The sequence below is a fragment of the Artemia sp. Qi Xiang Cuo genome, chromosome 12, assembly GCF_049724085.1.
Source record: "Artemia sp. Qi Xiang Cuo chromosome 12, ASM4972408v1, whole genome shotgun sequence".
Taxonomy (NCBI): Eukaryota; Metazoa; Arthropoda; class Branchiopoda; order Anostraca; family Artemiidae; genus Artemia; species Artemia sp. Qi Xiang Cuo.
In genome coordinates, this window is record NC_142805.1 from 1,681,567 (window position 1) to 1,818,200 (window position 136,634).

Here is a 136,634-nt window from a genome sequence, read left to right on the forward strand (position 1 = left end):
AAAAATTTTTTCCGACTCGTAAAGATGTAACAAAAATGAATATAGACAGATTTTTAATGCGTTTATTGAGTTTTATTGTGTAATTCCCCCCCCCCCCAAAAAAAAATCCCTTTATAAAATCCCCTCCCGAAAAAAACCTGGATACGGCCTTGCCCTGGAAAAATGTTTTCCAAGTCTGAGCCACAGGGTTCAACAAGTAGCCGTACTAACTCAGTGAAGGTTTTCTGGTCTCGGCAACCTATAATACAAAATAGATAGATATTAGATGAACATATATTCAATACTTTAAAGACAAAATTGCCGTTGCTATAATATAGCAACCCGCGCACATTCAGCATTATTTCCAACACTCGCCCCCTCCCATACAAAAATTTGTGTCTCCAGCTTCATGGTGACCACTCTTAGCCCCTCTGCCGTCTTTTAGCTCTGATCAATATAAGATAAGGTATATATTTTTTTTTATCCAAGGACAAGTATAACAAGCAGAAAATGCCAAATTTATTTACTCTCTTCAAACTACAAATGGTTTAATAAATCAACTTTGTTTTGAGTCAACATCGTAATATATACTCAATTCAGGTAGGCACTTGGGATTTGTTTTAGGGGTTCGGGGAGGGGGAATAATTAGTTTTATTGGAGTCAGTAATAAAGAAAAACAAACTGTATTTGATAGTTTTAATAATAATTACCCATAAATTAAAAAAATAGGATGGAGGATGCACCTACCTGTGTACGTTACTAACTCAGCTGTCAACAGAAAAAAAAAAATCACATTAAAGAAAAATCTAACCAAATAAAAACATGTGAAACAAAATATAAACAGAATGTACTTTATTTTCTTTACTTCAGTTTCCTATGTTTTTCGTGCAACTTGAATGGCATAGAGAGTATCATCATCTTGTTAACGAGTATCGCAAGATCTATCTCTCAGTTTTCGGTGTTCCTAGGGGGAGGGGGGTACTCCTTCTGCTAGCTTTATCTCGAGGGCACATACGCGGGCACAACCCCATAGTGTCGCTGTTTATTTTGTTTGGAACGGAGGTCAGTGGTGTGACTCCATAGGCTCAGCCAGGTTTAACCCAGCTTTAAAGGGGTACCTGGAGAAACCTGGGGAAGGTAAACAGGGTGGATGCGCGAAAGAGTAGGATGGCTGGCCCCCAGCCCCCATTGCACTTTCTGGCTGAAGGCCAATGAAGATCAGCACCGCCGGTAGGGATTGTAAAGTCGAGTGGCGTATTCTTTACCTTTACTCTTTGCCTATATTATTTTACAAGAATTGTGTTATTTTTAGTTGATATTATGTAAACTAAAACTACAATATTGGAAGCAACGATAATGACAGTGGTCCAGTTAGGCTTCGAAAGGTTGAGGAAGATATACTAGACATTTCCGAAGGAGGTACTCTTTTGCGCGAAGAGGTACTCTTTTACCCGGAAGAGGTATTAAGAAACAATTTAAAAGAAACTGGAGCTTGATGGGCAGAGTTGCCACGGGTAGTACCAAAGTACTACTTTTAGTACTTTTTGATCAAAGTAGTACTTCTTGAATACTTTCTGCAAAAGCAGTACTTTTTCAATACTTTTTGTCAAAAATAGTACTTTAGACCGAAATGGGCAATTTTACAAGCATATTAGAAATGATAACCAAGATAACAAACTAGATTTTTTTTATTGTTAAATTTCAATAAAAACCGATCTTAATAAATCCAGCTTCTTAAAAAGACCCAAAAAATCATTTTAATTGCTCCCTTCCCGTTTAATTTTTTAGAGTGGCTTGGTCTCAGTCTCTCTTCCTCCAGCCTTAAATTTGCATCGCTCCAACATGAAGATTTGAGGAATTCTGAGTGACAGAATTTTTGTTTTGTTTTTATTTTATCAAACAAAAAATATTTCAATCATTGTTTTCAATTTCTATACGAAACAGCAGTTATTTTACATAAAATGCCTTTTTTCCGTTTGTAATTTGAATCATAACTCCCAACCAAAAGAAAGCAAGAAATAAAAGAAGATCAACCACACAATTCAACCCCAAGAATATTAGCCTATAGCTGTTTTGATGGGTTTCACAGGTCCAGATGTACAAATAATTTTTAGGGGAGGAGGTCAAACAATAAAGAAAAAGTTAAACTCATTTTCAAAATGCCTTTTTTCCGGTTACCAATGGGAGCAGCTCTATCCGGCCTACTGGCTAATATTTATGTCGAGAACCTTGAAAATTGGGCATTAAATTCTTATTTTTTAAAACATGTCTTTTGGGGTCGTTACATGGATGACGTAATTTCACTTTGGAATTATGGGGAAATTGAACTTCGGGGTTTCCTAGATCATCTTAATACTTATGATAAAAATTTGCAGTTTACCCTAGAAATTGAATTTGAAAATAAACTACCATTTTTAGATGTGCTAATTATCCGTAATACTAATAATTTTGACTTCACTATCTATAGAAAACCAACACAAAACAATGGATATCTTCATTTTAATTCAAATCACCCCCCACAAGTTAAAAGAGCAGTTGTAACTTCTCTCATTGACCGTGCCCTGAACATTTGTTCCGATTTATACATAAAAGAAGAAATAAATTTTATGAGAGATATTATTTCTGGCAACGGATAACCCATTCCTTTTGTCAAAAATACGATTTACCATAGACTAAAAAGACATTTTCGTAAAATCAACAATATTTCACAATACGAAGGTCAAGAAAACCCTCTAATATAATCTATCTTCCGTACATCCCAAGAATCACAAGAAAAATAAAAAATATTTGCACAAAAAACAATCTGTATTTTGTTTTCACCAATAATTTTAAAATCACAAATTTCTTAAACTCCGGTAAAGATAAAACCCCAGTTACTCGCCAAAGAGGGGTTTATCAAATACCATGCGATTGTGGCAATTACTACGTTGGCAGAACTCATCAGAATCTAGAAAAACGGATACACCAGCATAAAGAAGACATAGACAAAGCGTTAATTGCATATAGTTCTAATAACTCCTTTGATTCTGCTTTAGCTAGCCATATTTTTGATAATCTCAGCCACACAATACTTTTTGAAAAATCTTCTCTCCTTAGTAGTGATTTGGGGATAAAACAGGTGGTCCGGGAATCAATCGAAATTAGGCTCAAAATAAATAAAAATATTTCCTTAAATAGGGACTTAGGAGAATATTCACTGAATTCTTTATACTCAAATTTAATTAAAAATGATCTAACAAAATATTTTATTAAACCAATTGACAATAGTATTGAACCCGTTACAAAAAGGCCTTTAAGACTAGCTGCTAAAAAAGCAAGATTAGCTTTGAAAACTTGCAGTTAATAATTTCATTTTATTTCGTTTGAATGAATTCATCCTCTCTCATCATTTTATTTATCAGTCCTGGTTGAACTTCGTTGAAGTAAGGATACTGGGGCTGTTTTAAAGGTTTTTAAAAGTATTTTTAGTTTTAAACTTCGTATTTTAATGTAAGTTGTTTATATATATTTTTTTCCTTTAATGTTGTGCTGAAGACGGCCCTTGGATATAGGGCCGAAATATTCACCGATTTAAATTGCACTGTCTTCGAAAAAATTTCCCTATTGTTTTTAAGTTGTGTTTGTTTGACATTTTCAAAATGAACTAAAAAGTAGAGAATTATTTTTTTTCTCAAGAATATATGGATATAAATGAACACGAGGGGTATAAAAATCATTGGATTTTACATAATATAAACACAAAATTTATCTAAGTTTTAAGCGCATAAGTGATACACCAATTAATTGAGGAAACCAAGTAAAAAAGATCAAATTATTCAGAACCGAATCGATTTTTTGCTTAAGATTTTCACTTATGTTTATAGATTATGGAAAAAAAAAATAATTTCAAATTTTTAATTTTCCACTTAAAAAAAAAAAAATATCTTGTCTCATCCAAGATGAAAAACCTAAGTTAACACATCCTCAGGAAGTGCTCTTACCGTTGTGCTTTGCTGATAAAAGTGGAAAGTAAGTGAACATTCGGGAGTAGTTGAAAAATAATTCACAAATTAAAAAAAAATTGTGGTACAAAGAAATAAATGGAAAGTGGAACAAAAAGATCAGTCAGTTAATAAAAACGAACTGCAAATGATTTAATTAAAAAAATTAGGGGGGATAATAAAAAACCTATAATTTAATAAAGAAATGCCGAGAAATTCGAAGAAATTTACGTTTTGAGGTGCTTGGGGCCCCAGCCCAACCTACGTGGTCCCTATGAATCAGTCTTTAAGTAAACTTTAAGCCTACCCTAACAGATACAAGAGTGTTTATTTTCTCTATAAAAATGGACATTAGTATAATTGTCTTTTTCTAATGCCAAATATTTAGGGATTGTCCTTTTCTGAAGGAAATACGCTAAACACACAAAAGCAGTACCATTCAGTTCTTTATTTTATACTATTTCCGAATATCATGACTGCTTTTCTGAAAATACACCCACCCCCCTGATGACCCGGGATATAGCCCTCGGAATATATTAAAAAAATCAACCAATCAAATTCTCACTTTACAATATGAAAGAACATGTAAGAATATTACAAGAAAGAATGTCATCACAAGATTCGACACAACGATGAAATGTATTTATACAGTTATATATGGGCCCTCAGAATGGGAGGGGGGTATAATGTCAAAAAAGTGACCATGACACTTGGAAAAAGTCTAGCATGAAATTGAAAATTCTGGCTCAACTATCCCAGTTTTAATGTTTTCTTTAAATTAGCCCGTGAAACATCCTTGTCAGGAAGCAAATAATCTCTAAGAGCAATATTATGCAGCGAATATTCAAAAATTTTGAAATTTAGGATCTAGAAGTTTCTTTATCTCTTTTATTTTTCTTTCTTCATCTATTAGATACCTCTTTTAGAGAAGCAAATGCCCATAAAAACTAAACTTGTGCTGCAAAGGGCCCCTACTTGTCCCCCTTAGTTACGCCACTGATTTGATATATGGAAAACCGGTTAGAGTCGCTGCTCCTATACAGATTCTCTATCTAGCTAATGACTCTGGAGACGAAGCCAATAAATCTGAAGCTAGTGCCAGTGACTGTGAAGAAACAGCAAATGATATTGAAGGTGAAGAGAATGAACTATTAAATGTGAGAAAACGAAGAATCATCAGAAATAAACCACCAAAGCCAGTGAAAATACAGAAATTCAGTGTAAAATGGATAGAAGATAAAGACTTGCAGGTCTGGCTGCAAAAATATCCAAGGGATAGGACAAAATCTTGGTGTAGGTTTTGCGAAAAGATCATTACTGGCGTCCTATCCCATTTACGTAGACATGCACTGAGGGAAAGTCACGTATCCAAAGTTGTTAGTATGAAGAACCAAGTGCTTATTGCTGAAGACCAAACCAATGAGTTTACTTTATCAGGAGCAGCAAAGGAAAGAGAACTAATTAGCCAACAGGTGACAGCTAGAGAGATGACAATGTCACCCTGGGTAACATCAAAATCCAAGAAAATGAGTATTATGGACAGCTTGCCCGTATTGCTGAAAAAATTTATCCCTGATTCATCAGTAGTAAAGCTTCTTGCATATGGAAGAACTAAAACCACTGGACTAATCAAAAACGTAATTGCCCCATACGCCAGCAGCCAGCTGAGCTCAAGATTGGAAAAATCGCTCTTTTCGCTGATGGTTGATGAAAGCACTGATATGTGTGGGACAAAATACTTAGTCATCATCGTTCGCTACTATGACAACACTACATGCGGAATCAAGGAAGACTTTTTGGCCATTCCAGAAGTTGGGGATACAACAGCAATGGACTTTAAAAACTTGATCTATAAGACTTTAAGTGAGAAGAAGATGACAATAAAAAACTGCATAGGATTTGAATCTGATAATGCAAATGTGATGCTTGGGAAGAACAACGGCCTTGCAGCCCTCATAAAGAAAGATATTCCCTGGCTGGCTATTTTCGGATGCATCTGTCACAGTTTTGCACTATGCTCTGCTAGTGCTTGTGAGCAGTTACCTAGAGAGATCGTCAGATTCAGCAATGATATATACACGTACGTATCGAATAGTGCCAAACGACTCCGTGAGTATAAGGAATTCCAAAAGTTCTGTGAAGTAGCCGAGCATGCACTCCTGTACCCATCTGCAACTCGCTGGTTAGCGTTTGAGGCCGTTTCTCAGAGGCTGGTGGAACAGTGGACTGCTCTGACGTTGTTTTTCGCCTTACCTGCGAATGAAGGTCGGGATCAAACGGCAGTGAAGCTTTATACAGCTTTGATCGATCCCGAAGTCAAGCTTTATTATCTTTTTCTGAATTACGTTCTTTCTATTGTAAACGGCCTGAATCTTGAATTCCAAAGCGCAGAAGTGAAAGTTCACAAACTTTTAAAAAGCGTGGGTAATACTCTCTCCGAACTGGCAAGGAATTATATCAAACACAAGCTTTTGACCATACGTTCAGTCTTCGAAATAGATTTTTCAAACCCAAGAAACTTCAAAGCTATGGAGACGGATATGCATTTTGGAGCCGAATTTGAGCTCTTTGCAATTGATCAGATTGAAAGTCGGAAACTTCAAGAAAGACAGCTAGCTGCGACAAAGAAAAATTGCCTTGCGTTTTATATCAAGCTGTGTTCTGAAATAAAGTGAAGAGTAAACAGTGAATACCCCTTGTTTGGAATACTAGACTAGTTAACTCCAGAAACTGTTTTTTCCGGATCAGTTCCTTCTATTATCCCTCTTTTCCGCATATTCAAGGACTCTTTCAATGGTTCGCTGGAAGTTGAAGCCCTAAACAGAGAGTGGAGGCGACTCCCATTCTTGAAGAAAGAGCTAGGGGAAGGGAAAGTGTCAGTTTTGGAATTTTGGAATTCAGTGTCCGCCCTCAAGGATGGTGCTGGCTTTTGTTCAACTACCTATATTCATAAAGGGTATTATTTCGTTGCCTGATAGAAGCACTTCCGCCGAACGTCAGTTTTCGCTGTTAAAGCTATTTTGGACCCCCCTCCGAAACAGACTTCTGCCAGAAACAATATCCGATCTTATACATGTCAGAAGGGACGTACCAAATCCAGAGACTTGGGATATTTTAACAGAGCTAGTCAGGAATGCGAGGAAGTGGAAGCGTGAGCTTAAATAATAGTTTATTACTGTAAAGGTCTGTAAATAAAATTATCTTACTGAACTTTTAGGGTGACGTCTTTAGCGCGTTGCCCCCGTTTAGTCCCATTTAGGCAAAATGGGACGAAAAATGGTAGTGTGAACTGCTTTTCCTGAAAAAGTGCCAAAAAGGAGACAATAAGTGATAAATAAAAGTAGCTTTTAAATGTAGTAGCTCTTAAACAGAAAAAAGGTTGATTGTATAACTGATGCTTAATTTTTTTTTTTTTTTTTTTCCGGTTTTTGCTCAGAAAAAAAAAAGGCTTTATACGGTTAACTTATAAACTTTTAAAGATTTTTTTCAAAAAAATGCACATCTTGACTACTTTTCCTGCTTCCAGTTCTCTGTCCTATTTTCCCAGAAAACGGATAGTCTGAACGCCCTATTACCCTACTAGGCAATTACGGACCGTTCATAGTGAACATCCAGAGATAACTTCGATGATTTTGATTGTAGTTACTTCCCATATCAGTGGCCCTTTTTTGCCATATCGGAAGTCAGTGTTCGACTAGCTATACAGAAAAAAAAAATTAAAATTACTCTGGCTTATTTGATAAGCAAAAGACAAACTACGGTGCTAAAATGCGGGGTGTTGCGCGAAGCGCAACACGCGACAAATTTTTTGGCAGGTTCAGGTTCATACATTTTTATTAAAAAAAAAACAACTAATTGTGACAAAATGTCGAACTAAAGCAATAAGATGCTTGAAAAAGCGACCGGTTGGATATCATGCATGTCAAATCATCAAACCAATTAAAATGAAAAAAGGGGAAAACAATAATAATAACTTAAAATAATGATAAATATATAATGGCACAAAATATAAAAAAAAAAAAAAAAATATATAAAAAAAAATTACAATATATATTATTAAAAAAAAGCCTTCTCTCGAACCATTAAAACTACCAAATTCCTGAAAAGAAATGATTTTTAATGCGGGTTTTAAGTTGCGGCACACTTTCAGTTTGACGAACAGAATCTGGGAACGAATTCCAAACTGACGGGCCCATGTGTCTGGTCACTTGACTCGCTCTCGTTGTGTTCCGTGGCTCAGATGCAAGACTATCCGCACTCCTAGTCGAATAATCGTGATAAAACGAACTAGGCTTTAAAATATTCATAAAAAAATCCGGTGCAAGACCATTCAGACACTGAAATACAAATACTCCAATTTGATAATCCCTTATTTCACCAACCTTTAAAATTTTAAACTTTCTAAAAAGTGATTCAGTGCTATCAATACCACAATCATACCTTCCAATCAACCTTATAGCCTTATTCTGCAGAACTTGAACTCTTCTAAAATTGCAACTAAAATTACTCACCCAAATCAAACAACCATAATTTATATAAGGCGCTATTATGGAAAAATACAATAAAAGCAGAATTTTCAAAGGCAAAAAATTTTGAAAACGGTTCAGAACTACAAGGCCTCGCGCCAGCGTGCATGCTATGATGTCGCAGTGTTTTCTCCATCTCAAGTTTTGATCCAGGATGAATCCCAGATATCGGATCTCTTCGACTTGTGAGAGCGGTAGGCCATTGTAAATAATAACACCACGAAGAGTGGGAGCAGAACCAGTCCTCGTAAACATCATAAAATTAGGTTTTGATGCATTGACGCTAAGTAGGCTAGCACAAACAAATTCATGTAGGCCATCCAGCGCCTTATTAGCCTTGAACAAGAGCTCTTGCAGCGACTTTGCTGCAATCACTAAAGCCGTGTCGTCAGCAAAAGAAGTAACTGAAGTTCCGGGAATGTAGAATCTCATTGTGTCTACAAATATCAGGTACAGGAGAGGACCAAGAACTGAGCCCTGTGGAACACCACACTTTATGGGAAACGGCTGAGAAGATTTGTTACTCAGAGTCACTCGTAGCTTCCTTTCACTTTATACGATTCGAACCAATTTAAAACACTACCCTTTATGCCTAAATAACACAGCCTTACAAATAAAATATTAAAAAAAACCGTGTCTAAAGCATTTATAAAATAAAAAAACACGCCCATGCACTGCTCGCCATTCTCAAGTGCTGAGTTAATATTTTCCAGAATTAGTACTTTTCTGTCGTGGTAGTACTTTTGAGCTATCCTGGCTAGTACCAGTAGTTTTGTTGAAGTGGCAACCCTGTTGATGGGGCTGAGTAAAAATTGAGGCTTTGAACAGATTGGGGGGGCGAGTGCTTCAGCGTTGGCCTCAGACTTCTTGCAATTGTATTAATTTATTGCTTTAATATTAGAAGTAATAGTAAACTTTGTTTACTATTACTTTGTTTACTTATACAGAAAATTTTATGTTTTGAGACAGAATATGCTATCACTACATGATGAACACAGCTGTATCTAAACACATTGAATCCTATCTGCTAGGTAATATTTTATGTGTTTTGAATGAATGTAGGAGCATTGTATTGCTAGCAGGAGACAGAATAATTTGAACAGATTTTGAAGGAAATATTTTGAAAAACGGCTTATGTAGTACATATGAAACTATGTGACCTTCGTGTAACGAGGCATATGGAATTTAAAATAATTTTTGAAGCTATCCAGAATAGCACTTTTTAACCTGCGAAATGACGAAAAAAGGATAACAAAATCGATCAACAAAAAAATCGATAAAAAAAAAGGGATCAACGACAACAAGCTACAAGTTCAAAAATAGTTGGAGTGCAAACATAATTCTATTTTGGAATTCATTCATTCATGCAATTCATTCCTGGGCTGGGGGACAGATAATCATAGAAAGGGAATTTTGGTGAGGTTGCATACTTCAAAAATTGTGTAGACCACTTGGCGCGTGCAATGTGTGACGAAAGTATGGATAACCTTGCGAAAGTGTAAATCGCCTGGCACCAACTACGCAATGTTGGGCACAACAAAGCCCGGTGCAATGGATGTATGCCACGGGATGGAGCAAGAGGGCCCCCAAAGTATACATTTGTTGGTGAAAAGTGGATAACCCATCTGGAATTTTGAGTAGTAGCATACATGTTTAATATTTGTATCCAATTTCTCATATTTCAGGTGGATAATATTATATCTAAGACAATGTTAATTTTCAAAATACTACCACAAAATCTAATAGAGCAATGGGCGCCCATAAGGGGGGGGGGGGGCAAGGGGCACCAGCTCCCCCAGGCTGAATGACGGTGTCATATATTTGTATTAATTTAAAAAAAAAATTTTTTCCACCGAATAAGTTTTCAAAGAAAAGTAGAGCTCTATTAAGTCAAAAATGGGCAATAATAAAGTCAAATAATCTTCCAAGCGTAAAACTACCACAAATCACTGTCAACAATTAAATGCAACTCAAAACGAACAGAAATTATAATAAATAGCCGAGTCAAACTCAAAACATTACTAGGGCTGACAACCCCCACGCCTTCTCAAGACCAGAACATAACTTAGGCTTTACTGAAAAAAAAAAATGACTGTGGATTGTCAGTTTAATATACCTATAAACTCAAAACGAAGTGCCGATTAGACCAGTTAAGCCCCCCCCTAAAATTCAGCCCATGGGCGCCCATGAATAGAGCTGAATTCACTTTTACGTCATGTAAAAGAAAACAAAAACAAAATAGAAAAAAAAGCCAAAAAACAGAAAATTATTAAAACTGATTAAAAGTAACATGTCGTCAGGGTATCCAGGATTTTTTTTTTTGGGGGGGGGGGGGGAGGGAGGGTACAAAAGGATCGGGTAATTAATCCTGTAAACTTTATTATAATCATGGGCGTATGTCGAGACTTTTTTATTGAGAGAAGGGGAGGTAACAGGCGCTTTAGAAGGACGATACATTTGCCCGTATTTTGATAGAACAATCGCTGGTACTCCGTTATACCTTCTCTTTGATATATGTCAAACTGTAGACGAGACGAAAAACCCATTCTTACGGGATGATTCAAGGCACCGCTGTAGAGAAATACAATGTATGGCGTGGTTTTAATTGCGTATCAGATATTTAAAGTGTTGTTTTTGGGGTTTCTTTTGAGGGGGGGGGAAGGTACCTAGGTTAGGTTAGGTTACGTATTTAATATATGCTATACTTTGCCCCCCCACCCCGCTAATGCTCAAATATATAGCCCAAATTTGTTTCTAAACTATTATATATTCATCCTATTTTATTGTATTTCATTACCATTAACCAAACTAGCAGTATATAAAAGAGTAGGTATAGCGAAGGAGTACCCAATCGCTTTAGTGGAGCAATGCCCTTTTGAGGGGAAAGGGCATTGCCCGCCATGGTCACTGTACTATTCCCGTATGTAAAACACTAGTACTAGCTATAAAAGCCAAGTAAAACAGATTTAAAGAATTTTAGGCTTTTTAAGATTGCAGTAGATAATCCCCTAGGGCAGGACAACAGGGCCTTAGTCCCTTGTAGAGCTATAGAGCTAAAAGATCTATGAAATAAAAACTGAAATAGCTCCCTCAGGTTCAAATTTTTTAAGCCACCAGTCATAATAATCATGAATATCACCGTTTACTATCAATAGTTCAATAAGTTCAAATCATGATCAAAACTTTACCATTGAAGCTTGTTAAGAAAAAAACAAAAATAATACTTAACATTTGTGTATTGAATTTCATGTACAAGAAAGGAAATATGCCAAAATTTTGATGGGAAATTGTCAAGGGTATATCTACAATTTTGTTCTGGGAGGGGGTATTTTTAGGGGATTTATTACCTACCCAAGGCTGAGGTACACTCTTTCATTGATTTTAGGGTGTAGGCAAGATTTCAGCCTCTAATCATTTAAGAGAGAGGGGGGCATTTCTTGCATTATAGAACGTATTAAGCATTAATACGTAGCTATTTACATTTCGAGTGGGGTTGAGATAAAATCACGAAAACGCTAGAATTAGGCAGGTTCTTTTGAAGTATCAGGAATTTCGGAAAAAGATGTCGAAAATATTTGGTTTAGGGGAGTTAAGCTTTTGAATATAGGTCTTGGAATAGGAAATATGCCGCCTAATTTTAAGGCAATATGGGTCAATTTTGTCTCGCAATTTACAATGGATTCTAGCAAGGGTAGATCCAGGATTTTTTTTCGGGGGGGGGGGGGTTACTAATTTTTGACTTTTTTCGGGGGGGGGGGTACTAATTTTTGACTCAGTTTTCGACTAATTTTACTGATTTTCACCTATGTTTTACTAATTTTCGACTTATTTTCGACTCGGTCAAAAATTTCGGGGGGGTTCAAACCGGGTAACCCCCCCCCCCCCACCTGGATACGGCCTTGGATTCTAGAGCCCTAAGTAGAACACGGGTTAAGAAAATTTATGACGCTTTGTCTTGTGGAAATAGGAATCAGAAAAACTAGGCTTATAATACCAGAAAATGGAACTCAGACGATTTAAATATAGTAGAACGTGTTTCTAAGGGATATTGGAGATCATTTATATACGGATTTCTGAAGTGTTTAAAGTAGTTCCTCTCGTGCAGCACAGTGCTGAAGTGTTTAAAGTAGTTCCTCTCGTGCAGCGCTTCTGTGAAGTTCTTCTCTTTTGTTTGGTTTCAAACTATGTATATAGACTTTGTAGAATAAATGGATAGTTTATAGAAGGCACTTCTTCTATCTCCTTAGCTCTTAGCTCTGATAGGTTCGACTACACGCTTAGCAGTGCATGCATACCAATAATATTAGATGATTATCAATGTAAACCCAGACAGGAGTAGTAAATGTTTACAGGGAGATTATTGCTTTATGGTTACATACTCAACTCTTGCCCCCCCCCCCCCCTAGAAGAAACTATGTCTACTGGCACCAAGGTCAGTTGGTGGATCCAGGGGGCGCCCTCCCTAACGTAGTCTAAAATAGTGTAATTTACTTAATTAACGCAAGATTGCGTTAATTAAACTTGCTCCTAACGCAAGTTTATTGGATCAACCTATTTTGCGCCCCCCCCCCTAAAAAATCCTGGATCCGCCCCTGACCCAGGTCACATTAAAAACCTATAAGTAAGTAAAAAGTTGACACCTTCAGCGTAAGCTAGTGTTTACTGGCACAGTCACGTCCAAAAACTTCAAACGAGGTTTTGACTTATATCAAGAACCTCACGGATCTTAACAAATATAATTTCAAATCTATCCCATTTAATAAATAATATACATTTCACTTTCAGTTTATTTAAACCAGATACCCAGGGTCAAACGTAACCACTGATTTTTTATGCTCCATTTCGAGGATGACTTGTGTGATTTTGCATTGGTTTGAGCCTCAGCCTTATTGGTTTGGCTTCTTGTTGCTCCGGGGGTGAATCACAAGCATGAATCACAGGGGGGGGGGGGCAAGAGAGATTCATATCCGGATATTCAAGGGGTATTAGTTGTAGATAATTTCGGAGACCACGCTGCCTTTCCATGACAATAAAATAAAAGCTCAAAATAGGGATAAAGTCCTTTTTAATAGACGGTGTATAGAAAATTCACAAAAAATACCAGATATTTCGGTCACATACACAGTGACCGTCATCAGTAGTAAAACAGTTTTGCTACTGATGACGGTCACTGTGTATGTGACCGAAATATCTGGTATTTTTTCGTGAATTTTCTATACACTGTCTATTAAAAAGGATTTTATCCCTATTTTGAACTTTTATTTTATCGTATTAGCTGTATAATATTTTTTCTCTAAATTATTGGGAGGGGGAAACTTCCCCTCTCGCCCCTCTCCCCCCCCCCCAAAGACTTCCTTGGGTCGCCCTGGAACAAAATATGGTTACACCTAACCCACCGAAAACAAAAAACACCATATATAAATAAAAACCTGACATCTTCAGTGCAAAATAGTATTCACTGGCTCGGTCTCTTACAAAAATTTCGGCTGACGTTTTTCACTTTGAAACAAGAACCTTAATGAACTTAATAAATTCAATGGCATATTCATCCCATTTACGAAATAAAATTACATTTCAACTTTATTTAATTTAAACCAGATAATCATAGTCAAATATAACTATTGGTTTTTTATATCTCATTTCGAGGAGTGAGATTTTTGTGATTTCCAGGAGGTTAGAATCTCAGAGCTAGGGGTTGGACTTTTTGTCCCCTTAGAAGAAAATATGGTTGCACCCAAGCCACCTAAAAATCAATAAATAACTAAAAACTTGACATTTTCAATGGAACATAGTATATACTAGTACGGTCAATTGCAAAAATTTTAAATGAGGTTTTTGACTTGTTAACAAGAACCTCATTGAACTTAACAAAGTCAATGGCATATGCATCCCATATAGCCTACGAAAGAAATTACATTTCACTTTTAGTTTATTTGAACCAGATAACCGTAGTCGAGCATAAAAAGTGATTTTTTAAATTTTAATTTGGCACCGGTTTTAGCGTCCGGGCGATGTACTTTTTCAAGGCCAAAATCATTCTCTTCTCTATGTGGTTCAGAGAATTTGTGCTAGTAATCGTGTAAGAGAACAAGATACTAGGTCGAACACTCATCTGGGGACAAAAAGGAACTGACTGACATTTGTTCCCGAACTTGCAAAGCGCTCAGAAAGCCCTGTGATTTTTTGATTGGTGTGATTATGATTGGCGGTAAATAAATTTGGGGAATGGTGCCTACCAATATAGACTGTCAATCTCGTGAAATGGAAAGTGATAGTCCAAACACATTAGTGATTGATGAAAACAATGAGGGTGAAAAATCTATAAGTGATGATTCTCAAACGGAACCGTCCTCTCGTGTTGGTGTTATCGTTGCTAATGAAAAAGTAAAAAAAGAACCCAAAGATGATTTCGCATACGAAGGTCTTGGGGCTAGAATTCAATCAAATGAAATAAAACGTGAAGATACCAAGTGTCCCCCCGTTGGTAGAGGGGGTGTTATTATAACTGTATCAAGTATAACGGCTTCTATGGGAAAGGAAGGCTTTAAAGTTCCCTATTCGCCGATACAAGTTGTATCTTCTAGTAAGGATAAAAGTAGAACAATGAAGAAAAATAGAAAAGAGATAGAAGAGGATGAACCGACCAGCTCTATGCCTGAACTAGGTAAGTCCCTGGTAAATTTTTACCAAATCATATTATTGACTTACGAATAAAGTGAATATACCACTCGATGCCTTTTTTATGCTCTTTCCAAATATAATTATCATTTTTGTCGGAAATGTATTTTACCCCCACCCCTATATGTATATACCAATTCAGGGTATATATTTGCACATTAGGGGGGTGGAGGTAAAGTTTAAATTTACCTCCCATTTACACCAGAAATAAAATTTGCCCCACTCCTCCCCCTAATGTGCAAATATGTACCCTGAATTGGTATATATAAGGGGTGGGGGTAAAATTCATTTCCGACAAAAATTATTATTATATTTGGAGAGCATAAAAAAGGGCATCGAGTGGTGTATTCACTTTATTCGTAAGTCAATAATATAATTTGGGAAGTTTAGTCCCTAAATCTTTCAATGCGCGCTGTGTGCAAGGTCAAAAGTTAAAAGGACTTGTAACTTCCTCTGGAAATGCTGTCACAGTAGAGGTTCAGATACAAGTGTATTTCTAGTAATTTCATGCTGTTGAAAAGCCTCAAAACTTCACAGGTGGTATATTGTTTTTCCTGCTGGATAAATTTTGCAAAATTTGAAGTTTCTCGTAAAGTATATCGCCAGTCGGGTATCAAAAGGAAATATCTCCATAATTGTAAATTTTCTGAAGAGCAACAAAAAACCTCACAACTTTTTCATTTCCCCTCTTATAACTGTAAAACAAAAACAGATTGATATGCTTTGGTTTTATATATCATTTCGTTTTTGTTTTATGGTTATCGGAGGGGAAATGAAAAAAGTTGTGAGGTTTTTTATTTGCTCTCTTGAAAATTTACAATAATGGAAATACGATCTTTTTGATATCTGACTGACGATATACGCTTCTGCTTTGCTACAGAAAATATGAACAAAATTTTATCTGCTCTAGAGGTAAAGGAATTCGCAGCAAAGATAATTAGAAAGTTAATTAGAAAGGAAATTAGAAGAAGCCGATAAGTCTTTCTAATCAATTAAATTTATCTTCGTTATTCTCAAAAGTGTGCTTTTTTTTGCTTATGCTCGTTATTCTCCTAGTTAACACAGGTTTGTTATTTTGACAGTGGAAAAAAGAAAAAGAAAAAAATCTCCAGTATATTTTAATATGAGCGATTGAGAGAGAGAATTTTAGTTCAATATAGGCAAGGTTACCCACAGAAATTTTCACGAGTGGAAGGAGGATAAGTAAAAAATCTTGGGGGGATAAGGTTTGAAGATTATCTTTAGGAGAGGGCCATGTTTTTCCGAACGAGAGAGACAAGTTGTTGAACATATTGTATATTTCTGGTCTTTTAAGAGAATGTGAAGTGCCCATGTCCTCCTCTTTCAGTGTCCTTGGATCTAGGGATGTATAAATAAAAGCCAGTTTTCATACTATTTTTGTAAAGGCTGTTCTTAGGATTCTAAGATCCATTTTTTAGCGGGAAGAAAGAAGCTATTTAACTAATTTTAAATAGAGCTCTTCATATTCTTATAAGAAAAACTGATCTTCTAAAAATTCAACGAAGATTGCATAATTCCACCCCCACCCCTTCCAAATAAATGAGCCTACAGTTGTATTACCCAGTCCCAAAATGTCCGTAGAGCTCCAGGCGAGTTGGGAGCAAAAGCCGTAAACGTGGAGCGCATAGGGCAGCAACAAACTCACTCTCAGATTAAGTGAACAAGGAAATGCTACCCTGTTTTTTTGTATTAGATTATGATTATCCTCACAAGACAATTAATCAGAAATATAGCCAAGGCTGTATCCAGGGGGTAGGGGTTTTGAACCCCCCCCCCCACAAAAATGTTTGTCCGATTCGTAAAACGTGCAAAAATACATATGAACAAATTTTTGATGTCTTTAAACACAATTTGTGTAACCCCCCCACCCCCGAAAGAAAAATAATAATAACCCCCTCCGAACAAAATCCTGGATACGGCCCTGGGTATAGCCCTAACTTTTTCTCAGATGCATGTACTAACATACCCAAAGGGGCATCTGGCTTTAACCCTTCTTATATTTATTACTCCTCCTTTTGAGAACATCAATAGTTTATTATTCTCTTTGTTGTATCATTTTCCGTAACCAGAGACCACCGCTCTTGTTTTGAAGTAACGAGGTTGTCTTAATTTTGGATGTGTCAATTTGGAAGTCAGGAGGTGTATCGTCTGAAATTCCTTTAAACTTACTAACTCCCTAAGTAAAATCCTGTGTTTGGGCCTCATCATTTATCAATGTTTAATGCTGCCAAAAAACCCAACAGTTTGTATAATTGACATTAAGCAACTTGGCCCAATAAATGACACAAGATCAATTTTTAAAAACATATAAAATAAAAGCAAATTAGCTCATGGGGATTCTTTATTTACTGAGAACAAATTATTTAAATTAAATCCTTTATTTTGCCAAAGTTTTGGGAATGGATTTTTTTTATGAGACGTCCGGGAGTGCGTTTCTTAAAACCACAGAGGGTTTACTTGCAAAAAATGCTCAAAAACTGTTTATTCTTTTTACTTGCTTAAGAAGTGAAACAAAAGAACGAATCAGGTTGTACGTTCTTTTATTGGCTCAAAATTTGACACAGTAAATACAACAGCGGGTAAAAGGTGGGGTTTTTGGTTTCTGGCATACGCTTCAGGAATAGTGGGATTAGCTCAAACAAATGTGACGATTGACGTCAGAAAAGTTAACCAATGGAATTCAACCACACTTTATAACACAGAAGTAGGCCTATAAGACAGTAATGTATTTTTTTCACATTGTTAGCATTCGTGATTGAAACAAAGCAACAGGGGAAATTGTGGTAGACCTAGCCAAAATACCTTAAAAGGGCTAACCAAATTTATAAAATGTGTAATCGTCTTAGATTTTGCTGAGTTATATTGAGTATTTTGTAATGCTGCTTGTTTTCATGGATTACTTTTAGGGTTGATTAAATAAAAATCTGAAGACGGGGGAATATGACCGGAGAGTCGCCAAAGATCTTGACGATTCTAATAAAATTTTCGACGAAACATCTAAGGGGAAGGCGTATTTTATTGATGGGCTTCCACACTGGAAGACCTTCCAGGATTCTAGGGGAAATTGAAAAAACGCAAAAACAATCAAACCGCAAGGAAAATGTAAAAATCATAGGACAAATCACAATAAGTAATTAGATATCATTCGAGCAGAAAGACTCCTCCCTCGCTTATGTACCTACCTGTTCTTTAACCCTTTAAATTTTGTGCACGAGTACTAGTGGGTAAATACATACATTTGTCACTAGTACGCAAGGCCGTATCCAGGGAGGGGGGTTACCCGGTTTGAACCCCCCTCCCCGAAATTTTTGAACGAGTCGAAAATAAGTCAAAAATTAGTAAAACCTAGGTAAAAATCAGTAAAATTAGTCGAAAACTGAGTAAAAAATTAGTAACCCTCCCCCCCGAAAAAAATCCTGGATCCGCCCTTGCTAGTACGAATGGAAGTCTGACCTTAAGGAGACAAAAAATTTTGTTGAAGTAGAAGTTAGAGGCTTTATAGGACATGTTTTGCCTCCAAAACTGAAAAAAGTTCTTGCAGACAGTGGCGGGTCCAGAAGGGGGCGCCCCCCCCCTGGGGTAGTCTAAAGTAGTGTAATTTACTTAGTTAACACAAGTTTGCGTTAATTAAACTTGCTCCTAACGCAAGTTTCTCGGGTCAACCTATTTTGCTCCCCCCCCCTAAAAAATCCTGGATCCGCCCCTGCTTGCAGAATACTGTTGATTGATCTTGAGCAGAATCCATCGTACCCCATCGCTTGTTTGGGTAAGTATGCTGATTATATTTTATTTTCCTTTTATCTTTTTTATGATTTTAGTCGTCACATAAATGTTAGGCTTAAGATAGTCATCGGATTTTGGTCAAGGGACTTTCTGGTCTCCAAAATAAACATGGCTTCCAATAACAAGCCAGAATTGAGGTTCTGCATGCTCTTTTGGATTGCAGTTGAAAACATTTAGCTGTTTATAATTTTTAGAATTGAGTTGTAATTCCAGACGCGAAAATTTTGCTATTTTCGTCAATGGTTCTCTTTTTGCCATAGCCTTTTTTTTTCAGTTTAGAAAATGCAATCGACGAATTTTAAGATAGGATCTTTTTTAAGATCCTAAATTTAAAGATCCTTTTAAAAGATCCTTTTTAAGATCCTTTTTAAGTACCTGAACATTTTAAACACGATTAATTTTCCAGATCAGCTTTTGTTTAAGGCTTAGATTTTTTATATTGTTTTTTTTTTAACAATAGAACTATTTGTCACTTTATCCAAACTATCTCACTTTTTATTTTGGCCTTTACTTAAGGCAAAAAACTATGTTGAAAACCTTTCTTAAGGATTTTATTGTTATATTAGTAAAATTCTCATTTACAATTTTTGCAAGCTTTAGAAGCTGTCAATTTCCATATAAAAAAATAACAAATGAGATGCATTAATAGGTTATCGATCTCAATCAAACAGGTACTAAGCAGGAAAAATCAAGTCGTTCACCTCGTGTTACGTCTTATTTTCACTTTTAGTAGCAAAAAACAACTTCTGCTGAGCTGCAATGGCTGTGGGCAAGTTTCTTGAACTAAACGCCTTTTCTCAAAATTCAATAAGGCTTGAAGCTGGTTGCTGTTGTAACCTTTCTGTGCGGTCATTGGCGACTCAACAAAAGCGTGATAAAACAGTGACTAATGTTTTTGAATGATCAAACATGTGACTCCGTTTTTATGCAGTTTTCACTAAATCTGGAACCAGGTCTCCAGAAAATACATTTTTGAACTGGGTAAACATATCTGTGCGGATTATGTCTATTAAAGGGAGTGGGAATGGCGAAATTTGCCCCCAAAAAACTAGAAACTATGCATTAATAGGTACTTGTATGATATACCCCGACCTAATATTCTTCTAATATGTTTCTCTGACGCTCAATCCTAATGAAACATACCAAAGTGTGATGAAAATATAATACTTTAGAAACAAATTTGGCGATATATTTGCACATTAGGGGGGGGGGATAAAGTATAGCGGATCTGCATGCATTATGTGATAGGTAAAATTATTCTGCGTATTATGTAGGAAGAATTGTTTTCTAACTTCAAAGTGTCCAAATAGTTTACCCCCACCCCCTCCCTTAATGTGCAAATATGTAGCCCAAATTATACATTTTACATCTATTCTGTCACTTCTCTTTGTCTTGTCTCAAGCTAAGCTGAAAGAAACTAATAAAAAAAGAATTGTTCTGCAATGCGTCAATGAATGAACAACTTTAGTAGTCGGGGGTTTTATCATACAAGTACCCATTAATAGTTGCCTTTTTCAGTAGATTCTTTTTCGTTTTGAGGTGGTTGGAGGCTTGAGTTTCTCCACTACCTCCTTCCCCGAATATAAGAGTTGTCAAAATTTAACTACCCAGATTGTACTAATGACAACCACTACTTTTCTATACTGACCTGTTTTTTTTTTTTTTTTTTTTTTTTTTTTTTTTTTTAACAGAATCATAAAATCAGCCTGGTTCTATACAAGCTTCTCCTACTTGGAATTAATCTAACAACCATTTTAATTAGTATTGTAGATAAAGCGGTAGGCCTAAGGGATATTATAAAGGAGTAGGAAATTTTGTTATAAACCTACTGTTGTAATTATTAATTCTATGGTGAGATATCACGCGAGGTTACCACATGTTCGTTAACTAGTAGCAATTTCTCATTAGAAAACATTAGTGAAACTAGACTTTGGTGACAGCGCCATCTAAGATTAGTCTGGCTGCTATTTTAGATGGTCAATGCCATACCCACTGCCGTAATAAGAAAGGGGACAAACTTCCCATGTAATTTCTGGTCCAGAAAGGGGTTTTACATGTTATTGGCCTGGGCTGATTTGTGCAATCGAATGTTAAGAGGCCGTTGTATCCTTGCGTTATAATTTACCGTTCAAAATTTCGAAGTGTGCAGGCGGTGGGCTCCACCTTACTTACCATTTGGGGGAAGGAGGATTTTGGGAGGATTTTTTGGGTGGAGGGGGGCAAAACATTGTATTAATCCATATTGTTACAGAATTTTCACTATTTTATATCTTTAGTATTCAATGGTGGGTACCCATTCTGCCCCTCCTTGCGCGTCCCCTCGCAATTAATACACAATAAGCTTCATATAACACAGTCAGGTGCCTTTCGCTGCTATTAATAATGGAAGTTGTTTGAAGAGATGCAAATATAGGTGTTTTTGAAGACCACACTGCCTTTCCATGACGGTAAATAAAAGATACAAAGGTCATGAGATACAAAATTTCAAGAGATACAAAATTCAAGAGATACAAAATTCTTGGCTTTTCCCGGTTTCATCACTCTGTAAATCGCTCAGTTGAAACAATTTTCGTTTTACCTGAAAAAAAAGGATCAAACTAACATTCTGTCAACAAAAGAAAAAGTTAACAAAAGAAGAAAAAGAAGAGAAAGTTAATAAAAACTCAGAAAAATATTAAGAAGTACATCGTCCAAAATTGATAAATCCCTCACAGGCAGGTGCGCCAATTGTGCGAGGAGGGAGTGGGCAAATAAATTCTAGATTTTTTATCCTCCCTAGATTTTGAAAAAAAAATCTTTTTCGTGTTTCCATTCAGAAATACCTTTTTTCGTATTTTCATTTAAAAAAGAATAACTGAAATTGTCCCCTTAGATCTTAATAAACATATCCTCCCCCCTTACATTTTCGTGAATCGGTGGCCCTGCTTACGCAACAATAGTGATGGTGTTTGACTTTTTCCCAAAACCCCGGATAACTAATAGATTTTAGCCCTTTCCCAATCCTATAAATGTTGAACTTAAAATATAGGTTTTTTACCTGTTATTAGTCTAAAAGTGGGAAATTCGTCCTCATCCTATGTTTTGGGGCAAGATCATGACAAATTGCACCCTTAGACGTGGAATTCTAAGTACTAAAGTAATTCGGAAATGGTCGATAAGGCATTATGGAATTTAGTGATTCTAGGATCATGTGGTTCCTTGGTTCTCAGTTATTCTGCATTCTGAAGGCATGTGCAGATTCTGGAAGGCTTGGCACTTCCACACTCAGTACTAAGGGAAAAATAACCATCAAAATAAAGTAAATAATGTCTGAGACCACACTGGCTAATCATGACAAAACGATAAAAACCGCAAAGAAGAGAAAACGAGGATAAAAACAGCTAGTGAAAAAAAAACACAAATTACAATGCAAATGTTTGCATTGAAAAGGGTGAAAAGTTACCCTTTTACCGTTACTTCAAGAGGGTCGTCTTATTTTAGTTTTTGTGTTTGTTTTTATTTTTTTTTATATTATCGTTGGATTTTTATCGGTATTTTTTAATACTCTGCACTGAGGACCGTCAAGCGGAGGTCTTGACCGAAATATTTGCATTGTAATCTGCGTTTCTTTCACTGGCATGTTTATTGTTTTCTCTTCTTTACGGTTTTTTATCGTTTTTATCAAAATAAAGGCCGCCAAAATAAAATGACCTCACTTGAGTCATTGTCATTCTTTATAAAATTAAATTAATATAATTAATTTATAAAAAATAAAATTAAATAAATCTGAAATGTAGCATGTTATGAAGGAATAAATGAACGAACTGAAAAGTTGCCAGTTACAAAAGCCAGATGGAGCAAAGAAAAAACACAAAAGCAACATCTCAAAACTCAAAAACAAATTAAAAATACAACATAACAACGCTCAAAACAAAGGAAGAAAAAATCACAACAGGAATCTACCATCGCACGGAAAAAAAATCAGACTGTCTTGTCTGAATTTTACGAATTGGGACAGTTTCTTGTTGCGAAAATAGATGCTGATCCATTATCAAACAGTTCGTGGTAACGAACAGTAAGTAAGGAGCGACCCGGCTCAATGGTAACCGAAACTCTAAAAAACGGAATTTTGGTACCAATAGATACATCAAAAGAATCAGATTTTAATTTTGGTTTCAAATATATCAGTTTCATCAAGTTTAATCTTACCCATCAAAAGTTATGCGCCTGATAAAATTTGGCTGATTTTCGAAAAAAGGGGGAAAGACCCCTTAAAAGTTGTAGAACCTTAATGAAATTCACACCATCATATTCAGCGTATCAGAGAACCCTACTGTAGAGGTTTCAAGCTCCTATCTACAAAAATGTGGAATTTTGCATTTTTTGCCAGAAGAAAGATCACGCGTGTGAAAGGTGCGTGTTTATTTATTTTTTTTTGTTTTTTTCCCAGGGGTAATCGTATTGACCCTGTGGTCCTAGAATATCGTAAGAGGGCTCATTGGAACGGAAATTAAAAGTTCTAGTGCCCTTTTTTAGAGACAAAAAAAAATGGAGGGCAACTAGGCCCCCTCCCACGCTCATTTTTTTCTCAAAGTCACCCAATTAAAATTTTGAGATAGCCATTTTGTTCAGCATAGTCGAAAACCTAATAAATATGTCTTTTAAGATGACTTAATCCCCCACAGTTCCCAGGGGAAGGGCTGCAAGTTCTGAACTTTGCCCATTGCTTACATATTGTATTGGTTATTGGGAAGTATACAGACATTTTCAGGAATAATTTGTTTTCTGGTGGGGGGGCCTGGAGGAGGGGGTTACTCTGGAGAATCTTTCCGTGGTGGATGTTTCTTTGTGGTAAGGGACATTTCTATGAAGGGGGCGCCGGATTTTCAAGCATTATTTAAAAAACGATCAGAAATTAGATTAAAAAAAACAAGTTTTTTCAACTGAAAGCAAGAAGCAACATTAGAACTTAAAATGAACAGAAATTATTACGTATATGAGGGGGTTCTCCCCCAAGTCAATACCCCGCTCTTTACGCTACAGTTTTTTGTTTTTTTTAGTGCTTTCAAACGAGCTATCTATTAAAATTAAACGTCCTTTTTGATTCTGGTGTTTGTTAATTAAAAAAATTTTTAACTTTTAACGTAAATAGCGTAGTATTGACTAAGGGGAGAACCCCCTCATATACGTAATAACATACACTTAATAAAAAAAAAACAATTAAAAAAAAAACAAGCGATACGGCTCAATAGTAATCGAAACATTTAAAAGCGGAACTTTGATGTCAATAAATGTATCAAAAGAATGGGCTTATAATGCTGATTCTAAATATATGCATTTTATTAAGTTTAGTATTGCTCATCAAAGGCTACGAGCCTGAGAAAATTTACCTGATTTTTTAAAGAGGGGGGAAACATCCCCTAAAAGTGAAAAAATTTTAATGAAAATTACTTCGTCAGATTCAGCGTATCAGAAAACCCTATTACATAGGTTTCAAGCTCATATCTGCAAAAATCTGCAATTGTGTATTTTTTGCCAGAAGAAAAATATACGAATATAGAAGTTCGTTACGTAAGTTAATTTGTAAATTACGTCAGAACCAAATTTAGAGACAGCCATTTAGCAAAAGAAAAGTAAAATTTTTATGCAAATTTTCTTTACTTGTTCAATGACGGCGAGCCAAAATAAAAGCTGCATTAACTAAAAAACGATCAGAAATTAAATAAAAAAAACAAGTTTTTTTAACTGAAAGTAAGGAGCGACATTAAAACTTAAAACGAACAGAAATTATTCCGTATATGAGAGGGGCTGTCCCCCCTTCAACGCCTCACTCTTTACGCTAAAGTTTGACTTTGTCTCACAACTTTATTTTTTAAAACAATAAAAAACTTTAGCGTAAAAAGTGAGGCGTTGAGGAGGGGACAGCCCCTTTCATAGACGGAATAATTTCTGTTCGTTTTAAGTTTTAATGTCGCTCCATACTTTCAGTTTAAAAAACTTGTTTTTTTTATTTAATTTTAAACTGAAACGAACTAATCACAGTCACTTAAGGAGTCATGGAGTCATGGAACCAAATTCGAAGATACAAGAGAAAATAATACAGTCAAAATAGTGAGCTTCTATTCATATGTACATTTTCAAAAGCTCACAAATTTCCAAAATGTGAACGTGGAACGTGGCGGATTATAAATTCAGAGACTCTTTTAATAAAAAATAAATTCGGTTCAGGCTGATGCTGGGCTACTGCTTAAAGCTGACAGGAACATTAAAATTCACTATGGGAGTCATGTTGTGAATTCAGATGGTCTTTTTGACAAAAGTTTGCTTCAAGGTAATGATGATCCATCGATTTTAAGCTGTTTAACTGGAAGAAATCACGATCACTTTAAGATTAATGGAGCTTAAGGAACCAAATTCTAAGATATAAGAGACAAAATTGCTCACAAAATGTTGAATTTCACTTCACGTTCCCAATTTCAAAAATTCCGAAAATGCAATCCTCTGAAAATTTAAAATATTATGAATTGAGTTTTGTGTGACAAAAATAGACTTGATTTAGTTTGATACCGAACCATCGATTAAAACAGACAGGAAGTGTTTTGTTCACTTGAGGAGTTATGCATTATATGGACCCAAGTTTTAAGATACAAGAGAGAAAAATGCTGACAAAATGGTGAGCTTCACTTAACATTCGCTGACAAATAGTGGACAAAACTTTGAACTTCAACCAGAGATTGGATACACAGCAAATGTTGATAATCCCTTGAACCCTTCTTTGAAAGTAATGACCTTTTTACTCAAAAAAAAAAAAAAATGCAAGACATTGACATGGTCTGTTTGGCATTAATGCCCTCCAGTATAATCTAATTAATTTTTTTTTTTTTTATGGAAGTAAAGAGGGGAGTTGAAACTTTAAACGAACATAGATTATGACTTCACAGCCTACATGTCATTAACACTAGTGCAAATACACCGATTGCTGATATTTCCCTATGTTCATAGGAATATGCTGCTTTCACACTATGTACATCATTTTCGATGCTAAGTAGTTAAGTTACGTTATGGTGTGTAACCTTTCGTAATTAAACAAGTCTTTTCACAATAGGATAATATAAAACTTGATAATATCGTCATAATCATTGTCTAAAATCATCTTATGCAAACTGATCAAGAATTAAGAATTGGGAATGAAATAGAGATTTGAGTTCTGATTAGCGAAAATTTTCTGCGAAGATTTTGATAACTGTTCTTCCAAATATTCCATTTTGTGGCTACTATACTGAGTTTTCCATAAAGTGACATAAACTTACGTAAGATAGAACTTTAAGTTGAGCTCGAGTCTACTTGGTACTTCCTACGTTACGGACAAAGCTTGCTCCGTAAGATTGCACAACCTAACGTAGGGTCTTGAGTTATACTTGTGTGAAAGGTCCTAAAAAGTATGTGAAAGGACTATTATGCAAAACTAGAGCTTTATTGAAAGCACAAAACACACGCATGAAAAACAAGAATGCTTTATATTCATACCATAAAAAATATCTCAAAGCGCTTCATTTTTCTACTGTAAGAAAAATTCTAGATTATTCTGTGTTCTCAGTAAACCCCAGTTTTGCATGATCCTACAAACAAGGCCTTACCCATGATTTTATCGGGGGGAGGGGTCTTACACAAAAAATTCAAAAAACGCATACAAAATTTGTTTATATTCATTTTTGTTACGTGTTTATGAGTCAGACAAACATTTCGGGGGGGGGGGGGGGTTAAAACCCTCTAACCCCCCTCTGGGCACGGCATTGACTACAACACAGGTAAATATCAGCAGTCAGTTTAGTTGCACAGGTCTGATGGATGTATGTCGGATAGGCTGCAAATTTTTGTTCATTTGAAGTTTCAACTTCCTTCTTTACTTCTACCAGAAATTTTTTTTTTTTTTTTTTTAAGGAAGTAAAAAAGCTTCCTTTGCCATCAGTGGCGTAATTTTGTCAAAATCCTGGGAGGGGGGGGGGGGAAAGTTGGAGCCAATTTTCCCAAAACAAGTGAAAATGGCAATGAAAAATGAGCCATAAAGAACAATAAAAGCAGAGATATACTAAAGAATGCTGAACCGCTTCTCTGGATGCTTGAATTATGCATGCCTATCTTAATTTTAACAAGATTTTTGAAGGAACTAAATTTCAGATGGAAGGGGGAAAGGCAAACTGTGGTCTAGAAGAGGCAGTTATCAGCCTAAAAAATAACACCAAAAAGTGCTATTTTTTGTGCTATACGGCACTTTACTTTGGCGCTATCCCGACAATTTTGTAAAAGAAATCAGCTTGAAATGTGCATTAGATTTCCAATGTCTTAACCATTTACCATCTTTTAACCATTTCATTAGCCATATTTCAATAACCCGCTGATATTTGTGAAAAAAGGGAGACACTTCCCGGCTATCCATGCAAAAACGATTTTTTTTTCAATATGGGGGGGGGGCTGTTAACTTCGAACATGGAATATTCAATGACAGTAATTTCGATGGTGTAATTTTTAGTTAAGTTTGATGTCATGTTTGAGGGGCTTCAGGCTCTTTTTCGGAATTCCTAGAGTTTGTTTTCACTATTAAAAATCATTATTCTACCGAATCTGAATAACAATTATTATTTCTGAATAAGCTTTTATTGAAACATGTTTCTCATTATACTTCTTCAAACGCTTCTCTTTAAACTGTTTTTTTTTTAACTTTCGGTTACTATAACTATTGCTACAACCATGGAAAAAAATGTTAATTTTACTATTTCGGCATTATGAAAGGAATTCATAACAAGAGTGTATACATTACTATTTTTGATGGGAACATTCTTAAGGGATTCATATTGACAAAAAGCCAAGGATAGATCAGTTGTATTGGAAAAAAATTGGAATTAAACACAAAATCTTGCTTTTTGGGGGGGGCGGGGAGCGGGGGAACGAAGCTTCCCTGCTTCGTGCATGCATGACTGCATCATGAATTTGAAACGTTGAATGTTGATCGGATTAATTTTATCAGTATATTGATAGTAAACAATTAGAAACAGAAAAAAACTGATAAATTTGATTTGGCTTTGTTTTAATAGGAAGCACATTAATTTAAACTGCGCGATCAGTCCAAAAACTCTATATTTGGGGAGGGGGCAAATTTGAAAAAAAGTATATATAAAATTAGATCAGGTGGTACTTGGGCACTGTATGGGCCTTTACAAGGAAACCAGTCCCGAAAAACCCGTTTTGACGGGTTAATTCAAGAGACCGCTATAGATTAATGCAATGCATAGCGTGGTTTTCATTGCGTTACGATATTTAAACTGGTGTTTTTTGGGGTTTGGGGGGGGGAGGTACCTATGTTAGGTTACGTATTTAATATATGCTATGCTTTACCCCCCCCCCCTAATGTGCAAATATTTAGCCCAAATTTGTTTATAAACTCTTATATATTAATCCTATTTTATTTCATTAGCATTAACCAAACTTGACTTTTTAGTAAGGCCCAAATAAAGCACAAGTACCGATGAGGTATATGTATATTATGGAAAATACAGGAAACTATTAGAAAACCGTATAAATCTTGAAATATGGGGGGAAAAGGGACTAGCTTCGTAATAGAAGCGAAAAGCTAAATTAAGCAAGTCACCTTGTAACAATTAAAGCACTGGAGATTTCAGTATTAAATCACTTCACTGAGTTTCGAAAATAACGGAACATATTCCCCATGCTCACATTCATCTATAAATTCCTGGATCATTTTAGTAATTCTGGAATTTTAGTAATTATAATTCCTGGAATTATAGTAATTTTAGTAATTTTAGTAATTATAGTAATTATAGTAAATATAGTAAATATAGTAAATATAGTACTAAATATAGTAGTAAATATAAAATAGTAAATATAGTAGTAAATATAGTAAATATAGTAAGTATAGGAATTTTAGTAATTTATAAATAAATTACTAAAATTCCTGAATCTCCTCCCATCCCCCTGCCATGATGAGTACACAGAACAAAAACAATAATATTAATAGCACTGTTATATTCACCATCTACCGAAAGCAAAAATAAACTTCTGAAAACGCCTAACAAAGCTAATCCAACGCACCAGTATGGGGTGAAAGTCTGTATTCTTTTTTTTTGTGGAATTGTTGGAATTGTGTGGAAAATCCAGTTGGAATTGTTTGCATGATAATTATTTCCAAATTTTGAAAAAAGAAAGTAAGTTTTAAATTTATAAGGACTCAGGGAATGTCTAATGGGGATGGGTTATAGATTTCAATCTTGGGCAAAGTGTTTTCCTTCCATGATTTTTTATTTTCGAGATTATAGGTATTCTGCTAATGCTGAAAAATCACCACAGAGCAGGAACACACAGCTCCTTATTTACTCCTCTCTATTCAGAGCTATTTCTTTATGATTTCTTTATGACATCTTCCCACCCCGTTCCCAAAAATCTTGCTTTTCACTTGGCCCTTGCTGGATTGGTAAAAAACTGGGTTTTCGGTAACCTATCATCCTTGAAACTAAGGGTGTGTATTATAGATATAGATATATTTCTCAGAAAAGCCCCATGGGCCATGGATATTACAAATACAACAAAACACATAAAACATAATAAGTACAAACACTTTTGAAAATAACACTACTATAGAAAGCCCTCCCCATGTCTCATCCCCACACTCAGAACATTTCCCAAATTGTTCATTTTCCAAATTTCCCACTTTACAAATACTTCCTGTTTTATTTTCTAAACAACTTCTATGCATGACATCCCTACCAAAAATTAACGAGGACTGTTATCAAAGAGTTCGTGGTAACGAACTGTAAGTAAGGATCAACCCGGCTCAATAGTAACCGAAACTCTAAAAAACGGAATTTTGATACCAATAGATATAGCAAAAGAATCAGATTTTAAGGCTGATTTCAAATAAATAAAGTTTCATCAAGTTTAGTCCTACCCATCAAAAGTTACGCGCCTGAGAAAATTTGCCTGATTTTCAAAAAAAAGGTGAAACACTCCCTAAAAGTTACAGAACCTTAATCAAAATCACACCGTCAGATTCAGCGTATCAGAGAACCCTACTGTAGAGTTTTCAAGCTCCTATCTGTAAAAATTTTGAATTTTGTATTTTTTGCCAGAAGAAAGATAACGGTGCGTGTTTATTTGTTTTTTTTTTTTTTTTTTTTTTTTTTTTTTTTTTTTTTTTTGTCCCAGGGGTGATCGTATCGACCCAATGGTCCTAGAATATCTTGGGAGGGCTCATTGGAAAGGAAATTAAAAGTTCTAGTGCCCTTTTTAAGAGACCAAAAAATGGAGGGTAACTAGGCCCCCTCCCACACTTATTTTTTCCCAAAGTCACCCGATCAAAATTTTGAGATAGCCATTTTGTTCAGCATGGTCAAAAATATAATAACTATGTCTTTAAGGATGACTTCATCCCCCAAAGTCCCCGGGGGGGGAGGGCTGAAAGTTATGAACTTTACCCAAAGATTACATATAGTATTGGTGATTGGGAAGTATACAGACGTTTTCAGGGGGGATATTTTCTGGTAGTAGGGGGATGAATCGGGGGCTATGGGGGAGGATCTTTGTCTGGAGGAAGTTTTCATGGGGGAAGGGACATAGCTATGAAGGCGGCGCCGGATTTCCCACATTATTTAAAAAAAACGATCAGAAATTAAATAAAAAGAAAAACAAGTTTTTCAACTGAAAGTAAGGAGCAACATCAAAACTTAAAACGAACAGAAAATATTACGTATATGATTTGGTTCACCCCTTAGTCAATACCTCGCTCTTTAAGCCGAAGATTTTTTAGTACTTTCATAAGAGCTATTTATTCTAATTGACGGCTTTTTTGATTAGGGAGTCATTTTTAAAGAATTGGAAGAAATTTGAACTTTAGCATAATGAGCGAGGTAGTAGCTGTGGGAGAATCCCCTAATATACGTATTAAAAATGTATGGATTTAGAAATTTATTACGTAATTTAATTCGTAAGTTGCGTTTATTTATTACTAATAAGAATGTTCGTAAATAAAATTTAACAACCTTCGTGAAAGCCATTTAACCAAATAAAAGTAAAATTAATATACAAATTATGTTTTAATTCTTCATGTACGGTGAGCCAAAATCAAAACCTGCATTAATTCAAAACGTTCAAAAATTAAATAAAAAAAAACAAGTTTTTTTTAACTGAAAGTAAGGAACGACATTAAAACTTAAAATGAACAGAAATTATTCGTATATGAAAGGGACTGTCCCCTCCTCAACACCTCGCTCTTTACGCTAAAGTTAGACTCTTTCTCACAACTCTATTTTTCAAAACAATAAAAAACTTTAGAGTAAAGAGCGAGGCGTTGACGAGGGGACATCCCCTTTCATATACGGAATAATTTCAGTTCGTAGTAAGTTTTAATGTCGCTCCTTACTTTCAGATTTGGCTTTCTTGGAATTGGGTGTTTTCTCCTTCTTCAAACCAAGCATCATATTTCCCCCCCTTTTTTTTCTTCTTCCTATGTTTTTCGTTAAGTGCTCTATTAACTGATGTATGACAGAGGAACACAACCAGGTCTTTATTTTCAGTCTTATGCTCCCTGTTGGAATTAAATAAAAAAAAACAAGTTTTTTAAACTGAAAGTAAGGAGCGACATTAAAACTTAAAACGAACAGAAATTATTCCGTATATGAAAGGGGCTGTCCCCTCCTCAACGCCTCGCTCTTTACGCTAAAGTTTTTTATTGTTTTAAAAAATAAAGTTGTGAGACAGAGTCAAACTTTAGCGTAAAGAGCGAGGCGTTGAGGAGGGGACAGCCCCTTTCATATACGGAATAATTTCTGTTCGTTTTAAGTTTTAATGTCGCTCCTTACTTTCAGTTTAAAAAACTTGTTTTTTTTATTTAATTTATGATCGTTTTTTATTTAATGCATCTTTTATTTGCATCAAAATTTTACTTTTCTTTTGCTAAATGGATGTCTTTACAAATTAACTTACGCAATTAACTTCTATATTCATATATTTTTCTTCTGGCAAAAAAATACAAAGTTGCAGATTTTTGCAGATATGAGCTTGAATCCTATGTAATAGGGTTTTCTGATACTCTGAGTATAACGGTGTGATTTTCAATCGAATTCTTCCCCTTGTAGGGGATGTATCCCCCCTCTTTAAAAATCAAGTGAATTCTTTCAGACTCGTAGCCTTTGATGAACGATACCAATCTAAATAAACTTTATACATGTAGAATAAGCATTATAAGCTTATTCTATCTATAAATTTATTGACATCAAAATTCCGTTTTTAAAAGTTTCGATTGCTATTGAGCCGTATCGCTTGTTTTTTATTGTTTTTTTTTATTACGTATATGTTATTACATATATGAGGGGGTTCTCCCCTTAGTCAATACCACGCTCTTTACGTTAAAAGTTAAAAAAAAAATTGATTCACAAACCCCTGAATCACAAAGGCCGTTTAATTAGAATAGAGAGCTCTTTTGAAAGCACTAAAAAAAAAAAACTGTAGCGTAAAGAGCGAGGTATTGACTTGGGGGAGAACACCCTTCACATACGTTATAATTTCTGTTTGTTTTAAGTTCTAATATTCCTTCTTACGTTTCAGTTGAAATGTAATTATTCCGTATATGAAAGGGGCTGTCCCCTCCTCAACGCCTCGCTCTTTACGGTAAAGTTTTTTATTGTTTTAAAAAATAAAGTTGTGAGACAGAGTCAAACTTTAGCGTAAAGAGCGTGGCGTTGAGGAGGGGACAGCCCCAAACCCCTAAATCACAAAGGCCGTTTAATTATAATAGATAGCTCTTTTGAAAGCACTAAAAAAACTGTAGCGTAATGAGTGAGGCATTGACTTGGGGGAGAACCCCCTCATATACATTATAATTTCTGTTCGTTTTAAGTTCTAATTTTCCTTCTTACATTTCAGTTGAAATTTAATTATTCCGTATATGAAAGGGGCTGTCCCCTCCTCAACGCCTCGCTCTTTACGGTATAGTTTTTTATTGTTTTAAAAAATAAAGTTGTGAGACAGAGTCAAACTTTAGCGTAAAGAGCGAGGCGTTGAGGAGGGGACAGCCCCTTTCATATACGGAATAATTTCTGTTCGTTTTAAGTTTTAATGTCGCTCCTTACTTTCAGTTTAAAAAACTTGTTTTTTTTATTTAATTTCTGATCGTTTTTAGTTAATGCAGCTTTTATTTGCATAAAAATTTTACTTTTCATTTGCTAAATGGATGTCTTTACAAATTAACTTACGTAACTAACTTCTATATTCGTATATTTTTCTTCTGGCAAAAAATAAAAAGTTGCAGATTTTTGCAGATATGATATTGAAATCTATGTTATAGGGTTTTCTGATATGCTGAATCTGACGGTGTGATTTTCATTAAAATTCATTCACTTGTAGGGGATGTGTCCCCCCTCTTTAAAAAATTGGTTAAATTTTCTCAGGCTCGTAGCCTTTGATGAGTAGGCTAATACTAAACTTAGTAAAATTTATTTATTTAGAATCAGCATTATAAGCCCATTCTTTTGATACATTTATTGACATCAAAATTCCGTTTTTAAAAGTTTCGATTACTATTGAGCCGTATCGCTTGTTTTTATTGTTTTTTTTTTATTATGCGTGCTACTGAACATATAATTGGATTGTCCCCTTATTCAATACCGCGCTCGTCAAGTTAAAAGTAAAAACATAATTTTATTGACAAAAACCTGAATCACAACGTGCGTGTAATCAGAATAGAGAGCTATATTGACAACACTAAAAAAAACAGTAGCCCAAATAGCATGGTAATGACTTGGAGTAGAACCCCCTCACATACGTTATAATTTCTGTTCGTTTTAAGTTCCAATATTCCTTCTTACATTTCAGTTGAAAAACTTGTTTTTTTTTTATTTAATTTCTGATCGTTTCTTAAATAATGCTTGGAAATCCGGCGCCCCTTCATAGAAATGTCCCTTACCCCAAAGAAACATCCTCCACGGACAAATTCTCCAGAGTAACCCCTCCTCTAGCCCCCCCCTCCAGAAAAAATCCTTCCTGAAAATGGTTGTATACTTCCCAATAACCAATAAATAATGCTGGCAAGTCCGGCGCCCCCTTCATGGCAATTTCCCTTCCCCCATGAAAAATTTCTTCATGAAAAGATCCTCCAACATAACCACCGACCCCCCCGTCCCTCCCCCTACCAGAAAAAAACCACCAGAAAACTTCTGTATACTTCCCAATAACCAATACTATATGTTAACAGTGGGTAAAGTTCATAACTTTTAGCCCTCCTTCTGGGAACTTCGGGGGATTAAGTCTTTCTAAAAGACATATTTATCATATTTTCGACCATGCTGAACAAAATGGCTATCTCAAAATTTTGTTTGGGTGACTTTGGGAAAAAAAATAAGCGTGGTAGGGGGCCTAGTTGCCCTCCATTTTTCTCAGTCAATTGAAAAGGGCACTAGAACTTTTAATTTCCGTCGGAATGAGCCCTACCACGTTATTCTAGGACCACTGGGTCGATACGATCACCCCTGGGAAAAAAAACAACAAAAAATAAATAAACACGCATCCGTGATCTTTCTTCCGGCAAAAAATGCAAAATTTCATATTTTTGTAGATAGGAGCTTGAAACCGCTACAGAAGGGTTCTCTAATACGCTGAATATGATGGTGTGATTTTCATTAAGGTTCTATAACTTTTAGAGTGTCTTTCCCCCTTTTTTTGAAAATCAGCCAAATTTTCTCAGGCGCTTAACTTTTGATGGGTAGCACTAAACTTGATGAAAGTTATATATTTGAAATCAGCATTGAAATCTTATTCCTTTGATATATCTATTGGTATCAAAAACCCGTTTTCTAGAGTTTCGGTTACCATTGAGCCGGGTCGCTCCTTACTTACAGTTCGTTACCACGAACTGTTTGATAATTTAATTATCTGGGCTTAATTATTGGGTACTTGCTAATTATACGGAACACACTCAAGAATTTCGCTCTGTAAGATATGTCAAAACCGGTATGCCTCTCTGCAATCGGTTAAGATTTGCTTATTCTAAATGAAAAAAAACTACGATGTAGGTACATTTTAATTAAATATTTAATATATAGAAGTGGTTGGGGGTTAGGTCTTTAATATAATGCGTTTTGCGCGGCCTGCTTTCCATAATTTTGCCGTAGTTTCCATAATTTTGTTATAAAAGTATTGCAGTTTCATCATATTTTGGTATATTTCATTAGAATTAACCTAACTTCACTTCCTGGGTGTGTTCCGTATAATTAACAATTACAAATTCAATTAATTCATTCATTGTTTGGACCCTAATTTTTAAAGTAATGGCCTCAACGTAAACATATTTTAAAAAAGACATTGACATGATCTATTCAGTACTATTCACCTCAGAACGTCCAGATCATTGATAACGTTCTTTGGAGTTTTCTCACATAAGTCAGTGCACTGGGCAGAGGCGTTAGGAAAAAACTCGTCGGCCTTCAGTAGGGCATTGGACTCAGATTGATTTAATAACGTCAACTTCTTTTGCGGGTATTGACTTAGTTTTTTTACGTCACAAATAGTTGCAGTTTTACGGCGAGGTAACTAAAAGCCGCGAAGTTGATGCCACTGACCGATCTTCCATTGCTTTGGGGCAGTTTTTTTTCTTCTTTTTCGGTCATTATATTTGAAGAAAAATACTACTTTGAGGTAGTTTCACTATCGAATATGTTTAAAACCACTGACTTAATTTTAAATTATTTCGCAAGATTATTGTTTCAATTAGAAAAATTAGATGATTTGAAAACGGAAACCGATCAATAGGATATGTGCCTAACCAGAAATCTTTATGGTGTGGGTTCTCAAAAGGGCGTAAACATCCCTCAGGGTAGGACTAGGAGTAAATAACTGGAGGTTCGCGAAGTGACATGGGGAAGGCCCTAGAAATTAGTTTAATGCCGTTGCCAAATATGGTCGATATTCAAAGTTTATTTCTAACAAAAAACCTGCTAACCCATTCTAAAGGAGATACAAAATATTGTGAAACAATATTTTAAAGGGTTCAACCCTGGCAAAATGTTCGGATCTGTTGCTTTGGGGGGAAGACTATACAGAAATAATCTTATTTTTTTTGGTGGGAGAAGGAGATTCAGCAAAAAAAAGAATACTATGTTAAAAGATTTGACACATTGTGATGTGAAAAGAATGGAGAAAATGGGAATCAAGCATCTCAGAATTGAAAAAAAAAATTCTAGTATAATGTTCATTTATTAAAACATTTCTGTAGTAAATCTAAGGCTAATATATAAGGGAAAATATTGCTGGACGGCTTAGCACTATAGAGTGTCCCAACTAAGTATATTAGGTTGACCCACACTTTTGAGGTTTGAACCCTGATTTTATATTGGGTTGGAATTTCTAGTAATTGGAATTTCATTACAGATATCAAGGAATAATGTTATTGGGTTACGAAAATATGATACGGACCAAAATCAATGTAATGAAAGCACACTTTTTACCACGCAATTATAGGAATATGTTCTTATAGGAATATGTTCTTTTAGGAATATGTTCTTATAGGAATGTGTTCTTATAGGAATATGTTCTTTATTTCTTTCTCGCTTTGCCTTAACAAAAGTCACATGCATCAATTCACACGCATCTGAAAAGATTTGAAATACTATCAAACAGAAAAAGAGAGATTGCTTTCCTATAGTTTCGTGGTAAAATGTGGGCTGTAATTTAATTGGTTTATGTCTATGACGTAGCTGCGTAAGCTAATCACATTACTGCTTAATTTCAGGAGAGACCAAAAACCTCGCCTTTTAAAAACCTGACACTAGTCAGGCTTTCTCTTGCAGAATTTTAAGCTGTTAAAAAGAAGAGAAAGTGCCTGTGTCACAAGATTTTTTATAAGTAGGCTCTCTATTTCTCCGTGGTGTTATTAATAAATAAAGGTAAAGGTAAAAGGTAAAGGATGCGACACTAGACCCTTAAGGTCCAAACCGGCGGTGCTGATCTTCTTTTCGTGGCCCTTCAGCCAGGAAGTGCAATGGGGGGCTGGGGGCCAGCCAACCTATGCTTTCGCAAACCCTTCCTGTTTAGCTTCCCCAGATTTCTCCAGGTACCCATTTAGAGATGGGTTGACTCTGGCTAAGCTTACAGGGTCACACCACTGACCCGCGTCCCAAACTAAGAAACTGACCACACCAGGGATCGAACCCGAATTCTCGGATTCTCAGCCCAGCGCGCGTCCACTTTTAATAAATAGCACACGAATGACTTATTTCTTATTGTATAATGGCCACATACGAAATATCTTTTTATTAGACTTGCTCCATCAACGAGTCCCCCCCCCCCCACGCAAAATAGAATTCAGACTACACTCGTATTATCAAACTCTAGCAAATTATGCAAGATGATGATAATGCTATTTTTTCTAATGCTATTTTTTCTAATGCTATATTTCTAATGCTATTAGAAATTCCCTTTTCTTACAACTCATATTACAGAGACAAACTCCGAGTTAGATCTCGTGTTCTAGCACCTGAGAAAAGGATATACACGTTACATCACGTCCAATTTTCAAAATCCATCGTTTAATGCAATATTCTAGGGAAATAAATATATAATACACAAAGAGACTTTATCTATTCGGAGAAGGGATTACTGGGGATATTATATCTGTAGAAACTATTGAAACATGAGAATTGTTTTTGAAATCATGAGGACATACATTTCCGGTTACATTTCCATTTTCTTCTTAGGTAAGAACCCTCAGTTATATAAGCAACTGGCATACTTGGGGAAAATCCAGGCAACTATCCTTACCTTGTATTGTCCTCTACTGCCATTAAATAAAAAAAATCAACTGAAAGTAAGGTACAAACTTAAAATTTAAAATGAACAGAAATTACTCCGTATATGAATAAGGTACCCCTTCCTTAACCCTCGCTCTCTACGCTAAAGTTTTAAAATTCTTCAAAATACTTTTCCTTCAAATTCAACGGCCCTTGGGTTTGAACAGTCTTTCTTAAATTATTGTGAAAAAAGTTAAACTTAACGTAAAAAATGAGGGCTGAAGAAGGGGTAGCCCCCTCATATACGGAACAATTTATGTGTTGAAAAACGGCATTTCTGGCCGTTTTTCAAATCATGCCAGGAAATCATGTTCCCTCTCCCTCCCCGTGTAAAATTACCTTAGAAACACCTCCCCATCGAAATTCTCCCCGTGGATACCTCCCCCCCAACAATCTCCAAAAAATTCAGTATATTTTGTAAACCTTTACTACTCCTTTCTTGTGATGTCTGGGTTTACATTGATAAACATCTAATGTTGGTATGCCTGTACTGGTAAGCGTGAAGCCGAATCTTTCTGAGCTAAGGGTTCTCGTAAAAGGAGATACTACAAGAGTTTCTTTTCTATAAATTTTGATCACCTTACCAAGAACTGTTTAACTAGGCCTATAAAAAAAAAGCCAAAGTCACAGGATTGTCACCCATGATGTTAATGTAATATTTATGGTACTTGTTTGCAGGGACGTCGTTTGGGGGTGACAAGGGAGGGCCCCCCCCCCCCATAATGTGAAGAAAAAAAATTATTATGCATCCCATGTCCTTTGACTATCTGGATATGGGCCCCTCATACCCCCTTAATAAAATTGCTGGAGATTCGCCCCTGCTTGTTTGCGCTGTTGCATTTTTTTTCTTCTTACTGGAAGCTACTGTACTTCGTCTTTATAATATGGAACTGTTCTTTGTGTTATTACAATTCTTTCTATGTCTCTCTAAGGGAGAATCAATGGTTTTCTATATAGCATATAAGCCAGAATTTATTTCGTAGGAGGAAGGGGACCAAAATTAAAATAACATAGGTGAATTACATGGAAAATGTAAGAAATTATAGGAAAATTTCAAAAAATTTTGATGGGGAGACAAGCTCGAAGCAGCCACTCCCTTTCCCTCCACGAGTCTAAGACAAAAATAATAAGAGTCTAGAACGGGGACTCTTTTGAAGGAAGTCCCTAAAGATTGTGAAAACTACATTATAACAGTCGTAAATACTTACTTATTTCATTCCTAAAAGCACATTACTTCATTCCCCCCCCCCCTAATGGAATAATATATAGTCCATTACGTAGACCTACATACACACTATATTTACAAGAACACGGTTCTTTTCTTTCTTATTATTATAAAACAAACAAACGTCCCACGTTAAACATCAAATACCCCCCCTCCCCACCTTAAAGTTCTACACTACTACTAACAGCTCACTGCAGCACCTAGCCGCCTGAGGCCAACACAGCTACGTACTCCCCTCCGTCATCAAAATCTATTCGAAGTCCCCCTCTTTACACCCTCCTAAGAACTTCCCATTTTCCTCAAAACTTTCCTTGCGACATCCTCCCACTCCATTCGGGGATGACCTGCTTGTCATTTGGCCGTTGATGGTTGTCCAACAGGGACGATCTTTGACAGTGTTTCGTCCTTCTAACCAGAACATGTCCTTGCCATCTCAACCTCTCTCTCATTATAGACCTACAAAAGCCGGAGACCCATAATTTTCGTATAGCTTACTGTTGGAGAAACGATCAGTCAGTCGGATACCCGAAGTAATCCCTGGGCAATTTCTCTGAAAAAGATCTAGCAAATCCTCCTCCATCTTTCGCCCATGCTTCACAATCATACTTCACAACCACGATTCTGAACCATGGAAGTGTAAACCTCTCTTTAGTTCTTTGTTTATGCCCTTCTATGTTGGCAGATGTAATGGTTTACGTAAATTCCAAAGATAGACGATAAACGTTGGTACATGGTCTTTATTAAATAACGTGAGAATACACATAGAGAAAATAAGGTAGCACAAGAACAACTAACTACGACGAAGGCGAGAGATGGACTGCCTTTAGAAATGAGCGAAGAATGTAACTTTCCTGGAACGGAAGTTCCAGCCCTGGGAACGACCCCTTTCCCACGACTAGCTTTTAGTCCCAAGAGCTCCCCCTGGACCGCTATCGTTGACGCATAAATGCCCAACTAACTAAGAAAGGAGATACCCGGAAATGCTTCTCGAATTGATGTTAAATACTTTACAGATTCTCCCCCCTGTTTTAAGTTAAATTTTCCAAATTTGGCTTATCCCCTTCTCATTAAACCCCCAAACTTTAATTGAATTCAAAACATTCCCTTCCAAAATTATTCACTTCTCGCCTACTAACGTTCTACAGCATGAACTAGTAAACAATTACATAATACAAACACTACACAATACTTTCATAAGTAAAAACTTACATAGTATAAACGAACCACACTAACAACAGTAGTCGGAAACTGGATATTTTAACACTTCATTTTTCTTTCTATACTTTAAAATAGACTTGTTCCCCATACCCCTGAATTTGATGAGGACAAGGAAAGTTGGGATTATGTATAAACTTTGAATTAGGGCAAAAGGAATGACCGGGAAAGGCTAATTAATCCTGAAAATACCAGCGACAAATAAATGAAATTGCAGAAACTCTAAAAATCATACCATGCTGCAATGACGTTAAGATATTATTCCCAATAAAATCCTCGGGTTCTTATTGCTGCGGAACGCCTCCGTTTAGACCTATTTGGTTTTTCTCTACTAACTTGTGGTTCGACAGACGGCAGTACTACTGTTGATATCTCTACATAACTATAAGCGCTACGCATTAAAACCATCCCGTGAGGCATCAACCTCATCTCGCGAGATATTACAACCAGCTCCCTCTCCCTGGGTAGCCAAACCGCCCTGCGAGGCATCAGTACCATCTCGCAGTGCAACAAAAAAAAATCATCCCGAGAAGCATCAGTACTATCCCACGTGACCTCAAAACCCGCTCCCTTTACATGGGTAGCCAAATAGCCCTGCGAGGAATCAGTACCATCTCGCTGTGCAACAAAAAAACCATCCCTTGAGGCATCAGTACCCTCCCACGGGACCTTAAAACCAGCTCCCTTTTCCTGGGTAGCCAAACCGCCCTGCGAGGAATCAGTACCATCTCGCAGTGCAACAAAAAACAATCCCGTGAGGCATCAGAACCATCCCACGGGACCTCAAAAGCAGCTCCCTTTTCCTGGGTAGCCAAACCACCCTGCGAGGACTCAGTACCAACTCGCTTTGCAAAAAAAAAACAAACCTGTGATTCATAAGTAGCCTCCCACGGGCCCTCAGAACCAGCTCCCTTTTCCGGGGTAGCCAAACCACCCTGAGAGGAATCAGTACCATCTCGCAGTGCAACAAAAAACCATCCCGTGAGGCATCAGTACCATCCCACGGGACTTCAAACCCAGCTCCCTTTTCCTGGGTAGCCAAACCGCCCTGCGAGGAATCAGTACCATCTCGCAGTGCCTTCTCATTATCATTGAGTCCAAATTTCACCCTCGTCAGCGCAGAAAGAAATTCATCGGAAAAAGAAGACGTATCTCCTTTCCCCACTATCTGTTCTATCTGTTCATATTGTATTGCAACCTTATACGCATCACCTAAACAAAAAAAGATTCTGCACTATTCTCTAACAAATACCGTTTGTAGGACGGTCTGATCCACTCCTTGAATAAATTTAGAGCAAATCTTCCAAGAACTATACCATCATCCCTGGCTTCTAAGGACACCCTAAATGAACTTCCTAATTTTTGCATCCTTCTATAGAATAGATATACCCTTTTCCTTAAATTGAGCCACGCCTACAAACCCTGCAACCATTTTGCCTACTATTTTGCCTGGGGTATATACTACAGGTAATCCACCTTTTAAACTTGAAAAATTTATAATAGTGGGATCCATATTCCCAAAAAAGGAGCGAACCAACCACGGGGCCAAAAATGGCGCAAAGCTTTTTAAACAGACCAATTTAAAAACAACTGAAATTTTTTTTTTTTTTTTTTAACTTTTAAAAAGAATCAATTTTTTTAAATTTTTAAAAAATTTTTTAAAAAACTTAATTATTTTTCAACTTTCTGACTTTGTGAGTGGCGTTATTACTAAAAAAAAGGGTCAATTAGCGATCCTATTACTTGGGACTGTTGAGGCTGTTCTATTGGAGGATTAATTGGGGTAGTGCTCAGGGGAGTTGGAGGGTTTGTTGGGACCCATGTCTTGATCTTTTGAAGGTAATCATAAAGTTCATCTTGATCGAAATCAGGATCATTTGAGTCAAATAAAAGAGGTGGAAATATGCCATTTCCCCTCCACTGTTTTACAAAATCAAAACCAACCTTTTTGTTATATCCAGTTTCCGCCGGATCGAGAATAGGAATAAAAACTGACATATTGAGATTAAAATTTGAAAAGCAGTTATTCTAAAAATTTAAATATTTGTTTTAAACACCGTTCTTTAATTACGGACGCTAAATTTTGGGCAATAACTTCACTTCTAACAGCAAGGGTATAATAAAATTTACTGGGTTGTTTAATCGTGGTAAATCACTTACGAAAGATAGTCCTTTCCAGATCCAATTGTATTTGGTTTCAATTAAATCACTAGCGTCAAATGTAGTCACAATTGAGAATTAATTTTCGATTATCGAATTCAAAATGTTAAATTTTGGTTGGAAACTGTCAAATGTAGATCACACGTCAACTGTATAAAATCAGGTAAAATAAACCACCAAACGTAAAATGGCTAAGTGAAGGTAGAAATCCACCGGAGACTTTCAGTTGTAGAAATTTGAATTAGTATGTAGAAGCTCTCGCGAGGAAATCCATATTAGGCATTGTGTAACAGCCTATTTCAAAATGTTCATTTAAAAGAAAGTGTTTCTCAAGAAGGCGCTTTGAATAGAAAAAAGTTCAATACCTCGTAACATTTCGATGTCTTTTTTATCAGTCTTTTGTAGTATTTGCGGCTCAATATCACAAGCAATTTTGGTAGCGGGCGAAATAGCTCTTAAATATGTTGCCAGTATTTAGCGTAAGATGTCGTAAGTACTTATAACGGTCACTCAAATGTCACTTGGAGGTTTTCCCCTAGTGATATATGCTCCACTAGTCTTAACCGCTTGCCACCACTCTGTAAAGTTCTACTGTCACCACTCTGTAAACCTCTCTTTAGTTCTTTGTTTATGCCCTTCTATGTTGGCAGATGTAATGGTTTACGTAAATTCCAAAGATAGACGATAAACGTTGGTACATGGTCTTTATTAAATAACGTGAGAATACACATAGAGAAAATAAGGTAGCACAAGAACAACTAACTACGACGAAGGCGAGAGATGGACTGCCTTTAGAAATGAGCGAAGAATGTAACTTTCCTGGAACGGAAGTTCCAGCCCTGGGAACGACCCCTTTCCCACGACTAGCTTTTAGTCCCAAGAGCTCCCCCCTGGACCGCTATCGTTGACGCATAAATGCCCAACTAACTAAGAAAGGAGATACCCGGAAATGCTTCTCGAATTGATGTTAAATACTTTACAGAAGCAAGGCAAGTGGGAAAAAAATAAAGAGCCCGCGAGGCTCTATAAAAAAATAAATAAAATGTTTCCACTCAGCAAAAGGGATCAAAGAAACTTCCTTATTTAAAAATTATTCAAATATTCTTCGAAATCTCGTGTATATACTGGTGGTTATGTTACATTTTCTTCTTAAATAATACAAATCCCCTTCACAATTGAGTGTCACATTGTAAATATAAAAGATAAATGAAAAGACAGCAAACAAAAATGAATGAAAATTATAGATATAAACAAGCTGTACTTGTTAAGAATCCGGTAAACACGCGAGAAGTGAAGTTTCGTTAATGCTAACGAAATAAAACAAAATAGGATGAAAATAAAATAGTTTATGATCAAATTTGGGCTATATATTTGCCCTTTTGGGGGGGGGGGGTGTAAAGCTTAGCATATATTAAATACGAAACCTAACCCAGCCTAGGTACCTTTTTTTGCCCCTTCAACCCCAAAAAACTAAAGCTTAAATCTTTGTCACAGGGTGAGTAATACCTCACAAGGCAGCGAAAACCTGTTTTTTCATAAAGTATCTTTGAGATTTCGATGCGGTCTTTCTCGCGTGTTTACCGGATTCTTAACAAGTACCAAAGAAGCTTATATTTTAAATCAGAAGCTTTAATCCCTTTTTTGAAAGTCATCCCCATAAATATGACGAAGATAATTTCAGAGACCACACTGCCTTTCCATGACGATGAAATAAAAGTTCAAAATAGGGATAAAATCCTTTTTAATAGACAGTGTATAGAAAATTCACAAAAAATACCAGATATTTCGGTCACATATACAGTGACCGTCATCAGTAGTAAAACTACTGATGACCGTAGTAAAACTGACGGTCACTGTATATGTGACCGAAATATCTCGTATTTTTTGTGAATTTTCTATACACTGTCTATTAAAAAGGATTTTATCCCTATTTTGAACTTTCATTTCATTGAAAGTCAGCAAAAGCCATCTAACTTATAGGCTAGTTTATGCGGGGATGAGACAATTTTCAGTCCCTCTCCCTCGTACTAAAGTAAGTCCAGCACACACTGGTTGAATAAATATTATTCCTAAATCAAAAGAGGAAACAATACAAAAAACAAGGTAACTATACGACTGTCCACCTACAAAAATCCCCAGCCGCAAAACTCCCCTAGAGTCAAATTATAAATAATTTTCAATTTGCCCCAAACTTGAAATTTTCCGTTTTTGAAGTAGCTGATAACGATATTACGGCTAATACAATGCTAAAGAAAATACAGTAAACACATATTCTACAAATTGTATTTTATTTCCAGAAATATTTGATATTTAAGGGTTTTCCCTTTAGTAATTTATCATAGCTGCAGCAATAGCAGCAACCTAGTAAAGAGCGTACCACGGTCCATCGTAGCCTATACTTAAACCGTATTTTGAAAAAGAACTTTCTTTTGGAAAAAAATTGCCATTGAACGCTGATTCAGGAATGGTAACTATTATTTCGATTACAATTTACAGGAAATGTTTATTGCGAAGATGAATTTATAGGAATTTTGAAAAACAGCCTAAAATCCCTCTTAAATGGCGTAGAATAGAAATGAAAAGGACACCATTGGAATCAACTTGGCTAAACGAGAGTTACAGCCCCCACCTTGAACAACAACAAAAATCACTTTTTCCCATGGGAAGCCCTTACGTGTCTCATTTTTTTCTATGGTTGATCGTATAAACGTATAAACGTTGATGTATAAACATATACATATACATATATATATATATATATATATATATATATATATATATATATATATATATATATATATATATATATATATATATATATATATATATATATATATATATATATATATATATATATATATATATATATATATATATATATATATATATATATATATATATATATATAATGGGACGACAGTTTTTTTTTTTTTTTTTTTTTTTATAAAAAAAAATATATATATATATATATATATATATATATATATATATATATATATATATATATATATATATATATATATATATATATATATATATATATATATATATATATATATATATATATATATATATATATATTATTTTTATTTATATTTTGTCTCTTTTCTTATTTAAATTGTTTAGGTTCTTAGATTATTTTTGTTCCTAACGTTGAAGACGCCTAGTTTTTTCGTGGACTTTTCGTGGGGGAAGTGAACTGTCCATGGGAGGGAGAGCTGGATTTCCCAGCATTAATTGAAAATTTTTCAGAAATTAAATAAAAAAACAAGTTTTTTCAACTGAACATAAGGAGTAACATTAAAACTTAAAACGAACAAAAATTATTATGCATATGAGGCGGTTTACCCGCCTCAGTACCTCGCTCTTTACGCTAAAGTGTTTTTTGAATTTGTAAAAAGCGTATTATTCTAATTAAACGGCCCTTGTGTATAATGAGTCATTCTTAAATAATTGGAATAAAAAGTCAAACTTTAGCGTAAAGAGCGAGGTACTGAAAAGGAGGCAACCCCCTCATACACGTTATAATTTTTGTTTGTTTTAAGTTTTAATGTTAAATCCCAAATTTCAGTTAAAAAACTTGTTTCTTTTTATTTATCCCTTCCTAAGTGTAGAAAAAGCAACAATGGATCAGTTTTAGTGCATGCCTCCAATCGCTTCTCCGATATACACAAACCAACAGAGTGTATAGCTCCTCGGGTCGATGTTCCATTGACATTCATTAAGAACTTCATACAAAGTTAATTAACTAGACTCTTAGAACTTGAAAGACCCTCGTTTAGTTTCTGTAAATACTTGCAACGAAGCTTCAATTAAAACACTCAAATTCATGGGGTCAATAACTCCATTGCCAAGGTCAATAGCCTGTTAGAGTTGTTGGCTCCTATACGTGATTAGGAAAAACTGGTTTTTTGCTGTCATTGCATTCTTTAACATCTAATTTGCAGTCTTATTTTATTTTATAATTTGCACGATTTATATTTGCAACATACATTGAACAGTATTAGCTTCAAATCCGTACCGTTACGCATAAAGGTCAGTCCTCCAGAATAGAGATATAAGGAAAACGGTTTTTTTAAACATTACCAAAACATTCCTAATACGGTTTTTATTAAATTAGAAATCACTAGTTTTGTTTAATTAGATTTGTTTCATTTTTAAAATTTGAATACACCAAGTACGTTAAAGTTAACAGGCTGTTCGGCGCGAAAGAAAAGAAAAATGTAAACTTCTGATACACATTAATTTGAGAATCATACAAATGTACGATTTGGAGGTTGCAGTAGTGCGCAGGATTGTATACCCAATAGGTGGAGTTTCAAACCCAGACCCTCTTCCTCCTGAAATATTCAGATTCTTCGACTTTCGCAATGATCTCTTACATTTCCTGTGCAAATCGCCCTTTTTTTTCTTTTTTTTTTCGTTTTTTTAGGAGCTCTCCACTCTCCGATATTAACGTCAACTCATGGAAATTTGTAGGGGGAAGGTTGAGGATTTTTTTATTTCCTTTAGTGAAGATATGAAACAAAATATGTTTCAAAATCAAGAAGGGAATTTCTGGTTTTCCAATTTTAAAAAATGAAATACCAAAATAGGGTGTTTTTCAAGATCTAGCAGGGGCTATTGCCTCCGACTAGCCCTATCCTAAATTGGTAATCCTTCCCCTAAATTAAAATCCTGAGCGCGCCATCACTAATAGGGTTACATGGGTTCCAGTTTTCACCTCCCAATGTCAATTCTATGCTTTCACCCAGTCATGTATGCAAGAACTTAATCAGGAAAGGGAGAGAACGATTTTTTTTTCATTTTCAAGAAAATATAGAAAGGTTAATTATAAGAAAAATATTGAGAAAATGCTGGGAAAATGCAAAAAGTTAAAAATTTAGGGGAACGGAGATCCATATGCCCCTCTATACATTCCTGCTCTTGCCCCCCCCCCCTCTAATTATTTTCCCTAGTCGAAACGTTTGCACCGACTTTCTTTGACCTGGATGTTTGCCTAATTATTCGAGGTGGGTATGACAAAAATATATGGCGCAAATATCTGAATGTTTTGACCTGAAAAGTATTTTAGAGTAGCAATCACTCCCCCCAGGAGCCTAAGGATGTCTGAAACTGTAGACGGTATTTTGGTCTTTTCCTCCAAAATCAAACCTGATTTCTATTTATGTACTGAGAATTATTGAAGACTAATTTTGCCCTCTCCTCTCAATGGGGGGCGGGGTAGTTTTAAAGAGTCTGCTTTAAGATAATCTAGTCTTGTATGTTATATTTCTATGCAAATGTCAGAACACTGTTTGAAGGCTTCGCCACGGCAATTCCATCCACCTGTTTTGTCTAGTCATGAGCCATAAATGCCCACCAATTCTCTCTAATATCTGTTTAATTGGATTGGAGCCTTTAAACTGACAGGTGTTTCTGTCCAGGTCAAGGACTTGTACTTTTTTCCATCTAAAAACAAAAATATTGCGATTTTTTTTTTCTTCTAACGACATTTTTTTATATTTATGCTATTTAAACGAGTCGCATGAGATTACTTCTCTGAGGGGTTGCCTGCTTTAAAAATGTGTACACCGGGTAGCAGAGTAGGCTATCCGTGGCACATCCTTTGCATTAAATAAAAAGAAAAAAATCTGTGAATTTAAAAAAAGGGATATAAGCAATAGTACCAAGAAAAGCAGTCAAATATTTATATTTACATTGGGACTGGGCCCAGATATGCCTTAGAAATAGCTATGTACTAAGCAGATGCGTGCTATGCTTTCTAAGATAAGATAATATTTATTCATAATCAATTAATCATACAAGAAAATACATTGTGCTAATCCCCCAAAGGCTCCTAGGCCTGTAAAAGTTTCACATTACGTCCCGAATCAGCACGCGGAACCCTGGAAACAGGCCCTTTGACAAGGGATACTGACCATGCAATCTGTAAGAAGGATCCTACTTTTGGGTTGTAGAGTTAGAGTATCATACTCACATGCGGTGAACTCTTAATTATGGAAAAGGTGCATTTTCAACAGCCTATTAAAGCTCAGAAAGTTGAATGTCCTGTGTGTTGAAAAAAATTGGGAAATACGAAGGAATAGCCGGGAAAAATAGTATAAGGGGGATTTTATTCATAAAAAGTTATACTGAATGTAAGTGATTTATGTATTTTGACCTTAAATTCGACTTTTTTTGTTCTTTTGGAGCAAAAAGCCACCCTGAAAACAAAATACGATGATCCTCCACAGAGCTCTGTGTACGCTGTGTACGCCTATCATCCACATACCATTGAGGCCTCTTGGCCCCGAATTTTTTTTTGTGGTTTTTCTGCGATTACATTTATTTTGAAAGGATTTGCCTATTTTTTGGTATTTGCAAAATTTGCCAGTCCTGCCCAAATAAACTCTGCGGATATGAAATGCAGTTTCCTAAAGTTGTATTTCCCAGCGTTAGATTCATTAAAATAATCTTAATTTAACTGAAATTCCCCCTCAACATAGACTGCGTATATTGATTTATGACGGTTTCAAAACAGAAGTTTGTGATGAGGGGATTAAAAGTTTTGTTCTCGTCTGGAAGGGGAAAACTGGAAGGGATGGAAGAGGGGGGAAAGCGGTCTCTCAACCTTTCAAAGTAGTTTACCATTTAAAAGGCTGATATTAGAATTTCTAGGGGCTAGACCGTCTGGAAAGTTTAGTTCCCTGCGTATGTTTGAAGTTTCAATTTGTGTTGAATTCAAATGTTGTTATTTGAAACAAAATTTTATTCCAATAATACGATTGAGTGTCATTAATTTTGGTGCCTTTGCTCGTGAAATAAAGCATAACAAATAAAACGTTGATAAAGAACATTAAACGTATTCAATGTGTCCAGGGACAGACAAAATGTTCTGATGAACAAACATCGAATACTATCAATGCCTATTTTCTGATTAAAACAAAACTATCATTAATGGAAAAAAAATAAGTCAAGCAGGTGATCCCTATTCTTTTCTCTTTTTGGACCAGTCAGGATAATAATACTTTGCAAATTAGATTAATCATTTTTTGTTATTATGTGAATAGACTCTAGGACAGTGGTTCCTCACCGATTTTGGACCATGTCCTACCTAGGCATTTCTAAAACCCTGATGCCCCCCTCCTTCGTGATATTTAAATTTTGTTATTCAAAATTTTGCGTTCATTCACCTGAAGGAAGCTTCAAAGGTCATTAACTTGGTATCTTTTTTCGGGCCGTCCTCCTGAGCCATTGTTGGCGCATATATAGGGCGTCGAATTGAAGCTTCAGTTGCTGGCTGTTTTTTTTTTCAGGGACAGGTAGCAAGCTTGTCGCCCAACCTTGCTGCAGCGGGGATCGAACCCTGGTGCTTCGTATTCCGGAGGCATATTTTATACTAATGAAACGTATTATCTGAATTCAGCGCCTCTTATATAACGTCATGTATAACGTAATTGCAAAACTATCATATATATTTTTTACTCTTTAAATGCATTTGAATGTGACATCATTTACATGTAAATGTTTTTTTTTTCAAAATTAAGGCTCTAAAGTATGTTCAGCCGAAGGGTTCAAGTCCTGCCCAAGACCCTCCAAAATATTGCCACGCCCCACCTGCAGGGCCCGTGGCCCACGTTGGAAATCAAAGCTCCAAGACTACACTGGATACACACAATGAGTAAAAAAAAAACAACAAAAAAACGTAGAAACAAAAGTGGCCATTCTCGGCAGAAGATTGTCCTGTTTTTTGTCCTTTTGTTTTCTTTTTTCGTATTCTCTTTTCGCTTCATTTTTATAAATCAACAAAAAACAATCAGAAAATGTCGTTTTTTGGTACTATTTCTGGAGTGGAGTGGAGAAGCACGAAAAGAGAAACTCAAGCAAGCTCAGTTTCAATAAAGCGGTAGTTTTTCAGAATTCTACAAATATAAGGGAAATTTCACAAATCAGGTTATTTGAAACAGTTGTTCAGATAATTGTTGCTTAAACTGCCAAGCCATATATTCTGTTCGTTTTAACTTTCAACGTCGCTGTTTACTTTCATCAGAAAAACTTTTTTTCTACTAATTTTTATCAGGATGGATGAAAATTAAATTAACTACTCCTCTGTAAGCAACACAATACCAAGAGCTAGTGTCCAAAAATATGCAAAAGTTCTATTTTAAGCAAAGGTTTGAAAACTATAAATTCTAGCAGAAATGAGGGCATATTCCACCTTGCTGGAATCAAGACTGTGCAGGGCTCGGGCTCGGGGGCTGGGATTTCCTTCCAAAGGCTCATAAATATTGGCATATTACGATATTGCTATTTTTTCATAAATATTGGTACTGGCATTTTGCAAAAGAAACTTGCCACACTTTTTCTTGAATTCGCTTGAACTTTCAATGCATGTAGACAGAAACAATTGGACCTTCATGAAGTGACAAAGGCTAAAGAAGAGCTGTTGCATTGAACCGTGACATAAAAAATGGACCAAATTTCGTTTCGTATTTGAATACCTTGTAACTTACTTAGCGTGTAGCCTACGCTGGAACAAGCGAGCCCAGTGACGTTTATTCACGAGATTAGATAGGTGGGGCAAAATTTACATTTCCAAAATCTATGAGGGGGCGATTTAGTTTTTTTTCATTTTTTTCAAAAATTGTAATTTTATCAATAAAGGCAATTTTCAATGAAAATACCGAAAAAAGACAATTTTAAAAATACAAGGGGCAGAACCTCTCTGGGACACAACCCCCCCCCACCAAATTGACGTCATTGAACAAGCCTAAGAAAAAACTGTTTTGAAAAAAAGGTTCTATCGACTCTTGAATTTTTTGCCGATTATTGGTTCCTCCAATGGGCTTAAAAAAATTTCAGGACAACTTGATTGGACACGGGATACATTCACGAGGACAATACATTCGGAAGAAAAATGTGGTTACGCTGATTCTTACCGAGAAAAGTACCAACTTTTACCACGACGAATAAGTCCGCTTGCCATCTACTCCAAATTGTATTGTAAAAATATTTATAACATATTTTATTATCTTATTCAAATAAATTTTGAAATTTTTGCACAAAACTACTATGCTCATTGATTATTTCGACTGAATATTCAACTTATGTCTAAATTATGATTTAAACTTTTAATTCTTAAGAATAAAACCTGAAAAAACCTTATTGATAATAGAATTATGTCAACTAAAAAAAAAAAAAACAGAGATTATTTTCTTTAATTAAGAAGTATTTCCAAGAAAAGAAGAACTTTTGCTGAAATCTATGACCGAAATAAAAGGATTCAAACTTAAAAAGAATATAAACTACCATAATTGAATAAATGGAAACCAGAACCAAATAGAAATTAAAATAAATAATCACATCAGACATAAAGAGGGTTGTAGGCACCGCTCTTTTGCAAAACTTGATTAGCCTTAGGGCTTTATTTTGTTGTTGTGGTGTTGCTGATGTTGTGAATATGACGTTGCTGACGTTGTGAAGAGATATATGGTAATTCCTTGTTATATAGAACGCAGGCGAGATAAATCGTATCGCGGTTTTGAGACAATAACCGGTTTTCAATGTCTTTATACAGACAATCAGCTTAGGCTCGGTGGAAAAATACATTGTAGCTATATTTTAATTAAATATTTAGTTGGTATTTTGGTTAGGTTAGAATAGGTTTGTTTAGGTTACGTATTTAATATATCCTATGCTTTCCCCCCCCCCCCTAATTTGTAAATATATAGCCCAAATTTGTTTCTAAAGTATTATATTATTATCACACTTAAGTATATTTCATTATGATTAACCTAACTTCAATTCTCGCGTGTGTTCTATCAGACAGGTCGTGGTAACGAACTGTAAGTAAGGAGAGACCCGGCTCAATAGTAACCGAAACTCTAAAAAACGGAATTTTGATACCAGTAGATCCATCAAAAGAATTGGGTTTTTATGCTGATTTCAAATATATAAGTTCCATCAAGTTTAGTCTTACTCATCACAAGTTACGAGCCTTAAAATATTTGCCTTATTTTCGAAAAAAGGGGAAAACATCCCCTAAAGTCATAGAATCTTAATGAAAATCACACCATCAGATTCAGCGCATCAGAAAACCCTACTGTTAAAGTTTCAAGCTCCTATCTGCGAAAATGTGGAATTCTGTATTTTTGCCAGAAGAAAGATCACGGGTGCGTGTTTATTTATTTATTTATTTTTTTTTTTTTTACCCAGGGGTGATCGTATCGACCCAGTGGTCCTAGAATATCGTGAGAGGGTTCATCCGAACGAAAATTATAAGTTCTAGTGCCCTTTTTAAGTGACCAAAAAATTGGAGGGGGACTAGGCCCCCTCTCATGCTCATTTTTCACCTGATCAAACTTTTGAAATAGCCATTTTGTTCAGCATAGTCGAAAATCTAATAAATATGCCTTTGAGGATGACTTTATCCCCCACAGTTCCCGGGGGAAGGGCTGCCCATTGTTAGAACTTTGCCCATTGTTTACATATAGTATTGGTTATTGGGAAGTATACAGACGTTTTCATGAGGGATTTTTTCTCATAGGGGCGGGGTCGGAGGCGGGGGTTACTTGGGAGGATATTTTCATAGGGAAGGTATATTTCTATGAAGGTGACGTCGGATTTCCCAGCATTATTTAAAAAACGATCAGAAATTAAATTTAAAAAAAAAAAGTTTTCTCAACTGAAAGTAAGGAGCAACATTTAAGCTTATAACGAACATAAATTATTACATATATGAGGGGGTTCGTTCCATAGTCAATACCTCACTGTTTACGCTAAGGTTTTTTTTTATTACTTTTAAAAGAGCCATCTGTTCTAATTAAACGGCCTTTGTGATTCAGGGGTTTGTGATTCAAAAAATATTTTCATTGACGATATCTTTTTTGTATTTACATTGAAAAACGAAAAAAAAACTGCTACCCTCCCCTGCGACCGGTACCCAAGTACCGGCCAAGTACTTGGCCGGTACCTGGGTCCCGGCCGGGGTGTTGTAAACGGTAGAGCAGTAATTTACACTGCGATCTGCTGATACTAAGCCTACGACCGGGAGATGTGTCTTGGCAGCTGGCAAGTCCCCCAAATTCACCTGAATGATTTTCAAGTGTTGGTCGTAAGGGAATACTGTGTATCGAGAGTAAAAAGGGTGGAGTATAAAGTACTCAAAAATGAAGGGGAGTCATTCTAACAGATATATATGAACAGAGATATAATTTGAACAGATGAACAGATAAAATTTGATATATGAACAGAAAAAAAAGTGATATATGAACAGAATACATATACATATGATTTTGAAAAGTACATTGCGCCCCTCCCTCCCTTCTACCTTAAATTTCCGTCAATTGACGCCACTGACTTTCATCCATTTTTCCAGAATAAAACTGGTCAAATAATGAATATATTTTTTCGGGCACGGCATCCTTTTGTCGATTAAACCTGTGTAATTGTCTTTTGTGGTTTATTCCTTATGGATTACTTTACTTTCACCCTTCTTTAATTCGGAGAAATTTCTTAAACTGTCAACTCATTTTGTGTTTTTTTAATTGAGTGATTTAATTCTGATTTCATGGCCACTAACCAGCTTTTATTTGCCATTCTCAAGGCCTCTATCTCACTTTCATTTTTTATTGGGTTAACATGCGAAATAGTATATCATACACACACAAGTAAACACGGTAAAATTGAGCGATCCGAAATTTTCGAATCCGAAATTTGAGGAGGGAGGGGTGCTTATCTGTCACTTTAATATATCTTTAAAATACACCATTAGTTTCAAATATTCACTTCCTGGGCCTGGGACAAAAACTATTTTAAGTATGAACAGCGAAAGTCGGATCTTATTTTTCCGGAACCAAGGATCCAAGGATATGAACATCTGAACCAAGGATCTTATTTTTCCGGAGAGTCTGGGACTTGAATTTAAGAAGATTTTACCAATGTCTATAGATTGGTTGGAGGGACCTGCCCCCTTGAAAAACAATTCAAAAATTACGGGATAAAGATAATTTTGGAGACCACACTGCCTTTCCATGACGATAAATAAAAGTTCAAATAGGGATAAAATTCTTTTAATAGGAGTAAGTAAGTAGAAAGTTTTACTACTGATGACGGTCACTGTATATATGACCGAAATATTTAGTATTTTTTGTGAAACTTTATCACTGTTGGTGAAACACTGTCTATTAAAAGGATTTTATCCCTTTTTTAACTTTTATTTATCGTTATTTGATAAAAGTCCTAACAGCGCAACCTTGAACAGTAATGCCGAATTAATTAAATATAGTAATTAAAAAACATCTTTTAATTCTGTGAAAAGAACACGTACCTCAGTGCTTACAAAAAAAAATATAAAGTGAATATTAATGGAATGGGTAGGTGTATATTAAACTTTGTTGTGTTGGGTGGGGGGTGGAGGGTTGGGGTGACTTCGCCCCACGTGTCTCCAAATTTCCAAGTATGCCTCATGTGACTGACCAATTTTTACTTTTCGTAGGCGAGATTCTCCATCCAGAGCTACGCCAATGATTGCTATTTTCCGATTCTACTATTACTAATATTGGCGTTAAAACCTTAGAAAACTATTATTTTTCGCAGTTTTATTGCCATTACGACCCTGAAATTGGTCTGCTTTCGCCAATTTAACGTTTTAAGTTGAGAATTTGCAAGGTTGAAAAATAATTTGGCATTCTGTATAAGTAGAGCATCTTGAAAACGAAATTTTGAACACTGTTTCAATTTTTTTTTTTTTTATTTACATTAACGATCTTATACTCAAATTCCCGTAGATATTTTAGGCTGTTATAGAATAAATAGACAACTTCCTCATTTTTATCATCTGAACCAGAAAATAAGTGTTTTGCTCTTGCAATATCAATAAAAATTTTGAAAAATAGTCTGTAATGGAATTGAATGGTACATATTTGAATCATAGAAACAAATTTTTTATAACTTCGATGCCAAACACAGTGAAAAGTCCTATTAAGAGCAATTTCTGTGAACTTTTCACGGATGTCTTATTTCTTTGAGCCGAGACCTCTTGGAGCCTTTGAGGATCTCTTAAAACAAAATTATTCAAATGCTTTCCCAATATACGGCACATGCGTGTGATCATTCCCCCTCCCCCCGACACTTCATTACTCTTACGATACATACCCGTATTTTCGAGTAATGTTTGTTAAACTTCCCTGTTCTTTTTTTAGCCCTCAACACCCCCCAGAAAAATTGCACCTTCTCCGGACAAAGGGATTCATATATTTCTGAAATAAGGTGTTAAAAAGAAAAACTAATTAAGTTGTAGGCTAATTATAGTTTGTAGGCTAAATTTCAAAGCACTGGACTAAATTAACTTTGTACCACAGAGAAAACAGAAGGAGTACTTGAGATATTTTTGTGACTAACTTTGTTTTACTTGCCTAAAATTTCACACAGCAGAACCAATCAAGTGGAATGTAGCTTTTATCTTTTTTTTTACTAGCCAAAATGTCTTACATGAGGCACTAATAGCAATCAGGGTTATTTATTATTTATCTCTCCAGAAATAAGAAACAATTTGATTGAGTTATGAAAACACATGAACGACATAGACCAATGAAATTAGAGTACAGTTTTCACTGCAAAATAATTGGAAAGTTATATCTTTTTCTTTTTTTGTTTCCTAATTCACCACATTCAGCCCCTCCTGCGTGGAGGTATGGTAGCTGGAGTGTAAATCCGGAAACTCTCTTCCCAATTAAAAGAGAAGGACTGCAAACAAGTACCAAATTGTGAAGCGTTCTGAAAAAATGTTGCCCTTTCTGGTAAAAACTTTTGTGAAATTTTTGTCATATCTCCCTTGTAAGAGCTTTGCAGACTGGTCCAGCATTGGAACACATTCCATGATGCTCCAAATGCATTTCTACCCATTCGATATTTTAAAAATGAGACTTCTTGACGTTTTTGGCAGCTTAATTCTTCCTTTTATTCTAAACAAAAAATAATCTTTAATGCTAATAATTTTGAATTCTCTTCACGCCCAATAGAATGTCTGATACCAACTCCACTGCAGCAGTATTTTCCGTTTGGATTTGACAGATACACTTACTCTGTATGATAGAAATTTCCAGCCAATAACCCCTGAATTTTGGAACTTCCTATGACTGCTTATATGATCCATTCAATGTTTTTCGAAGTTGTACCCCTTCCCTCTCGCCATAAATCAATTAGGTTCGTGCCTGATTAGATATTCGATAGGATGCGTTTTTTGTGAGTTTGTTTGAGCTTGATCTGTTGTTACGGAAGATCATCGTATTTCATTCCGCAGCTCGAGTCGTTTTCCTTTATTCACTTACTTTTGTTTTCCTTATATTCAGCGTCCAAATATCCCTGTTATAATTTTTTTTTATTTCGCTGCATTTTTGTTTTTACTCATTTTTTTCTTATAAATCACTTTTATCTTCTTTTTTGGGCTTACTACCTTTCCTTTAAGATGTTCTGGCTAGTGTTGTGTTATTTCTTCCCTTTGTACCACTAATCTGCGAGCCCTCGTGGAGATTATGTATTCCCATTTTATATCATTAAGAAAAATAAGGTGATTAATTGCTCCTTATGTATTAGCAATAACAAAAGATAAATGTCCCCGTGAGCAATAAAGTTTTGGGCTAAAATATCCAAATCTTCTCTTCCGAATACAGCCAAATTCGGACGGCCAATTCAAAAAATTCCGAATTCGTATAATTCAAAGAACCAGACCCGGAGCAACAAAAACATTGAGGGATGAATTCGAAGCTGAGACCACACCACACATAATATCGACGGAGTCAGCCAGTAGCGTTAGCGTAGTGAGGGGAGAGGCAAGGGAGTCTAAGATATCTCATGTATCTTTCGTAGAAGAGTACTAAGCGGTCTCCAAGACAGACAAGATTTTCCAGAAAATTCCAATTGCTATTTTGATCGATTTCTTAGGAATATAGTTTAGGTTTTTGACTAGGTGGCTGAAAACCATTTAGGTTCAACACCGCTAGGTTTAGGTTCAACACCGCTAGGTTTAGGTTCAACACCGCTAGGTTTAGGTTCAACACCGCTAGGTTTAGGTTCAACACCGCTATGGATAAATTCCTTGCTCCTTTCAGCCGATTATATGAAAAGGTTAGGTGTCACTACCCAGACACCTTTTCGGGAAATAGTCTAATGCCGTGTAAGGTCCACTGTAAAGAGACAAAAAAAAATCTTTGTATTAGGACGATTTTCTAGAATATCTTATTTTTCAACTTCCACACCTCTCTTGAAGTTATTGGCAACATTTAACTATCGCTTTATGGTTTTATGCAATTTAACTGAAACCAAGACCGCTTAACCGATTTATGGTTTTCATTCGTTTTTACCATCTTTCTCTTTTTTATGAAGGATGACTTTTTTATGAAGTATGAATATATTCGTAACATATTATAAATATTTGATGGTAGGTACCACATTCCCTTCTTATTTGTTTTACATTCTTATTACGAAGAAATTGTATATGTATATGTATATGTATACATATATATATATATATATATATATATATATATATATATATATATATATATATATATATATATATATATATATATATATATATATATATATATATATATATATATATATATATATATATATATATATATATATATATATATATATATATATATATATATATATATATATATATATATATATATATATATATATATATATATATATATATATATATATATATATATATATATATACTGCTACTACCAAAAGGGAGAGATATAAAGGAGAGAAGGCGGTGCTCGGTGCTACCCCACTACATGTCGAGATTTTGGGCAAATGTAGTACATTTGTTTTAATGGTAGCCCATGTTTGGAAGCCTTTATCCTCCAAATGTGTAGATTGTATTGTAGATTGTTAGCCGATTAACTTTGTCCCTACTCAGTCGCTGGGTTGGACAAAGCATGGAACTTTGGTTACTAGAAGAACTTAGTGCCTAATTCTTCTTTAGACTAGGATAACTAAGAATCATGTTGTTTAAGGATGATACTCTGACGACTTTTGTTTTTGTTTTTTTGAGGGGAGGGGGCACCATTCTCATTTCAAATCTCACTATTGGTATCGAAGACATTCGGAAGATAAAAGTAAGTTTATTCTTGCCCCCATGAAGACCTATTGAAGTCGCCTGTCTTGCATCTTAAAGTCAGCGTTCTCGGTTCCTAACTGCAACAGTTTCGTGCACAGTCGTCATCATCATCATAACCATAAGCCCCTCGTGTAAAGGCATGGTATATTCTTTTGTTCCATATTCACTCCTAAGGGGAAAGGAGGCCCTCAGATTCATACAAGGAGGAAGACGTCTTGTATGCAGGTAACATACTCCTTATAGTCAATTATACCCACTCTATTCGTCTCGTTTCAAGACTATCGGTATTGAAGATACTTGGCACAGAAAACTAAACTGAATCTTGTCCCTGACCTATTGAAGTTGTCTTTTTTACTTCTTGTCGTTCACACTTTCACTTAAAACCTTACTGATAGATGCAGCGGTTTGTTAGCAAGAGAAAACGAAAGTGGTTGGACATCTAGTTGATGTTGGATGATCTTTGTGTTCTGAAGAGTTGTGATACTACCGGTGCATCTTCCTCTATCACCATTCTCAAATATTTAGAGGATTAAAAGTCGATTAAGGATATAGATTGGACTAAAGGATAAAGTGTGTACCAAGTGTCAATTTCAATAGGATATGTTGCAGGATAAATCTAAGGATAATTACATTTTCGATAAATGTTTTGAAGGTATAAAACTCTTCTGTATACCTTTGTTTGTGACAGTGGCATGCTTTAGCTTGTTTGATTTGTGATCTACTCTATTCTTTGGATAAACAACAACTGTCTTCAAAATTTTTATTCAAATATGATGTGGAGTATATGAAGGAATATATTTGCTGATATTAACAACCACAGTAACAAGCCAACTGCTTTGTGCAAAAAGCTTCTTCTAGCAGTAGTTGAAAGAGCCTAGTTTGCTTCGCTTTCTTTTTCTTTCTCTCTCTAAACTCATTTCTTGACTGTATTTCCTTCATTTTTGTCAATTCCTTGACTTTTCATATTCCAAGTAACCTGCGTTATGTCTGTCTTCTTTTTTCGAGAAAACACCGAACCAAAAGTGCTTAATTTCTAAACAAAAATGTTAATTTTTGCCAGTACCAGAACCTAGCGTCGTAAACTATGAAGTTCGAGTGGCAAAACGAAAATTATAAACAAAAGCCAAAGAAAGTTTTTATTCCCATCTAAATGCGAAAAATCAATTGGTTTAAAAATATGTTCTTTTCTTATGTAAAAAAAAAGTTTGGCGGATAGGGAAACACCCTACAGATATGCAGGGTAGCTCCATTGAGTAGGAGGCGCGGACCAAGGGGGACCTAGTCCCTGGAATCCTTTTCAAATGCAGCCTAAACGCAGCTTTTAGAAGAACGGACGAATTTATTAAAAAAAGAATTGCTCGGAATTAATTGAAGTTTTAACAACGATTGAAGGCAAAATAGAGACATATTTTATTATCAAGTTTTCAAAGCTATTGGAGATGGGCTACTATGGGCGCCGTCAAAAATTCAGAAAACCTAGACAATTTTAGTCAAAACAAAGAATTGACGGTACTTATGTATTATAACGCCAACCATCAAATGCTTCATTTAAGTAGAACCGGATTTTATGAAATGAAATTTATTTCGTTTTTTTTCATTTCGTTTGCGATCTGCATTGATAAGAGAATAGTGTGTGACCATGGATGTTAAAATGAAAATTTGGGATTTGACAAAAAATGAAAGAGGCAATTGGATTTTTCCAAGATAAGGGAGTTTTGCCCAAAACAAAACAGTGCGGCTGCATTCTATAAGTTTTTCTGTAGTTTCAATAATTGTGTTAATAAAGTATTATATTTTCGTCATATTTTGTGATATTTCACTAGGATTGAGCGTCAGAGAAACAGGTTCTACTTAAATGAAGCGCTTGAATGTTGGTGGTACAATACACAAGTACCGAATTGACGAGTAAATATCATATTTCGACACCATTTATATTCCTAACCCCATTGCAGCTGGACAAGAGTGTTATGTTCCACCCTAGCCTCTGAAAAAATAGTATCACCTTGTGGGGCCACAATTCGAGTAAAACCGCTTTAAATTTTAATTTCATAGCTTTTGATTGAACAAAATAAACGAAAGAAGCTGGATTTAGTCTCGGTATTCTCCTTGGATTAATAATAAATAATAATAAGCGTTCAAGGATTGGGGCGAAAGTCATTAAGTCTTTGAAGAAATAAAAGCAGCTTTCAAATATCTCAATCTGTTTATTTCTTGTACGTTATAAATATGCTACGTTTGCAGACGATGACAATTGAAACTCCGAATTTGCCTCCTAATGCCATCTATTGAAGGGGTACCTTCTTAAAATTCAAGCTGAGATCTTTACCATCCTTGTATAGGTGGGGGAGGAGGGAATACTTACCCATACGAGGATCGGGATACTGGCTGGGAGGGCCCACTCCAGGAACAACAATAAAAAAACAGATCTAAAAATGTGTTTTTTATTCGACCCCCGTACCCTAATGGTTGAATCTGTATGCCCCTATGATGTACGGGGTTCCAGTGATTTTGATAAACTCACAGAACTAAAGAAGAGGGAGTTCCAATTTTGATGACAGAGCAAATAAGAGACGATTACAAAAATATGTTGGTATATGGCAAAACATATAATATATTGATATAAGCCCAGTTACGAATACAAACAACACTACCCAGGCGAGAGGAGGTACATTCCCGACTTCGTAGCAAACCTAGGATAAATTTTCCAGCTAGGCCTACATACATGTGTTTTTTGGGTGGGATGTAGAACATGGAAACATGCAAAGCTAGAAGAATTATTTGAAATATTTTAAGAATGTTGGAATTTGCTCTGGGGGGCCTGACATTCCACCCTATTCTCTCGTGTGCATATCTGAGCCCAACAGTGGGGTCGTTTTGGCTTTTACGATTTTTTTGGTACTTTTCAATTAGCTGGTACCCACGCGATATATTGTATAGGGAAGATGTTAAATGAAACTAGTCAAACGGGTATCTTTCAATAGAGAATTGGACCGTGGTTTGTCAACCGGGATCGCAAACCGTGGATTGTCATTGCGTTTACAATATCTAAACTATTGTTTTTTGGGCTGAGGGGGGGGGGAATATTCTATGCTTTACCCCCCACTCCCCTAATGTGTCAATATATAGCCCAAATTTGTTTCTAAACTATTGTATCTTAATCATATTTTGTTTTGTTTCATTAACATTAACCAAACTTGACTTCTAGCGTGGATACCAGCTATTTGAAAAGTACGTTCTTTTCCTGTAAAATATGATATGAGACCAACAATCCCCCCATCCTCTTTATTCATGTTTGGCTAGAAATTCTCCCTTTGACAATTATATAGGTGTGCAGGGGCGTATCCGGAATTTTTATTCAGGGCATTGTCTTACAAAACGATTTTTTCGGGAGATTCTCTCACATAATGATTTTTTTGTTGGGGAGGGGGTTACACAAAAAAACGCATTAAAAAATTGTTTATATCCATTTTTGTGACGTTTTTACGAGTCAGACAAACATTTCGGGGAGAGGGGGTTCAAACCCCTTACCCCCGCCCCTAGATACGGCCTTGTATGTGTGTATGTTATAATTATTTTTATGTGAAGGACATACATCTTTCACTGGTTATTTAAACACAAAAAGGAAAAGAGTTAAATAAACACAAACAGGTCCACTTTCTTAAAAGACCTTGTGGTTTGGCCGTCCGGAACGCATAACAGTCTGTTAAACGATTTTCGCTTTTTCACAAATGCTTTATGGATAGTGAAAACCTGTTATTTAAAAAAGGAACAAAAAGTGCTCTCTTTACCAAATGCCCTTGGCATAGATTTAGTAGATTTCACTTTCCGTTGGCGGTACGCAGCGCGTGCGAGAATCAGCTGCCGGCATTTTTTTTGTTGTTGCTGGACTATACGGCTGGAGCTTATTTAAGACATTTGACGTCTGGTCAGATTATTCCGGTCCGTAACGACCGTATATCAAACAATAAGCTGAAAGAAACACGTGGTTCTCTCCCACTTTCTATGGTTACTATGAGAGAAAGGTCACGCTTTACGCATGATGATAGATGGCCAAAAATTTTGCATTTTGGCTATCCACCTGGGGCCAGCGAAAACCAGGCCATCCCTGAATGGGATGGAAAGAGCTGATAAAAAATGCTCAAAAGGAAACTGGACTTCCATAGAAGACGGGAAACAGCTAGGCTTCAGACGGCTTGTTGTAGTGATGTGTGGTAGTTGTAACCTCCCGTGCTTGTATCGAAAATAAAATATACAGTGACTTCTTTATACCAAATTATTACTACTGAGGCATAGCACCAATTTTTGGGGAGGTTTGCAGATTCGGCCCCCAATTCACGCTACTTCTCGGGCTTCAGCCTCCTCTTCTTTGAACGCTTCAAAGATGTCCACACACTTTACCCTTTTTAATATTTTTTTTTTCCACTTGTATCGAAAAGGGTCACCATCTCAAGGATTTGGTTGGCATACAAATTAATTAACTTGAAAATTAAATATACTGAAAACATGGTATAGATGCCAATCATATTCGTTAATTGTATCTTAGCTTAAAAATTCAAATAATATATATTTGATACAGTTTAATTATGCACAACTGGTATCCGCCAGCTCAGATACGTACGTAGAAAGTTGGCTCAGGGTAGGCGCAACCGAAAAAGCTTCCAAAATAGCCAAGTTAAATGAAAAAAAAAAAAAATAGAAAATCACTTAGGAAAGACCTTTAAAAAGACTTCAGGTTTTGGGGCAGGGGGCAACGACCTGAAGATCCCTGTCCAAATTATTGGATCCCCCTGCGACTGTATCTGTCCGAGTTACTCCTAGACACTTCTTTCTTTTGTCCCAAACCAAAGCCTAAGTTGTAAAGTCATTTTGACGTAAGATAGCTGTTTTGTGTACAACTCGTTATTGCAGTGACTATATTTAAATTTTTGACGACTAAAAAAAAAATCTGATCATTAAATGAAATACATAATTATAAATGTTACTCACATTTGTACTCATGGACTATCTAAGACTGGAGGCTGGTAGCTGATGATTTGGTGGTGAGTTCTGAAAACCAAATGAGGCCGTCATGAATCGCCACGTCATTTTCTTATCCTAAAACAAAAATTTGTGAACGTTTACCGATTTCTCATTAGTAAATATTTGTTATTGCTACATCAACAAAATCCTTAATCATAAAATATCAGTCAAACAGTCCCTTAAGAAGCCTTCCTTAAGGAGCAAAATCGCTAAACATGAATAATGAAAATAAAAGCTGAATTCCAAAATCGCCATTTTCGGAGCATACGCGTCGAGGGGGTGTCCACTTTCCGCTAACTGGTGTATATTCGAGAACGTCACGTGTGCCACACACTTCCGCTACGCTTGGCAGAGTTTTCGCAGCGTATAGAAAATACCCGCTACGCTTGGCAGAGTTTCCGCCGCGTATAGCAAATACCCGCTACGCTTGGCGCACGCCACCTTGTGTACGGGATTTCTGACCCTTCGATGCATTCCAGAGGAGGTGTTAATCGTCATCACCATATCTTTGCACAAATGGGGAGGAGATACGGAGACTCTTCCCCTGAAATTTACCTGAAGAACAGCTTACTAGGAAAATTATGGTCAGCAAAGCGTTTTTCTTGATCACGACCCTAGAAATATCTGGTAATCCTCTCCCAAGGTTTGGATGGGTATCAATTACTAGTTTTAGACATGTTTTTGGATCCGACCAATACTCAGCAATTAATAATTATCAAATTCTTTTAAGCTCAAAAATTCAATTTTGCAAAAACTAATAAACAAAATGGCTTTTATTGATATAGTAAATAATTAGTTAATATACACATTAAATGATTAGTGCTGTAATAACTTAAATATAATTAATGTTAGTCAAGCATGGCAGTGACGTCAATTACAAATTACCTTCATAATTTTTAACTGCACAGTATTATTAACTTTTCAAATGATTGACAGAATATGCTGAATTATAAAACCCTAGATACTATGTAGAGCTAAAGAGAGAGAAACAGACACAACGATACGTAAGCAATGCTCTTTTATGCCTAAATTAATGTTTATAATAACACAAACTCTCGGGAATAATGGCCCACTTCCCCAAGGGCGTATCCAGGATTTGTTTTTTGGGGGAAGGGATTACATTTTGTTCTTAAACGTATCAAAAATTTGCTTATATGTGTTTTGCTGTAGTTCTACAAATTAGACAAAAACTTCGAGGAGTTTAAAACCGGTAACCCCCCCCCCCCTCTAGATACGGCCTTGCACCTCCCTTAGAACCATTGAGAGATCTGACCTATAGTGGCTTTGGCTGACAGACTTGGTAGTCCTGAGTATATCAAGGAAAACCCTGGCTTACCCTTCCTCTATATTTGGAGAATGTCCGTCAAACGGCCCCTAATTAATATTTATTAACATATTGTTTTTATGTAGACTCTAACCCGTCTAACCGATGAATTTTATTAAAGTTATAGAAAATCATGGAAAATCATAGTAAAAATTGTTATATTTCCCGAGTCGTAATATGTGATCTGCACCGCAGTGAAATTTCTAGAGCCACCTCTGATACCCCAAGGAAAATTTTGTAACTGTGACTGAAAATCGACTGTTTGCATTAGGAACAGAAAAAAAAATAGAATTTGGACAGGGGGGGGGACATTTGTCTAAAACTGGGGAAGACAGTCGAATTCTACAATAAATGTGGAAAAAGGCGTAAAAATATTGACATTTGATGAACAATTAGGCGTGAAGCCCTCCGCCAACATCTGTGGCGTGAAGCAAAATGGGCGTAAGTCCACTTTTTTCCGAAAATGAATCAAGTATATGGTTTATAAGGGCTCGAAGAGATCTATCGATTGGTCTGCTCAAAATGGGCTTAAGATCTATCGATTGGTCTACTCAAAATGGGCTTAAGAGTGTAAGTCTCTTATCTTCTAAATAGCAAACAGTTCAGCAATTTGGACATTTCCAGTGAATTCCGACCGAAAAGTTCACTTGGAATCAGTCTTTAAAGGTTTAAGGTTCTTAAATTCTGATTTCTGAAAAAGACTTTTTCATTTTGTCTTTTTATTTTCATTTTGATCTTCTGTAAAATCATAAAAAGTGGACTTACGACCATTTTGCTAACGCCACAGACATAGCCTACTCGTCACGTCCCAATTAAAATAATTGCTGTTTTAAGGAATAACAATGGCCTTTGATTAAATGTATTCGAGCAAAATCTCTTGCAGAAAGTGCGTCTACTCATTTTGTCCTATTTAGACATATTTTTCAAAAATTCTTTTACTTATTTTTATTTGTATCAAAAATATTCTTAAACTTATATACTCTATTAAAAAATTATGGATCTTTTCCAAGATCACGGCCTTGGCACACTTAATTTCCATCAAAAACTCCCGATGTGAAAAAATGGTAAAGAGTAGCGCAAAGCTTAACATATGGATATTTCCAGGATGAATGAAGTATGAAGCCCCCTACCCCCCATACGCACTTCAAACCCTCTTTTGGAAATACATTGCAATTTTAAGGCTTCCCAATGACTTTTAACAATATTTGGTTCAATAAACTCTCGACAAAAATAAGTCAATTTATCTTTTTAAACATAACTATCAAAATGTATTTGCCTCTTTACATTTTTATTGAAAATATTCCAAAAAATATTTCGTTGCAATAGAAAACCATGAGTATTTTCCAAGATCCCGGCCTTGACATACTCTAGTTTTCCATCAAACACTCCTGATGACAGAAAAAAAAAGTTAATTTGGTGTCCAAATCATACGGTCAATGAACCTCTCTGCTTTGCCAATAAATCTGGGGATAGAAAATACACGAGAAAGAAACGCAATAGTCCAAACTTTGATGTTTACGTTTAAACTCGCCCTAAAAACGGGAAAAAGCAGATAATTGTGACAAAACTTCATGCAATAGGCCGTAGGGAATCTTATTCGGCCGTAAAAAATTAAAATACGTCAAAGAGGTATGTACGCAGCCAATTAACTGCGGGGGGGGGGGTACCGTACCATCAAAGGCCGTACCATCAATGTAGATGCCTTCCGTTAAGACAGGCGTTTATGTAGGTTTTTTTTTAGGGGTATTGTAAAAATAGAAGTATATATATAAAAAAGTGAACAATACCAAGAATAAAAGAAACTTTGTAAATAATTGAAAAATTCCATGTACTCATGCCTGTTTTAAGAATAAACCAAATATCGGAGTAATTCTGGCCTCAAAGATATACTCAAGCAAGCTTTCTAGGCTGTATAGGAACGATGTTACGTTTAGGAAGATTGTTAGTGTCACCAAGCGATAGAGCAACCCAGGCGCCCGCATTATTTTTTTTGGTGGGGGGGGGAAATAATAAAAAATCATCTAATAATTTGAAGTCACGAAAATTAGGACTTCATAAGCAGGGCTTGGACCCCCCCCCCCTAAATACGTGCATTTTGTAACCATATCCAATGGAATTTATAGCAAGTATACGTTTTAGAACGTCATTCATTCAATTAGAATGTTAAATGTACATACATACTTTTCCGTTATATGGGCACTTCTAAAAAGTCAAGTTTGGTTAATGCTAATGAAATAAAATAAGATAGGATGTATATCCTATCCTAAAACATTGCATATATTAAATACGTAACCTAACCTAACCTAGATACTTTTTTGTCCCCCTAAACCCCCAAAAACAACAGTTTAAATATTGTAAGTTTAATGAGAAACCATGCTCTTCGATCAACTTAGATAACAATTACCCGCTTTACGAGTCTCCATCACTGCATTCATTCCATATATAATTAAATAAAAAAACAAGTTTTTTAAACTGAAAGTAAGGAGCGACATTAAAACTTAAAACGAACAGAAATTATTCCGTATATGAAAGGGACTGTCCCCTCCTCAACGCCTGGCTCTTTGCGCTAAAGTTTTTTATTGTTTTAAAAAATAGAGTTGTGAGACAGAGTCTAACTATAGCGTAAAGCGCGAGATGTTGAGAAGGGGACAGCCCCATTCATATACGGAATAATTTCTGTTCGTTTTAAGTTTTAATGTCACTCCTTACTTTCAGTTAAAAAACATGTTTTTATTTATTTAATTTTTGAACGTTTTGAATTAATGCAGGTTTTGATCTTGGCTCACCGTACATGAATAACTAAAAAAATTGTTCATATTGATTTACTTTTATTTAGTTAAATGGCTTTCTCAAAACTTGTTTAATTTTATTTACAAACGTTTTTATTAGTAATAAATATACATAACTTACGAATTAACTTACGTAACGAACTTCTATATTCATATATTTTTAATTTGTTTATTAGGGGTTCGCCCCTAGTCAATACCTTGCTCTTTAAGCGAAAGTTCGAATTTTGTTCCAATTCTTTAAAAATGACCGCTTAATCACAAAGGCCGTTAATTAGAATAAATAGCTCTTATGAAAGTACTAATAAATCTTTGGCTTAAAGAGCAAGGTTTTGAATACGGGGTGAACCCAATCATATATGTAATATTTTCTGTTCGTTTGAAGTTTCGATGTTGCTGCTATTGCAGTTGAAATACTTGTTTTTTTTTATATTAAATTTCTGATCTTTTTTTAAATAATGCTGGGAAGTCTGGCGTCCCCTTCATAGCATTGTCCCTTCCCCCATGAAAACTTCCTTCATGTAAAGATCCGCCCATATAGACTCCGACCCCCACCCCTACTACCCGGAAAAATCTCCCCTGAAAACGTCTGTATACTTCCAAATAACCAATACTATATGTTAACATTGGGTAAAGTTCATAACTTTCAGCCCTCCCTCCGGGAATTTCGGGGGATTAACTCATCCTTAAAGACATACTTATTATATTTTCGAACATGCTGAACAAAATGGCTATCTCAAAATTTTGATCAGGTGACTTTGGGAAAACAATGAGCGTGGGAGGGGGCCTAGTTGCCCTCCATTTTTTTGATCACTTGAAAAGGATACTAGAACTCTTAATTTTCATTCCAATGAGCCCTCCTACGATATTCTAGGACAACTTGGTCGATACGATCACCCCTGGGAAAAAAAAAACAAACAAATTAACACGCACCCGTGATCTTTCTTCTGGCAAAAATGCAAAACTCCACATATTTGTTGATGGGAGCTTCAAACCTCTACAGTAGGGTTCTCTGATACACTGAATATGATGGTGTTATTTTCATTAAGGTTTTATAACTTTTAGGGGGTCTTTCCTCCTTTTTTTGAAAATCAGCCAAATTTTCTCAGGCGCCAATTAAACTTGATGAAATTTATATATTTGAAATCAGCATTAAAATGTGATTCTTTTGATGTATCTATTTGTATCAAAATACCGTTTTCTAGAGTTTCGGTTACCATTGAGCCGGGTCGCTCCTTACTTACAGTTCGTTACCACGAACTGTTTGATATATATATATATATATATATATATATATATATATATATATATATATATATATATATATATATATATATATATATATATATATATATATATATATATATATATATATATATATATGTATATATATATATATATATACATATATATACATGTGTATATAATATATACATAGATAGCCTATTATATATATATTGTAAGAACTCCAAAAGATATTTTTTTTAAATCAAATTTTACACCGTGAAGAATGTAAGTGATGTATTTTGATTTTGGGCGTCCGAGGAGGCTCTGTGAGAAAAAATCACAATCGTAGTTTTTTGTTCCCAAAGATGGAATTACGTCATCCGCAATGACGAAATTAAATTCACGCAATAGGCTGTACCGTTATTAGCATGAAACCTCATTGCGTATAATGAAATAGTTTGCTTGGTTTTGAATTATTGTACTCGTTTGTTTTTGCCTTTTTTTGCGTATATAAAAGACGGAAATCTTCAGTCATTGACCGACGAAAATAAGAGTGAAAACACTAAACTTATGAAAGGCTATTGACCAAAGAAAGGAGTTTTATTAATGTTGATTTTTCCAGAAAAATCGGGTGCCATGTATCGCTTTTATATTTCAGGTGGGATAGGCGTCACGAAGAACATCATTTTAGGGGGAGGGGGAGAAACAAAAGCGCGTTTTTGAAGCCACCTCCTTATGTGCATACCTGGCAAAAGGTGACAAGGGGAAACTATGTCAAATGTTTGTTTGAATCTCTTCCTCGATGAAAGTTTCCCCTTGTCCCCCGCAGGGAGACACGCAGAGAAGGCGGGACAGAAGGGTATCATTTTACCATATCAACGAATAAAAAAAAAATTCTGTTAAGTAAAACATTTTAAAACATACAAAAATCCTGTTTTTTAGCTTAAACCCAACTTTTTAAAGTACTGGACCGTCCGACTGCAGGGGTATCCTATGATCCCCTTGAAAGGTGTGGACCAATACAATCTATGATCAGGGACTGTATCCCTGGTCCTTTTTATCAACCGATACTGAGGTTTTTTGTGAAATCGTGAGGAAGTAAGAAAAATTGTAGTAAAATCCGTGAAATTGCTAAAGAACCCCTGGTAAACCGTGGCACCATTTTAAAGCCCTTTTTTAACACATTGCGGTTGGTGCAGTCCCCCTTTATCAGCCCACGTAACGTAACTCAATCCTCTACCCTTAAGTGTCCTTATAGTACTGCTTGAAAAGGGCTAATATGACATAGCAGGAATAGGTCACATTCGCTGGTTTTCTCATTAAATATTTCTCGTGTACCTCTCATTTAATATAAATTTTATTTCACCTTTTTTCAAAAGAATGTCATAAAAGGTGAAAGGGAGGCAGTGTTGGATCCAGGGGAGGGGCGAGTAGGGCACCCCCCCCCCTAACGTAGCCTAAATTAGTGTAATTTACTTAATTAACGCAAGTTTGCGTTAGATAAACCTGCTCCTAACGCAAGTTTATCAGATCAAACTATTTTGCCCCCCCCCTAAAGACATCCTGGATCCACCCCTGAAGGGAGGCTCACTTTGCTCCTTGCTTGTAAATCTTTTAAAGCTTAGGACCTCCATACATGAATATTCCCGAAGTTTGTTCATAGTTGTTTCAAGGAATTTGCTTCTTGTGGATTAGTCAAAAAGAAATTCCATTCCACTAAGGAATTTCTAATTCTAATACTGCACCCCCAAAAAAGATAGACAGTATTGATGAAAGTGTTGGACTGCTTAGATTAAGCCCCCCCCCCCTTAGGCATGGGGAATGTGGGGAGGGCTGGATATTTTTCTAGGGAAACCAAGCAATAAATATCTTAAGAATTAAATTTTGAGGGATTTTTCTTTAGTCAAATAGTGCCACATCCCTTTGGCTACCCATAAGCCCCTCCCACAAGTTATTTGAAATGTGACGGAATAGAACATAGCTTGTAGAGTATTTCCGGTTCCAAGAAATAGTGGAAAATGTTGAAACCACTATAGCTTAAACCGCTATCTTCCTTGAATAAATTTGCAATATAGTCTATAGAGTGCATTAACCTCAACGTGAGTTTTTTAGCACATATTTTCTACGCTACTGACACTATTCGGGTATACTTTTTACACGCTACTGGTTTTTGTTTGGAATTTGGATTAATAAATGATTAGGTTATGGTGATTGAACCCGTTAGATTTTTGAGGTTTTTGGGTATTCTATCGCATGAATCATATCCATTAGTGAATTCATTGGAAGAAATATAAAGTTTTGATGAGTTTGGCTTTACAAAACCTTAGCACATTCTGTTGCTTATTTACGTGAAGTGTAGCAGGCATCTACGCAGTATCTTGTTTTAGAGGAACTGATGATAAAAAAAAGAAGAAAATTTGAATAAGAAATACCCAGAGACTCGGCAGCAGGGACGTACGCAGGGGGGGCCTCCGGGCCCGCCCCCCCCCCGAAATCTCGCGATTTTTTTCATTTTCCCATAATTTTCTGATTTTTCTCACAGAATAATGGGTTTGAAGGATTTGGCCCCCCCCCGAACCAATTTCCTGCGTACGTGCCTGCTCGGCAGTACCTTCAAACTAGGATTTCAGGAAGGGACAGGCCCCAAGACCTCCCCATTGGCTCGTCTCTGTGCTATAGCTACGATTGTATAAATGTCTAGAGAGGGTTTGGGGGAGTACATTTAGGGAGAGGCATAAATTCGAAGAGTTTAAAAAAGCGAATCAAATGCAATTGTAATTATTAGGAGACATCACAATCTTTTGATTTCTGGTGAAGAAGCCTGGGTCTAAAGTCCTCTGCTGAAATGCCTGAAGAACTGCTCACTAGCTATGGCAATTTTGTCTACTTTTGAAGTCAGCTGAAATTTAAGACCAAGAAACTCTGTGTGCAATGCAACCAGGGGCTGATACAGAATTAATGTTTGGGGGGTGCACTAACAAAAAGTTTTCTGGTGGTATTTTTCTAATCCATGCCTGTAATAAGTGCAACTTGGTGTCTTCTGGGATGGATAATGCCTTCGAAACCACCCCATGGATCCGTCCCCCCTTAATGTAGATTTGGAATTATTTTTTAGGGAAGCTCAGAACCTGATTAGCATAAATTGTGCTTTTGAATTTGTTTTTGACTTTGAATTATTTTCTTTTGGAAAAATCATAAATATATTAAAACTATCTCAGTAAGTTAAGATAAAGGCTGTATCCAGGGTGAGTAGCCTATGGGGTTTGAAATTTTTTCCGACTGGTAAAAACGTAACAAAATGGATATAAACAAATTTTAATGCGTTTTTTAAGTTTTTTGTAAGACCCCCTTCCAAAAATGAATTCCCCCCCCCCCTGAACGAAACCCCTGGATACAGCCTTGACTAAGATAAGGTAACACAGAAAACAGAAGTAAGGTAAGCAAAATAAAACAACAAAGAAACAGTGCCATGCGCCATGCGCCAACAGTGATTTGCGCCAAACAATGCATGATAAGCCTAGAATATCATCATTATCGTCAATACAGACCACGGGCGTATACAGATAGAGTAGAATCGGTTATGTGTTAATCTAAAACACGGTAGTCTGCATGAGATTCTAGACAGACAAGCCTATTAGGTTTAGGCGATTAGCGAGTCCAAGTAAATTAAGTCCCCTGTTTTGCATACAAGTCCAGTGGACGTTGTCTGTCATGAGTCAACCCAAAAAAATCTCGATCATCTCTTAGTTCTATGACTATCTATTTTAGTTCTACCCTAGGATGGATGATAAAGCATTTATAAAGAAGCGAAAATGACATCATTTTTATAAATCCATAAAAAAGGCTTATGCCAGCTTTGCCTCTCACTAAGACTGTCTTGGATTTTTCTCCAATTAGCCACGGCTTGATGGCAACTTGATTTTAATTCAAAAATCAACGGACTCTATCTGCTGGGTACAATCCGGAGGGTGGAATCAGGGAATTTTTCTAGAGGGCCCAAGCCTTAAAACAAACAGTAGTCTTTTAGGCAAAAACTTTAAACCTTATAATTATCTTTCTTTTTCTTAAAAAAAAAAAAAAAAAAAAAAAAAATGTTAGCAAAATAAAGAGAAGAGAGAAAAGGTACCGCAAGGGGGTGCCCACTTTCCACCACCTGATATGCATCTCATAATGCCATGCGTGCCGCGTAGTTCCGCCCCGCTTGGTGTAGTTTTAACCAAGATGGTTAAAGCACAGTTTCTGTCACGTTTGACTGGCATCACCTGTTGTAAGTGATTTTGAAAGTGGATGCCCTTTCGAACAATGCACTGTTGAATATTAGCTTTTGGGAGCTTTCGGGGAACCCAAGTTCCTTTTGGTGAAATTCGAGGAAATTCCGAAAAATTCTGGAATTTTGATAGTACCGCCATAGGTGTGCACAAGGGATTTTTTTCTACATGGTTAAAGCCTTAAGACAGGTGTCCTAGCAAGGGCGTAATTTTGTCAAAAATGCTGGGGGTGGGGGCAAAGAAGGAGCCGATTTTCTCTAGTCAAGTGAAAGTGACTAAGTGAAAAATGAAAAATGAGCCATATAGTACCATAAAGGGCAAGGTATACTAAAGAAAACTGAGCTGTTTCTATGAATGCTTGAATTATGTAGGCCTATGTTAGTTTTGACAAGATTTTTGAAGACGCTAAATTCTGAGCTGGGGGAACTGGGGTCTGCGGACAGTTCCCCCCTGCCCATAGCAAATTACGCCCCGACACTCTAAGCAAAAAAACTCATATTTTAGCACATTCAGAGTTATCATCTAACAGGGAATAAACAGCAGGGAAATCAGCACTGAATAAATAGGGCTTTAGATTTTACAATGAAATCACACGTATGGTAATTTGTGTTGCTTTCAGTAAAAGCGGAAGTTAGACCTTGGGGTAAAGAGCGGGAAGATCTCAGATGTTTTTTTTTTTCTATTTTCAACCAAAAGTAGTTATTTTATATTTTCTCTCTCCAAAAATAGAAACAAGTTGTTGGTTTTTATGTCAAGTTTCTCTTGTTTCTGTTTATTCCAAAACTAAAAACAAAAAACTAAATAAGTAATTGTTTTATTCTTCTAGAAAAAGAATTTTAAAACCCAGTTCAACACAGAAGTATCTAGACACAAGAACACATACCAAAATTAATTTTGAGGAAATCTCTGCATTTAGTGTTGTAGGTCCGAAATAACCACCAGAAACTGGGTAATTCACAGAAGACACAGAAAAAACATGGTAGAAATGGTAAAAAGTACGAAATAACCTAGGGGGTGTGGATCAAGCTTCCTTCCCCTCCTACGTTTCTTGGCTGTAGTGCTAAAGAATTATTTGCAATCATGGCGTAGGCAGCATATTGTCTAGGGGGGCAGTTGATAGTGTGATGGAGGGCCTTATATCAACTGCTTTTCCAACCATCTGCTTTTTCAGCCATATCTAATGTAAATTTGAAGGTCTATAGGGGGCAGCTGCCCCCTCCCCCTCCCTACGCCCATGTTTGTAATGCCTGTTAAATTAGATTTATAGTCCATCTTCTATAATAGAGTAAGATCTATCAGTTGGTTCACTCCGTTCTCTCCATCTTATCTGTTTCAAGATATTTATAAGTTACCACTTTTTCCAAACGTTTTTTTTTTCGCTATAATGGGAAATTTTACTACCACTACTACTAACGACACATTGTTGCACCAAACCGCTTGAGGCGAACACAGCTGTGTATGCTCATTTTCCACCCCAAAGCTTCATTCCTTCAAAGTTTCACAAGCTTTCAAAGCTTTACTCTTTACCTCCTCAGATGAAAATCCAATTCGAAAAACGGGGGCTGTCCATCTTTAGTCTTTCTTTTTTTCACTGAGAAACAGAGGTTCTATTATAAGTTTTTTGGACGGATCCTGGATACCTTCATAAATATTTTTACCAGCAACTAAGTCTTCATAAAAAAAAAAACACATTCATTATTTTTTTTTCGCTTTTCTTTAAAGCGTGTCTTAGTTTTTTGGGTACTTCTTATTAGGATTAACAAATTTGTTTTTTTGTAATCCCCCCCCCCAAAAAAAATTTCTATTGTTAAGTCCCCGCCCGAAAAAAGAAATAATGGGTACGAAACTGGCTCTACAACAGACCACATTTAAAATTGCCTGTTAAATTGCCGGCTCGAGGGGATGGATTCCCCCCCCCCTCTTGTTTTCCGGATGATTCAGCTACTGCTATATTTAGAAGAAGCCAAAGCAATTACCTTTCTCGACAAATTAATCCGATTTTGATCTCACCACTCATTTTGTTCACAATAAGATATTCCCTGCTAAATTGTGGCGAAGAACCGCTAGAATGAAATCCGCAACCCTTCCCTTGATTGTTTACAATATTCACAGTTTATAAATTTGGGACAAGGTTATCTCTTGACGGATGTTGTTGTTTTTGAGTTGGCTGGTCCGCTATCTTGTCATACCTTTAAATCGAGTGTCTTCCAAGGTGTTTTCTAAAATGGCTGTAGGCATAGAACACATTAGCCTACAAATTAACTACAATAATACAAATACATAAAATTTAAATTTTCTTCTTTTTTGTAGTTTTACAGAAAAACAGCATTATTGTCAGCATGACCATGGGAATAAATACTTCTGTAATATAAACTAATTAATTCCGTTGATTTATTTTTGGTTCGTATAAGCCAATCCATTATTTAAAACCCATTTTAAAAAATTACTTTAACACATGTTATATTCACATCATTTACATGCCAATTTTTGGCCCACTTCGATGAACGCGAATTTTGATTGTTTTATTCTTTATTGAAATTTTAAGTCAAAAGGCAAAACGGCAAACAAAGAACACAAAACCTGATTGGTTGAAAATTAAATTGGTTGAAAAGAAGGAAACGTTTTTGAGCTACAATTCTGTTTTTCTGTGCTTTTACTATAACTAACCATAGAGTCAGTGAAATCGGTTTCAATTTACTTCAACAGGCCAAAAATACGGCAAACCCAAATTCGAGTATCGAAAATTCGGAGATTTTGGGTCACTTTCCTTCGTTTATTTGGGCTTTCGGTACTTATGTATTATAGCGACCCGCCTCAAGAACTTAAGTTAGGTTAATCCTAGTGAAATATACCTAAATATGATGAAAATATAATATTTTAGTAACAAAATTATGGAAACTTACCTTAGACCTTACATTCCCCTGCGGCGCCAGGGGTGCCTAGGGCATCAATGAATATTCACCGATCGGGTCTGAGATGAGCCGCTGCGTAAACATCTTCCCAATCTGGTAGAGAGGCATTCAGGCGACATAGGTCACTGTTATAGGTTCACCTCAATCTGTTTCGAGGTCTTCCTCTCTTCCGGCTTCCAACTGGCTGCCACTCAAGTGTAGACTTCGGGATTCGATGGTTTTCTATTCTTAAAACGTGTCCGAGATACCTCCATCTACGGGATCTGATGGTGTCGGTTATTAGTGGAAAGCAGGTCGCCCAGAACGCGTTATATTAAATGCCTAACCAAAATTCCAACTCTATATATTATATATTCAATTAAAATATACCTATATAGTAATTTATCTCACTGTGCCTAAGCTAATTGCCACGGAATAGAGACAGCCAAACCGGTTTTACGCAGACAGATCAGATCAAACTTCTTGAATGGTGTCGCTATAATACATAAATGCCGGCTTTCAACCCTCGAACTACGTTAGTTAAATTCGAGTCTTGTGGATTTTCTTTTCCGGTGATAATTTTTTAAATTTCTTTTGCGTTTATGTAAACTATTGCTTACCAGCGTAATCGGAGATTGGATTCCGGCGGGGGATAAACACTGTCTGCGGTAGCCAAAAAAGGGAAAACCCTGAACACCAACAACAAAAATTTCAACACGTTTTTTTTTTTTACATTAAGGTGCTGCATTACTAAAATTGGTATTTCGTTCATTATTATAATGTAGCCCAGATTTTTATGTTCTTATATCTTATACGTATACTCTTGTTTTACAAATCATATTATCGGGAAATGCTAGTGCAGTAAGACCGCATAGTACATAGTATTTAATCGTGGAAATTTTATAACTCGGTTTCTTAGAGGACCGCCGATAAGCCACCCATGTAGGGCCACATCCAGGATTTTTTTTTTCTTTTTTTTTACAAAAAAAGTAAAAAAAAACTGGTTTATTATTCATTTTTATGTTTTTACGGGTCGGACAAACATTTCAGGGGGGGGGGGGGTCAAACACCCTAAATCCCCTGAATACGGCCTTTCATCCATGGATAGTCAAGATTTTTCTGGTTATTCAGACCGGAAGGCAAAAAGCATAGGTATCATAGGCAGCGCAATAGCGCTGCCTAAGTAAAGAACGATGTTGGCACAATGTATTTTTATTTTTTGGTTTCTTGGTCTTAGACCAGGGGAAAAAAATACAAATGAATGTGCATTGTCAGTTTAATATACAAATACTGATATTTAGTAATCAAAATGTTAATATTATTTGATTTACTAAAAGTAAAAACATTTATATTTTTTCAGCAAAGTGCAAATTATGTTCTGGCCTTGGGAAGGCATAGGGGTTTTGAGCCCTACTCATGTTAATATCTGCTAGTTTTGAGTTAGACTTGGTTATTTATTGTAATTTCTGTTGGTTTTGAGTTTCATTTATTTATCGATGCTGATTTGTGGTAGTTTCACGCCTGTTAGATTATTTGATTTTATTTTTGCTCATTTTTGGTTTAATGGTGTTCTTTACTTTTCTTTGAAAAACTTATTATATGGAAAAAGTTTTTTTTTTATTAATAGCTAGAAAAGAGACGGGTGTCGGAAAACAAAACTGCAATGAAGCAGTCTTGATCAGTTTATGTTTGAATTTGCCATGTTTGAATTTGAATAAAGAGTAATGGGAAATACTTTATTCCTGACACATAAATGAGAAGAGACACAATCAAACTCACATACATCATCAATCGATATGTTATGACCAGGACCATACCCAGGATTTTTTTTTCGGGGGGGGGGGGGTGCAAAAGTTTTTTTTTTCCGGGGAAGGGGTGTTATATTCATTTTGTTAAGTTTTTACGAGTCGAACAAGCATTTCGGGGGGGGGGGAGGGTTCAAATCCCTACCCTCTCTTCTGTGTACGGCCTTTGCTATGACTGTTAACCATTTGTGTTGTATCTAACTCAAGACCTGCTTTTGCGAAGAGCCGTATTAATTTAGACAGGCGCTATACTACTGATCGTTGTATTGACGGACGCTAAATGCTAGATTTAATATACAATAATAATCATAGGAATATGCCAAAGAGATACCTCGGAGGTTTTATTAGGAAAAACGCAGTCCCTAAGATACCAATCTTTTATAATAATCAATCCGTTCTTTAAAAAAAACTTCACTTTTAGAGGGAGAATAAATAAAACAATTCTAAAGATTTCAGGGGACTAATTTCTTGAATACCTAGAAGTTGCACTGGAGCCTTGACCCCTACTCCCCTCTTAATTATTTCCACATATTATAAAATACGATTTTAAAAATAAACAATCTAAATTTAGCAGATGAAAAAGGAGAATACGCCGAATACTACCATTCAGGAACGTTACTTCAATTTCTCTTTGGGATAACGGTACCTATACCCCCCCCCCCCTTTCTATTGACGTCTCTACCGTCGTTATGTATGCCAGCACTTGCAGGATTAATTTATATTGTTGGAAGTGTAAGAGAGGATGTAAGATTTTCTGGGGGTAAGTTTTTTCCTAAAACCAAAGATTTGAGGGCTAAATAGGTAGTTTTCATGCATTTTTGAAAAAAAAAATCCAAGGAAGTGGGTTATTCATGAATCGTTCATCCCCTTCCATACTTTTCAACTTTAGATATGAAGTTTAAGTGTTTTTTTTTTGTATATCTAAATATATGTTTACGTTTTTAAAATTACCACTCGGAAAGGCAGCAATCACCTTTTTATATCGTTTATGTTTAAATCAAATTTGCGTAACTCAACTTTGAATTAAGTTCTACGAACTGTGCTAATCTTTTGTGAAATGTGCGAATTGTGCTAATTTTCTTGCTAGTTTAGCGTAGCATATGCACATATCTAATAAATAAAATAGGCGGGAATCTAGACAAATTGTTTCACTCCCTGTTGTGCCCATGAATACCAAATTTTAACATTCTTCTATAAGGGATACTCTTTGAAAATGGAGGTAATCAGCTATTTCTGTCAAATCGTCATTTCTCATATACAGGCAAGTGCACAGGAGCTTTCCGGGAGCTTACGGATGGGGCCAATAACAACAAAAGTTTTATTTGATTATTTTAATAAGAAATGAACGAAATTCAGGAAATTTAGGATTTGGGGCCTAGACCCCCCCCCCCCCCCACACACACACACACCTGCGGCACTCCCCAAATATATAATAGATTTTGTTAATTCTCTATTCGAAATCATAAAATTAATAAATAAAAAATTATTTTAAAGTTATTTTGGCATCCTGAAGTAATTTAGGCTATTTATCTATATCCATCGACATATATATATATATATATATATATATATATATATATATATATATATATATATATATATATATATATATATATATATATATATATATATATATATATATATATATATATATATATATATATATATATATATATATATATATATATATATATATATATATATATATATATATATATATATATATATATATATATATATATATATATATATATATATATATATATATATATATATATATATATATATATATATATATATATATATATATATATATATATATATATATATATATATACATACAAATTTTGTATGCGTTTTTTTGAGTTTTTTTTGTGTAGGCTAACCCCCCCCCCCCTGAATTTTTTTTAGTAAAATCCCCCCCACCCTATATATATATATATATATCTTGCTTTTGTTTTATTTTAACATATTTTGTAAATGGTCAAATAGATTTCCCGTGCAATTATTATTACGCAAAAGATAGGGGTTTATAGATTTCCCGGCACCCACAATTTTAATTGCGTCTCTGAAGCTAGAGCTGACTCATGGCCCTACAAGTCACGCACAGAGAGAAAGCCACAGGCCAGGGCCCTCCCATAATCTTAAGATATTAAAATGTCCCATTAATTAATCTATTTCTCACTTGATTTACTTTAATTAATTCCCAAAAATTACCCCTTATCCCAAAATAAATGCATTCTTCTTCAATAATGTTTCGTAACCAGTTTTTTTAACCCCCTGAACTCCAATGACCATTGACTCTAAGAATTTCAAGGACTGTTATTATGACCCACGGCCGTAGAGAAGGTACCGTTTGACCCAGTTTGATACTGAAAAACATCGGTTTATCCATGTTTACTGATAGGCCTTTCGCCGAACTAACAATTAGTCTATAGAGCATTGAACTTTATTTCCACTAGTCAGTCTATTGGCTGACATTGCCTGCCATTTACAATCTGGCGTCTTATCAGGAGTGTACGCTGAGACTAAAGGTGTATAGAGAAGAGTTTTAAAGTGTATTTCATTGTGTGAACACATTGAATGGTGGATTTTGACATATTTTAAAATGAGGAATTTAATGCTGCATTTGCCCTCTTGTTCCGAGGAGAGGGAGGTTTTGTTTTTACATGGATTAAGGCCTGTTGAAATTCAACCGAACGAAAATGTGCAGCCTAAAGTTGAACTGGATATTATCCCACAGAATGAACTGCCAATAGGTATAAATCATTTAGCATTATTTATTTCGGTAAATATTTCGCAGTTCAAATTACTGACTTACGAAGAAAGTGAATATACCTTATTGATGCCTTTTGTATGCTCTTTACGAATATAATAGGCTAACCATTTTGTCGCAAATAAATTTTACCCCACTTATATATACCAATTCATGGTATATATTTGCACATTAGGGGGGGGGGGGGGGGAAAGTTTACTTAGGCTACCTCTCATTTGCATCAGAAATAACCTTTACTTCCCCCCCACCTAATGTGCAAATATATACCCTTAATTGGTATATATAGGGGTGGGGGTAAAATTCATTTGCGACAAAAATGATTAATATAGGCCTATTTGGAAAGATTATAAAAAAGACATAGGCTAGTTTAATTGCAAGTCTATAATATGAACTGCGAAACATTTACCTTTTTCTTTTTCTACTTATTTATAGCCTATTTTCACCCTGCCTTTGATAGCTTTTTAGAAGAATTTTAGGCTATTTTTTGTTGGGCCATATTTTTAGCTGAGGCTTTACCCCCCCCCCCCCCCCGCAGAGCCGAAAAATTGCGAAATTTGGAGAATTTTTTTTTGAAACTTGGACAAAAAAAGAACAAAGAATCCAGCTGCTGTGACTATTTAAGTTTTACTTGTTCCCCCACCCCCTAGTAAAATTGTGGCCTCATAAAATTGGTGCTATTTCTAATTTAATCTGCTTCTAAATTAAGGCCTAGATCCATAAAAAAAACGAAAGAAATCGAAGAATGTAGCCTACTATAGGCTACATAGACTGCAAAAAAGGAACTTTGTTTGGCTTGTGAAAATTTAACTAGGCCTAGTGCGTTTAAGAACAAGCTAGCCTAAAATTATTCAGGGCTCCGGCACAAAAATTTTTCAGCTTCACAACTTTGCTCCATCCCAACTTATAAGGTTTTAAAGATATGCAAATACATTAAAAAATAAACACATTTAAATTAAAAAAAAATGTCATTTGATAAGGCTTAAAATTTTACTCAAAGAACAGGAATTGCATTTTCAGAACTAAAGCCAGAAAAAAAAAACTGATAAATTTGAGAATCAAGCAGTAAATGTTATTTATGCTGCAAATTTCAGGACCCTCTAGAGGGCTGAAGGAGTGGAAGTAGGTACTTCAAAATACTTTCCCGGCACTCACTTTTGAGCATGCCCTTTGATTCTCCGGAAGTAGGCCCCTATTGCCCCCCCCCCCATAAAATTGCCGGAGATACGCCCCTGATAGTCCTTATACTAAAGTTTCTTCTTTAATTAAATATTGTAATGAATCATAGGCTCTTTGTTAGAACGGGTATCTGCAATATTGACTCGATGAAATCAAGTCTGATTAATTGCAATATTTGATTAAAATTTTATTTGGAATGATTTTAAAAAGTGAATGATACTGAAAGGAAATATTATAATTTGGCTGGTACTATCCCATTATGCGGGCTTCTCTAAAAAGTCAAGTGTGGTTAATGCTCATGAAATAAAATAAAATCGGATGAATATTTAATATTTGGAAACAAGTTTGGGCTATATATTAGCACATTAAAGGGGGGGGGGGACATTGCATATATTAAATACCTAACCTAAACCTAGGTACCTCCCCCCCCCTAAACCCCAAAAAACACAGTTTAATATAGTATACACAATGAAAACCTTGCTATCATTGCCTATTCTATAGTGATTAACCCGAGAGGCCCGCATGCATGGGATAGTACCGGCTGGCTAATAGTGACATCCTGCATATTATAAAGTAAAAAATGCCATTGCTTTCGCGTTTTCTTGCATATCCAGTGGCTATAGCAGGGGCCATCAAAGTGGTAGGGGTGGATTGTCAGAACAGTGACCATGATACCTGTAAAGAGCATAAAATAAGGAATTTGATGTTGCTTCTTTTGGTCTGTAGCATGTTTCTGTCAGAAGTGGTCAACCAATTCTGATTGATTTTCTCTTAATGTACAGTGTTTTTCATACCCTAAAATTCTGCACTTCCTCGCACTAAATGAATTTTCGCCTTTCTTCTCACAGAGGACCAGAAAAAGCCATAAAGAATCCACGAGAAGGCAAAGCCTAGCCTAGGTGATAACTCGAAATTTTTATTCTGTCAAAAAGCTCTTATTTAGGCTATCTGGTACTTGCGCATTATATGGGCCTTTCATTTTTCAATGAAAATACTGGTTCTTGAGTATTTTACTGACCACACTTTTGCTCTTGATCTGTTTAAAATTGGTTTATCTGTGTGCACTTGGAGATAATCAACTTGTCCTGAACTACTATGCAGGTATATTTTAACTAGATATTTAACATATAGAGTTGGTTAGGCTAGGTATTTAAAATAGTGCGTTCTGGGCGGTCTGCTTTCCATAATTCTCTGTTGTAGTTTCCTAAATTTTGTTAGAAAAATATTATATTTTAACATATCTTGGTATATTTCATAGTACACACAGAAACTGGTTTTACAACAGATCAAGAACAACAGCGTGGTCAATATAATATACAAGTACCAAAATACTAAAAAATGTTTATTCTAAAATTTAGGAGGGATGTCAGGGCCACTGCCTAAAACCCCCAATGTACGCCCATGATTGTAGAAATGGCAAATGGATAAATTATATAACTGATAAAATGCTTATCTATTTAAATAGTAATTAATTAACCTGTAAAGCTATCGCTTAAGGTTCATAACGTTTAAGATTCTGCGCTGTAGGCTAATAGCAATAGCAGCCTATTTATAATCAGTTACTAGTCTTTTTTATATGTAAGTTGGGTTTTGAGTTGCCACGAGTGATGTCTGAAAGGAAGATCAAATTTATTACTAAGAAGGGCTTTATTATGTCTAAATTATATTCACTATTTTTGGATTCTTCAAAAAAATTCAGATTAGGGTAGGTAAATAATTTTTTAGACCATACTACTTTTCCATTTACGGAAAATTAAGCGAGAAAAAATGGGTTTTAATTTAAATAAAGCACTGACAAAGAATGAAAACAAACAACAAATTAAATAATAAAAAATCCGAATATATCAACTCCAAATCCGGGAACCTTTATTAGCGGAAAAAATGGGAAAAAAGAGAAAAATAATTTGAATCATCTAAAGAAAAAAAAACAATAGCCTACTATATTTTTGGTGTCGTTTTTGTGTTACAGTGTTGCAGTATTATGGAAGTTTACTAAGATGTTTCACTTATTTGTTTTGTCTTTTGTTAGACAAAACCCTCCCCCCAAACTTTACGGGGAATATAATTCTCATATAAATTTTAATCTTCCAGAATTTGATGGCACAACTGTGTTATGTAGAGTTTGCGGAGATAAAGCATCAGGCTTTCATTATGGCGTCCATTCATGTGAAGGCTGCAAGGTAAGATCATTTCCACTCCATCCAGCCGGAACTACGTAGGCCTAGGCTACTTCGGGAAGGGCGATAAGGTCTGGACCCCTTGAATATTTGTCAGTTGTATTTCGGGGCGTCGATTGAATATGGGGGGGGGGCGAAGTTTTTTTTTAAAAAATCAGAATAAAGGGACAAATTCGTTGATTTTCCTTTTTTTTTCGAGTGAGAATGCCAAAAATTCTAGCTACGAATTTCGGATTTATATTTTGGGTTTTCAGTGCTGACGAAGAAATTCGTATTCTATTTAAAGTTTGATCAGCATATATGAGAAAAGTTACCATTCTTTTTCCTTTTCAAAACTTCAAAGCTCATACGATTCGTCCCATAACTTCCTGCGTTTTTAATATAATTCGATTTCAGCGTTTATTTATAATTTCCACTTCCGGAATAAATCTGTTTATGCGCATGTCCCAAACCTCATGACATAGCCTAATTATAGACTAAAAAACTTATTTTTTCAATATTCTAGTTATTTCCTTGTATTTTTCATATGATACACATCTATTGCAGTTTTGAAACAAAATACGCCCCCCAGCAATAAAAATGAAAAGAAATTTGTCCTTGGCCAACCCCTTAATGCTTTATCTGATATTCTGTATACAATTGGATAAGGCAAAATATTCACTTTCATCCCAGGTTGATATCCAGTGTCTGAAGATAAATAAGACGGAACTAAATTTGCTTTGAATGAAAAAAGCTGTAAATAAGTATTGTTCCAAGAAAAATGTTTTATTCAAATTTTGGCTTGAGATAAAACAATGTCACTTTAATTTACTTTACCCAAAAATTAATTATTTATACTGGTAGGAGAACATCAGTATAGAATGTTAATATTTGGTTCCATACGTTTAAATTATGCTTTAAATTATCCAAAAACTGTTAATCTGAATTATCTAAGATATAAATAACATTTGCTTGATGTTAACCCACTTAAAGTAGGTTATATGACTGACATATTCAGTTCGTATATACTTTAGAGCAGCGTATATTAACAAAGGAGCCAATGGGGGAGGGGGGGGGGGGGTTGGTGATCGACATCGTACTACGATTTAATGATAATAGGCATTAATAGGTGGGGACCCATAAAGGCACATTTTTACGTTCTCCAATTTTTTTTTACAATTAAAACAAATGGTCCTAATTAATTTTCAAATCGAATTCGAGATTTATCATCCACAAAACAGAATGTTATTTAAAAAGGAAAATAAACACTTTCTCACTAACCTAAAATCATATTTGCTCTTATCAATGGATTTTTTAAGTCAAATATTTGACGAAAAACTTTTTTACTTAATCTATAGCAAATATGACCGCAATATAAGGTTCAGTGACCGATAGAACCAGGAAAAATATTTTTTATATTTCTTAACTGCTGTCAAATATTAAGACTCTTTTGGACATTAAGGAGATTACAGTTACAATAAATTATCATTAGTTTTTATTTAATTACAATTATAAGTCACTTCATCAAGATTTTTAAATTATCGCCTGTCGTGCCTAGAAGATATTTCTGATATTTTTGACCTTCTGATATAATTGTCAAATACCCTGGTAAACTACCCTTAGTGGGGTCAAGCAGAGCAGTGTAGGTTCAATCACACCCTGATCCTCCTCATCTACATGCTCTTGTGTATCCCCCCCCTTTGAAGACAGCTTAGCACTTTTTTTTGTAATTCTCTCATAAGCATATAAATGTCACACAAACTTTATGGAATGACGAAAAGAAGGGGCTTCAATTTGAGGGAGGTCTTTGCCCTCTTAGTTTCTGAAAAAGGTTTTTGAGTGGGTATTTTTATTCAAAACGCCTTTTTGGTATTTTCATCTAAAAGCGACAAATTTTCCTCTCCTAGATCCGAAAAATACACCCCTTTCCCCCACTGTTTCGTGAAGTGACTTCACTGACAGCAATGACATATTTGGGTTGTGACAACTGATATCGCGTCCTCCATAAAATTGTCATCCCCCCAATTTCATACGTATAGGTGCCTCTTTGCAAGGGCGGATCCAGGAGGTGGTATAAGGTGCACTCGTCCCCCTAAAAGGTAAAAAACCACTACTTTCAGAGTTAGAGAGCTGGGAAGCCAAATTTTATCGGTATTAAACATATTAGGTTGATCCGAGCTTAAAATTTTAAACAAACAGAAAGTTTTCTCTTACTATTAAAGTGTAAGTGCAGCACTGTAAATAAAGTGTAAGTGCAGCAATGCAGCATGGCTCAAAGTCGACTTAGGAACCACTGCTGTTGAAGAATTACTATTAAAGTGTCGTTATAGAGTTGAAATGAGTAACCAAGGATGGCTACTGGCTTCATTCAAATAACTGAACCTTTGTAGGGTTTCAGCCATCAGCCATCCCTAGAAGGCTCTACTTACTTGGCAGAAAATAGTACTGTGTAAATTATTCATGTATTTTAGTTAGGTGTCTCCTCTAACTTTTTTCCCCTTCTTCTTTATTTTCCGTTTTCTTCTTTATTTTTGAGGTGTTTTGTAAAAAAATCAAATTGGATTTTGATTTCTGAATTTGAATTTCAAATTCAATAAATTCTGTGTCTCGCCTCATCTTTTTATCAATTGTTTATTTTCCTATGTATGACTGAAATGCTTTTTCAGTCATACATAGATAAATTACATGATCATTTCTCCCAACTGTGTTAGAATCTGTTGCAGAATCGTAAATACAAATGACACATAAGTGTGCAAGTCTAATAGTTAGAAAATGCTATGAGTGATAAAAGAAGAAAGCTTTAGGGTTTCGAAAGGAAGTTATAAATTAAATTGTGTGGTACAAAAGTGGATTTGCCGATTGGCCAGCATAATTACGCCAGTTCATTTTATGATAAAGACATTTAACGCCAAATTTACCTAATTCAAAGTATCAAGCACATAAAAGTTTTTGCCCCGGGACCGTCTCAATCGCGAATTTTGGCTGTTTCAAAATTATGAAGTTGTAGGGCAATGCCACATTATCACCAGTGTTACCACATTGGGCCATAAAAATAAGTAAGCACAACTAATTAGTTTAATATAATTAAATTAATTAGTTAATTCGGCTGTAAAAATTTAAACATTAACAATCTGTTGATGCCCAAAGACTTAAAGAAAACCACTACTACTTTATTGGTAGTAGTGACTTTATTGGTTGAATAAAATGATTGATTGATCATAGAGTGATCCACGGGGAATAAATTGATTGCTTGTTAGTCCCCTGCTTAGTTTTTGATTTTTGGATTTTTTTCTTGCTTCTTTATTTTTATGTGGATCATGTATATGATTTTTTTTTTATTTATTGATTTTTTTTTTCTTTCTTGTGTTGAGTCTCTTAAAGGTGCGAATGTAGGATGTTGAAAATGTTTTTTTTTTTTATGTATTTGTTTCATTTTTGCTTCTCCCCTGTTGTTTTCCTGGCCATAGAGCCTTACGGGGGAGTTTATATTGAAGTGTATTTTGTTGAGTTTATTGATTGAATAAATTGATTGATTGATACTAACAACTCACTGCAGCACCAAGCCGCCTGAGGCCAATACATTTACACACACTCCTCCTTCATCCCAGTCTATTTAAAGCCTTCCTCTCTACACCCTCCCAAGAAGTCCAGCTTTCCCTTAAATCCTTACGACCTCCTCCCACCCAATTCGGGGACAACTTGATTTTCGTTTGGCCCTAGATGCCTGGTCGAAAAGGACGATATTTGGCAATCCTTCATCCGCAGAGCTTGTCATTGACATCTCAACCTTTCTCTCATTATAGCCATAGAAAGCGGGATAGAACCACTCTTTTCGTACATCCTACTGTTTGAAATACGGTCAGTCAGACGGGTACTCAAAAGAATCCGTAGATAATACCTCTAGAAAACATCTAACAAATCCTTTCCTGTCTTTCAGCGCGAACATATATATATATATATATATATATATATATATATATATATATATATATATATATATATATATATATATATATATATATATATAATATATATATATATGTTTTGTTAATGATAATGAAATAAAATAGGATGAATATAAAATTAAGTTTTTGTGAACCCATTGGGCGGAAACGATGATCCTGGCACTACTCACCCTGTTGGCTATTCCTTTAACATAATAAGGAACAGCATGCTTGAGTACATAATATCTTACACAACTAGTTTTTTTTTTTGAACAAAGCAAAAGTTGAATGACCGCAGTATAGCCGGGGGGCATTTAAGAGAAGTAGTTTTTGGGTCACTAAACCCTGCAATACATAACAAACGAATTAGCTGTAAAGCCTTTTTAATACTTAGGGTCTTTAAATAATATTGAACTTCTTTATTTTCATGATCAATAGCTAAATGCGTTGTTAGGTGTCAACATACGTGGCAGTTTTCACAGTGTTAATAACCTCATCAAGAATTCTAAAGTGAAAATATTTGAATGAAGTTTAAATATTTTGAATATTAAAGTGTAAATATTTGAATGAAGCTTCGTCTTTTAATTGATAATCTCATTACAAAATACTATCATTGCATAATGTATTAAATGATATACTATCTTTTAATTTAACCTAGTATGGATTTACGAATAATGTTAATAGAAAGGTGCATGGTTACATCTAGGTTATGTCACATTATATCCTATAAGAGGGATGATTTTATTCTAGTTTTGTAGTCGGAGTTGCACATTCTTGTCATAAGCGTATATTTTTACCCTCCTTAAGGCTGCTTTCAGTTTTGCTTATATTCCTCTTTTATATATGGAGGAGGAAAAATTCAGGGAGGAGCTTAGTTGATTAGCCCTGCCAGTCAAGTAAAAAGAACAATCAATATTGAGCCCTTGATTACCTTTAGTTGTCTAACATCAACTCCATTTACCACAATAGTTTTAGTGCTTAAAACTATTTTTGCCTACAGATCCTGCACCAACAGCCGTTATATATTTGCCCCCCTCCAATAGGAGGGGGCAATCCCTTAATGTCGCTATCCCATAATGTCGGTAATATTATCTTATGAACCTGAGTTTGATCATTATGCAGTCTAGTTTTCATAAGTAAGGCAAACGTTGCTAAACGTACACCATTTCTTTCTGCATCTAATCACTCATGATTTTTTACTTTTACTTTTAGAGTGCATTGACTTCAAAGTTTTGTGCGAGATGGGTGACCCGAAAACAGAGTGAATGACCGGAATTTGGGTTGCGTATAGCAGAACATACACAGATATTTCGAGAATAGTACGCTTGTTTAACATGAGTTTTTTTTATTGTAGTAACTGAGGTTGCACAAAAGCAATCGAGGGACTTCCCATTCCAACATCTGCTGTACACCATTCTCCGTAGTGACTACCCTTAAGAAAAAAAAAAATCATTGCTCTGCTTATTCGGTCGTCCAAAATCATAACACCTTCTCTGTAATTTAAATACGCCACAGGATGGGGGTGATCACGAGTTAGATTTTTTGAAGGGGTCTGATGTTCGTTTTCGGGCCGAGTCCCCGTCTCTCGCCGGTACTTGTTAAGAATCCAGTAAACACGCGAAGAACCGCATCTAGAATCTAATGGATTCCTCATGAAATACAGGTTTCCGCTGCCTTGTGAGTTATTGCTCACTCTGTGAAAAATGTTTAAACTTCAGTTTTTTGGGGTTGAAGAGGCGAAGCAAGGTACCTAGTTTAGGTTAGGTTACGTATTTAATACATGCTACGCTTCACCCCCACCCCCTAATGTGTAAATATATAGCCCAAATTTGTTAATAAACTATTCTATTTTTATCATACGTTGTTTTATTTCATTAACATTAACGAATCTTCACTTATCGCGTGTTTACTGGATTCGCAACAAGTAGGCCTACCCTCTTTTCCATTTTGATATTTTTTTTGCATTTTCTTTTCTGGGAGAGTTCTAAGACGAATTTATCCCCTAGTTCTCCTTCTGTACCGTATAGTTGTTTTTTATAACACCCCATCGCATGATCTTGTTTTGTTCTGTGTAGACGTATATGTTTTTATTTTGCACTGAGAATCATTTCGTTAAAACGTGAAACATTAATTTTTACTCAGTGGGGGCGGGGTTCTTGAGACCATATTTTTACAAACAAGATTTAACATTTCTGACATCTTAGAGAATAATTAGTGAGTAGGCCTAAACCTTGCTCATCACCAGCTTTTCACACATTGTCAATTCTTATCGAATTTCTACCGAAATTAGATGGAATTGCTATAAATTAAGTAATTAATTAATACCATGAATTGGATGGAATTACTTATCTAATTAGATTACTTGAAATCATACTATTCAGTCTCATTTTTGCTCACAATAGTTGATTAAAATCTAATTTTCAGGGATTCTTCCGAAGAAGCATTCAACAGAAAATTCAATATCGTCCTTGTACCAAAAATCAACAATGCTCAATTTTAAGAATAAATAGGAACAGATGTCAATATTGTCGGCTCAAGAAATGCATAGCTGTTGGAATGAGCAGAGACGGTAGGTTTTTTTGTCTTTTTTTTTAGAGAAAACTGCATAGAACATTTAATTTTGGCATTACTTGCTGACGCATCTTGCCAGCTCCGCCACCTAATGCACATCCCAGAGTGCCACTGTTCTAATAAAGCGTTCCACAGGTCTGTCAAACCACGCCTCTACCTACTGTGGCTCCCATCACCTGTTGTAAATAATTTTAAAGTAAACAGTCCTTGAGTTGTCAAAAAAAAAAGAATATTTTCAGGACAATTATTACAAAACACTAGTAAGTGCATAGACTAGCACCATTTCATCTTTATTAATGACAGCGATTTATTAAAAAATTAAAGTTAAGTGACAAGTTCACATGCAGGAAGTACATTTTATTAGAAATAAAAAACATTATTAATATTAAAAAAAATACTTTTTCGCATACTGACCAATGGTTTGCGTTGTGCAGGTACCGATCTCCTGATTCAATGCCATTGGCAAGTGAGTACAATGCTTGGTTGAGGGATTGATGTTTTTGATATAGTTCAATAGTATTAATATAGTTCAGTATAATAAATATAGAAATAATTTTTTTATTAATATTGCCCATCCTCCCGATCTTTTTATTACCCCCCCCCTCCTCTTCCTGAAAAGATCCTGGATAGGCACCTGCTCCACCGACACCAATCAATGTTTTCTGTTGGGGGGGGGGGGTTAAATGGCTCTCTTTCTCGGCAGCAGAGAATAACTTTCTTTTTGCAAAATTTAGAATCTGTCTAGTTTTTTAGTACAAATTTTTATACATTTTAGGGTTTTTTGGGGGCTTGGATTTTTTAGTTAGAATTTGTATCAACTTTAAAAAAGTTCTAGTTTAACTAGTTCCCTCTACATTTCGTAGGGTTTTTCTTACCAACCAAGCATAACTAATCAAACTTTCTTATAATAGAATAATTGTTAAATCGTTTCCTTTATGGTGACCGTCGGGGTCTATACACCTCCAACTTTAATGAAGTCGAGAATTAAAATCTTCAACTCTAATCTATCTCAGCTTTGATAAAAGTTAGTGGCAGATAAGTGCACTAGTTCCATATTTCTAAAGGTTTGTCTTCTCACCTGAGCATTAAGGCTCCTTGCTAATCAAGTTTTCGGTCGGAAGTTTTCTGCCCTAGTTTTGTTCCAAAGTTTATTAACCTAGGCAAGCGAGTTAAACCCTTTGTCTTAGCATCCTTATTGCATATATGGAAGTTAGTTCCTCCCCGCGCCGGCTCGAATTCACCGAAGCAAAGAAGTACCGGTTATTTTGGTGGTTCAACGAACCCAACGGATGACGTTTTTTTAGCATTAACTTATAAGTGACCCAAATTTTTGTCCGGCAACCGAGCCCATAGGTTAATTGTTAAAACATTCGCTTTTTGGTGACCGTTGTGTTAAGATGCCTCATTGTGTTGAATATCCTAGACTGGACTTAACTCATTTAATGGATAAAAAGGGCCAACTCACTTGGTCTAGGAAAGCTAAACTATATATGGATGGAAAGAAATTCAAGTCTCCAGGTATATTTTGTCTCAATTTTGGATGGGGTTTTTTTTTTAATAACGAATTTTAGCATATTTAAAAAATGATGTTTTTAATTGCGGTGTTTTTTTAAAACAAAAAAAAACGATATAATATATATATATATATATATATATATATATATATATATATATATATATATATATATATATATATATATATATATATATATATATATATATATATATATATATATATATATATATATATATATATATATATATATATATATATATATATATATATATATATATATATAAATATATATATATATATATATATATCTATGTGTGTATCCAGAGGGTTTACGGGGTTTGAACCTCCCCCCCCCCGCCAAATTTTCGCCTGACTCGTAAAAACGTAACAAAAATGCATATAAACAAATTTTTGATGCATTTTTTATTGTAACCCCCACCAGGGTTACCTGCAAAACGATAGCAAATGCTATGTTTTAAACAAAAATAAATAAAATGAGATGCCAAGTATATTCGGTAGTTTCACCAATCGCTACATTATCATGAACAGTCGTAGATGGTGAATTTCACGGAAACTGGTTACTTGATTTTATACAGTCATACTGTTAGCGCGTTAGTTGCGCCCAAAAAGAGCTCAACCCCACAAACCATTCGCTTCCAAAAGTGCACTTTTTTCAACATTGGTACAGGTAAAACCACGGAACTTCATTTGCCTATTGACTACATTGATACATTTTAATTCGAATCAATTTATTTCAAAATATTTTGTATGAAGGATTATTTTTATAAAAATAATACCGAGTTAGTTTATATGCTTTTTCTTTGATGCGCGAATATAAATAGGCTATATGTAAAAGGGTCATGGGCGCCCATAAGGGGGGCCAGGAGGGGGCACCAGCCCCCTCCTGGCTGAATGATCCTGCCTTATTTTTTATATTTTTGTTTTGACGTTTCTATTATATAGCATTAAAAGTGCCAATTAGACCAGGTAAGCCCCCCCTGGCATTCAGCTTTTGGGCGCTCATGAAAAGGGTAAAGAATACGGCACTGAACTTTGCAGTCCCTACAGGCGGTGCTGATTTACATTTCATGGCACTTTAGCAAGGAAGATCAATCGAGAACTTGGGGGCTAGTCATCCTGTGCTTTTGTACAAAATTTACCTTTCCCCAAGAGTCACGCCAAATTCTAGATATAGAAATGGTGTTGGGTCTCTTACTTTCAGTTAGAAGACAGTTTAAGAAAAGCGTACTAAGGGCACTGGAAGAGGGAATAATTTTTCCAAAGTCACCTATCTAGATCGTTTTGGTACTTATTAAGAATCCGGTAAACACGCGAGAAGTGAAGTTTCGTTAATGCTAATGAAATAAAACAAAATAGGACGAAAATATAATAGTTTATGAACAAATTTGGGTTATATATTTGCACAATAAGGGGGGGGGGGTGGTAAAGCATAGCATATATTAAATACGTAACCTAACCTAGGTACATTTTTGTTGCCCCTTAAACCCTAAAAAACTAAAGTTTAAATATCCGTCACAGTGAGCAATACCTCACTAGGCAGCGGAAACCTGTTTTTCATTAGGATCTTTGACATTCTATATGCAGTTCTTCTCGCGTGTTTATCGGATTCTTAACAAGTACCATCGTTTTTGCACACTGAAAAATGTTAGTATGCTAATTCTCAAAAAAATTAGCGCCGTTTTTGAAGAAATATATATACAATTGTTGCTCGTTTCAAGATATATTCTGAGGTTAGAAGAGAGCTTCGACCTCCAATTGATTTCATCCACTTTTCTAAGGAAGAAAATGTTCTGTGTCATTTTAGTCTCGGAAATTGAAATACAACTGATGACGTTAAACAATTCCGGAAAGGTCAGCGCTCCGAAAGTCACTGCTCTCTTGGAGGGCGTTGCCCTAGGGCAGTATTCTCCTGGAACTGCCGCAGGCAATAAGTAAAAAATGTGCGATGAAAATTGTGGATCTATTTTGGAACGGATATTATCGGGTGGATTGTATGAGCCTCCCTTCTTAGAAAAAAGAATTGGTAATAATTATTGCATGTTTTTGGATAGCGTATTTAGCTTCCGAGAGTCCATCCACTTTTGTATTAACCTGGAATCATGAGTGTCGTTGTAGTGACCCCCCCCCCCCAAAAAAAAAGATCTAGAACTGGAAGAGTTAAACAATAAACATATACAAAATACGGAAAACCTAGGCCTATTTCGTCTTGGTTGTTGACAAAACTGAATCTTGGTTCACCTACCCCCTTGTAAAAGGGGCTAGGTGAACCCCTACCCCCATGAATATAGATTCATTATGACTTTATATGTATACAAATTCAATTATATTCATTCCATGAATATAAATGTATATCGGGCATGGAATTGGGGATGATTTTAATCCACTCCCCCAAATAAAAAAGTATGGTACTTGTGCATTATATGGTACACACGAAAGAAGTGCAGTTTGGTTAATGCTAATGAAATATAATAAAATAGGATGAATATATAATAGTTCAGAAACAAATTTGGGCTATATATTTGAACATTAGGGGGGAAGGTGGGAGGGGTAAAGCATAGCATATATCAGATACGTAACCTAACCTAGGTACCTTTTTCCCCCCTAAACCCCAAGAAACAATCGTTTAAATATTGTAAATTCATTGAGAAACCACGCTTTGCAATCATTTATCTCTTGCAAATAGCCGTTTGACGGGTTTCGTGTCTTGTTTTCTTGATACAGTCTATAGCGGTATGTACCATATAGTGCACAAGTACCAAAAGTATTGTACTTAGCAAGTTTAAATAGTGGAAGTGGAGCAAATTTATCTTAGAAACCAGTTTGTAATATTTACTATCATAGGTGCCAGCACAAGTTCCCTAGGGTGGGTTTCAAGGCCGCAAAGATTTACGTGGGAAGGGGGGCTTTAGCATTAAAACTTCCTGTCATAGGAGGCACCATTTTTTCTGAATCTTACAGATTTTGTATATTCTGTGTCTTCTAGAGCCGTCCCCGCCATTGTTTACCTCATTGATGATTTTGCATTCCAGAAGAATATCTATTTAGTCCAAACACTGTTTACCAGTTTTAATTTTTATTATTAATATGTTTTTATTTTTGTAATTTTTTTTTTTTATCGAGCAGACGTGGGTCCAATTACAATTGTCGAAAAGCGTGTGGTACTGAGCAAGAAAACATAGCTTTGAACAAATGCTGATGTATGCCTAGATATATTAATTAAAATCTATATTTTAACCTTTATATATGATGCATATCATTGTGAAAACATAATTTGTTTTTATTAGAATATTTTGTTATATTTTGCTATTTTTTTAGCTGTTCGATTCGGGCGTGTTCCAAAAAGAGAAAAAGCCAAAATTTTGGCGGCGATGCAATCTGTGAGTGCACGCTCCACAGAACGCGCACTCACTGCTGAACTCGATGATGAAGAAAGGTTTGTCAACAGTGTTGTCAGGGCTCATCTTGAAACATCCGAGTTCACCCGCGATACCATTGAGACAATGTCTACAACTGCCCGCCAAAGAGAGGACTACGCCAGTGAAGCCACTATATTTGTAAGTTAATTACGTCCGATTAGTCAACTTATTGCTGACTAAATATAGCTTAATTTTGTCTATAATTAAGCTGTTTTGAATACGTAGCTGTTTTGTTGAACTGGGTAAGGATAAATGATAAAAATCTTAGAGCCATTGCTGGCGCCGAGGGCGACTTTTCAGCATTTTTATTGGAGGGGGCAAGAGGGGTCCATATCTGGATGGTCAAGGGGTATGGGGTATATAATAGTTTCTTTCTATACATTATTGGGGGGGAGTCAACTGCCCCCCCACAAACGACGCGCCTGGGTGGCGCGTAGGGCGTCCAAATCTCCGTTTCAGTTGCCGGTCCTGTTTTACGGGGGCATGTGTCGTTGCTGACTTGATACTTAATTTCAGCTGAAGGCTTACTTGATTCAGTTCAAATTTACAGGGGGAGTGGTCTTTGGACGGATCTTTACCTTATGGGATGCCCCTCTTCCATCACTACGCAGGTAAACATGTGAATGCAGTTATGTACGTGGAAAAGGGGGAGGGGTATCAAATCGTATTTTTCCGACTCTTTTTTTTCCTCTTATATTTTACATTTATCTCTTCCCTCTCTTGTTTATATATTTTTTCCCTCTCTTATTTTCCTTTATATTTTTCCCTCCCTTTTTAAAATAAAGCAGTCTAAAACAAGATAAAAACTAACTAAATGAAGAATTAAGACAGGTTGACATTTCATTTGTGCGATAGGACTCCTTTTCCAAAACGCTTGTGGAATTTTTGAAAACTAAGGTATGGCCATTACCACTTCTTTTCTCTTAGCTACATCCAGGTAGGGATATGATTCCAGAAAATTAACAGTTTTCTGATGTAAAATTAGGTTGAAAATAAGCTGTCGAACCTAACCTTTCTGTTCTTTTTTTTTATACACTTTTATAAAAAAAAGCCAGTCCTTGGCAAAAACATGGTTGAATCAGACTTTCCTCCAAATTAATTGAAACAGAAAATCATCGATGTTGCGAATGTCCAGCCTGATCTTCTTCTGACGTTTTGCAAATGAACCAGGAAGCAAATGAATAAAATTGGGAAAACATTTTTGAAACAGATCATCCGAAGGTGAGGACTCTTAATTGACGTTCTGTCTAGATAGGATATGCAACATAATCCAAATTTTGATCAGGTCTTCATCTTATCACTGCATAATTTGCACACGTACTTCATTTCAATTTTAAATCCATCTCCTTTTCGCATATTTTTTCCCATAATTAATTTTGACTTCAAAAGACCGGCGCAAATAGTTCACATTTAAATCCAAGGCCAATGGCCGCCAAGGACATTTCCATGACGTCAATAGAAGATTAATAGTGCTACGGAGAAAATGCCTTTCTTAATAGAAAAAAGACCGTTCCGTAAATGTAGGCCACGAGATTAGACAAAGTTTATAGTTCATTTGTTGGGCAATAACTTTGCGGCCTGGATAAACACCAATTTTTTCTAAGAACTAATTAGTGATTAAGTTGGAAGAAATTACATTCACAAAAACAAAATGCTTTTGATCGAACGGGAAAAGCAAAAAGGAATCTAATCATAGCTTAAATGTAATTTACATATAAACATTTACAGGACCGTATCCAGGGATATATAAATATATATATATATATATATATATATATATATATATATATATATATATATATATATATATATATATATATATATATATATATATATATATATATATATATATATATATATATATATATATATATATATATATATATATATATATATATATATATAATTTTTTGAAAAATTTTTTATCCGTAAAATAAGTTAGTTTCAATAATCAAAGCATTTTAATGTTTTTTTTTGTAATCGTATAGCATTTAATCTGTTATATGAAACAAAAGTATAATTTTACAGGACTGCGGGGGAATGGAGAAGAGGGGTTAATCGTTCGAAAATATTTACGTCTAAATATCGCCTCTCCATTTTGGATTGCTTATCAAGCTCCCTTCTGATAATTCTTAACGGAATTACTTTCATATTACAGCTTTTTTTACTCGTCATGTAATTTACAATACTAAAACAATTAAATTTGAAATCTCATCACTTTCGTTTTTCTTGAATATAAGCTTTCCATATTTTTCTAATTAATTCCGTCCTATTTTCGTTATTTTTCCTGACTTTCTAGCTCAAAGAACTTCCTGACATTTGCCCTACTTTCTAGTTCTGCTAAGGTTGCCGTATTCCTATTCCCTTATCTAGGAAAAAAAACCGGGACACTTGGGAACGTGATATGAAAAGGAATCACATGGATGTGGATCAATATTAAAATAGAAGGGCAGTTCACGCTTTGTGTGTACGTTCCACGTTTCACCAAAACGTGAAATAGGCATTGTTAGAAAAGAGATTTTAAGCATGGTTTTATTGGGCAGAGTGGTTTAGCCGAGCTTTTCTTATTAAACAAAAGTTATTTAGATGGAATAAATATGCTCCTTATGTCACAGGTAAGATCAATCAGTCTAGTGAGAGAAAATTTACATAAAATTGGTGACATTTTCTATTGAGGTGTTTATTTTTTTGGGGTTCAGTTAAATATATTTTAGAACTCAGTTCCGTGTAATAAAGCCTTAGGAAGACACCTGACTTATTCAAACCTCCATTCGCAAGCATGTGTACCTGGGGGTGGAAGGCTATGGCCCGTGTCTCTCGATATGCCAAGGTTTTCGTGATTTTTCCTATGATTTCTTGATTGATCTGTTTTATGTGTTTTTTGAAGGGCTAGCACGATCCCCAGGCAAAGTGGCCTTTTCCCTACTCTGACTGGGCTTTTGAAAATCTGCTTAGTCCTAATAAAACAGAAAAAAAGTTTTCCCAGCTTGTTAGTGAAATGATGGTGCTTATAAAATCGGTTCTCTTTTAGGGATGTCCACTGAACCCAGAGCCCCGAAACCCAGCACAACCCTGCTCAGAACGATTCTCAGCAGCCATACGAGCTGTTGTAGAGTTTGCAAAGAGGATACCAGGTCTTTCTTATTTAAGTACCGACGACCAGATGACCTTACTAAAAGCTGGAGTCTTCGAAGTGCTCCTTGTTCGAATGGCAGCCATGTTCAGTTCAGAGGTAAGTTCGACTAAAAAATTCACATTTCTCTAGTATAATTGCAACTTGTGACTATTTGGGGTTAATATTAAATATATACAAACTGGCATATACACAAGGTGGGTGAAATAAGTTTTCGGGCAATGATCTTTTTCCAAAGGAAGGGGGGGGGGGGGGGTGATCTGAACGTAAAAAGCGTTTCAAATATTTTAGCATAATATTAGAAGTTTCCAATATTTATACATTTGCAGTTTCGTAATAATGGTAGGTGATAATAAGCTTACCTAAGCTATGGATGTCAGGTCTTGAATTTGTTTAAACGATAATTTCGATGGGACCTGTGCCCATCATCATCATTCGAATTTGAACCTGATTTATCATTTGAATTTGAACCTGATGATGACAGGCACAGGTCCCATCGAAATTATCGTTTAAACAAATTCAAAACCTGACATCCATAGCTTAGGTACAGTAGCATCGTGGCAAGGGGGGGGGCAGTTACACCCCCAGTAATGTGGAGAAAGAAAATATTATATAGCCCATACTCCTTGAATATCCGGAAGTAGACCCCTCTTGCCCCCCCCCCCCCCCAATGTAAATGTTGTAGATTTGCCCTTGGTTAGGTAAGCTTATTACCATCCACGATTATTGTGTATAAGAGTCAGGTTGACCTCAGAGAATATATTTGCAGTCTCGGGGGGAGGGGTATGTCTGGATGCCCGGTCAGCTCTCCCCCTTCCCTGCAGATGGCTATGTATCATAGGAGAAAAACCCACTATAGGAACAAGTTGTTCTTGATTATGTTTAAAAAAAAAACAGGGTTTCAACAAGCTATCATTAAATCATATTCTTAAGCTGTCATTAAAATAACGGCTGAATTTAATGCACTTATCCCGCTGTGGCATAAGTGCCCAATAAAAATTAAATATTGTATTGGCTTAAATTCTACATTTAATTACAGATAGAAATGTAACGGTTGCCACTCATTTGCATGCAGTTTTATATGTAATTTAATTTTCATTAAAACATTTTACGATTTAAATTACGAGGATCTTATTAAATGCCAAGTTATTTTCTAGTCCTTTTTTTTTATAATATCCTGTTTTTAAGCTCGGTATAATAACAATTATCTCGGTATTGTCGCCGTTATATTTTATGAGGCTCTTGAACTTGTACGGAATACTTTAGCAGAGTAGATAATTTAATTTTAGTCAGTTATAGAATTAGTTGCATTCTTCGTGTACTGTAAGCTCAAGTTTAAAATATATTTTATTTCAAGGTAAATGTTTCTATCTTTTAGGATACGGAATACTTTAGCAGAGTAGATAATTTAATTTTAGTCAGTTATAGAATTAGTTGCATTCTTCGTGTACTGTAAGCTCAAGTTTAAAATATATTTTATTTCAAGGTAAATGTTTCTATCTTTTAGTTGATCTGGGTACAAAAGATTGCTGTCATTGTGTATTGAAGATTTTTTTTTCTTATTACCAGAGTGAAATTTAATACGGAGTATTTGATAATGATGTGATAATGAATATTGTGCATGCATTGTTAAGCTATAATTTACAATACAAAGTCTTTATCTCAAAATGATTAAGACACTTCTTGTTTTTTTTTTAATATTTTGTAACTGCTTTTCAAAAATACAGAAACATATGGAGTTAGGAATTTTTGAAGAAGAAGAAGTTGTGAGCTTTCGACGTTTCGAGCGTCGAAAGGTCGAAACGTCGACCAAGATCTTGTCGCGAAAGCTCGAAACGTCGTTTTGACGTTTCAAGATCTTGTCGCGAAATGTAGATACAGATCCTCTTTGTGCCAGCAAAGATTTGTTGGGTTTACCAAAAAATCAATTTTTTTTGCCACCTTATAAGATTTATAACGTGCAACATACCGGCTTTTGAGTTACCCCAGTGAAATATATGTCAAGTATAGTGTAAATTATGTTAAACTGCGCTGTGGTATAGATGAATATTAAAGAAAAAGTTGAGTCACACTATAGCGTTATATAAGTATGCTGTAAAGTAAAATATAGTGCACTAAAGTATAGTAGATAGTATGCATATAAAGCATAGTATTTATTATGAAGCATGCATTATTAGAAGCGTTGGTATACTTACTCATTATATGGGCCTTTACAAGGAAACCAGTCATGAAAAACCCGCCAGATGGGTTAATTCAAGAGACCGCTATAGAGTAATGCAATGCAAAGCGTGGTTTTCATTGCGTTTTCGATATTTAAACTGTTGTTTTTTGGGGTTTAGGGGGGGGGAGGTACCTAGGTTAGGTTACGTATTTAATACATGCTATGCTGATACAGATCAATAATTTTGTTCATAAACCATTATAACCGGGTATATGTCTCTGGTTAGGTTACGTATTTAATATATGGTATGCTTAAAAATTTGGGCTGCTTTTTTATTCTGGATATCTCACCTCTTCACTTCATCAAAATTTATTGGCGATTTCTAAGAACGGCCATGGGTATAGGTAGAGGACACTGCTCCTCGTAGAAAACTCGTCACTTCCATGATCCCTAAATGTAAGCGAATTTCTAACAGGAAATGGCAATTCCCCTCCAAACTTCCTCCAAAAAAAACTATCTACGCTCATAGTTTATTATTGACGAATAATGAGCAATAACTGACATTTTGACAATTTGTATCGTTTGATTGCAATCACTTGAAGCTAATGTTATTAAACTCATCGACAGGGGTCTAATAGCGGATGCACTATTTAGCAAAACTGATTAAGCAGCAGTTGACATTTAAATCAAAAAAGTAATTTAGGCTCTTTGCATGTCTACATAGGCTTCTTTTTTGCAGACCAACACTTTATTATGCTTAAATGGACAATTATTCCGTCGCGAGTCTGTTGGCCACAGTCCCAATGCCCGATTTTTGATGGATTCCATGTTTGATTTTGCTGAGAGGCTGAGCTGTATACGACTAACTGAACCTGAAATTGCAGTTTTCTGCGCCATTGTTGTCGTTGCTATTGGTTAGTATTTTTTTTTCTTTTATTTGGGGGGGGGGTACAAAAATCAATAAATGGCTAAGAATAAATATTTGAAATAGTAAAAATAAATTTATATATATATATATATATATATATATATATATATATATATATATATATATATATATATATATATATATATATATATTCATTCATTCAAAAACCAATGTTCTGTTGTTGTTGCTATTGGCTACTCAAATGTTCTTTTTTAGGGTAAAAAACATGTTGCTTGAAAAATATTTTGTATATTTTTAGGAGGGGGGATTACTGTATAGCTAAAACTAAACAAATTTTTATCATAGTGATTTTTTCATGTTGTATGCAATAATTTTGTTTTTTTTTCGTACTTATAATTTTTTTTCTCTTTACTAATGAATTCAAATAAACATTGGCGAGAAATAGTTTTAGAGCTACCATATTATCATATTACTTATGTAATTTTTGACATTTGGTATTAACAACATATAAATGCCTAAACTTTATTTTGTATGGAAAGGGATATTTTTTTCAAACAGGTAATATTTGGTTTTGGCTGAAGAAACCTGTAGAAAAGGTTTTATCGTATTTTTTGAAGTGGAGTAAATCGACAGATATAATTTCCCTCCAAAAAATTTCCATCTTGGTGAATATATCAAAGACAGAACCATATAGCCTGCTGGTTTTGGTTCAAAAGGAATTAAATTCCTTTTCCTCTAGAACACTCTTGATCTGATTAATGCAATTTAAAAATCAGCAAATCACCAAACTTACCTTAGACACGCAGTATTTATTTAAGAAAAGTGCAAACGTAAAGGGAAACGACTCAAATAACCATATAATTAATGTTAAAAAAAGCTGGGTTGCCATTTGTTAGCTTCCAATGTACGCATTCATTATGTCCCAGACGCTTAATTTGCTAAAATTATTACATTCAATCAACCATGGGATTTGACAGCGCTGCAAGATAAAGCTGCTAGTGTGAATTCAAAAAATGTGCCGAAAAAGAGCAAACAAGAAGGGAAACAAACGCCTAACCATATAATTAAAGTTCAAAAAACTGGGCTTCACATTCAAATGCACGAAAGGACATATGTCCTAGAAACTTCACTTGCTACAATTACTGTAATTAACATCGGGATTTGACAGTATTGCCAGATAAGGCCTGTGAGTGTGGGCGTCACCTTATCGCAGAAATAAAACCTCAAGCGGGTCTTGTTAAGCAGTGAGCCAAATCGGGTTCTTTGACCGCGAGCTGGCAATCATTAAACCGTTGTAAATTAAATTATTAATTTCTTTGTGAGTCAATGTACTATTGGGTTTTTCGCCTATTAGATTGCGTTTGTGTTTGAACAAATTATCTAATTCTTGCAGCGCTGACATTAAGAAGGTTAAAATCGTACACACTTATTCAGTTTTTATATAAATAAAGTAATTATATTATATATATTAAATATAGTAATTTAGTATTCATAGTAATATAGTAATGTAGTAATCATTAAATATAGTAATTCGGTAGTTTGCGTGTAAACAGTCAATTCTTAATTTTTTTTTTGAGGGGGGGGGGAGGGGGGGTCGTAAAATGTTTTTCAGATGTTGGGAGAGTAAGGAAAAAGTATATTTTTAAACATGAAAATTGAACTTTACCAGTGTTTCTTGCACGGAGAATTGTCTCTCTTTTGCAACCGCATATTAGTATAGGTTTTAAGTAATAAACGAAATACTTATGAGCTGTGAAGAAAATTTTGGCAGTGAAGCTATTTATAGTGCCCGACTGGCTTCGAAAAAAAACCCTTAAGCATGGTCTTTCTATTGGGTATGAATAACGCTTTAAGTCGCGCTATTCAGAAAAAGTAAAGAATGTGTTATTTTCTTTTTATTCGCTATTGCTCAAGTGAGGAATTTATTCCTGCTAGCAAGGAACGATTCTGGTATACGTCACTCAACAGGGATGTGTGGGTTTTGGAGGCTGTGACTCAACCCCTCCCCTATCTCCGGAATCTTAAACTTACTTGAATTTCTGGACACTTCTTGTTCAAATTATCAAAACAAAATTATTATTAGTAGCCCCCCTTCCCGAAAAAGTTCCTGATGTGTCTGTCCTTGATACTACCCCTTTCAAAAAGTATTGGAATTAAAGAAATGTATGAAAAAAATAATTCTTCGAGTATATGACGAATATTTCATCATTCCTGTTGGGTCTACGTGAGCTAACGCTCGACTCGTCGAGTAATTCTAGAAATTGAATCAGTTCTCAAATAAGTGAATTCAGAGCTAATTACTAAATTAGTGACTTTGACTAGTGACTTGCGACTGTTGAGGCAAATATGGCCACGAAACTTGCATGGTTTTGTGATATGTTGGCATAATGTTTGTGCTGATACAGTTGTTAGTAGCAGCTGCGTTTTTGAAAGTACTTACTAGTTTCCGGAGCGAGTTCTAATGACTGATTTCTGTTGCAGATCGCCCCGGCCTGCGCAATGTTTCCCTGGTTGAGAAAATGCAAAGCAAGCTCCACACTGCTTTTGAATCGATGTTGACCCAAACACATGGCGAAAATGCCCGCACTGCTTTCAGTGAAACCTTATGCCTAATCCCAGACCTTCGTACCCTCAATTCACTCCACACAGAAAAACTTTTCTCTTATAGAAACCCTGGACAAAGCTCTTGGGTTGAAAGTACTTGGGTCGACGACCCATCGCACAGTCCAGTAGGAAGTGTTACTAGCAGTGAATCAATGTATTCAGACTTGCCGCTTTTAGCTGGTATCGCTTGTGCGCAGCGAAGAATTCGACCAGAATCCGAATCCAGCTACGCCTCCGATGAGGAAGTGTATCAACTTCAAAAATCGCCTGGTGACAGCGGTTTTGAAGATAAGGTATCCCTATCTTCTCGTTCAACCTCAGATTCATTATGCTCATCCCCAAGATATGAAGAGTGTATATACAAAGAAGATATGCCGGTGCTAAAAAGGGTATTACAAGCCCCTCCTTTGTTTGACACAAATCTATTAATGGATGAGGCTTATAAACCGCATAAGAAATTTAGAGCATCTAGACCGGAAGAACACAGGCAGAGTAACCTCGCCGCAAGTCACAGCATCCTTGCAAGAACCCTCACTGAGGGCCCTATGAAAATGACCGAAGCTCAACGTCGTGCTGACGTAATTGTATCTAACTTAATGAGGAAACCTTATGATAATGAATATAGATATGGACGACAAGGCTACTATGAGCCAACTAGTGAGTTTGCAAGTCAAGATGAAAGTCAGCCTCTTAATTTGTCTATGAAAACTGCAAGCCCAATTATGGAGCCAAAATATATACATGTCTAAGATTAAAGGGGTTTAATATAAAGGACTTCGCCGTCTCCCTAAGCCTAAGAAGCATATCTCATTAACTTTTAGCCCTGAATATTCTAGTAGGGTCGTTTACACCAGCCCGCTGTGACGTCCTCTTAAGTTTGACGTATATTCCCCCAAAAAATAGTATCCATTTTGTAATGTCCGTACACAGATAAAAGGGGATCCCCCTAGATTGATTGTAAGAAAACCACATACAAAATTAGCTTGGCTTAGAAATAGCCTTCTTCCTTTAATGAAAAAAAGAAAATAATGAGATACGTCTTTTGGACTCAGGTGGACTGTGTATTTTCATTTGCTTTTCTTTAAGTTTCTTTATACTAATCGCTGCATAATCAGTGCTAAAGATTGGATAATGCTATTTTTCAAGTACTACTAGTTGCTTTGCAATTGAATTAATTAGCAAAATCTAGTAAGAACTAATTCCAGGAACTTGAAAATTCCTTGTCCAGTCTCAATTTATGTTTGTACCTGTTTTTGTATTCATGTGTATTTTTTAAGAGTATTCCCACCTACTTTGGGCTATTATGTAATCATAGTTGGGGGAAGGTGGAGAGTGGTGTTGGTTTTCCATCTAAATCGAACATAGGCGTACCCAGGACTGGGGGGGAAGGGGGCACATGCCGGGAGAGGGTGAGCCAAGTTCCAAGTTTTATTTTTGACATTTGATATGTTCATATAATAGTCTTAAAATACGTGGAAATGGCCGAAAGGGAATGAATAAATTAAACGAAGTATTGTTTAGCTGTAATTGGGTAGGGTTACCCAAAGCTTCCCTAGTTACGTCTATGAAATCGTGTTTATATTTTTATTTACTTGTGGCTATATATACACTGAATAAAATATATTTTGCTATTTGTGATATTTTTGTTGTACAAAAAAGTAACAGTTGTCTTGTTTTTTCAAGAGTTTATTTTTGATTGATTTTTTTTTTTGCGTTTTTTTTTTTAAATTCGATTTCGCTCGGAAAAAAAGGAAAGCCCAGTGTTGGTAAGGCAATAGGCTTTGTTGATACCATTTGTTGGCCCAAAAATTCAGTTTTATATAAAGAATTTAAATAAATTGAGCAGTTATATAACTATCGTGTATGTTTTAGTGCAAGTTGTGTTCAGGAAATCAGTAGGCTACGCAGCAAAATATTTATATTCCAAAAAAGTTAAAAAGGAGTTAAAAAACAGGGAATTTTCATCAAAGTAAAATAAAAAAATAAAACAAAAGGTTAAGAAGTATTCAAAGGCAGAAGATCATCTCACAAAAAAAGACCAAGTGCCTCTCATTTTTAATGGAATGATAATACGTGTTTATCATTCTTAACTATGAATGAAGAGTCCTCGCAATAGATAACGAGTTCAACAACATTGCTTCATCTAACTAATTATTTGAAAAAAAAACTACGTTTTCGAAAGAGTTAAAGAGGCTGAGTCACAAGTTCGAACCTTAAAACATGCAGAGATTAGGTGGAACAGTTGGGGCGCTGCCGCCCCCCAAACCCCCCCCTGTTACAGCCTCTTTTTTCAAGATTTTTTAAGTTCTGTAGCCAGCGAACCTTTGGTAGTACCTACCTGAATAAAGTTATCTCAATGGCATTTTTTTTTAATCTTCAGAAAATTTAGCAAAGACAATTCAATCCGTTACAGTTGCGACTACAAACTTGTCTCACTACAAGGTATAGTTATCTATTCAGTGTAATTATGTATGATGGAAAAATAGATGAACCTGAACGTACCTGAACCTAAACTGCTTGTTTATGCTGAGCCCTTCTTCTGTTCCCTGTTTTTTCTGTTCAAAATTGTTAATTTCATCACATTATAGCTTGTTATCGGTTAGGGAAAAATCTTCTTTAAAAAATCCAGCAAACAGGCTCAGTACTGTTTCTAATCAAAGAGATGCAAGAGGATGTTCTTACGGTAAAAAATTCAAGCATACTTCGTTCGTGTTGCAAAGCATTTCTTTGCAAGGGAAAATGCGGCGGTTGAGGGGGGCGGCAGACCCTCAAAATAAAAATCTTAACAAAAGAGGCTGAAAAAGCGGGGAGTTGGGGGGCGGCAGCCCCCAACGGTACCTCCTAATCCCTGTACGTTTTAAGGTTCGAACTTGTGACTCAGCCTCTTTAACTCTTTCGAAAACGTAGTTTTTTTCAAATAATTTCTGCATGTTTTTTACAGTTTATTACTTACTTTTGCTTGACTAACTGTTAGCTGATCGTGTCAGGAGTTAAAGTTGGGGGCTGCCGCCCACAAAACCCCCCGCTTTTGAAGATTCTTGTGTTAAGGCTTTTAATTCCTGAATGCTCAAATCAAATGTACAGTAAAATTTTCTTTTTTCAACTTTTCTTCGAGCTTGCGGGTATACGGAATGTTTTCAAAACAGGGAAGACTTACCTGTAACCTGAAGGCCGACTGTGATATTCTTCTGGAGATGCCCGTTGAGCCGAAAGATTTAATAGATTGGATTTAAAAAAGAAACTTAGTTTCTTTTTTAAACTTTAAATTAAAGAGATACTACTTTAAATTCAATATATAAACAATTTACTCTGGCGGGGAATCGAACCCGGGTCTTCCGCATGAGAGACAGGAATAGTGACTACTGTACTATCAGAGACTTGTTAAATTATTTTTAGTCTGTAATCTATTTTCGACGCAAGCAAATACAAAGTAAGATTTTGATTTTTGTTTTTCGACAAAAAAACTTCTGGGAAAGAGCTGGAATTTTTGGAAGCTTGCAGTCGGTCTTGTCAGGTTAAGAAGACTATTTTGATCTAATTTAAAAATGAAATACTATGCTTTTAGGAATTTCAAAATTAACATGGGCTCTTATAGGAAAACGAGGTTTTTCGTAAATGTAAATTCGGGGGATAATTTTTTCGGTCTGAAAATATCAAAAGGCCCTAACAGGTCGAATTCCGGTTATCCGGGTGAATGAGTCCTCATTCACACAGATCTATTGCCAAATGTGTCATGTAGGGGTGGCTGATTAAAAAAAATAATTTAAACAAAATTATGTGACTATATTTGGCTTTTGCACAACAGGGACGGAGTGATGAGATTGAGATGATGAGCTTCCAGGACTCAAGAAACGTGATCCTCTAAATCTCAGCCCGATCAAACAACGTTAAAGGGGGCTGTGGGGGAGGGGTCGAAACTTCCGGCCCACTTTCCCCCATGAAGATAAAGTCGGAGGGGGGGTGAAATTTTCCATGTTTCTTAGTTTGAGCTTAGGCTACAAAATGCGATCACCGCCCGTCTCTGCGACCGCTAGGACCGGAAATCGCTTAACATTGTGGTGGGTTGCCTCTTTAAAGAGGCACAAGTGTGCCTCCTTGACAGTCAATGACCTTGGACTTTCCCTTAAAAAAGGCTGGATACTTCGCTAAAGGTAATACTCTTCCGTATTAGGAAAAAATCGATGAATTTCTACCGGTGGCGGTTCTGGCCTCTCTTACGTCCGGGGCAAAATCTTAAGTAGCACCTACTCCGCTCATACCTCCAAAAAATTATCAGGCTAAATTTCAACATAAATCTCATTTTTACAAAATTTGAATGCAAAATACCACAAAAAAAACTCATAATTAATAAAATTCGGTCAACTTACTATTTTTTCAAGGAATTGTGATGAAGATGTGGGAAAAATAAAAATTTCGGATTCAATTTGCTTATGCGTACTGTCAATTGTGCCTCCTACTCTATTTTAATAAAAATAGTTACATAGGTTATAAAATGATTATAAGCGTTAAATTATTCATTTGAAAGTTTGCGCCCCTAACATTTCCACAGCCGGGGTAAGTGCCCCCCCCTCTGTCCCCCCTAAAACTGTCTCTTGACTTGTGCTTGGCGAAGGTGGTAGTAACCCTCAAAGAGAGCCTAGTAATTCTCCAGGCAAGGCCGTATCCAGGAGGAAGGAGGGTTTGAGCTTCCTCGTCTAATTGGCACTTTTAATGCTATATAATAGAAATTTCAGTACAAAAAATAAAAATAAGGCAACATCATTCAGCCAGCCCCCCCCCCCTTATGAGCGCCCATGGACGTGATACTTGTCCTCAGCAAATGTACAGGCGTTCCTCAAAATGAGTATGAGACCGGATATTTTGGAGAATCTACCAGACTTATGCTCTGTATGCTGGGTTTGCTTACTCTACCACAGACTGGAATCAGTCGCAGTAGCATATTATTTGAATTCATAAAATTCAATGCAGTCTTGTTCAAATGAAAGGGCGTATATGTAGAAGAATCTTGCTTTACATAAAATACAGCTGAGAAAACTGACGGGACGTTGCAATAGGGCGGGCAGCAACACAGTTTCTTTTTTACTGGAAATCGTATCAGTCAATTGATTTTGGGATGCTCACAAGATATCATGTGTTTTGTGCCTAAGGCAATGCAGCTAGATCAAACAGTTTGTGGTAACGAACTGTTAAGTAAGGAGCGACGCGGCTCAGTAGTAACCGAAACTCTAAAAAACGAAATTTTAATACCAATAGATATATCAAAAGAATCGGCTTATTATGCTGATCCCGAATATATAAGTTTCATTAAGTTTATTATTACCCATCAAAGACTATTAAGTGCAAAAAAATTCGAGGGCAAATAGCCCCCTCCCCCCGCCTCTTTCCCAAAATCGTCTGATTAAAATTTTGAGATACCCATTTTGTTCATCTTAGTTGAAATACCCCATGATTATGCCTTTGGATATAAAATGACCCCCTGGCCCCAGGGGAAAGGTCCTTAAGTTACAAACTTCGTCCATTGTTTACACATAGTATTTGTTATTGGAAAGTATGCATACATTTTTGGGTGGGGGGGGGGGCAAATTTTCTGCTGGGGCTTTTTCCACGGGGAATTTTCAATGGGGAAGGAAGTTTCCAGGGACTGAACTTTTCAGGGGAAATTTTACAGTAGCTGAATTTGCCATGATCTCTATACAAAATTGTTTTTTATAAATTGCTTATCTTTTCCGTCTAAATTTTACGCTTGGAGACGTTAAGGGTAATTGTACGTGGTAAATTTTCACTGGGATTGAATTGTCTAGAGGATAATTCCGTGGGCAGGGGTATTTCTCCACGGAGGCCTAGCCAGATTTCCCAGCATTACTTAAAAACCTTCAAAAATTAAATACGATCAAAAATCAACTGAAAGTAAGGAGCAACATTAAAACTTAAGACGAACAGAAATTAGTACGTATATAAATAGTTGCCCCCTCCTCAACACCTTTTCTTTACGGTAACGTTTGAATCTTGTCCCAATTCTTTAAGAAAGACCCCTGAAACGCAAGTGTCGTTTAATTAGAACAATAAGAAGTTTTTTTTTAGAAGTAGCCTACTAAAACTTTAGCGTAAAGAGTGAGGTGTTGTAGAGTGGACAACCCTCTTCATATACGTAGTAATTTCTCGTGCGCTTTAAGTTTTAATGTTGCTCCTTACTTTCAGTTGAAAAAACTTGTTTTTTTTATTTAATACCTATAAGAATCACACTATCGCGTCCATTACATGCGTTTTTAGTTTGTGTGGGCGACCTATTCAGAATTAGTTGAGTGGGTTTGCCATAACTTGTATATAGCTTAGATAAGAAATCTGAATAACTGAAAAGCTAAAAAAAATAAAAGAAAACTAAAAGGAAAGAAAACTAAAAGCTGACTCCTACTTTCACTGAAATCTTAGGAAAACCATTTAACTTCTCCTGTTTTGTGTCAGAGACAGTGGCGGATCCAGAGGGGGGGTATGGGGGTGTCCCCCCCTAGCGTAATCTAAAGTAGTGTAATTTACTTAATTAACTCAAGTGCGTTAATTAAACTTACTCCTAACGCAAGTTTATCGGATCAACCTATTTCGCGCCCCCCCTAATTTTTGTTTCGTATCTAACCTATTTTGCGCCCCCCCTAAAAAATCCTGGATCCACACCTGGTCAGAGATTTAATTGATATCTATATTCAGAGATTAATAGAAATTAATTAGAAAAGAAAAAAAGAGATTAATATTCAGATTTAATGAAACATCATTAGAAAGCGTAAATTTAGTTGTTTTTCATTGAATGGAGCAGACTTTTCTTTTAGAGTTCATTAAAGGGCAGTCCCTAAAATTTGTCTTGTATACCTGCTTGGAAAACATTAAAATTCAACTTAGAAGAAGTCTCATTGAATAATTTAACAGCTTTTGAAGTTTCCAGTTATGCTAACTTCTTTGATTGAAATCTTTGTGGACACAGGGTGCACATTATTTTTGCTAAAGGAAAACTTGCTGAAGGAGCCTTTGTCTTTGAGACTGTCAGCCGACGCTAAGACTCGCAAATTTAAATTTTCGTTATCGAACCCCCTTAAAAGCCAAAAGCATTTAAAGGTGCTAACATTCCGAGAAAACGAAATCTTTTGGCGAATGCCTAATTTCAGAATTACCTTACCTTTACAAAATGTTGGCCTTTTCAGTTACCTAAATAATAAAGAAAATGTGTTCATTATTAGGCATTTAAGATGCACCATGATTTTGAAATGCAAAAGCTCCATTTCCTAAATATTTCTTTGAGTGAGAAAAGAGGATATTACCAGCGGTGCCAATTCACAAAAATATAAGGGGGCAATTTATTTTTTAGACTTAGGCGGGTGGGGGCAATTTTGTGACTTTTTATTTTTTTTTTGATGAAAATACCCAAAAAGTATATTTCTATGAAAATACACACAAAAACTATTTTTCAAAACCTAGGGTATAAGGACTATTGGCACTCCTAGATATAATAATAAAAAAAAGAATATTTATATATATTGTTAAACAAATCAGACAAGAGAAAACGGATTGAACCAGTCGGCGACGTTGTCTAGTTTAAGAAGTTGAACTCAAAACGTGATTTATTCAAAAATGTCAGCTAATGCCTTTTGAATTACTGCTGTCTAAGAGTTTTTACCCGAATTTTTCTTTGAGACGAATTTTTCTTTGATAAAACATAGTCCAATAATATTGGGTTATATTGGGTTATATTTGAAGAAGTTGGCAAGGGTGCTTGTTAATGGGCATAGGCATGACAAAAAAAGAAACAAAACAGATAAATCATATTTCGGCCTTAAGTGGGGGTGACATCAGGCTCTTGGTGATGGCACTGGAGAACAAAATTGATTTTGCGAAACTACGGTTGCGCACCAGAGTCCAAAGGGGTAAAAGTTGTCAGCAAACGGTACTATTGCCCCCTTGTTCAGAAATCCTCTATAGACAAGCTTATATTTCAAATTATGTGTACAAAAAAAATGGTACTATTGTCTGGTGGGAGGCATTTGTGCCGAATCCTAACCCGTTACGTGGCACCACCTCCATGTTGAAGATGCGGTAATGAGGTGTATTCTGGCACTGTTCCCTGTCTAATGATGCAGGGAACTGGTTGCATAGGGCTTGTCGGGATAACCACCCGGCAAAGCTTCTTTTACCTGGTTATGATTGACAATAATAAAAAGCGTCGGACAAGATAGACCTTTTGTAAACGACCTTTAGCACATCCATCGACAATCCAAACGGACCTGTTTACGGTGGCCCATTGCTTGACCACTTCCTACATTTAGTGAGCTCGGTCAAACCGTCTATCATGGGCATCACTGAGACTAATCTCAACCGTTGACATACAGAGAAGTGAGATTGCAATACAGGGATACACACTCCTCAGGCGAGATCGTGAACATAGTAGCGTTGGTAAACACGGAGGAGGAGGAGGTGTTGCTGTTTATCTACAGAGCCATATACCATATTTATACCTAAATATACCAGATTCAGCAGGCCAATAACCTCTGTGGGTTAGGGTGACCCTCCCAAATAAGTCTGTGATTGTTGGTACCGTGTATAACCCCCCAACCTGTCAGACTACCAGCTATCTTGAAGCCTTCCTCGAATATATTCGGGGTAAGTACGCTAAGCCTGCTATTATCCTCCATAGAGACTTCAAGGTCCAACATACCGTGAGGCTTAGCAGAAAAAATACTGACAAGGAGGGTTTGTAATTGTCTGGTCCATCTCTCATACGTGCTGGAATATCTTGTCGAATTTGACACGAGTCACGACCCAACTTGTCTTGACCTCTTCCTTTCAGATTACCCTGACTCCTTTAAGGTAGAAGCTCATGGTTTCATAAGTGACCACGTTGCCGTCGTTACAAGTGGAAACCTTCGTACTCCGCTTCCAGTAAAGCATGAGTGGAGAATCTAGTTATACAGAAGAGGTGATTGGGACGGTTTGAGAAACACTCTTTGTTCTCAGCAGTGGATAGCCTTTCTCCTTGAAGGCTCAGAGAAAGCTGCAGAGAAGTACCAGCAGGCCATAGTTAACGCTGTTAAAAAATAAATCCCTTCAAAGCGGATGCAGGTGTCCAGTAAGGACAAACCTTGGTTCAATGCCCAGTGTAAGAAGGCCATCCGAGCAGAGCAAAAGGCACACAAGCGATGTCTACTTTCAAAGAGTAAAGAGGAAAGGGTTGCATTCATAAACACGCGCAAGGATACAGTTCATGCGATTCGGCAGTCCCGGGTTCGGTATAAGGAGAAATTTGCCACCAATGTTCAGCATGCTTCGGTAAAAGTTGGTGGAGAATTGTCAAGGAACCTTTACCGTCTTCCAAGGACTCTTCAGTTCCTTCTCTCAGATTAACGGGACTGTGGTACAAGATCCATATGAAAAGGCTTAAACTCTTGCTAAGGCTTTTACTGAATTTTTGAATCTGGATGAAGACGATAAAGAAGTTCGAAGTTTCTCAGACCGAACCTGTACTGTCCTGGATCGTGTGAATTTTCCTGCTCCTAAGATTCTTCGCATTTTGTGGCACCATGATGTGACTAAAGCCACAGGTACTGACAACATACCAAATGTTGTCCTCAAATCCTGCAGTGCTGAACTAGCTGAATCTTTTTCCGGATGTGATTTCACTCTGGAGCCTTCCCAGAAACATGGATATTCGCCCATGTTATACCTTCTCTAAAGTCAGATGGCGATCCAACGAGCGTGGGCTCCTATAGATCTATTAGCCTCCTCTCCTGCGTTAGCAAGTCTATGAGAGTGTCTCCAATAAAACATTTCAACAGTTCCTGGAATCAAATGACCTTCTAGGCGATTGCCAATATGGATTCTGGAGGAAAGCCTCAACATTAGACTGCCTAGCGGTCCAGCATCAGGATTGGATCGAACTTCTGGTAAAGGGGTACGACATTAGGCTATTATCATTTGACATTGCCAAGGCTTTCGACAGAGTATGGCACTGTGGCCTGCTAAAGAAACTCCATGCGTACGATGTTTGCGGATGTCTGTTAAGACTGATTGAGAGCTTTATTTCAGATCGTTCACGGCGGGCTGTCCTCGACGGGTTTATTTCCCGAAAATATTCAGTGAGAGCAGGGGTTCCCCAGGGCAGTGCATTGGGACCTATACTATTCCTTATATAATAATAATAATAATATATTGAAAAACCGTCGTATACAGGTAAATGTACAATGACAGAGTATACAAAATAGTGCGAAAAGAGGAAACAAAAAGAAAACATACTAAAAATAACATCAAAAGCAACAACTTCTTAAATAGTATACAAAATAGTACGAAAAGAGGAAACAGAAAGATAACATACTAAAAAATAACAGCAGAAACAACAAATTCTTCGAAAATAGCAGCAAGGACAACAACTTCTGAAAGGAGAAAAAAAGAAAAAAAAAGGGAAGCAAGAAGGAAAATGAAACAACCAAACTTGCCCACTCATGCTGTAAAATTGCTGGTTTTGTTTTTTGCCGGCTAATAAGTGTCTCAACAGCTAGGTTTGGGTCCGCTAGGTTGTAGCGCCGAATCAGAAAACTATTTTTTGTCCATGGTGGCAATTTTGGTAGGTACTTGGCAAAACGGAAAAATAAAGAGCGGATTTTAGACTTTTTACGGTTTGCCAATAATTTCCAGAAAGGGGTCACATATAATATATGCGGCAGAGCGGTAGCGTTGTAAATACTTGTCAGTAGTGGATGGTTAAATCTCAGAGTGGATTTAACGATCAAAGCATAGGAGCTGGAAATTCGCCGTTCAAAATGTGAGATCAGGAGGGAGCGTGTATGCTGTAATGAGGTACCTATTGACAGCCCCAGATATACTATTTTATCAACTGGTTTTACATAAACCAGTTGATAAACTGGTTTATGTAAATCATATACAAATATTATGTATAACCATATACATAAATGACATGGGAAACAACCTTACAAGCTCTCTGCGTCACTTTGCCGACGATAGCACGACCCACTCAGCCATCCCAAAACACGAAGATCCAACACAATCCTCCCTTTCCCTACAGATGGATCTTTATAAAATCAAAAAGTGGTCTAATACATGGATGATCAACTTTAATACAACGAAAACAAAGGAGCTTGTTATTATCCGATCAAAGGTACCGCGTGAACACCCCAGTTTCATTTTACAAAATGAAACTGTAAAGAGAGTTGACGAGCTTCGTCTACTGGGGATTCATTTCTCCCGCGATCTCTTGTGGAATAACCATCTTGATCGGGTGAGAACCTCCTACGCAAGAAAACTCAGAGTAGTTCTTTGCTGTAAAAACCTTCTCCCATCCAGCTTGATTATCCCACTTTACAATTCCTGTATCAGACCAACAGCTGAATATGGATGCCAGCTATATGCTGGTGTCCCGAAAACACTGTTGGCACCACTTCAAAAGATCCAGAATAGGGCTAAAAGGGCGGGCTGCTCCTCTACACATGACTCGGTCCAGCCTCTAAATCAAAGGTTTGATGTAGCGTCGATGGCTATTTTCTACAAGTACATGAATTTGCCTCCTTCAAACGAGCTCTCTCGTATTGTTCTCCCCTTTGTCAAACCGACAAGGGAGACATGAAGACACACAGCTCGGTCCAATTATCTAAAGGAGGAGACGCCAAGAACTGAGTTCTTGAGGAAGAGCTTCATCCAGCGTTGCACTTCTATCTGGAACGATTTTCCTGGGGATGTTACTCCTGCAAATCGCTCTGTTGACTCCTTCAAAAGCGTTCAACAGAAATTTAAAACCTCGAGATTTCAAAACGAGGTAATTGAATAGCGGCATATCAGATATCTTTAAGTACCTGGCGCCGTCAATATAGTAATAAAAAAAACAATAAAATAAAATAAAATTATTCCCACCAGAAGCACAAAGAAATTATAATATGAGAAATTTAGTGGCTTTCATGACTCCATAATATAATATAGTTTAATTTTTTTGGCAAGTTTGCAGAATAGTGGCTCTCCAGGAGGAGACATGCTAAAACAAAACAAAAGGTATTTTCAGATTGCTTATTGCATGCTCTTTTTTTATAGATTAAATAAAAAAAAACTGTTTTTTTAACTGAAAATAATGAGCGACATTTAAACTTAAAACAAACAGAAATTATTCCGTATATGAAAGAGGCTATGCCCTCCTCAACGCACCGCTCTTTACGCTAAAGTTTCTATTGTTTTAAATAGTAGAGTTGTGATAAAGAGTCAAACAAACGAAACAAATGAAAGAGGCGTTGAGGAGGGAAAAAATACCCCCACGGAAAATAACCCCAGAAAATAACCCCCCTCCCCGGAAAATACCCCCCCCCCGCGAAAAAGACCCCCCAGAAAATACCCCCCCCCCCCCGGATAATACCCCCCACGGAAAATTCCCCCCGCGGAAAATACGCCCCAGAAAATACCCTTCCGGAAAACACACCCCCCCTGGAAAATATTCCCCGGAAAATACCCCCCCCCCCCCGTGGAAAATAAGGCTTTCCAAATTTGTGGATTTTATTTAAATTTTATTTTTTTAATTTCCGTATTTTGAAGGAATTTTGGTACTTGTAAATTGTGCGCCACTCACTCAAGTTTACGCTGTGTAAAATTCGAGAACACATTTGTTTTTTCGTTAGTTTCTTCGTTACTTTAGAAATAAATTTGGGCTATAGATTTCACATGGTGGGGGGGGGGGGGGAGAATGGCGGGTCTGCATGCAAAATGTGTTTGGTACAATTATTCTGCATATTAAACAGACAGATAAATAAATGTTTTTTAATGTCAAATATACGGCCATGAACATAGTAAAATAACCTAGATGAAGGGCACAAATTACATAAACTTTGATTAGTGATCAAACAGTTCTTGGTAACGAACTGTAAGTAAGGAGCGACCCGGCTCAATAGTAACCGAAACTCTAAAAAACGGAATTTTGCACCAGTAGATACATCAAAAGAGTCGAATATTTATGCTGATTTCAAATATATAAGTCTTACCCATCAAAAGTTACGAGCCTGAAAAAGTTTGCCTTATTTTCGAAAAAAGGGGGAAACATCAGTAGAAAGGGGTTATTACATACGAACAGTACATAATTTATTCATGGTTTATTGATATACGAAGGGGACAGGATTTCTGAGAAACTGATTTACATAATCGAAGGGGACTAGATTTCTGAGAAATTGATTGATCTACGAAGGGGACAGGATTTCTGAGAAATTGATTTGCATAATCGGCGGGGAATTCTATCATGAGGGGATTTCATTTTTTAAATATGGCTTCTCAGGTCTTTAGGTCTGAGAGATAAATATTAATATTCCATCGAAGCCATAATAGTGTAACTAGGAACACCTTAGACTTTTTCAGAAATTAATACGAGATCAAGACAGATTGAATATATTTTACACGGGAAATGGTTTCCTGGGAATTTCAAATGTGACAGCGCAGGGATGCCGAAACAAAGGAACACGCAGGAATTACTTTTAGGGGATTATTTCGAAAAAACAATTTGATCGGTATTTTAGGAATTTTTTGGGCGAAACAGTTTGAGACATTTTAGAAGATGTTTTGGGGTGAAACTCTGTGGTCATTATAATACACAAGTTCCATTTGAACAGTGTTGTAAGGTCCCCTACCCAAACTCCAAAGGGCCCTCATCACCCCCAGGCCCCCAAAGGACCCCCTCCCCCCGGGCCCCAAAATGGCCCCCCCCCCGGGCCCCCAAATGGCACCCTTTCCCCCGGGCCCCTGAAGGGCTCCCCTCCCCGGGCCCCAAAAGAGCCCCCTCCTCCCCGGGCCCCCCATTTTTTAATACTTTTTTTGCGCACTTGAGACACAGAAGGGCCCCCAGATTTAAAAAGGCTTTATTAAATCTTTTCAGAACAAGTTCCTTTCTTAATATCCCTCTTAAACCCATTTTACAAGTTGAAGTACTCATCCTTTTTACCCATAACTTTACTTTTGAACACCCCAACACCAAGCAATACTTTTCAAAGGTTTTATTATATCTTTTCAGACATATTACATTCTCTTGATGTTTCAAAGTTCATTTTGGATTTCCTTCGTTGAACTGTAAGAGTTGGAATATTTCAGTAGTGTTTTGTCGCGGTTTACCATGTCACTGTGACATTCTGAAGATGTTTCAAAGTTCATTTTGGATTTTTTTTTTCGTTGAAATGTAAGAGTTGGAATATTTCAGTAGTGTTTGTCGTGGTTTACCTTTTCACTTTTAGGTTCTCTTGATGTTTTAAATTTCATTTTTGATTTTTTTTTCGTTGAACTGTAAGAGTTGGAATATTTCAGTAGTGTTTTCTCGTGGTATACCTTATCACTGTTACATTCTCTTTATGTTTCAAAGTTCACTTTAGATTTTTTTTTCATTGAAATGTAAGAGCTGGAATATTTCAGTAGTGTACAAATAGACACTTTAGACATACAAACCAACAAAGACAACCTTCCCTTGTCACTACTACATTCTCTTGATGTTTCAAAGTTCATTTTGGATTTGTTTTTTCGTTGAAATGTAAGAGTTGGAATTGTCACTGTTACATTCTCTTGATGCTTCAAAGTTCATCTTGGATTTTTTTCGTTGCAATGTAAGAGTTGGAACATTTCAGTAGTGTTTTGTCGTGGTTTACATTGTCATTGTTACATTCTCCTGATGTTTCAAAATTCATTTTGGATTTTTTTTTGTTGAAATGTAAGTTAGCATATTTCAGTAGTGTTTTGTCGTGGTTTACCTTGTCACTGTTAAATTCTCCTGATGTTTCAAAATTCATTTTGTATTTTTTTCGTTGAACTGAAAGAGTTGGAATATTTCAGTATTGTTTTGTTGTGGTTTACCTTGTCAATGTTACATTCTCCTGATGTTTCAAAATTCATTTTGGATTTTTTTCGTTGAAATGTAAGAGTTGGAATATTTCAGTAGTGTTTTGTCGTGGTTTACCTTGTCACTGTTACATTCTCCTGATGTTTCAAAATTTATTTTAGATTTTTTTTTGTTGAAATGTAAGAGTTGGATTATTTCAATAATGTTTTGTCGTGGTTTACCTTGTAACTGTTATATTTTCCTAAGGTTTAAAAGTTCCTTTTTGATTTTTTGTTGTTAAACTTTAAGAGTTGGAATTTTTATGTAGTGTTTTCTCGTGGTTTACCTTCTCACTGTTAATTTCACTTTGTGCTTCAAATTTAATTTTAGATTTTTTTTCCCTTGAAATGTAAGAGTTGGATTATTTCAGTACTGTTTTGTCGTGGTTTACCTTCTCACTGTTACATTCTGTTGATTTTTCAATGTTCATTTGGATTTTTTTTGTTGAAATGTAAGTTTGCATATTTCAGTAGTGTTTTGTAGTGGTTTACCTTGTAACTGTTATATTCTCTTGAAGTTTCAAAGTTAATTTTGGATTTTTTTTTCGTTGAAATGCGGGAGTTGGAATAATTCAGTAGTGTTTTGTCGTGTTTACCTTGTCACTGTTACATTCTCTTGATGGTTCAAAATTCATTTTAGATTTTTTTTTTCATTTAAAGGCAAGATTTGGGATATTTCAGTAGTGTTTGTTGCGGTTTACCTTGTTAGTGTTTTATACTGAAGATGTTTCAAATTTCATTTTGATTTTTTTTTCGTTGAACTGTAAGAGTTGGAATATTTCAGTAGTTCTTTGTCGTGGTTTACCTTGTCACTGTTAGATCCTCTTGATGTTTCAAAGTTCATTTTAGATTTTTTTTCCTTGAAATGTAAGAGTTGGAATATTTCACTACTGCTTTGTCAGGGTTTACCTTGTCACTGTTACATTCTCTTGATGTTTCAAAGTTCATTTTGGATTTTTCTAATTGAAAAGTAAGTGTTGAATTATTTCAGTAGAGGTTTGTCGGGGTTTACCTTTTCACTTTTACATGTTCTTGATGTTTCAAAGCTGATTTTGGATTTTTTCCGTTGAAATGTAAGAGTTGGCATATTCCAGTATTGTTTTCTCGTGGTTTACCTTGTCACTATTACATTCTCATGATGCTTCAAAGTTCATTCCGCATTTTTCCGTTGAAATGCAAGAGTTGGATTATTTCAGTAATGTTTTGTCGTGGTTTACGTTGTCACTGTTACGTTCTCTTGATGTTTCAAAGTTCATTTTAGATTTTTTTTGTTGAAATGTAAGAGTTGGCTTATTTCAGTAGTGTCTTGTCGTGGTTTACCTTTTCACTGTTACAATCTCTTGATGTTTCAAAATTCATTTTGGATTTTTTTTTGTTGAAATGTAAGAGTTTAAATATTTCAGTAGTGTTTTGTCGTGGTTTACCTTGTCACTATTACATTCTCATGATGCTTCAAAGTTCATTCCGCATTTTTTCGTTGAAATGCAAGAGTTGGAATATTTCAGTAATGTTTCGTCGTGGTTTACCTTGTCACTGTTACGTTCTCTTGATGTTTCAAAGTTTATTTTAGATTTTTTTGGTTGAAATGTAAGAGTTGGATTATTTCAGTAATGTTTTGTCGTGGTTTACCTTGTCACTGTTATATTCTCTTGATGTTTCAAAATTCATTTTGGATTTTTTTTTGTTGAAATACAAGAGTTGAAATATTTCAGTAGTGTTTCGTCGTGGTTTACCTTGTCACTGTTACATTCTCTTGATGTTTCAAAGTTCATTTTAGATTTTTTTTCATTGAAATGTAAGAGTTGGATTATTTCAGTACTGTTTTGTCGTGGTTTACCTTGTCACTGTGACATTCTGTTGATTTTTCAATGTTTATTTGGATTTTTTTTTGTTGAAATCTAAGTTGACATATTTCAGTAGTGTTTTGTCGTGGTTTACCTTGTCACTGTTACATTCTCCTGAAGTTTCAAAATTCATTTTGGATTTTTTTTTGTTGAAATGTAAGAGTTGGAATAATTCAGTAGTGTTTTGTCGTGGTTAAAAAAGGTTTTGTCGTAGGTTTGTCGTAGTTTGTCGTGCTTCAAAGTTCATTCCGCATTTTTTCGTTGAAATGCAAGAGTTGGAATATTTCAGTAATGTTTCGTCGTGGTTTACCTTGTCACTGTTACATTCTCCTGATGTTTTAAAGTTTATTTTAGATTTTTTTTTGTTGAAATGTAAGAGTTGGATTATTTCAGTAATGTTTTGTTGTGGTTTACCTTGTCACTGTTACATTCTCTTTATGTTTCAAAGTTCATTTTGTATTTTTTTTTTGTTGAAATGTAAGAGTTAAAATATATCAATATTGTTTTGTCATGGTTTAACTTGTCTTTTGTGCATTTTCTTGATGTTTGAAAGTTAATTTTAGATTTTTTTTTCGTTGAAATGTAAGATTTGGATTATTTTAATACTGTTTTGTAGTGATTTACCTTGTCACCGTTAAATTCTTTTTATTTTTCAATGTTCATTTGGATTTTTTTTGTTTAAATGTAAGAGTTGGCATATTTCAGCAGTGTTTTGTTATGGTTTACCTTGTCACTGTTACATTCTCCTGAAGTTTCAAAATTCATTTTGGATTTTTTTTTGTTGAAATGTAAGAGTTGGAATTATTCAGTAGTTTTTTGTCGTGGTTTAGCTTCTCACTGTTACATTCTCTTGATGTTTCAAAGTTCATTTTAGATTTTTTTTTTAATTGAAATGTAAGAGTTTGAATATTTAAGTACTGTTTTGTCGTGGTTTACCTTCTCACTGTTACATTCTTTTGATTTTTCAATGTTCATTTGGATTTTTTTTGTTGAAATGTAAGTTTACATATTTCAGTAGTGTTTTGTCGTGGTTTACCTTGTCACTGTTACATTCTCTTGAAGTTTCAAAGTTAATTTTGGATTTTTTTTGTTGAAATGTAAGAGTTGGAATAATTCAGTAGTGTTTTGTCGTGGTTTAGCTTGCCACTGTTACATTCTATTGATGTTTTAAAGTTCATTTTAGATTTTTTTTTTTCGTTGAAATGTAAGAGTTGGAATATTTCAGTAGTGTTTGTCTTGGTTTACCTTGTCACTGTTATATTCTGAAGATGTTTCAAAGTTCATTTTGATTTTTTTTTCGTTGAAATTTAAGAGTTGTAATATTTCAGTAGTGTTTTGTCGTGGTTTACTTTCTCACTGTTACATTCTCTTGATGCTTCAAAGTTCATTTTGGATTTTTGTTCCTTTTGAAATGTAGGAGTTGGAATATTTCACTACTGCTTTGTCATGGTTTACCTTGTCACTGTTACATTTTCTTGATCTTTCAAAGTTCATTTTTGATTTTTTTCGTTGAAATGTAAGAGTTGGAATATTTAAGTAGTGTTTAGTCGTTGTTTACCATGTCTCTTCTACATTCTCTTGATGTTTCAAAGTTCATTTTGGATTTTTTTCGTTGAAATGTAAGAGTTGGCATATTCCAGTATTGTTTTCTCGTGGTTTACCTTGTCACTATTACATTCTCATGATGCTTCAAAGTTCATTCCGGATTTTTCCGTTGAAATGCAAGAGTTGGAATATTTCAGTAATGTTTTGTCGTGGTTTACGTTGTCACTGTTACGTTCTCTTGATGTTTCAAAGTTCATTTTAGATTTTTTTTGTTGAAATGTAAGAGTTGGATTATTTCAGTAATGTTTTGTCGTGGTTTACCTTTTCACTGTTATATTCTCTTGATGTTTCAAAGTTCATTTTGGATTTTTTCGTTGAAATGTAAGAGTTGGAATATTTCAGTAGTGTTTTGTCGTGGTTTACCGTGTCACTCTTACATTCTCTTGATCTTTCAAAGTTTATTTTGGATTTCATTTTTTCGTTGAAATGTAAGAGTTGGAATTGTCACTGCTACATAATTTTGATGTTACAAAGTTGATTTTGGATTATTTTCGTTCAAATTGGAATATTTCACTAGTGTTTTGTCGTGGTTTACCTTCTCACTGTTACATTCTCTTGATGTTTCAAATGTTTACCTTGTCACTCTTACATTCTCTTAATCTTTCCAATTTCATTTTGGATTTCATTTTTTCATAGAAGTGTAAGAGTTAGAATTGTCACTGTTACATTCTCTTGATGTCTCAAAGTTCATTTTCGGTTTTTTTTCGTTCAAATTTTAATATTTCACTAGTGTTTTGTCGTGGTTTACCTTCTCTCTGTTACATTCCCTTGATGTTTCAAATGGTTTACCTTGTCACTGTTACATTCTGAAGATGTTTCAAAGTTCATTTCGGATTTTTTCTTTGTAATGTAAGAGTTGGAACATTTCAGTAGTGTTTTGTCATGGTTTACCTTCTCACTATTACATTCTCTTGATGTTTCAAAGTTGATTTTAGATTTCATTCGTTGGAATGTAAGAGTTGGAATATTTCAGTAGGGTTTCGTCGTGGTTTACCTATTCCCTGTTACATTCTCTTGATGTTCCAAAGTTTATTTTAGATTTTTTTTTCTTGATATGTAAGAGTTGGCATATTTCAGTAGTGTTTTGTCGTGATTTACCTTGTCACTGTTACATTCTTTTGATGCTTCAAAGTTCATTTTAGATTTTTTCCGTTGAAATGCAAGAGTTGGAATATTTTAGTAGTCTTTTGTCGCAGTTCACCTTGTCACTGTTACATTCTCTTGATGTTTCAAATTCATTTTGGATCTTTTTCACTGAAATGTAAGAGTTGGAATATTTCAGTAGTGTTTTGTCGTGGTTTACTTTGTCACTGTTGCATTCTTTTGATTTTTCAAAGTTCATCTTGGATATTTTTCATTGAAATGTAAGATTTGGAATATTTCACTATTGTTTTGTCGTGGTTTACCTTGTCACTGTTACATTCTCTTGATATTTCAAAGTTCATTTTGGATTTTTTTTTCGTTAAAATGTTAGAGTTGGAATATTTCAGTAGTGTTTTGTCATGGTTTACCATATCACTGTTACATTCTGAAGATGTTTCAAAGTTCTTTTTAGATTTTTCGTTGAAATGTGAGAGTTGGAATATTTCAATAGTGTTTTGTTGTGGTTTACCTTGTCACTATTACGTTCTGAAGATGTTTCAAAGTTCATTTGGATTTTTTTTCGTTGAACTGTAAGAGTTGGATTATTTCACTAGTGTTTTGTCGTGGTCAACCTTGTCACTGTTACATTCTCTTGATGTGTCAAAGTTCATTTTAATTTCATTCGTTGAAAAGTACGAGTTGGAATATTTCAGTAGTGTTTTGTCGTGGTTTACCTTGTCACTCTTACATTCTCTTAATGTTTCAAAGTTCATTTTGGACTTTTTTTCGTTGAAATGTAAGAGTTGGAATATTTCAATAGTGTTTTGTCGTGGTTTACTTTGTCACTGTTACATTCTCTTGATGTTTCAAAGTTCATTTGGATTTTTTTTTTCGCTGAAATGTAAGAGTTGGAATATTTTAGTAGTGTTTTTTCGTGGTTTACCTTGTCGCTGTTACATTCTCTTGATGTATCAAAGTTCATTTTTGATTTTTTTCGTTGAAATGTAAGAGTTGTAATATTTCAGTAGTGTTTTGTCATGGTTTACATTGTCACTGCTACATTCTCTTGATGTTTCAAAGTTCATTTTTGATTTTTTTGTTGAAATCTAAGAGTTGGAATATTTCAGTAGTGTATTGTCGTGGTTTACCTTGTCGCTGTTACATTCTATTGATGTTTCAAAGTTCATTTTGGATTTTTTTTTTGAAATGTAAGAGTTGGAATATTTCAGTAGTGTTTTGACGTGGTTTACACTGTCACTGTTACATTCTCTTGATGTTTCAATGTTCATTTTGGATTTTTTTCGTTGAAATGTAAGAGTTGGAATATTTCAGTAGTGTTTTGTCATGGTTTTCATTGTCACTGTTACATTCTCTTAATATTTCAAAGTTCATTTTGGATTTTTTTTTCGTTGAAAGGTAAGAGATGGAATATTTCAGTAGTGTTTTGTAATGGTTTACCTTGTCATTGTTACATTCTCTTAAGTTTTCAAAATTCATTTTGGATTTTTTTTTGTTGAAATGTAAGAAATAGAATATTTTAGTAGTGTTTTATCATGGTTTACAATGTCGCTGTTAAATTCTCTTAATGTTTCAAAGTTCATTTTAGAATTTTTATTTTCATTTAAAAGTAAGAGTTGGAATATTTCAGTAGTGTTTTGTCGTGGTTTACATTGTCACTGTTACATTGTCATGATATTTCAAAGTTCATATTGGATTTTTTTTGGTTGAAATGTAAGAGTTGGAATATTTCAGTAGTATTTTATCGTGATTTAACTTGTCAATTTTACATTCTCTTGATATTTCAAAGATCATAGTGAGAGAGATACGCAAAAAGTTGGGTTAACTTATGTTAGGTTTGGTTGGGTTAGGTTAGGTTACGTACGCGCGCGTACATAGGCTAACCTAACCCAACCTAACCTAAACTATCCTAAATTAACCCAACTTTTTGCGTATCTCTCTCACTATGAACTTTGAAATATCAAGAGAATTTAACAGTGACAAGGAAAATCACGATAAAATACTACTGAAATATTCCAACTCTTATATTTCAACAAAAAAAAAACAAAATGAACATTGAAATATCATGAGAATGAAACAGTGACAAGGTAAACCACAAAATAACACTAGTGAAATATTCAAACTCTTCCATTTCAAGGAAAAAATCCAAAATGAATTTGAAACATCAAGAGAATGAACAGTGACAAGGTAAACTGCGACAAAACACTTCCAAAGTATTCCAACTCTTGCATTTTAACGAAAAAAAAAATCCAAAATGAACTTTGAAAAATCAATAGAATTTAACAGTGACAAGGTAAACCACGACAAAACACTACTGAAATATTCCAAATCTTACATTTCAACGACAAAAAAAATCTAAAATAAACTTTGAAACATCAAGAGAATGTAACAGTGAAGGTAAACCACGACAAAACACTACTGAAATATTCCAACTCTTACATTTCAATGAAATAAAGTTCAAAATGAACTTTCAAATATCTTCTTAATGTCACAGTGACTTTGTAAATCACGACAAAACACTACTGAAATATTCCAACTCTTACATTCACAACGAAAAATAATACAAAATGAACTTTGAAACATCTTCAGAATGTAACAGTGACAAGGTAAACCACGACAAAACACTACTGAAATATTCAAACTCTTACATTTCAACGAAAAAAATCCAAAATGAACTTTGAAACATCAAGAGAATGTAACAGTGATAATATAAACCACGACAAAACACTACTGAAATATTCCAACTCTCACATTTCAACAAAAAAAAATCCAAAATGAATTTTGAAACATCAGGAGAATGTAACAGTGACAAGGTAAACCACGACAAAAACACTAGTGAAATATTTCAACTCTTACATTTCAATGAAAAATATCCAAGAATAACTTTGAAAAATCAAGAGAATGTAACAGTGACAAGTTAAACCACGACAAAACACTACTGAAATATTCCAATTCTTACATTTCAACGAAAAAATCCGAAATGAATTTGAAACATCAAGAGAATGTAACAGTGACAAGGTAAACTGCGACAAAACTCTTCTGAAGTATTCCAACTCTTGCATTCCAACGAAAAAAAAATCCAAAATCAACTTTGAAGCATCAAGAGAATGTAACAGTGACAAGGTAAACCACGACAAAACACTACTGAAATATGCCAACTCTTACAAATCAAGGAAAAAAATCTAAAATGAACTTTGGAACATCAAGAGAATGTAACAGTGAATAGGTAAACCACGAAAAAACCCTACTGAAATACTCCAACACTTACATTTCAACGAAAAAAATCTAAAATGAACTTTCAAATATCAAAAGAATTTAACAATGAGAAGGTAATCCACAAAAAAACACTACTGAAATATTCTCACTCTTACATTACAACGAAAAAAAAATCCAAAATGAACTTTGAAACATCTTCAGAATGTAACAGTGACATGGTAAAGCACGACAAACACACACTACTGAAATAATACAACTGTTACATTTCAACGAAAAAATCCAAAATGAACTTTGAAGCATCAAGTGAATTTAACAGTGACAGTGTAAACCACGAGAAAACACTACTGAAATATTCCAACTCATACATTTCAACAAAAGAAATCCAAAATGAATTTTGAAACATCAGGAGAATGTAACAGGGACAAGGTAAACCACGACTAAACACTACTGAAATATTCCAACTCTTACAGTTCAACGAAAAAAAGAATCAAAACCAACTTTGAAACATCTTCAAAATATAACTGTGACAACGTAAACCATTTGAAACATCAAGAGAATGTAACCGAAAGAAGGTAAACCACGACAAAACACTAGTGAAACATTCGAATTTGAACGAAAAAAAAATCCAAAATGAACTTTGAAAGATCAAGAGAATGTAACAGTGACAATTCCAACTCTTACATTTCAAAGAAAAATGAAATCCAAAATGAACTTTAAAAGAATAAGAGTATGTAAGAGTGACAAGGTAAACCATTTGAAACATCAAGAGAATGTAACAGTGAGAAGGTAAACCACGACAAAACGCTATTGAAATATTCCAATTTGAACGAAAAAAACCAAAATGAACTTTGAAACATCAAGAGAATGTAACAGTGACAATTCCAACTCTTACGTTTCAACGAATAAAATGAAATCCAAAATGAACTTTGAAAGATCAAGAGAATGTAAGAGTGACAAGGTAAACCACGACAAAACACTACTGAAGTATTTCAATTCTTACATTTCAACAAAAGAAATCCAAAATGAACTTTGAAACATCAAGAGAATGTAACAGTGTCAAGGTAAACCACGATAAAACACTACTGAAATATTCCAACTCTTACATTTCAACAAAAAAAAAATCTAAAATGAACTTTGAAACATCAAGAGTATGTAACAGTGACAAGGTAAACCATGACAAGACACTACTGAAATATTCCAACTCTTACATTTCAACGAAAAAAATCCAAAATGAACTTCAAGAATGAAACATCAAAAGAATGTAACAGTGACAAGATAAACCATGACAGAACAGTAGTGAATTATTCCAACTCTTATATTTAAAAAACAAAAAATTCAGAATGAACTTTTAAACCTCAGGAGAATGTAACAGTGAAATGGGAAACATGACAAAACACTACTGAAATATTCCAACTCCTACATTTCAACAAAAAAAAATCCAAAATGAATTTTGAAACATCAGGAAAATGTAACAGTGACAAGGTAAACCACGACAAACACTACTGAAATATTCCAACTCTTAAATTTCAACGAAAAAAATCCAAAATGAACTTCAAGAATGAAATATAAAGAGAATGTAACAGTGACAAGATAAACCATGACAAAACAGTAGTGAAATATTCAAATTCTTAAATTTAAAAAAAAAAAAATCCAAAATTAACTTTGAAACACCAAGAAAATTTAATAGTGACATGGTAAACCATGATAAACACTGCAGAAAAAATCCAACTCTTACATTTCAAAACAAATAATCCATAATGAATTTTGACACCTCAGGAAATTGTAACAGTGACAAGGTAAACCACGACAAAAACACTAGTGAAATATTTCAACTCTTACATTTCAATGAAAAATATCCAAGATGAACTTTGAAAAATCAAGAGAATGTAACAGTGACAAGGTAAACCACGACAGGACACTACTGAAAAATTCCAACGCTTACATTTCAACGAAAAAAAAAAATCCAAAATGAATTTGAAACATCAAGAGAATGCAACAGTGACAAGGTAAAGTGCGACAAAACCCTAGTGAAATATTCCAACTCTTACATTTAAACAAAAAAAAAATATAAAATGAACTTTGAAGCATCAAGAAAATGTAACAGTGACAAGGTAAACCACGACAAAACACTACTGAAATATACCAACTCTTACATATCAAGGAAAAAAAAAATCTAAAATGAACTTTGGAACATCAAGAGAATGTAACAGTGAATAGGTAAACCACGAAAAAACCCTACTGAAATACTCCAACACTTACATTTCAACGAATGAAATCTAAAATGAACTTTGAAACATCAAGAGAATGTAATAGTGAGAAGGTAAACCATGACAAAACACTACTGAAATATTCCAATTCTTACATTACAACGAAAAAAATCCAAAATGAAGTTTGAAACATCTTCAAAATGTAACAGTGACATGGTAAAGCACGACAAAATACACTACTGAAATAATCCAACTCTTAATGTTCAAAAAAAAATAATCAAAATGAACTTTGGAACATCTTCATATTGTAACAGTGACAAGGTAAACCGTTTGAAAGATCAAGAAAATGTAACAGAGAGAAGGTAAACCAAGACAAAAAACTAGTGAAATATTCCAATTTGAATGAAAAAAAATCCAAAATTAACTTTGAAACATCAAGAGAATGTAACAGTGACAATTCCAATTCTTACATTTCAACGAAAAAATGAAATCCAAAATGAACTTTGAAAGATCAAGGAATGTAACAGTGACAAGGTAAACCATGACAAAACACTACTGAAATATTCCAACTCTTACATTTCAACGAAAAAATCCAAAATTTACTTTGAAATGTCATGAAAATGTAACAGTGAAAAGGTAAACTGCGAAAAAACACTACTGAAATATTCCAACTCTTGCATTTCAACGAAAAAAAATCCAAAAAGAACTTTGAAGCATCAAGAGAATGTAACAGTGACAAGGTAAACCACGACAAAACACTACGGAAATATGGCAACTTACAGTTCAACAAAAAAATTCCAAATGTACTTTGAAACATCAAGATAATGTAACAATGACAAGGCAAACCAAAAAAATACACTACTGAAATATTCCAACTTTTACTTTCAACGAAAAAAAAAATCCAAAATGAACTTTGAAACATCAAGAAAATGTAACAGTGTAAAGGTAAGGTTGTCTTTGTTGGTTTGTATGTCTAAAGAGCCTGTCTTTCTCTGTTTGTATGTCTGAATCTATTTGTTTGTATTTCTGGGTTGATGTTTGCAAGTCCAAGTGTTTGTCTTTGTTGGTTTGTATGTCTAAAGTGTCTATCTTTCTCTGTTTGTACACTACTGAAATATTCCAACTCTTACATTTCAATGAAAAAAAAATCTAAAATGAACTTTGAAACATAAAGAGAATGTAAGAGTGGCAAGGTAAACCACGACAAAACACTGCTGAAATATTCCAACTCTTACAGTTCAATGAAAAAAAATGAACTATGAAACATCAAGAGAATGTAAAAGTAACAAAGTAAACCACGACAAAACACTGCTTAAATATTCTATCTCTTACAGTTCAACAAATGAAATCCAAAAGGAACTTTGAAAAATCAAAAGAATGTAACAGTGACATGGTATACCACGACATAACACTTCTGAAGTATGCCAACTCTTACATATCAAGGAAAAAAAAAAATCTAAAATTAACTTTGAAACATAAGGAGAATGTAACAGTGAATAGGTAAACCACGACAAAACCCTACTGAAATACTCCAACACTTACATTACAACGAAAAAAATCCAAAATGAAGTTTGAAACATCTTCAAAATGTAACAGTGACATGGTAAAGCACGACAAAACACACTACTGAAATAATCCAACTCTTACAGTTCAACAAAAAAAAATCAAAATGAACTTAGAAACATCTTCAGAATGTAACAGTGACAAGGTAAACCATTTGAAAGATCAAGAAAATGTAACAGAGAGAAGGTAAACCAAGACAAAACACTAGTGAAATATTCCAATTTGAATGAAAAAAAATCCAAAATTAACTTTGAAACATCAAGAGAATGTAACAGTGACAATTCCAATTCTTACATTTCAACGAAAAAATTAAATCCAAAATGAACCTTGAAAGATCAAGGAATGTAAGAGTGACCAGGTAAACCACGACAAAACACAACTGAAATATTCCAATTCTTACATTTCAACAAAAGAAATCCAAAATGAACTTTGAAACATCAAGAGAATGTAACAGTGACAAGGTAAACCACGACAAAACACTACTTAATTATTCCAACTCTTGCATTTCAACAAAAAAAAAAATCTAAAATGAACTTTGAAACATTAAGAGAATGTAACAGTGACAAGGTAAACCATGACAAAACACTACTGAAATATCCCAACTCTTACATTTCAACGAAAAAAATCCAAAATGAACTTCAAGAATGAAACATCAAGAGAATGTAACAGTGACAAGATAAACCATGACAAAACAGTAGTGAAATATTCCGACTCTTACATTTCAACAAAAAAAAATTCCAAAATGAATTTTGAAACATCAAGAGAATGTAAAAGTGACAAGGTAAACCAAGAGAAAACACTACTGAAATATTCGAACTCTTACATTTCAAAAAAAAAAAAATCCAAAATGAATTTTGAAACATCAGGAGAATGTAACAGGGACAAGGTAAACCACAACAAACACTACTGAAATATTCCAAATCTTACACTTCAACGAAAAAAATCCAAAATGAACTTCAAGAATGAAACATCAAGAGAATGTAACAGTGACAAGATAAACCATGACAAAACAGTAGTGAAATATCCCAACTCTTACATTTCAACAAAAAAAAAAATCCAAAATGAATTTTGAAACATCAAGAGAATGTAACAGTGACAAGGTAAACCACGACAAAACACTACTGAAATATTCCAACTCTTACATTTCAACAAAAAAAAATCAAAAATGAATTTTGAAACATCAGGAGAATGTAACAGGGACAAGGTAAACCACGACAAAACGCTAGTGAAATATTCCAATTTGAACGAAAAAAATCCAAAATGAACTTTGAAACATCAAGAGAATGTAACAGTGACAATTACAACTCTTACATTTCAACGAAAAAATGAAATCCAAAATGAACTTTGAAAGATCAAGAGAATGTAAGAGTGTCAAGGTAAACCACGACAAAACACTACTGAAATATTCCAATTCTTACATTTCAACAAAAGAAATCCAAAATGAACTTTGAAACATCAAAAGAGTGTAACAGTGTCAAGGTAAACCACGATAAAACACTACTGAAATATTCCAACTCTTACATTTCAACAAAAAAAAAATCTAAAATGAACTTTGAAACATCAAGAGAATGTAACAGTGACAAGATAAACCATGAGAAGACACTACTGAAATATTCCAACTCTTACATTTCAACCAAAAAAATCCAAAATGAACTTCAAGAATGAAATATCAAGAGAATGTAACAGTGACAAGATAAACCATGACAAAACAGTAGTGAAATATTCCAATTCTTACATTTAAACAAAAAAAAATCCAAAATGAATTTTGAAACATCAAGAGAATGCAACAGTGACAAGGTAAACCACGACAAAACACTACTGAAATATTCCAACTCTTACATTTCAACAAAAAAAAAATCTAAAATGAATTTTGAAACATCAGGAGAATGTAACAGGGACAAGGTAAACCACGACAAACACTACTGAAATGTTCCAACTCTTACATTTCAATGAAAAAAATCCAAAATGAACTTCAAGAATGAAACATCAAGAGAATGTAACAGTGACAAGATAAACCATTACAAAACAGTAGTGAAATATTCCAACTCTTACATTTCAACAAAAAAAATCCAAAATGAATTTTGAAACATCAAGAGAATATAACAGTGACAAGGTAGACCACGACAAAACGCTACTGAAATATTCCAACTCTTACATTTCAAGAAAAAAAAATCCAAAATGAATTTTGAAACATCAGGAGAATCTAACAGTGACAAGGTTAACCACGACAAAACGCTAGTGAAATATTCCAATTTGAACGAAAAAAGTCCAAAATGAACGTTGAAACATCAAGAGAATGTAACAGTGACAATTACAACTCTTACATTTCAACGAAAAAATGAAATCCAAAATGAACTTTGAAAGATCAAGAGAATGTAACAGTGACCAGGTAAACCACGACAAAATACAACTGAAATATTCCAACTCTTACATTTCAACAAAAAAAATCCAAAATGAACTTTGAAACATCAAGAGAATGTAACAGTGTCAAGGTAAACCACGACAAAACACTACAGAAATATTCCAACTCTTACATTTCAACAAAAAAATATAAAATATCGAAAATGAACTTTGAAACATCAAGAGAATGTAACAGTGACAAGGTACACCATGACAAGACACTACTGAAATATTCCAACTCTTACATTTCAACGAAAAAAATACAAAATGAACTTCAAGAATGAAACATCAAGAGAATGTAACAGTGACAAGATAAACCATGACAAAACAGTAGTGAAATATTCCAACTCTTACATTTCAACAAAAGAATAATCTAAAATGAATTTTGAAACATCAAGAGAATGTAACAGTGACAAGGTAAACCACGACAAAACACTACTGAAATATTCCAACTCTTACATTTCAAAAAAAAAAATCCAAAATGAATTTTGAAACATCAGGAGAATGTAACAGGGACAAGGTAAACCACGACAAACACTACTGAAATATTCCAACTCTTACATTTCAACGAAAAAAATACAAAATGAACTTCAAGAATTAAATATCAAAAGAATGTAACAGTGACAATGTAAACCATGAAAGAACAGTAGTGAATTATTCCAATTCTTACATTTCAACAAAAAAAAATCAAAAATGAATTTTGAAACATCAAGAGAATTTAAAAGTGACAAGGTAAACCACGACAAAACACTACTGAAATATTCCAACTCTTACATTTCAAAAAAAAAAAATCCAAAATGAATTTTGAAACATCAGGAGAATGTAACAGGGACAAGGTAAACCACGACAAACGCTACTGAAATATTCCAATTTGAACGAAAAAAATCCAAAATGAACTTTGAAACATCATGAAAATGTAGCAGTGAAAAATCCAACTCTAACATTTCAACGAAAAAATGAAATCCAAAATGAACTTTGAAAGATCAAGAGAATGTAAGAGTGACAAGGTAAACCACGACAAAACACTACTGAAATATTCCAACTCTTACATTTCAACAAAAAAAAAATCTAAAATGAACATTTAAACATCAAGAGAATGTAACAGTGACAAGGTAAACCATGACAAGACACTACTGAAATATTCCAACTCTTACATTTGAACGAAAAAAATCCAAAATGAACTTCAAGAATGAAACATCAAGAGAATGGAACAGTGACAAGATAAACCATGACAAAACAGTAGTGAAATATTCCAACTCTTACATTTCAACGAAAAAGAAATATAAAATGAACTTTGAAGCATCAAGAAAATGTAACAGTGAGAAGGTAAACCACGACAAAACACTACTGAAATATACCAACTCTTACATATCAAGGAAAAAAAAAATCTAAAATGAACTTTGAAACATCAAGAGAATGTAACAGTGAGAAGGTAAACCACGACAAAACACTACTGAAATACTCCAACACTTACATTTCAACGAATGAAATCTAAAATGAACTTTGAAACATCTTCAAAATGTAACAGTGACATGGTAAAGCACGACAAAATACACTACTGAAATAATCCAACTCTTACAGTTCAAAAAAAAAAAATCAAAATGAACTTTGAAACATCTTCAGAATGTAACAGTGACAAGGTAAACCCTTTGAAAGATCAAGAAAATGTAAAATGTGATCAAGAAATATTCCAACTCTTACATTTCAACAAAAAAAAAAAAATCCAAAATGAATTTTGAAACATCACGAGAATCTAACAGGGACAAGGTAAACCACGACAAACGCTACTGAAATATTCCAACTCTTACATTTCATAAAAAAAAAATCCAAAATGAATTTTGAAACATCAGGAGAATGTAACAGTGACAAGGTAAACCACGACAAAATACTAGTGAAATATTTAAACTCTTACATTTCAATGAAAAATATCCAAAATGAACTTTGAAACATCAAGAGAATGTAACAGTGACAAGGTAAACCACGACAAAACACTACTGAAATATTCCAACTCTTGCATTTCAACGAAAAAAAATTCAAAATGAACTTTGAAGCATCAAGAGAATGTAACAGTGACAAGGTAAACCACGACAAAACACTACTGAAATATGCCAACTCTTACATATGAAGAAAAAAAAAATCTAAAATGAACTTTGGAACATCAAGAGAATGTAACAGTGAATAGGTAAACCACGAAAAAACACTACTGAAATATTCCAACACTTACATTTCAACGAATGAAATCTAAAATGAACTTTGAAACATCAAGAGAATGTAATAGTGAGAAGGTAAACCATGACAAAACACTACTGAAATATTCCAACTCTTACATTACAACAAAAAAAAAAATCCAAAATGAAGTTTGAAACATCTTCAAAATGTAACAGTGACATGGTAAAGCATGACAAAACACACTGCTGAAATAATCCAACTCTTTCAGTTCAACAAAAAAAAAATCAAAATCAACTTTGAAACATCTTCAGAATGTAACAGTGACAAGGTAAACCATTTGAAAGATCAAGAAAATGTAACAGAGAGAAGGTAAACCAAGACAAAACACTAGTGAAATATTCCAATTTGAATGAAAAAAAAATCCAAAATTAACTTTGAAACATCAAGAGAATGCAACAGGGACAATTCCAATTCTTACATTTCAACGAAAAAATGAAATCCAAAATGAACTTTGAAAGATTAAGAGAATGTAATAGTGACAAGGTAAACCACGACTAATCACTACTGAAATATTACAACTCTTACATTTTAACGAAAGAAATCCAAAATGAACTTTGAAACATCAAGAGAATGTAACAGTGTAAAGGTAAGGTTGTCTGTGTTGGTTTGTATGTCTAAAGAGCCTGTCTTTCTCTGTTTGTATGTCTGAATCTATTTGTTTGTATGTCTGGGTTGGTGTTTGCAAGTCCAAGTGTTTGTCTTTGTTGGTTTGTATGTCTAAAGTGTCTATCTTTCTCTGTTTGTACACTACTGAAATATTCCAACTCTTACATTTCAATGAAAAAAAAATCTAAAATGAACTTTGAAACATAAAGAGAATGTAAGAGTGGCAAGGTAAACCACGACAAAACACTGCTGAAATATTCCAACTCTTACAGTTCAATGAAAAAAAAATGAACTTTGAAACATTAAGAGAATGTAACAGTGACAAGGTAAACCACGACTAATCACTACTGAAATATTCCAACTCTTACATTGTAACGAAAGAAATCCAAGATGAACTTAGAAACCTCTTCAGAATGTAACAGTGACATGGTAAACTGCGACAAAACACTACTGAAATATTCCAACTTTTACAGTTCAACGAAGGAAATCCAAAATGAACTTTGAAAAATCAAAAGAATATAACAGTGACATGGTAAATCACGACAACACACTACTGAAATAATTCAATTCTTACATTTCAATGAAAAAAAAATCTTAAATAAACTTTGGAACACCAAGAGAAGGTAACAGTGACGACGTAAACGACGACAAAACACTACTGAAATATTCAAACTCTTACATTTCAACGAATAAAAAAATCCAAAATGAACTTTGAAACATCAAGAGAATGTAATAGTTTTGAAAAGATATAATAAAGCCTTTGAAAAGCATTGCTTTGTGTTGGAGTGT

The 136,634-nt window shown here is 35.2% G+C and overlaps 1 protein-coding gene and 1 long non-coding RNA gene across 4 annotated transcripts; one reads left to right on the top strand and one right to left on the bottom strand.

The window, feature by feature from the left end:
• The first annotated feature begins 14,571 nt into the window (after positions 1–14,571).
• LOC148945652 (ecdysone-inducible protein E75-like) lies at positions 14,572–106,036 on the top strand. Of its 3 annotated transcripts, none has more exons than XM_089098488.1 (7): positions 14,572–15,149; positions 83,878–83,966; positions 90,311–90,455; positions 95,310–95,548; positions 98,442–98,642; positions 101,444–101,618; positions 104,075–106,036. In XM_089098488.1, exons 1-7 carry the CDS (start codon positions 14,711–14,713, stop codon positions 104,944–104,946), a joined length of 2,160 nt encoding a protein of 719 aa, XP_088954614.1. In that variant the 5' UTR covers positions 14,572–14,710; the 3' UTR covers positions 104,947–106,036. The 3 variants fall into 3 exon arrangements, with proteins under 3 accessions (XP_088954614.1, XP_088954616.1, XP_088954615.1); XM_089098490.1 differs by lacking the exon at positions 14,572–15,149 and adding an exon at positions 59,017–59,166; XM_089098489.1 differs by lacking the exon at positions 14,572–15,149 and adding an exon at positions 80,215–80,593 and having other exon boundaries at positions 104,075–106,035.
• LOC148945653 (uncharacterized) lies at positions 21,429–75,264 on the bottom strand. Its single transcript, XR_016142641.1, has 3 exons — positions 75,115–75,264; positions 63,501–63,608; positions 21,429–21,545 (listed from the first exon to the last, which is right to left on the bottom strand). It is a non-coding gene; the product is annotated as an uncharacterized LOC148945653 (long non-coding RNA).
• Positions 106,037–136,634: the final 30,598 nt, after the last annotated feature.

Bases quoted from the DNA above. Each gene is read 5' to 3' on its own strand.
- LOC148945652 (XM_089098488.1), top strand. From the start codon at position 14,711: ATGGTGCCTACCAATATAGACTGTCAATCTCGTGAAATGGAAAGTGAT. The intron at 95,549-98,441 runs GTAAGTTAATTA...GTTCTCTTTTAG, and splicing joins CCAGTGAAGCCACTATATTT to GGATGTCCACTGAACCCAGA. The intron at 98,643-101,443 runs GTAAGTTCGACT...TCTTTTTTGCAG, and splicing joins CAGCCATGTTCAGTTCAGAG to ACCAACACTTTATTATGCTT.